At 44.7% G+C, this 144,179-nt stretch overlaps 3 protein-coding genes across 3 annotated transcripts; 1 reads left to right on the forward strand and 2 right to left on the reverse strand.

Annotated features, from left to right (window-relative positions):
- The first annotated feature begins 22,771 nt into the window (after nucleotides 1-22,771).
- LOC147618752 (30-kDa cleavage and polyadenylation specificity factor 30-like) lies at nucleotides 22,772-109,165 on the forward strand. The gene is made up of 7 exons (XM_086773797.1): nucleotides 22,772-23,427; nucleotides 24,154-24,663; nucleotides 66,418-66,580; nucleotides 66,662-66,772; nucleotides 107,001-107,069; nucleotides 107,294-107,380; nucleotides 107,511-109,165. Exons 1-7 carry the CDS (start codon nucleotides 23,054-23,056, stop codon nucleotides 108,423-108,425), a joined length of 2,229 nt encoding a protein of 742 aa, XP_086629923.1. The 5' UTR covers nucleotides 22,772-23,053; the 3' UTR covers nucleotides 108,426-109,165.
- Nucleotides 91,964-94,879, reverse strand: LOC147618753 (uncharacterized; the record flags this gene model as incomplete). The annotated part of the gene is made up of 1 exon (XM_086774338.1): nucleotides 91,964-94,879. A coding segment is annotated over one exon (1,098 nt), but the record flags the coding sequence as incomplete, so codon positions are not given.
- Nucleotides 94,760-95,527, reverse strand: LOC147618754 (uncharacterized). Its single transcript, XM_086774478.1, has one exon. It carries the CDS (start codon nucleotides 95,510-95,512, stop codon nucleotides 94,892-94,894), a length of 621 nt encoding a protein of 206 aa, XP_086630604.1. The 5' UTR covers nucleotides 95,513-95,527; the 3' UTR covers nucleotides 94,760-94,891.
- Nucleotides 109,166-144,179: the final 35,014 nt, after the last annotated feature.

Here is a 144,179-nt window from a genome sequence, read left to right on the forward strand (position 1 = left end):
GTGGAAAAGGCTAGTCGATGATTCATCACATTGATGCCTACGACTAAAACAAATTCCAAGACCTTAAAAACAACCTTTATCCATAACTTTTTAAGACAAGGTTATAGGTGGAGTGCAGCAAGAGAACTCTATTCGATTGAGCGAAAACAAAACGAAACTATTAGAGATTTTATCCTTCGAATAAAAATATTGGACTCATGATGTGAGCCATGGGAAAAACTATACGATGCTCAATTGAAGAGATGTTTCATGATGGGCATAAAGAAAAAAAGCTTACATAACTTAATCATTGTATCCAATATGGAAACATTCAATCAATGTTATAAAAAAGAAGCAATTTGTTTAGATGAAAACATGCTAGAGGATGATCATGTTATCAGATGTTTCTCATCTAAACCAAGTGAAGAAATGGCTAAAGAAAAATTGATCTCAGAATTGTCATTCCCTGAATCCTACAGTGCCTTGTATCCAGAGGAGATTTAAACCAATCTTGTGTCAATGGTGAAAGATTGTGTTCTCGTTGTGGATAAAGTTGTGCTTGGACTGTGATGATTTTATGATAAAGTTCAAATCCAACCATAACTCTTGGGATATTCTGAGTAGATATGTTGGGAGTTCTACTCCAAGGTTGTTTTCTCCTGTAGGAGCAATTTCACAATGCCCGCAAGACTGTACAAGGTGACTGTTTGCATGGATTCGTCAATTGAATACCATGAGTCACATGCCCAAGTTCCCCAAGGATGACATCATATTTAAGGGAATTTAGGGTTGCATGGAATTTAAATTCCACAATTTGACAGATTGTTTTAGTAGCAAAATTGAAGCAACCTGGAACTTCAATATTTTCTCCATTGTAGGCACCTATCGTAATAACAAGAGAATTTCCTTTAGGGATGATTGCAGGTTGGCCCAATGATACCCAAGTATTTATTATCACCAGGTTATGGCTTGCCCGAGGGCTAATCAATGCATGTTTTGCACTTAACCTTATTTCCCATAGAGAAATCTAACCATACCATGATAGAATCCTCAAGCAGAACCATGGAAGTTTTAGTTTTTGTTTCAGCTTCTATTTCCATTTCAGTTTCATATTCCCATTCACTTTCCTCTTCCATTTCAGTTTCATATTCCCATTTACTTTCCTCTTCTTGGCTCTCAGTTTTTTCAAGAGTTTCCAATGTGTACAACGGTACCTTGGGTCCCACTGACCACTGTAAAACTGAGGTTTGTTTGGAAACTTGTGAATCCTTATAGTCCTGTGCAATGTAACTCTTGAGCTCTTGGTACAACTCACAGTTAGCCTTTAAAGGTGCAAGGGCTGAAGCTATGCTAGCCTCACCATGAGAGAAGAGCACTGCCGCAAAAATGAGGATTTAATAGACTGCTTAAATTTTTTAAGGGATTCATCAAATTCCTCACGTGTTTTTTTACTGCATCATTCGTGTAATCTTCCTTTGATGACTCTTCTTGGCTAGATGAGTTCTCTATAGGGAGTACGTCTTCCTCTTGAAAGGGTAAGAGATACTCCTCCAATGTTTATATTTTGGTTGCTTTTTTAGGTTTGACATTATGAGGTTCAATAATAACTAGTGATCGTATGACACTCAACAATGCTAAGCATGCACTCTTGAGCTTGCCTTTTGTGTTCCTCATATGTATATGATCATGATTGTTAATTTGGGGTGATTAGGTGGGTTCTAGTTTCTTGATTCGATTGGGAGGCGCACTGAGTGACAAGTCAGAACTTGTTTCGTCCTTACTAAGTGATGTACTAGAACTTGTTTCATCTTTTAACTTTCCTTGGATCATCATGTTTTCATTATGTTTTCCCATGCAATGAGAATGAAGTTTTTTCAAGCTTTTGTTTCATGTGTCGCACGTGTGGGTTTTGTGGTTTTAGGGGTAATCTTTGAGGTGGATGCTTCCGCATTATGTGTAGCTTTTGGCGCTTTTGGGGATAGGTTCTCCACAGGCTGCTTTTCCTTGTCCTTTATTTCACCTTTAGTTTCAACTGTTTGTTGGCCCTTTTTGTTCTTGGGTTTAGGAGGTTTTGCATCCTCTTTTGTTTTGTGTTTTAAAATATGCCACGTTGTGCACTCCACGACGACAATAGAAACACTGAAGTGTTCACCTAACTACTTTTTCTGAGCGGTTTTTGCCCTTTGGAGGACTGTTTCTGTTTGGGACATGGGAGATTGAGGTTTTGAGATAATTGTAGGTGAATTAGGACATTGAGATGTGTCATGACAAAATTTTTTGCAATGTATGCAGTACAGAAAGATAGACCTAGATTGGGGATTGGGATGGACGTAGTGATGGCAATGAACACAAGGCATTTCACCCATCACTTTGAGGGAGCTCATCCTCTCTTGGAGAATTCGGTTCAAAGCTTTTCAGTGTGGCCCTTAAACCACTCACCCATATTTATATGTATTAGAAAAAGCTTGCTTTTCAAAAAGATAACTTCGAGAAATAGTGCACAAGTGCTTTTGAGTTTTTGAGCGTAAAAGATGTACAAAAATATAGCAAGCTACAAATATAAAGTCTTGGGCCTACCAAAAGTGTATTCGCATGTCTTCCAAAATATCTCATAGTGGTCTAACACATGTTCCACCTGCGAGGATTAACACATAATCTTCCACTTATCACTCACATAAAAAATAATATTAGTCAGTGCACACAGCTAATTAGACACATTAATCTTGACTATATCATACCAATACACAAAGTTGATTAAACACATTAATTCTAGTAAATGATATAAATAAAAGGTGCATCCAAAATAAATTATCCCAAAATAAAATAATGGGAATCTCCATAGAGGTTATGACTAACATTCCCTCTTGCTTGGGTTGCAATCGATCTCAATCGCATGGATGGTATGAGTGGATGAGACTTTGGTAAGAATGGAAAAACTTTTCTGGCATCCATTTGACGTTCTCAAAAGTCACAAGATACTCAACATAAGTGTTGATAGTGCATGTAGTGATGGTCTCATGGTCAATTTTATCTTTGTAATTATCTTGAAAGGTCCAAAAAAATTAGGAGCTAATTTTATTGTAGGTTACTTCCTTGTTGCAAGATGATCCACCCTAAGAACTCCTTAATCATCTTTATTAAATCAAAATCCACTTGATCTTGTAACATTTGTGTCTAAATGGCTTACTATTAACAATTTCCTTCTTCCTCAAGTAATTTATGCGTTCTTTTCAAACCATTTGAAACCTTGTGGTGTATGGTGCAGACAAGTCTACACTTGTAGACTGAGTTTGATTCCCAACAAAGTTGTCAACTATATGTGCACCATTAACTATTATTTTTTGCACACTTGCACCATGATTCCATGAAATATAAGTTATTATTCTCTTTTCTTTATAAAACTAGAATAATCTCTTTAATCTAGGCTAATCTAGGATAATCCAAGGCTAATCTAGATGTTCCTTTCTTTCATTGGTATCAGAGCCATGCTTTTGATCCATTTTCTTGAATTTGCTTGAAGTCCTCTTGATTTTTCTTGAATTTTTTGCATTTTCTTGATTTTCTTGTTCAAGAAGATGGCTATGGTGACCTTGAATGGTTAAATTTCCTTCTCTTTGTTTACTTCCTAAGCTTTTGGGGTTATGGGTTTTATGTGGACCAAATTTTGGGTGACTGCACCTAATTTCAAGTCCTAGGACCAAAATTGGGGGAAAATTCACTAATCTTGATTAGCATGACTAATCAAAACATTTTTTCTTTTGCCCTCTTCTTTGTGCTTGATGTGAGAGATTTGGAGCTTCATAGTAGCTTGCTTGTACTTGGGAGTTTGATTAGGCAAAGCATAGGCTTCTTTGTGCTTGATGTGAGAGATTTGAAGCTTCATAGTAGCTTGCTTGTACTTGGGAGTTTGATTAGGCAAAGCATAGGCTTCTTTTCAAACATGTGAGTAGCCATTTTCGTAGACGTTTCTTCCCGTAAGACTCCATTTTGGCTGTGCTGATTTCGCCCTTCCCTTGGTGCTTTGGAGCTTCATCAAGAATACAATGGCCATTCTATACTTATCATGGCTACTAGGGTTGGTTAGGGCATAGTTGGAGCTTTATTTTGGGCACTATGGGAAGCCTTATGCTAACGATTTTGGTCGTAAAATAAGGGGCAGGATTCTGTTGCGCACATTTTTGGAGAAGATCGAGCTCAATAATCACCATTGGATGACCACAAAGATTGGAAAAGCAAGTATTATGAGTAAGCAAGTTACTAATATTCTTAATGTTTCAATTTCTCCTTCTCTTGCATATTAGGGATTCCATGAAAAATCAGGGTTCTTCATCAAATCTTGGAAGAATTTCTTCAATAGTCTTCCTTCTCATGCCTAGTTACATCCATATATGTGATCAATTGTTGATTGAGCATAGGATTTCATGGATATTTTCAATTCCTTGCATTTCTTGAGTTCTTGGGAAAAATTAGAGTTTCATGAAATGGGAACTAGACATGTCAAGCTTCTCATGCATCATAATGCTTGAATCTTGCAACAAGAAATAGATCCATTTTGATTCTATGGTTCAAGATTTGGGGGTTTTCATCAAGAATCCCTAATTTCATGCCATTTATCCTTCCTTGCAAGCTAATTGCATCGTCTTGTGGCTAATGAGAGCTCTAATGATGCCATTATGCATTGACAAGTTCTCATATGAGACATTGAGCAAATCTTAGAGTAAAATTTGGGGATTATTGCTTCTTGGTGCCATTTGGATGCAATACATGCTATTCATAGCTATCTCTATGCCATTTGAATGGCATATGATGGAATTACATACTCCAATCATATACTTGAATGCCCTAACCACATGCTTTGATGTGCTTACTTGATTGATGGGAGCTATTCTACATGATGGAACATGAATCAATGCTTTGGAATAGCATATGGTATGCTCTTGTGAATGCTCAATATGCATGTACATGGAGGCATTCTTGGTGCATGTTCCTCTTATGCTTGTGTTCTTAAGTGTGAAAGCAGAGTGGAATGAGTGTCCTTGTAAGGAGAAAAGGAAACTTATTCCTTGTTGTAAGGGTAAGTTGTACAAGTAATAACATTCTCATAATGCAAGACACAATCCCTCTTTGTGCTAATTGAGTCTAATCTTATCTCCTTGCTCTCTTGTGTGTCTATGGTGTGAGAGAGAGAGTTGAGAGGAGAGAGAGTTGCATTCTTGGTGCATGTTCCTCTTATGCTTATGTTCTTAAGTGTGAGAGCAGAGAGGAATGAGTGTCCTTGTAAGGAGAAAAGCAATATCATGGTGATAGCTTGAGGAGTTGGTGAGAGACTGGTGCTGGTTACCACTAGCAAAGCTTGGAGTCTACCGATATATGAGCTTGGATATCGGCAATTTCCCCACGGCAAGTTAAGCATTGTCCATTACACTACAAGAGGGATGGTGTAGCCTGTAATACCTAAGAATACCACTTATTAAGTTAGAAATCACGTTGCTTTACCCTTAAAAGGATGATGTGTACGGACACGCACATACACTAGTAAAGGCTTAAATATGTCATAGGATATTTATGACTTAACCCTAATACCAAAAATTGAAGAAGGAGGTTGAGGTAAAATTATGAGAAAAAATGATGATTAATTTTAAGAAAGAACTTAAGACGATTTTACAACGACCCTAGAAGATCTTCTAAGTACAACCAAAGGTCTAGACTAAAGAGCATAGAAAAAAAACTTTTATTCGTAAAATTTCAGATTACCCTTAGAGATTGTAAGCATCAAGGTGATGAATTTCAATGAAGAGATGATGATATGCTTCAAGAGACCAATCCTTATTTACTTTGCTCCAATACCATATCTCATCATTTGACCGATGAATTTATACAAAACAAATCAAAAGATAAATTTTAAGTTTAACCTATAGAAATTCAATGAAACTTTTGAAAATGAAATTAGAGAAGGAGCTCACACCTTGTGGCCCTTAGTCTTCTTTTTCTTGCAGTCAAAGAGTTCACCACTGCATCCAGTCAAAGAGTTCACCACTTGCCACTCCCTTTTTCTTTCTATGTGTAGCCACGTAAAAGGTAATGCTAACCGGAGTGGTTAACAAACTCGAGCAATATAACCAGCTCGAGGGGGGGGGGGGGGCACTCATAAATATGTAAGCATATCACGTGGGTTCAGCAAAAGGGATTTTTAAAATCCTTATTTTACAAATTTTTTACATACATAAGAGTACCATTTAAAGGGGGTATTCACAGATTGAATAGAAAAAGGGTGTGTTTTATTCATGAAAAATTCACAGATAAGGGGTTTTTCAAATAGTCCTTGAACGCACGTGATATAGAGGGTTTACATATAGTGAACCCCCCAAGATAAGTAGCCACCAAGTGGTTCTGCCTGTCATACAGGGCTTGTTTACCAAGTACAAAATGGCTTGGTGGTCTACAAAGAAAATGAGGCACTCATTGAGGCACCCCTGTTGAGGTTTTTATTTTTATTCCAATGGAGAGAAGACTAAGGAGATTTTTCATGCAAAGGTTTTTCATTGAGGGTTTGCTGAGGAGATTAGGGTCTCAAATAGAATCATCATGATGGAATTGAGGATAACCTTTTGTGATTGCATCTATTGAGGGAATCTAGGTGATGGGTTGTACAAGCTAAGGGAATCCAAGTGATCCAAGTGATGGGTTATACCATGGGACAAGCTTTCGCCCACCACGGCTCCCCCATCCAGAGATGTACATGGATGTTGATGGCAAGGTAAGGGTGCTTGTAAATTGTGAGAAGTAATTTGGCTATGGTTTTCCACCCATCTTGGTAACTTGATCAATGAGATCCACCTCAATATATGCCTTGTGCGAGGATTATGCCCTTAGGTTAAGGTGAATGCACATGTGTTTTTTATGTAAAGTTCTCTGCTAACTCAAGTAGGAGAACAATGAGTTTATCAAGGGACAAAAGTGAAAAATAAAGTGATGAGAAGCAACCTTTAGAAGGTAGATTTTATTGTTAAAACATGATAGTGGGGTATGATGTAACAGCATAAACCCAAGTAGTGATGATAAAGCAAGGATAAGTAATCATTGGATTTGATGAGGGGAAAAAAAAAAGGGAACATCTCAAGATCGAAAATTGATGTTGGTGGTGAATGGTGAGGTACTTCTACAAAACAAGGTGAATGGTGAGGTACTTCTACAAAACAAGGTGAGAATGATATCGTTATTTCAACATGATGGTTAAGCATCGTTGTTTTGCTGGTGTTAGCTTTGAAAGTGTGAATACAAATTAGTCACTCTATGTAAGGAAGACAAAATTGGGATTACCATTGACATTCATCTATGTAGATGAATTGATTGCTAGGTGATACCAATGATGAAGCCTACTGATGTGAAGAGAATCTTGAAGAGCAAGTCTAATATGAAATGTCTTGGAGAGTTGAGATACTTTCTTGTCATAGAGGACTTGAAATCAAGCACGATATATGACATGTAAAAATAGAAGCATGATATATGATGTGTAAAAATAGTATGGTTTGGACATATAATCTAAGTATAGTATGATGGGACATATTATCCAAGTATAGTATGATGGTATAGTGTGATGGGATACAAGATGATCAATACACCCTTGGAGAAAAATGTGAAGCTCAGAGTGGATGGATGGAGGTGAGTAGAGGATCTTACCATGTATCAAATGATGATGGGAATTTTAATCTATATCACCATTTTGGGACTAATCTCAACTATAGAGCTGGTCTTGTGAGCTAATTCATGTAGACTCCTAATAGGAAGCCTCACTTGTTTGCAAGATGAGGATACTGAGATATGTGAAAGGGATAATACATTATGGATTACTTTTTTAGGTAAAGAGAGATATAAATGTGTAGATGCTAACTGGCTAGTAGTATATGATGTATAGATGTGTATGATTACATAGATGGGTGACTAGGCTAACTAGGTTGATAGATATGTATTCTTACATAAAGATCTACCACTAGCTTTATGTTTACATTTTGGAGTGCACCAATTTTCAGGTGTAGTTTGAAAAAACAATCTATCATTGCTTTGTCGACTACAAAGGTAGAGTGTACAATGGCACCTTCTATGGCAACGTTGTGAGGTAGCTTGTCTAAAAAGATATAGCTTGTCTAAAAAGATATGGATATTGACTAGCCTCTTGAAGATTAGATTATTGTATATCACAACAACATGAGCAACATATAGCTTGCTAGAAATCCAACATTTCATGCTAGGACTAAGCCCATTAAGATGCACTATCATTACATTTGAAATAACATTTTAGCAGGTAAGATTAATTTGGTACACACTAGCATAAGTGTGTAAATTCTAATGGGCCTTGAGCATGGAGAAGTTTTAAATGTTTAGGAAGAACTGGAGTGTATGAGATGGTTTTAAGCTTGAGGGGGATTGTTCAAAGCACAGGCTCAAATGGTAGCACCCCATGGATGGATGGGGAGATGCACTTTTCAATTCGTGGATTTGAATGTTCTTAGTTTTTTATCTTTGTGAACTAGGACCAAACTCCCATGGTTAGTGAGAAACCATAGCACTCAGTCAGCTATACATTTGATAAGTAGAAAATAGATAAGGTGTGCAAACAAAATGTTTTTGTGTGATGGAGAGCTGTCAAGTAGTGTTAATTAATTCTTAACTAAAAATCAAATAATTAAGCTCCTCTATTATTACTCTCATTTACCCAAAGGCATTAATTATTAATTTAAAAATAAATAATTAACCTCCTCTACTATTGCTCTCATTTGCCCAAAGCATCAATGATACATAGTATGGTTTGATAAAGCTCATGACTAAAGCTTCTTTAATATTACTCTCATTTACCCAAAGCATAACAAGGACTTAACCTCCTCTACTATTACTTTCATTTGCCCAAATCATAAATGATACATAGTATGGCTTGATAGAGCTCATGAGTGAAGCTCCTCTACTATTACTCTCATTTACCTAAAGCAAAAAATAGCTTGTTGTGAACTTTGCTATTGCAATAATTTATGCCTCTTTCTTCATCAATTTCTAGTGGTCTTATGGATAGGCTATGCATAGTGGCCATATGCATATGGGCATCATAAGATGCCTATACAAGCTATAGGCCATTGTGGATAAGGCTTACTATGTAGAGGCCCCTATGCATATCTTATAGACAGTAGCTTTATGCACAATATAAGATATGTATAGGGGCCTCTACATAGTAGGCCTTATGCAGAGTGGCCTATAGCTTGCATAGGTAGCTAATAGCACCTTTACATAGCCAATGCATAGTGGGCTAAGCATAGCCTATGCATATGACAGCTTTCTACATATGCATAGCCTATGGATATGCTATGCAAACTTATAGACAATGTGTAGCCAATGCATATGCATTGGTGCATATACTTATGTAGCCTATGCATATGCGCTATGCATATACATATGCTATGCATAACTATGTATACACTATTCATAGGGGCCTATGAATTAGCAATAGGCTACACAGAGTAGCCTTATGCATATGCTATACATAGCATATACATTTCTATACATACAGTCTATGTAGCATGCCATATACATACAATAGTCTATGTATCATGTACTATCCATAGAAGCCTTTTGGCATAGTAGGCTTGATGCGTAGAGTATACAAAGGCTATGCATAAGGCCATAGGGCTACTATGCATAGCCAATACAAAGGGGTGCATACCCCAAGCATAGTAGTCTATGCATATCCTCTATGCATAAGGTCCTATGCATAGGAAGACTTATACATATGCCCCTATTCATAAGGCCGCTATGCATAGCTTATGCATACAACCTATGAATAAGGTCACTATGCATAGGCTAGGCATGGTGGCCTATGTAGGAGCATGTGCATAGTCATGCAAAGTTGCTGCTATGCATATCGGCAGTCACTATACATAGGCTAAGTATAAGTCCCATGCATAGGCTAAAGTCAATGTGTATAGGCTATGTATAAGGTCAATGTGTAGGCTATATGTAAGACATATGCTACATATGGCTCCGTTTTTAGAGTCTTTCTAATTGTGTCCTTTTTTTTTCCTTATGTAGATTGGAGATTCTTTTATACCATACTCCCCAAATGTATCCACCCTGATCTCTTTCTTTGTTGACCATCGTAGATGAAGGAGCATATACAAGCTCTTTGCATGATGGAATATCTTTGTCCTATGACCCAACAACATTATAGTAAAATGAGGTGGTTTCTACTACTTCTTGTTAGTGCTTTTTGCAAAGGGGAGGCAAGATCTACATGTTCTACCACCTCACAATATCCTCCCCACAAACACCCAGTTTGTAGATCTACCACCTCACAATATCCTCCCCACAAACACCCAGTTTAGAGTCATCTCTTGAATATACTTGGCATAGGTGTGGGGGTGGCCATAGTATTTAGGGTTGCTAATGGACCATATGGAGGCCAACTCTTTATAGTAACAACATTATATCATAAGATCTTCATGCTACATGCTAGAGTCATCTCTTGAATATACTTTGGCATGGGGTGGCCATAGTATTTGGGGTTGCTAAATGAGTACGAGGAGGCCAATTCTTTATAGTAACAACATTGTAGCATGATACCTTCATCTTTCCCCCCTACTAAATCTAATGCATCTTCTCCATTTCATGGACCTACTCCATCTTGTGCACTGATGCAATTTGGACCAAGTTCCTTAACTATGTAGAGTTTTGGCCCCCTACTACATCTTATGCATCTTCTCCATTTCATGGACCTACTCCATCTTGTGCACGGTTAGTATGATGCATTAGAGATAAGAAAATAAGGTTTTTGGGTACTTTTCCTCATATGATAGCTGGCATGAAAAAGTACCCAAAAACCCTAAACCCTCAACCCATATTAGGGTATACGTATCATCTTTGTACAACACACATTCATTATCTATCCATCATCTCATTGTGTGATCCCTTTGAGCTTTTCCATTGTGTGTGTGTCTGTGTGCGCATTCCTGTGACCCTGTTTCCAACATTTGGTATTAGAGCATACGCTCCTCACCCCTATTTGTTGTTGCCTACCCTTCACCTCAGGTCACTTGACTTCTTGAATCGGATCAAGGAGCCCTTCTGGGATAAGAAAGAGGACCCAGAAGTGTTCAATACTTTGTACTATTGTTTTTCGGTCAGATTTTTATTCCATTTTGGGGCTCGTTTGCGCAGTTTTCATTTTTTCTACAGACATCTTTAGAGACCAGATTTGCATTGTTCTTCATCAGATTTGCATTGTTCAAAGACCAGATTTGCATTGTCAGATCCACTATAGAGACTAGTGTGTAGATACATGTGAAAGTATCATCAGATACTCACCACACCGGATCTTGTTAAAATCTCTAGCGGCATTGATCTCTACATTTGATGAGTAAAATCTATACTCACTTTACTCTGCATTTCTTTCATACACCTTGCAAATCTCCACTGTCAATGGCCTTATTAGCAACCACCTTGGTTGCTAATAAGGATCACTTAGCACTTGTAGGTTGTGTGATTACTTACTTGGGTATTATCAAAAATAGCAAACAGTGATGTATTTCAAATTTTATCCACCGTATATGATGCGGCATGTATTGATAGAGCCAAAGGGCTATAGAATGTTGTGGTTGGCACTGAGAAATGTCATGGTTCCTTTGATGAACATGATGTAGAAGGCATATATGCAAACACGGACTTAGTTTCACATTGTGCGTTACCACAGAATAGCATGCCTCCTACGCAGGAACAAAAACAAAGTGGGATAGAAGAGATGCGCAAGCACATGTGTTGCTTGCGTTGTCAGTTAAGAGGAGTATCATTCCTCGCATTCGGTCATGCAAGACTAGTAAACATGCTTGGGATGCACTTGTGTCATTATACCAAGTACGTAATGAAGCATGTGTTTCTTATCTACGAGAAATTAAAGTCCAGCAATTAAAGTCAGAGCATATGAATGAGGGAGACTCCATGGATAGTTTCCTTACAAAAATCAAGGATTTTAAGGAGCAGTTGGTCAATGTTGATAAAAAAATATCGACAGTTCATTGGTGCCTACTGTCTTGAATGTGTTGTAGGAATCATATCAAAATTTTCCTTCTACCACCATCAGACTCATGGTATAAGGAAATCCAAATGCCTTAAAGTTTGAGGAGTTGGTTTCTCTTCTCTTGTTGTTGTAAGAAGAGAAATCTAGGCAAAACATAGTTATCGTGTGTATAGGAGATTAGGCTTTTGCTCCAAGTCAACAAAGGTCAATCCTTTCCTCAGGGTAGTTACAAGCCAAAATCACTATCATCAGACAAGCCCATTCAAAGCATGGAGTGACAACATGGGTGTGGGTCACCATCCTAGGGTAATAGCCAAGAAGGCCATGAAATCTTGAGCATGAGCACCAAGAAGACATGAATGTTTATAGAGTGAATATCATCAAAAGGGTATAATGTCCATGAGCCCTATCCCTAATATAGCCCAAGGCCCCCAAAAGTACACATGATGTAAATGTCCCTAAGCCCAAGTGTCTAGGCCCCATTCCCCATGTGCATGTGCACCCAAACCTACTTCATTACAAACCATCCCCTCCTACAATGATTTCGTCCTTGAAATCAAAGGGTGGTCGTGCCCAAGAAAAAACATATACAAGTGGCTATGTACAAAAGCCAAAAATCACATCCATAACTGAATGTTAATGTAGCGGAAGACCCATACATGAATCATATGACCCCCTGGGTCAAATGGAAAGGATAAAGGGCTCTCGTCAATGCAACCTCCTGGATCAAAAGGAAATTCGAGGCATGCAAAATCCAAGGCAATGGTCCCATGATAATCTGGTGCAAGTGGAGAGGATAAGGAACCATTGTTAGTCAAGTATCCTCCAGGATCAAAGGGATATGTATGGTATACACCACGAACTGTCGAAGCTAAAATGGTATTAGCTCTTGGATCAAAAGGAAAGCTTGACTCCAAAGAGATAGTAGCCCGAGGGTTGAAAGGAAAACTCATAAGCCCATCCTCACAACAACAGTGTGAATCTGGCATGAAAGGTATTCGCCGAAGAAGCTCGAAACTCTTGGCCAAAATGTCAAATGGTCCTGGCACAAAATAATCATCGTGTAGGCCAATACTGGAATATGTCGTAAATGCATTTGAATGTTGAGCCACATATCCAAAAACTATGCTCCTCAAATGGCAAAGAATGCATCCAAAGGAAAATGTCCTGGCTCCCAAGGACATAGGCTCGTGTTGACATCTGTAGGAGCCAAAAGAACATATCTCAAGGTCGGCCTCGTGTAGAGTCAAATGTGAACTCATGCCACCATCACATCTCAAAAAGTCAAAGGCATGATCCACCATATCAATATATGTATGAGTATGATCTGACCCATGCACAATATCTCCATGTGTAAGAGACTCTATATGTGTGTGTCCCTTTAAGATAAAAGCTGGATCATCATAAAGATCATCACCACTAAGTACTGACAAAGTGTTTACATAAGACAGATAAGTGGTATCAACCAACTCACTATCAATGGAATCTCCAAGGCAAACTCTATCAATGGTTTCCCTACATGACCTAAATCCTATAAATCAATCTCCAATAACAATAGATCTGAGAAAATACCTAGATCAAATGTAAAGCTCTCGAGGTCAATGTCATAGGATATGCTAAAAATATGATCAATATGTATACTCCTACGATGTCTCACCTCCATGAACTCATCACTACTCTTATGCACTATCCCTGATTGCTCAATCACAACAACTCGATCCACACAAATGCTTCCAAGAATGCTATAAAAACTAGAAGTAGTGGTCGTAACCAAAATCTCTCATGTAACAACTCTAGAGGAGTAGCCCAACACATCTAATACTAGAACCTCGGGTATATGCTCCTCATGGTCTATGATGTGCTCAATGACATGTGAAGTGTCAATCCCATGTGTAACTAGGGATGTATGACTAGTCGAATGACATGATTAGTCAAATGCCCATCAAGATCATGTAATGCATCACTATGGTTATCTAATGTATCCCTATGATCACTACGAATAAAGATAGGTAGCTCTACGATGCTCGTAATGCTCACTACTACCATCTCTACCCTTGAGATCATGCCCACATGATCTAACTCACACACATTACCCCCTCACTATCACTATCACATACATCATCATCATGTGCATATGTTAGTGGTATCATGTGCACGTGTATAACTATCATCATGTGTGTGTGTGTGTGTGTGTGTGTGTGTGTGTGAGCGATACATCATCATCCCCATCATAATACAATGAATGAGTTAGTCTACATAAATGAGAATCAATGAGATGATGGCTAGTCGATGTTGTGGGTGAGTCTCGTAGGAAGGTCTTAAGGCCCATGCGAACACCACTGTGATAGTAACGTGGCAGCATGCTTGATCCATGTCCTCCAAGGATCCAAACCTGTCATGCCATAACTCAAAACATGTATCCCATGAATGATCACTATGATCATCATCATCCATATAATCATTTGAAGTCATAGCATGAACATCATCATCACTATCCACATCATCACCCACTGAATGCATGTCATAATGATACCTATCCTCAAGTATATAGTCATCTCTACTCATAAACGTAGGGCACTCAATCAAGTCTCCATATACATCATCCCATGCAAGCAATGATGAACCATCCCTGTAAAGATAACCACATAGATCCTCAATCAAGTCTCCATATACATCATCCCATGCAAGCAATGATGAACCATCCCTGTAAAGATAACCACATAGATCCTCAATCAAGTCTCCATATACATCATCCCATGCAAGCAATGATGAACCATCCCTGTAGAGATAACCACATAGATCCTCAACAAAATCACCATATGTAGAACGTCTAAACCATCTGGCACGGACATCCCCCTCATATCAAATAAGTTTCTAAACTGGCTAGGCAACAACATCTTAAACTCAAATATCCATAAGTGACATGAATATGACGTGTCATCATAGCATGATGTCGGTGAAGAAGGATCTAGAGGTCAAAGCCACGATGTGCCAAATGTATGTATGAACTCGGCAAATGATATGCATCTCCTCACATGAAATGGCAAATCAAGATGATAAGCATAGAGCCAAAGTAACAGGGTATGAGTGGATGCCGCACGATCAACATCTGGGATGGAGTCATACTGATGTCGACGACGATGATGGTGGGTAGCACGGCGATCGTAGGTGAGGTAGAGGTAGTAATGGATCCCCATATCGTCTCGCCAATGCCCGAAAGTGTGAAAACACCCCCAATTTTGCTCAAGAATCCCACACCGCTTGTGGAAAAGGCATCAATATGCTCAAATGGCCAAAAATGTGTGTGTGAACACCCAAAAACAAATCAAATGGCCAAAAGTGTACGCGTGAATGCCCTATGACTAGGGGTTAGGTGTGAAAAACAAACCCAAAAGTTTGTGTGTGAACAAAAACCACAATACTCTAATGCATGTGAACAATCTCAAACAATGCGTGCGAGTGGCCAACTAACACACTCAAGAACACCCAAAATTACACATACACCAAAAATCTCTCACTTGTAAACAATCTTAAAATGCTCAAGGGTGAGGAAGAGTATGGAATATGGGCAAGGATAAGTCGTCAAAAACACTAGAATGTGAGCTGAATGTGAAAGGTCAAAATGGGAAAAGGGTTCCAATTCCTAGCCCAACTTTCAAAAGAACTCTTAAGGCTCCCTTCAACGAACGATCTTTCTATTGCTTCTCTTCAACTCTGTTGGCAACCACCCAAATGTTGAAAGCTCTCTTGAGCTTAGTGATGCTAGCAGCCACTGAAAGCTCAATGATTCTACACGCAGCCCTCCTCTCTACTAGCTGCAAAAAACGTTTAGCTCTGCATGTTGAACTTTGCAAGAAAAGCGTTGAGATTATGAAAGTAATTATTATTATTATCATTTTATTTTCTAAATAAAATGATGCGTTGTGCTAGATCTATGCTCTGTCGATGATTATCTTATCTAGCATGTCACCCTTCCCTAACCTTCACAGCAATAGTCTGGAGTGGTTTGAGTGATTTGGTGCAGTTCAGACCCTGAGTAAAGGTTGTGAGCTTGACGCTTGGTTTCATCAGTCATAAGCTCAGTACATCTGAGCTGCAACACTGCTTGCGTTGATACGCACGAACTGCATGTAATTTCTGGTTGTGCCAAGCTGTGTAACGCTGAGATGCTACCATGGTTTTGTCGTGTGGAGCCTCTGATCTTCATGTGTCATTGTTGCAATCAGACGGCAACTCTGCCTTGTGTGAACACTGATGGCCAGTAATGTCATTGATCAAGCGATGGCCGATGATGCTACTTGCTGTGAAGCTACGTTGATATGTGCTGCGTGCTACGAGCTACGTTGATGTGCTTGAAGCTGCTTGTGGACCTGTGTTGCTCCTATATTGAGCATTGGCTTGTGTTGCTCCTGAGAGACGAGCTCTGATCACAGTGGCGTAGAGTAGGGCCTACTGTAATGGCAGCTGAATCGACGAGTCTGCATTGCTATGATCTGCCTCAAGGCAAGGCTGAGCTGATCAGCCATGAAGTTTGCGCTTTCTTTTATCTCTCTCTCTCTTAAATGACATGCTGTAGTCTGTGCATGATGAAGCTGCTTCCTCTGGCTTTACGCTAGTGTGAAGCCTGCACTATGTACTCGACGTTGTGGGTATTTGAAAGATTATGCATGTACTTGTGTAAAATAATTCCGAGTATTACCTTTGACAATTATAAGAATGATGTAGTAGAGTTTGGTATCATTACAAAGCGTTTTCTGAAGATAATGGCTAAATAAACTGAACAAAAAGTACACGGACTTGCAGGAGCATCATACACTTTGGCTGGGATGCCTCAACGCAATGCTGAGCTGAACCTTGCAATGGACGTTTGCAACTGCAGCTTGAAATGTAATTAAATACGTTAGCTCGTTAAACTGCCTGCTGCACTGCTTTCACTGCAAAAATGCCAAACCCACAGATTTACACCACACAAATCACAATGGAATGCTTCCTATTGAAGAGCTTGCTATGATGCTTGCTGAAGCACTTGCTAAAGTGCTTATGATGCAGACCATTGTTTTGGAATCATTTCCTCCGTTTGGCCTTGGTTATTAGGTGCACTCTCGATAAGAATACCTCCAACTTATGTTCAATGGCTGTGTTGCACTTGAGGAGCTTTCTCTGTTTGGCACCTCTCCACTCAAGCCCCTCAACAATTCACCCCACTATTGTCAAATACTGTAGGAAAATTGCTGTAATGATGTTAGAAATCAACTATGTGCTCCTCTCAGAATGTCGTGCTTAATTGCTTGTCAGTGAATGATGGCAACAACTGTTGCTCTTTAAGACAACAAGCGAGCAAAGTAAGAGCAGACCTCCCACTGCTTGTTTTTAGTTGTAAAGAGTTGCAAAAGGTTTAAACTTTGCACTTTGCACACTTCTTTATTAAGTTGCATAGGAGTTCTTCACTATGCTTTATTTCTTGACAGCCTTTACTTTCACATAATTGGTTCTTTATAGAATCTACAAGAGATCTTTACACTCAAGGAACCTTGTATGCAAGTTAGGAGAACCTTAAGGTGTATAGGGCACACTGGCTCATACCAGTGGATTGGGTTCAATTCCCAACAGGGCCATACTTGTTGTAAACACAGTGTCAATCAACAAATTTTTTGAATTTTTGTACTCGAAATTGTAAAGCTTGTACACTTTTGCATCAACTAGTTATCAACATGCTCTCTACATAATACTGATGCTCAGATATGTAATCGAACAACATGCTACACATCTTCTTGATGATAATATGCTAAAATGTTGTAAACCAAGGTATGTGCTTGTAAACAGTGTTTTCTCAACACTTTTCTTGCTTCCTTTACTTCTAATACATCAAGATTTATCCTAATTTGTGTAGATTTGTACTACGTCAACAGATTTGTAATCTTTGTCTATCTTCTTTGCAAGAAAATATCAAGATTACAAAGATTTGATTAAGAATCACTTACTATTCTGTCTTTGCATCAAGATTTGATTTCAGCACAATAAACTTTGCATAATTTGTAAATTGCGCTATTTTGCATTGTAGATCTGCACCAATCCTTGAAAATCTGTATCAACTGTATATAATCTTGAAATTTGCACCAAGATTGTGCACACTTTCTTGAAGATGTATCAAATTTATGCACAGCAATCTGAAAAACTCCGCACACAGAAATCTGTAATACTCTACATAGTAATATGAAAATCTGCAATATTAATTTTCATAGTTTTCTGAAAAACTCTACACAGTAACCTAGATTTTCTGCACAGCAATCCTGTTTCTTGCAATGTTTCTTCCAAGAACTCAAGATCTGGGAATCTAGGGTTTGTTCTTGAAGAAATAAGAGCTTAAAGGATTAAAATTTAAAATTGTAGGCTCTCTAAGCAAGATAATGTAATAAAACCCTCAATATTGGTTGCTAAAATCTCTGTAAACCCTAATTTTGAAAATAAAAAAATCAAGATCAAAAAGTTCAAGAAATCAAATAGTAAAGTGGATTAGGGTTTTGAAAATAATGTTTAATACAAATTTAAAAATGATTAACATAAATTTCATTACTAATCTTGTCAAACAAGAAATTAGCAAATTTAAAAATTGTGTAAAAATTAATTTTAAAAATGATTAACACTAATTAAGATTAAGAAAATGAATTTCAAAAAATTGGATTAACAGTAATCCGAAAATGATTATTATTAATCATTCCTAAGCAAGGATCTAAGCCAAGAGCTCTGATACCAATGCAAGAGACTAGGGTTGGCCACTTAAAACATGGAGTGACAACATGGGTGTGGGTCACCATCCTAGGATAATAGCCAAGAAGGCCATGAAAGCTTGGGCATGAGCACCAAGAAGACATGAATGTCTATAGAGTGAATATCATCAAAAGGATACAATGTCCATAAGCCCTATGCCTAATATAGCCCAAGGCCCCCAAAAGTACACATGTAAATAAATGTCCCTAAGCCCAAGTGCCTAGGTCCCATTCCCCATGTATATGTGCACCCAAACCTACTTCATCACATGAAACCTCGTCACTACATTAATGAGTGCAGGAAGCGGTTGGAGAAGACAAAAAAGAAAGACTCAGGTATGGTTATAGCTGATGCGTTAGAATGTAATGTAGAAAACAAAGAATCTACTTATAAACTATGCACATGATGATTGAGCTTTTATTGTGCAATGCAGTTTTAACCCTTCGCATAAGGATGTATGCATGGCTCTATACATGTTTGGTATTTTGGTAGCGATGCTAGTAAGCACATTACTTCTCATCACAGTTTATTCTCGTCACTTAAATCTGCTCCATAGGGAAACACTGTTACATGTGCAAACAACTCCTCATATCATGTAAAAGGAGTTGGTAAAATTGTTCACTACTACAAATAGTGGAACAATCATGCTCTTAGATGTATTATATGTACCAGGGATCAAGAAGAACTTATTATCTGTCTCTGCCATTACTAAGGCTAGATTAGTGGTTTAGTTTGTGGATGAGCGATGTAGTATTCATAATCATAGTGAATGGTAATATAATTGGTTCTTCTTGTACTTTATCTTAGAATCTTTTACAAGCTAGATGTAAATAAAAGATAAAAGTATGATGTGTGTATAGTTTCTGTCACAAAGGTAATAGGTGATGCTAAGTTGTGGCATGCATGCTTTGGTCACTTGAACTTTGGTAGTTTACTGCATTTACATAAGCATGACATGGTGTCTGACCTACCACACCTTGAATTCCCTATCAAACATGTTCGTTTTGTGAGGGTTGTATCTTGGAAAAATGCAACGAGCATGATTTCCCAAAGATGGTTCAATTAGAGTTATCCAAAAATTATAGCTTATACACAATGATGTATGTGGTCATATGAGGACACCATCTATTGGGGGCTACCTCTATTTTATCACATTCATTGATGATTATTCCATACATACCTGGGTTTGTCCATTGAAACATAAATCAAAGGTTTTTATGTGCTTTAAGCACTTCATTGCTATGGTCGAAAATGTTTCTACATGTAAGATTGGTACCCTGCATATACTGATCGAGAAGGGGAATATATATCTATGGAGTTTCATACATACATGGTCATGGGATGAAACACCAATGTACTATGGCCTATACACCTCAGCAAAATGGTGTAGCTGAACACAAAACAAGTCTCTCATGAAGATGGCACGTTGCATAGTCAAAAGTTAGGAGTCACCTCATGGTTTCTGGCTAGATGCAGTTATGTGTGTAACATGTGTTTTGAACAGGTATCCTACAAAGGCTTTGCATACAATTATGCCTTTTAAAGCTTGGAATGGTAGAAAGCCCTCTTTGGCTCACTTACACATTTTTTGTTGTCTTGCTTATGTAGTTGTGTCTGAGAAAATTTGTAGCAAGCTTGACGGTAAGGCTATTAAATGTATTTTTGTGGGGTATAGCTCGGAAAGTAAAGGTTACAGTCTCTATCATCCTGCTACCAAGTGGATTCTTGTGAGTAGAGATGTTGTGTATGTGGAAGATACAATTCAGCCCTTACTTTCGTGTAAAAAACAATTAAAATGTATGTTCGACACTCTCCTTCCATTGTTCAATAAATGTAAGACATTGATGTAGAGCATTTGGGTAATCAAAGGGATGTTGAAAATTATCCCATATAGGTTAAAAATTAGCATGTTTTTTAGCCCATAGATCAATCTATTGATGAGGCAAATGTGGATGATGTAGTTGATGAGGAAAGAAGGGAAATTGAGGAGTCAAAAAGTATGCCAAAATGGTGGTATAAACACTATGTGACAACAAATTGGCCACTCCTTTGCCTAGCTGAACACGTGCAGATTCTCATCATGCATCTCATGTTGATATAGGTCATGCTCTTATTGCCTTGGATGAAGAAAATGAATCAAAACAATGGATGAGTGCTATGTAATATGAATATGATGCTTTACTAAAAAATGGTACCTGGGAGTTGTTTGATTTGCTCATGGTGGCAAGAAGGCCATTGGCACAAAATTGGTTTATAAGCTTAAATGTAAAGCTGATGGTAGCGTCAAGTGATATAAAGCAAGGCTTATTGCAAAGGGTTATGCATAGGAAAAAGGCATTGACTATGGTGAAACGTTTACACCCACATGTATGAGTAGGAAAGGGTTATGCATAGGAAAAAGGCATTGACTATGGTGTATTTACACCCAAATGTCGTATGACTACCATGCAAAGTATGATTGCATTTGTAGCACAAGATTGGAATGTACATCAATTAGTCATCAAAAGTGATTTTTTAAATGGAGATTCACATGAGGATGTCTATGTATCTTAACCTCGTGGTTTTGTTTAGAAAGGTCAAGAATCAAAAGTAGATTGGAAAAAGCTTTGTATGGTCAAGCAGGCTCCCAGAGCATGGTGTGAGAAGATACACACATACTTGATTGCACAAGGTTTTTGTAGCAGTCCTACTGAGACAATACCCTCTACATTAAGAGAACTGAAGATGAATTTTTGGTCATCGTGCTATACATTGATGACATGCTGCTCAAGGCCCCGATGATGATCATACTTTAGCTTTTATAGAGCTGATTTACAGAGGTCTTTTGAAATGTCAAATCTTGGCCTGTTGCACTATTTTTGGGCATTGAGTTTTGGCAACATAATGATGGCGTTGTTATGCTATAGACACAATACATAGAGGCATTGTTGAAGAGGTTCAATCTTGGAGATTGCAAGCATGTTGCTACACCAATGGAACCTGGTTTGTGACTTAGTCTTGAAGATGTAGGTGACCCTTTTGATGCTAGCATGTATCAAGAAGCTGTTGGATACCTTATCTTCTTATGTAACTCTAGACTTGACATTCAATATGTATTGAGCAGATTTATGCATAGCCCAGGCATAAAGCATTGGCAATTTATCAACGGGTAGTCCATTACCTAAAGGGCACCAAGTACTTTGGATTGTTTTATCCCAAGGGAGATAAATCATAGCTGCACTCATTTACAGACTCAAACTGGGCTGGATGTTATGACACACAAGTGGTTTTGCTTTTGCCTTGGTGATTCATGTATATCATGGTTCAATAAAAAGCAACCCACTGTGGCCACTTCTAGCTCTATGAAGCTGAGTACAGGGCAATGTTTACAGCTATAATTGAGTGTGTTTAACTCAGACGCCTTATTGTTGATTTGGGTATTGGCGAGTCGTTAGCCACTACCACCTTTACTGTCAGTCATAGCCCTATGGCAATTGCAAGGAATCCAGTTTTTCATGCTTGCACAAAGCACATTAAGGTGCATTATCATTATATCAAGGAGAGATGCTCCATAGGGAAAATTGGCTTGGCTTATGTGTCAATACAAGACAACATAGTAGATTTATTCATGAAGGCTCTCTCACGAGAGAAGTTTGAAGCTTTTCGAAAAACTTTGAACTTACTTACCTTTGGGGATTAGTCTGGGCTTCCTCTCACAATCCAAAGAACGTGGCACATCTCTATACTTTTAGTGCCAGCTCACCCCTTGTTCACATCATCACTCCCATGCACAGTACATCCCTCCATATCCCTCCATAGTGCATCCCTCCATAGTGCTCAACTAATAATAAACATAAGGAATAATTACAAGAAAAATATGATATGGAAGAATTCATTACAACATCCCTTTTGATCGCTTTTGGACCTTACGCCCATGGTTAACAGGGTTGACATGAATTGAATAATATCTGATGATGTGATAAAAATATATGACATGGTAAAAATTGACAATGGAGTTCAAAACGTATTGAAGGCAAATCGACCCTGTTCCCAGGAAGAAGAGCTGTTCTTTGCTGACGAGCTGGTCTACCTGGCATCTGCTGTTAGGTCTGGTTCTGCTCTTGTTGGACTTTTGGCACAAGGTGAGTTGCGTGCCGGCGTACTGAAATTGTGGTACGACAAGGGGAAACAAACCAGGAGCTTTTCTCAGCAGATGGGAGCTGTGCTCGTAGCTCGGGGCTAACCTTTTTTTCTAACCCTAACCTTAGCCTCATGGAGGATGCAGATGGCGGTTTCAGCTTCGATTTCGAAGGGGGGCTTGACACCGCAGTTACAGGAAATGTGGCCCCTCCCATCACTGCTCCAGGAGGGCAGGTTATTTCTACGGTGGCTGCAGCGGGCGTGGGGGCATCCAATGGGGTTGGCCATGCATCAGGGACTGTGCAAGCAGGTAGAAGGAACTATAGGCAAACTGTCTGCCGGCATTGGCTGAGGGGACTCTGCATGAAAGGAGATGCTTGTGGCTTTTTGCACCAGTTGGACCGAAGCCGCATGCCAGTTTGCCGGTTTTTCTCTAAGTATGGGGAGTGCCATGAACCTGACTGTGTCTACAAGCATACCTTCGAGGATATCAAGGAGTGCAACATGTAAGTTGTGTCATACCTTACTTTGAAAAAATAGATTATTTGACATGTAGGAGAAGGTGGACTGTCCATCCTGGATGCTGTGCTCTGGGGTATGCTTGATGTGTTTACAAAACATGCTATGTAATATGTATGTATGTCTCATGTGCAAAGAAATCAATGCACATCTCTGTCTTTGGTGGAAGTACCACTTGTGTCAGGGTTCGAACTCAAGACCTTTGTGAAGGGTGGGCTGCAAGCTAACCATCCGCACATAAAACCCTTGCATCTGTATGAGTAGTCACATAACAGTCCACCCAGCACAATTGGTGCATGTCACTGGTGGTTTATCTGCAAGGATGTGATTACTAAGATGGCCATGCGTTTATCCCTTAGCTCTCTACCTACTTTTAATTGCCTGATTATGTGAGTAGGGATGCTCTAGCATATTAGCACAACAATAAAGATTGGAATACTATAGGTTTATGCCTAAACCCTGCACATACTATTGGCCGTCAATGATGCGAGTCCTGTACAGTACAAGGATGTTAGTATTGGGATGGATCATGATTTGTGTCAGCATTATACGCTTGTACCTACAAGCGTCGCTGATGAGTAGGGATGCTGTTGTCTATGTTGTGAATTACTAAAGACATTGGATTATGGGTTTAGAAGGTTTTGGTAGTATGAAAGTTGCAAATAAATTATTGGTTGTGCTGCTGACAGCTGGTGCTGGCCTTTTTTTGGCAGGTATAAGATGGGGTTTTGCCCAAATGGACCTGAGTGCAGGTATAAACATGTGAAGCTTCCTGGTCCCTTTCCACCGCTTGAGGAGACCTTACAAAAGATTCAATTGCGTGCCACAGCCACCAACAGCCGGCAGTATGGAAGACATACCACCCAAAGGCAAGGCTTCAATGGTTTTCAAGAAGCAGCTCAACTCCTACCATCAGCTCCCCCTCCACCCCGACCAGCTGCAGGTGGAGAAGATGTTCAGAATGTGCAGCCATTGCAGCAGATGCCACTGCAAGAAGTACAACAGCAGCATCAGCAGGAGGCGCAACTTCCGCCACCACCTCCACCTCCACCTCTCCCTCTACCGCCGCTGCCAATGCAGCAACACCTTCCGGGATCAGAGCAACAGCAAACAGAGTTGGGGCAAAATCAAGCACAACCTTTATGGCAACAGATGGTGGCTAATGGCCCTGCAAGCCAGGCCCATGTGTCTGCATCTTCTCCGCTTCCTCAGGGATACTCAAGGTGATTTTATTGGACATCTGTTATTACATAGGAAAGTCTGATGTGTTTGCACAGCCGGGTTTGCAGTGTGCCAGTAACTCCTTCTCAAAGCTTGAAGAAAGTATCAAAGAAAGAGTTGAATTGTTGTATAGTAGAGAAGACTGGCTCTCAATTCCTATATGTAAAGACTATTATTGGAACTTTAGAGTTGAGGTGCATGTATATGAGGAAGTATAAAACACTCTCAGTGAAGGGGTGTATAATGTTCCTGAGCTACCTACTCTTAATCCTTCAAATTTGGTTCCAAATTGCTATCATATTATCTGACCTTATCATGCTAGAATTCCATTGCTGAGTTGCATGCTGACTGTGAGAGTATTAGGAATGATTTTAAGATGTGCTTTGTTGTACGTGAAGGCATTGTGGAGCTCAAGTAGGCATGATGGCACTGAAAGACATGGCTATTTAACTGTTCTAACTGTAATATTTGGGGAGATTTGCTGCTCATCGAAAAGTTGCAATTATGCCATGGAAATTCCTCTAAAGTACCTTCTTGTGTGTATTTAATGCATAATGAGCCATCACTTTTTTTTTTGGTCTCATGGGTGATATGAACTAGTTTATCTTATTTTTATGGCATTCAACAAGAACAACAATAACACAAGCTATTGGCATTTTCATTAATTGAGGCTTTACTGCTCAGGCTGTTAGTGATAGTGCTTGCATGATAACAACAGAAGGTGAAGTTGGGGTTTTTGCCCTTCAGCAATTATCTGCACCTCTTAAAACTGGAAGAGGATTAGTGCTCATGTGGACAGAAAGCAGTGGAGACAAAACATTTTCAATAACCACCTGGCTTGTCAACAGATCAAAGATGGTGTCTGAACAATTCATGACTTCTTATATGTTGCGGTTATGTGGTTGGTGCCTGCTGTGTGTGTTTTGAAGATTAGATGCCCTCAAATTGCAGAGGACAGACCGACTAGGGTGAAACAAGCTGATGCTATGGTTAGGGAGATCCTAAATTGCATCACTTTCCAGGGGCCCAAGAAAGGCACAAGCTGCAAGCAAGCAAGTCGTGGCAGTCGCTTGAGGGTTTGAACAGGCATGTGGTCATGAAGCTGGCTGGTTGACCAGCCCTACGTCCTTTGGGCTTTAATTGGGGGCCATTTTCTCCCTTCAGGCTTCTATTTAATCTCCTCTTTCCTCTGTGTAGTGAAAGCGATCATGGTTGGATTAACAAATATTTGGGTGCCATTCTGCAGTACTGACAGTTTTGTCATCTAATGCAAATGTGCAGGCATTGAAGGCCCAAGGGACTTTGAAAAATACTCTGCCAGTCCTTAAACAGAGTAAGAAACAATGATGATGCAGCTATACTAGTGGACACAACAAGCTCTTGATTTTGCAGTCGTTGGAAGGACCATTTCCACAAGACTTTCGATGTTTCAGGTGGACAAGGGGATCAGAATTTTGATGTTGTAAAATTTAAGGATGTTCTCCAGCAGAGAGAATTAGACATGCTTAATGCACTAAGCTGTTGAAGGTCAATGGCAATCTAGAGGCTGACCTGGTGACTTCCTAGGATTCACAGAAATAAGAATAATTATCAATTTAGAAATTTGTCAGATGATGGTGTTTATTCAGAGTTTAATCCACAATTATTGAAATCGACTTTTGGCTAGGCAACTAGTTGCTTACACTAATTTTCTTTAAGCTCTGAGAAGATCTTATCAATGAGAATGAGGTTGATCTGTAAAATCAGGGGTTCCAAGAGGTGATTGTAAAGGTTGAGGTATCAAGAATCCAGGAAACAAGTGACCTTAGGAAATCTAGACGATCACTCAGACTGTGAGTTCATAGGATGAGTTGAACGCTGGTCTCAACTGCTGATGCAACGCGCTGCAACTCTTTGTGTGTGTGTGTGTGTGTGTGTGTGTGTGTGTGTGTGGCTTATGTGAGTGTGATTTGTGTGGTCTGAGTGCCGCCTGCTGCCTGCTGCTGCCTGCCTCCTACCGCCCGTTGCTGCCTCTGCAGCGCCGGCCGCCTGCCGCCTGCACCTGCTGTTCGCTTATCCAGCCTCTTGTTTCTCTTTACTGTTCGAGTCATAGTTACCGCGGAACGGGAACGTTCCGGGAACGTCGGATTCCAGAACAGGAGCGGGAACGGGAACGGGAGCGGATCGGGAACGTCGGGGAACGCCACGTCATATGACATGTCAGCCAAGCCTCAAGGTGGAACAAAGGTGCCAAGAGGAGGTAGGGAGAGTGTGGGGCAGCCAAGCCTCAAGGTGGAACAAAGAGTGTGGGGCAGCCAAGAGGAAGGGTGGAGTGGTAGGGGAGAGCAAGTTGCAACTCAAGAAAGGGGAGAGCACTCAGGCTTCAGCAAATGGCAAAAAAACAGCCGCAGCAGCAACAAAACACGTCGCCGCCGCCGCAGCCATCGCCGCGCAGAGACAGTCAGACCGGAACGCTCGGAATGCGTGTTCCGCCCTACGTTCCGGCGTTCCGGGAAACATTCCGCCACGTTGCGAGTTTCCTGGGCGTTCCGCGCTCCGATTGCGCGTTTCAGGCACGCGGCATCTTCCAGACCGGCGTTCCGGTGTTCCAGGAAGGCGGAACGCCGTTCCGCGGTAACTATGGTTCGAGCACCTTCTTCGACCCTTTTGTGCTGTGCCCTCCTTTCTTCGGCGTGCAACTGTGTGTGCGCGCGTGCGCGCTCGCTTCTTCGACTCTATTTAATTGTTTGCCTTCTCCTTTACTTCTTTTTTCCTCTTTGCTTTTCCCCTCTCCTCTTCTTCTTTGCTTCTGCCCTCATCTTCTCTTTCAGTTCTGCGTGTCTGTGTCTTGTTCTCTTTTGTGTTTCTTGTATCTTTTGCCTGTGTTTTTCCGCTCTCTTCCTTCATGGCCCAATTTGTAGCTACTTACCATAGAAGGGAATTGTTTGTTGATCCCAAACGCAGACAATTGCATTTTGATTCGTAGCCTTTCCGTTGTGACAATACCGAATTGCAGTAGTTTTGCGACACTCGAGGAAGGTTTTGCATATATCCGACAAGCATGGGATGCGCCAATGCCGGATTTTTGTTTGAAAATCCGTGGTTATGTTCTCTTTGACCCTGTAACGAGGCTATCTAAGAAAGCGGTAATTCCTTTTTTCCCTGGTAAAATGCCTACTGTGGTAGATGTTGGTCAATGGATAAAAGCCATGCTTGGTGAATGTTTTGTGGAAGGGAGCAAAAGGTTTTTATGAGGTGATTCTCATTGAATCCAAGTATAAACAAATGCTGAACACAAGTGCCGTGTATGGGTGGAAGTGGTGGATCTCCCGATTTATATGTGCCCTGCATTGCCTTTTTTGTTTGAATCGCTAGAAAGGTTGTATGCCTTCCCAGATCTTCTGGCAGTGTGAATGGATTCTGTATCCTTTGGGATACAAACAAACCCCTGATAGGGTAGCAATGGATGTTGAAATGCAAGGCATATTGACATAGGAAGTTTTCTTCAAGCTTAAATGGAAAATTTTGAAGGCTCTTGCTTTGCTTGTAAAAAGTTTGGACATATGCAATAAGAATGTCCGCCGCTTTTATTGCGGCCATGTGCTACAACCATGCCTTCTCCTCAAGCTTATCCTATGCCATTGTACAAACTCAAAAGGGGAAGAATGTAAATCATTTATAGCATGCAAGTTTGGATAAAGGAAAAGAAAAAGTTGCCTTGACAGGTTCTCATGCAAGGAATGTGAGACAAAGGCAAACCTGATTCTCATGCATGATAAGACTCCCAAAAAAACAATAACTCCTAGATAGAGGCCTTTGGTGTCTCGTAACTAGAGAGAGGGAGATTCTACATCTGCTTCGACTACCCTGGTGCCTGACACTTTAGGCAATATTACAGGAGTAGGAAGGATGTGGGCAGTCGTAGTCAGAGGTGATTCTTTCTTCACACATGATGCAGAAAATTCGATGCACAAAAATGTGGTTGATGTTCAAACTGCAGAACGTTCTTTGCATGGTGACTTGACTAGTGAGGTTGCCATGCAAGTTGAGGTGTAGCCTCTACATTACTTGCATTGTAAATATGTCTACTAATCAGGTGCTTTACTTACAATATTTTGCAAGAACATAATCAGCATTTGCTGGAAGACAAGGAGTCTTCTCTGGATATCAAATCTTCTATGCAAGAACTCATGCTTTTTTTGGCGCCCTCATAATGGTTAAGCATGATTTAAGCGTGTATTAGCCTACAATGATCCGAGTGGTCGTTGGCTTGTGGTACAATGTATAATTGTTGGAGAGTTGAATGAATTTGCGAGTGTTTATGCATCGCAAACTTTGGCATATAGAGCTGAGATGTGGCGCTTCTTACGCGTATACCCATGGATTTTTGAAAGAAAGAGCAGACACAGGTTGTAGGCCCAAAGCACAAACTGTAGAAGGCTGGAAATAGTTGATTATTGCTAAAAATGAGCACGAGGGAAGCCCATAGGTGAGACTGTCTCTAGAGCCAATGACCTTGAGTAGATATGCAAGAATGAGATGAAAACTGAGGGGAAGGGTGTGCACCCTTATATATCCCTCCTATGAACTGGTCAGCCAAGTGTAGCAAGTCGATAACTGTCTTGTAGAATAAAAATGCTATAAAATGCCTAAAAAATGGTAGAAAAATCCCAAATAATATGTGCTAAAATATGCAAATTTAGGGTCTGATAAAATGACCAGGTACAAGCATGAAAAGGTGTATGTAGACCCTCTGGAGATGATATATATTCCAACACCTCCTCTTCAGCGTTGAGGGGTGGTCCAATACCAACATGCTGAAGTAACATCTCGCTCTCGGAAGTGGTTTGGTAAAGAGATCAGCCACATTGTCCTTGGTAGAACAATAGGCCAGCCGAAGAAGCCCCAACTCGATCCAGTCACGTACAAAAAATGACAATACACTTCAATATGCTTGAATTGCCCCCGTATCACAGGATTTTGAGCTAGAGCCATAGCACTCTGAGAATCCTAGAAGATGGTAACTAGGGAAGTGTCGGCACAACACAGATGCTCCAGAATCTGATGAATCCGAAGTGCCTCTGTGGAGGAGAGAAGGTAGGATTTATACTCAGCCTCAGTGGAAGAAGTAGAAACAATCCTCTGCTTTTGAGACTTCCAAGAAACCAATCTTGGACAAAGCATGAAGCAATATCCAGATGTAGACCTTCGAGCATCAATGCAGCCTGCCTAATCGGAATCTGTGAAACCAACCAAATTAGCACCATTGGAATAGGTGATGCCATAATTTGAAGTGCCTCGAAGATAACGAAGAACTCTCAAGGCTGCCTGCCAATTAGACCTGCGAGTGGCTGATGAGAACTGGCTGAGAACACTCATAGCATAGGAGATATCTGGACGGGTGTTGGCAAGGTAAAGCAAGGATCCAACAATCTGTCGGTACTCTGTGGAATCCACCAAGGGTGTATCATCCTCTTTGGATAACTTGTCATGGGACAAGAGGAGGTGTGCAATCGGACAATCCATAAAGTGAGAGCAGCTTCTTCACATACTTTTGTTGATCTCAAATGTCGTTGAAAGCTTGGACTGAACCTGAGTGGCCAACTCAGTATCTGAGCGAGAAAGGATGAGGTCATCAACATACAAAACAATGACACAAATATCCCCATTAGAAAGAAGCACATAGAGATTGTTGTCGGCATATGCCCTCTCAAAGCCAAGAGATAACAAGAAGGCATCAATCTTCTGATACCAGGCACGGGGTGCTTGTTTGAGACCATAAAGAGCCTTCTTCAGAAGATACACATGGGTGTCCTGTCCCTGAATCACAAAACTAGGAGGTTGCTCAATATAAACTTCCTCTAAATTTCCATTTAGAAAAGCGGATTTGACATCCATCTGGAACACGGGCCATGTGAAGTGTGTAGCCAGAGCCAACACAATCCTGATGGTGGTATACCTAGGTGTAGGAGCAAATGTCTCATCAAAGTCTTCACCTGCCTTTTGAGCATATCCTCGTGCAACAAGGCGGGCTTTGCACTCAAAGCATGAAGAAGAAGAAGAAGATCCAGCTGCAGTAGAGGACTCATTCGATGCTGTTGGGAGAGGTGATGAAGTAAGCACTGGTGGGGGTAATCCCCAAGTCAAAGCAAGACTCGAAGAGGGATTGGGAGCTGGAGAAGCTGGTGCAACAAGAATGGGGGCCTGTAGAGTAGCAGTCGGCACTGGAGTTGTAGTAGGAGGAGAAGCTAGAGGTGGAAGTGGTAGAAGATCACTAACATCGGTCGGGAACGGATCATCCAGAAAGTCGGAAGATGCATCAGGTGGAGAGGAGTTGATGCCAAACAAGCTCTCATCAAACCGAGTATCCCAAGAAATGATGATGTCATCAACCTCTGGATCCCAGAAGCGGTTCCTTTGGATCTGAGACTACATGTAGCCTGTGAAGATCATCCTCTTTGACTTCGGTGCGAGTGAGGTCCTCTTCTAATCTGGGACATGCACATAAGTAACACAACCGAAAACACGTAGATGAGAAACATAAGGCTTGTGTCCTGTAAGCCTCCTCCGGAGTCATCCCCTAAATCGCTTTTGTGAGAGCGATTAATGAGATAAACTGAGGTAGCCATAGCTTCACCCCAAAAATTAGGAGGGAGACCTGCATGATGCAACAAAGAACGAGCCATCTCTTTTACGGTCCGGGCCACAACTCCATTGTGTTGAGGAGTGTAAGGAATTGTGGTCTGTCGGTGAATGCCCTTTGACGCAAGGAAGTTACCAAACGGTATAAACTCGCCACCATTATAGTCTCCAGAAAAGAAATTGTACCCCAAGACTGATTTGCGATCCAAGTCCTGAAACTGGCAAAAGCATCTGACTTGCGAGCCAGAAAACATATCTAGACTTTGCGAGTGAAATCATCCACAAGAAGAAGAAAATATTGAGCCCCTCCAAGAGACTCAACCTCCATGGGTCCAGCAAGATCTCAGTCTACAGGTTGCTCGATGAGTGGCCTCCTCTAGAATTGCATCTCGATGATGCTTGCCCATCATGCAGGATGAGCATATGTGTGAAAGAGACCTGAGATGAGGTAGTCTACTGACAACCTGCTGAGAATGGATGACCGAAGCAAGAATGCCACAACAAAGTATCTTCCTCAGAAACCAAAGCCATCAAGGGGGAGAAAAGTTGATGAATATGTGAGTTAGTGTGAGAGATGTGGGAGACTGGGGATGCTAATACTGGCCGACTGGAGCATGTATGTTGGCTGACTGGTAAAATACCAAAAAGGCTGGGAAAAATTCCAAAAAAATAGGAGAAAAAGGGGTGGCCAGCCCACAATCAAGGGCCATACAAAAGGGACCAAATGGGCACCAAAAGTGAGTAGAAACTGGGGATGAATGTGCTAACAGGTAGAAGCACCACTATCGTTCCCATTCACTCGCAGACCCATGATGCAAAAGCCATTGCTAGTTTGATAGGGAATGCCTTTTCGCGATTCAAGACTTTTATTACACTGCTCTGATTGCCCCTTTCTGTCAGGTGTGTCATTGACCTCTTCTGGAGAAGTCATGGTTGTGATCACAAGGAGTGAATCCTGTGAAGAAGTGGATGAAACTGTGACTGCCATGTATGCAACCTTGGCAGATCCCTCCATTGAAACTTTGCCCTTGCCCTTGTCTTTGGTGTTGTCTTGTCAGATGCTTTGGAAGCATCCTGGGCTTTATACTTGGCTTTGGCTGCTCGAGAGTCATCATGACGAGCAAAGCAGTGAGCCTCAGAATGACCTGTCTTGCCACAGTAATCACATTCATTGCTTTTGTTCTTGGACTCCTTTGAATTATGTTTACCCTTGCCTTCGCCTTTTTTTTTTGTTGTTGTTGTTGTTGTTGGAGGTCCCTTTTCCGCCTTTGCCTTTGCCCTTGTCAGAGGCAACAAAGGGGTGGAAGCAAGACTTGGATGAGCAAAACTCAAAGAAGAAAGATTGGGAAGAAGAACCACCTGGAGAGTGGGAGCAAGGGATCCAGGCAATGAAGGAGCTGGAGTATCAATGGGAGGAGGAGGAGCAGTAGAGAAATCTCCTGAAGCCATGTCCTCTGACTAGAAACCTTATTTGAAGAAAGAGAGCTGTAAAAAAACAGCAAATAGCCGCCTCTCAAGCTGTGCATAACAAGAGGAGAGAAAGAAGAAAGGGACGGATGGTGGTAAAAGAGAAATAGAGAAAGAAAATCTCTCAGGAACCCTGTCCTCAGCACCTAGAAGAGAGCTTCAGCCTCCAACAGCAAAAACGCAGCAGTCCAACAGCACAGATGCAATGTAGGAAACGCAGCAAATTGATGAAGCCTCTGCTCCAATCAGAAAAAACACAGCAATTCCTTACCTGTAGATCAGCATTTGGCTCCGATATCATGAAAAACACAGCAATTCCTTACCTGTAGATCAGCATTTGGCTCCGATATCATGAAAGAAAGATCAAACATAGGTTGTAGGCCCAAAGCACAAACTGTAGAAGGCTGGAAACAGTTGATTATTGCTGAAAATGAGCATGAAGGAAGCCCGTAGGTGCTTACAAGCATAAGAGACTGTCTCTACAGCCAATGACCTCCAGCAAATATGCAAGAATGAGATGAAAACTGAGGGGAAGGGTGTGCGCCCTTATATATCCCTCCTATGAGCTGGTTGCCAGCTGTGGTAGGCCGACAGTTGTTGTGTAGCATAAAAATGCTATAAAATGCCTAAAAAATGGTAGAAAAATCCCAAATAATATCTGCTAAAATATGCAAATTGAGGGTCTTATAAAATGACTAGTACAAGCATGAAAAGGTGTATGTAGACCCTTTGGAGCTGATCTATATTCCAACAATTTCAAATGCTTTCATTACAAGGGATTTCAATAACTCGCCTGACTTTCATGATAACACCTCTCACCGCTCTCATATGATGTCCTTTGAAAGGCAAGATTGGACGTAGACTTCGGCATATAGAGCTGAGATGTGGCGCTCCTTACACGCATACCCATGGATTTCAAATGCTTTCATTACAGGGGATTTCAATAACTTGCCTTACTTTCATGATAACACCTCTCACCGCTCTCATATGATGTCCTCTGAAAGGCAAGATTGGACGCAGACAACGACTTCCTTGGATGCATGTGATTTGTGGACACAGCTCATGCCACATTCAAAGGGTTATACTTTTCATCATAATGCTATTTTGCATTACTGGGCACGTTTGGATAGATGGTACCCTCTAAATGCTGCTCAATATGATGCATACACATGTAAGATATGGATTGATCATACATTGCGTCTCTTTGATCATTTGCCGGTATGGCTTGGTTTGTACTTTGGCATGGCTGACAATGATTGTCCCTTACCTCATAAAAGCCTACTTATGATTAATAACAGTTATTTGTCTCATGCTCTTTTCACTGATTTGGTACGAACAATTGCACATCCTCTTCTTGCGCACATGCAAGAGGATATAGATTTCGCTTGGTTCAGCTTTATACATCAAATGCAAGCTGTGATATAGGACTATGACAGGTGGTCCATGGGAGAGAATAGAAGAGAAATTGAACAAGCAAAAATTGTAATACAAGAATACATTGAAATCAGCCATTCTAGAGAGTTGAATAATGATGAACGTATGCTTAATAAATGGCAAACTAGGGCGAAGCAAAAGCCATTACTTGATAAAGGTTGCTTGTCAAAATCTTTTTTAAAGGCCTGCATGCTTCTAGACAAAACAATGCATTGCAAGAGTCAAAAGAACATATGGTACTTGGACTTGCACAAAAACACAGCTTGCAGATGCTTGCCATGATTACTTTCGTCGCATTTTTGTTGCACCTCTTTCACTTTCGAGGGAGGCTCTTGATGCGCAAGAACTCTTCTTCCAATAGGTTATGCCTATCAGGACACGCCAAGAAGCTAACAATATGGATGAGCCTTCCACGGATGTAGAATTGGATGATGCTTTAAAAGGCCTAGGCAAATGGAAGTCTTGAGGTTGGGATGGATTGACTGTGGAGTTTTTTTAGGTGTTTTTTGGATAGTTTGAGATCGCCAATTTTGCTTATGGTGAAACACTGTTGGAATGTTGGACAATTGCCATGCTCATGGAAAGAAGGCTTGCTGAAATTACTGCCCAAAAAACAGCTATGTGAAGCCATATCGGATCTCTTTGATGCCAGTCATATATAAATTGGTCACCAAGATGCTTGTTAACAAGATAAAAGGTGTCCTACATGCACGTATGCATCCTGCACAATATGGATTTGTCCCTCGAAGACAAATCATTGGGACAATATAGCAAATGTATATATTGGCATTGAATATGCCAAGTATAGGAGCAAGATGTTCTCATCATGCAGGTGGACATAGCTAAGGCCTTTGATATGGTACATTAGGAATTTATAGCTCAAGTTATGGACAGAATGGGCTTTGGACCTAGAATGAAAAATGTCATCTTTTGGCTTTATCAAGAGGGATCGACTAAATGCATTTTGGGTGGAGAACTTTCAGCCTCACAAATTGACACGAGATGGGCAACTACATGGTCTCTCCATGGTGGATGGTACACAATTTGTGGCACAGGCAGGTATATGCTGATGACTCTTTTTTTTTCCCAAGAATACAGAGGCTGATGTGAGGACTCTCATGAAAGCACTCTCTCTATAGTTTGGCTGTAGGATTACATGTAAATTTTCAAAAATCAAAGTTGCTCCCTTTGAAAGATTATGATTGGCATTAGCTTTTGTGGTCGGGTCAGATCCTCCCATCCAAAGAGATAGTCAGGCATCTTGGTTATCCCATTGGTTGAGAGTTCTTCTTGAAAGATGAAACTCAATGGAGAATGGCCAAATTGCACTCTAAAATAGAATATTAGAAATTATCTACATGGCTTCTACATGTGCGACTTCGTATAGTACAGATCGCATATGTCTAGTTCTATCTTTGGCTCCTACCTTGGTCGAGCAAACAAATCGACAATTTCATGTTCAAAGCAATGGAATGCCTATGGAAAACCAAAGCAGATAGAAAAGGGTTACGTTTGTTAAGGCAAGAACTTATATGTTCACATAACATGCATGGTGGGCTCAATGTCCTTAATATTCATTATCATATGTTGGCAAGAAAGGCTACTCTTCTACTTGCATTTATAGAGAATTCAAGCCATGGGCACGGATGCTGGGAGCTCTGTGCACTAACATGCAAACATGCAAACAGATGCATATGGACATTGGATTATCAATTATGATGATATAATCTTTGGGCATTTCCATGGTCGTATTCCAAGCTCTCCATATTCCACTGCTCTTATTCGAGATTGGCAAGCTATACTATGTCATTTACAATGGTCAGGTAGGCCTCCAAATCAGGGAAACTCACTGTTGTTGTAGAGTTTTCATCAGAGCAAGGTATTTGATCCATCAAGAAAGGCGTACAATCTCTCTACATTGGGAATTCGTTACCTACGCGATGTTGTGGATGAAAATGGTTATGTTCTCACTTTTCCAAGTGCAGTTAGACAATGCAACTTGGGGATGCATCATAGGCCAAATTGGAGAAATGATGCAGCCCTTTTCAGCCAGTCCCAATGCTTGAGGAAACACAGAGACTTCAAGATTGGCGTTTTGATAGGCAGCTTCCAGGATATACTCATATACCTTTTGCCAATTTGTCTATGGTTACTCTTACCACCTCCATGGATTGAGGATCATGCAAATCGCCTTTGGCATATGTCAAAATCTCTTGCTTGGTAGAAAGATGGAGATGTTTGGTTGGGGTATACACAATGGGATCTCTTTTGGCTTGAAGGTGTATCACCATTGCTTCTTGTAGGCAGTGTTCCCATCCTACAGAGACAATGCCTCACCTTCTTTGGTATTGTTTGCACTCTCGGGATTTTCTTGATGATTTGTTTGGTCATCTTCAAGCTCACTTTCCGGGGAGGCATTTCAGGCGAATGTTCTAGCTTTTTGGTTGCCTTTGTCTTTCCCTACCAGACTATACGGACTTCTTGACTGGACTAGATTTTGGGCATTGTGGACTGTCTACCATGCTTGGAATGAGCTGCTCTTCTCTGGAGATTCTGTCCGGTTGTTTGTTTATTTCCGGAGAGCCTTTTTCCAATCCCTCCAAGATTCTCATGAAATCAGGGCCTCTCCTTTGAGCAATTAGAAGTGTTTTCCCACTGTTTCTGAACTGAGTAGTAGCTGCCCCGATTTGGGACGGCTGTGAATGTATATTTTGTTCTTTCTTAATGAGATAGTGGTTTTCCCTAAAAAAAAAATTGTGTCGGCTCACAAACCAAAGTGAGGGCTAGAGCCTAGGTGTATGCTGCCCTGACTGGTTGAGATGAGATCGGATATACTCTCATGCAGTTAAAGTATACAGGGTTAGTGTAGGATGAATACTGCTAGCGAATTCAAATGCTTTGTATAAGGGGCCACATCACCTTGTACAGTGATGCAGCTCACAGGTGGCGACGGCTTCTCATTGAGGTTGGTGCCTTTGTGAAAAGGTTCAATGCAGGGGCTGGTTGATCTCGATGATGAGATCATTGGAATTCCCAAAAAGGTGGTACCACAGCCGGCTGCCCAGTAGAAGATGGGATTTGAGGGTTGGCGGAGGGCCTTGGGTGGGGTTTTTGGGTGGAGAGGATGGAGGGGGTGGTGGGGGTTAGGTGGCTTCTTGGTCCCATGGTGCTGCCAAGGAAGAGGGTGGTGGTGGGGGTTGGGTGGAAGGAGGTGGTGGGTGTTGGGTGGCTGCTTGGTCACTTGGTGCCACGAAGGAAGAGGGTGGATCAGTTGTGTCGACTCATGTGTTCTATTGAGGAACTTCATCTTTGTCATGTTTCGTGCGGAGGAGTCTCCTTTGTCACCCTTTGTGTCTTCGTATACCTTTCATCCCCCGGTTTCATCCTCAAGCTTGTGCTTAAGATAAAGAGTAATGGCCTCTTTGGTTTTGTCTTTAAAAAAAAAATAAATATTTCATGGCATTTTCCAGCTGTCCTAAATTTATTATTTGAAATGCATCTAATGGGTGTGCAAGAGCCCTTCTCAGTCCTGTACCTATGATTTTAATCTTTTCCATTCAGCTGGTGGTATCAAAGAAATTAGGAATTGTGTCATTAGTTCTCGTGAGCTCTAGCACGTGTGCCATATCTCTAGCCCCTCCACTTTTGCTGTCTGCCTTTATCTCTAAAACCATTTGGAAGAGCAGAGGATTTATTTCTACTTCTGGATTGGAAAGGGTGGATATTTGATAGAGATGAAGGCAGGTGATAAGCGTGATAAGATTTGGAGGCCTCCATCTGGCTGCAAGGTAGTCACCGGCCTCTTTGCATTGGATGTGGTGGGTAGTAGGAAGGTGCTCTTAGGAAACTTTTGGAAGGGCTTTTGATTTATTGAGTAAAACAGCTTTCTTCACTTAAGTGATGCATAGGAAAGAGAGATGTGTGTGGGTGGAAAAGTCACCTCTTTTTTTTGGGCAGCAGATGGTGCATGTATACCCATGGTCGCCTACAAAGGATTATCAAAGCTTCATCAAACATTGTGGGTGGAAGTTGTTGAGCTTCCTGTTTATATGCACCTTGCTTTACCTTTTCTGGCAGAATTGTTGGGCAAAGTGGTTTGACCTCCCAGGTCTTCTGGAAGTGTCAATAGATTTTGCATCCTTTGGGATACAAATAAACCAACTCCTTCTCAAGTGGCTTTGGATGTTGAGCCACCTGGACTTCAGACATAGGAAGCTTTTTTCAAGCTCAAATGGGGCAATTTTGCTGTCCTGTTTTTCTTGTAGAAAGTTTGGGCACATGGCTGCGGAATGTCCTTTGGTTCTTTTGCAGCCGCCGGTAGTGGCAATGCCACCTTCAGAGGTTGTTCCTGTTGTACCCGTGCAACAACAAAAGGGGAAAAATGTAGTGCAGGCCCCGAATGTTACACTAGGTAAGGGAAAAGAAAAAATTGGCATGGCAAGCCCTCTTGTTACAAAAGGGAAAGAAGAGGAGCCCAATGCATGATAGACACCCAAGAAAATTGTCCCCCCTAGACGAAGACTTGTAGTGTCTTGTAATGGGATTGAAGGAACCTCCATAGCTGGGTAGACTTTTGGCGTGCCTGATATCTCGGGTGATGTTACATGTGTGGGCAGAATGTGGGCTGCAGTTGTGAGGGGTGACCCCTTGTTTCCACACACTGTGTCAAACCTTGAAGTGTCTATTGGCTCTGGTGATCTTTTACATGCAAACAATTTTCATGGTGATATTTCACTTTATGCATTGCATAGTGATACAGGGAGCCATGCGAGTTGAAGGGTAACCTGTTTTGTTTACACTTGTTGTACATATGTAGATACCAGCCAAATTCTCTACGTATAATGTGCAAGGCCTCTGTGATGCAAATAAATGGAGCCTTTTTTGGTCATATGTAAATACTATGTAGCCACATGTAGTATGTGTGCAAGAGCATAATCAACATGCTTTTGCTGGGGTAGACATGGGGTTTTCTCTGGTTATCACATCTTTTATGCAGGGAAGCAAGCCTTTTCTAGTACTCTTATCATGGTTAGACATGAACTTCAACCTTATTTGGCATACAATGATGCCAATGGCAGATGGAGTGTTGTGCAATGTATGATTGCTGATGAGCTGTATGAATTTGCGAGTGTTTATGCCTTGCAAACTTCATCGACTAGGCCTACATTTTGGCAATCTCTTCAAACATATCCATGGTTGTCTAATGCTTTTATTATAGGGGATTTCAACAATTCACCTACCTATGCTAATAATTCGTCTCATTGCTCTGATATGATGCGATTTGAGAAACAAATGTGGGATCAAACCCTCACTCTTTTGGATGCATGCGATCTCTAGACACATCACTTGGCTCAACAATTGGGCTTTACTTTTCATCATAATGCGCTTACAGTCTATTGGGCTCGTTTGGACATATATGCTGCCCAATATGATGCATATACATGCAAAATGTGGATTGATCATACATTGAGGCTTTCTGATCATGCGCATGTATGGCTTGGTTTATACTTTGGTATGCCCATTCATGACCATGCTTTGCATGACAAAAGATTGTTGATGCTAAATAACAATTATCTATCGCATGCTCACTTTATAGAGATGGTATATGCTGTTGTCCATCCTCTTACACTCCACATGAGAGAGGATTTGGATTTTGCTTGGTATAGTTTTTTGATGTGCATGCAAGCTGTCATTCAGGATTATGGTAGATGGCATATGGGGGAAACTAGGTTGCAGGTGGCTCATGCGAAATCAGCCCTGCAAGAATACACTGAAACTAGCCAATTGCGACCTTTGATAGCAGATGAATATTGGAATATGATACAAGCCAAACATTGTCTTGACCAAAATGATGCTCGCAAGTTGAAGAAGTGGCAAACTCGAGCTCGGCAAAAGCCCCTTCTTGATAAGGGCTGTTCGTCCAAATCTTCAAAAATCTGCATATAGCCAGACAAAAACACTCTATTGCAAGAAAGCAGGAAAAGCAAGTATCTTATATATAGAGCTGGTCGACTTCATCTTAAGGAGGGGGGGCTGAATCGTGGAAACGGATGTGAGAAAGGGCTGTTCTTTTTGGAGATAAGTGCTGAAGAGCTCTGGCCGACTCCTGTTTTCTCTCTCCTCTGGCTGCGCACAGCACAGCAGCAGCTTGGAGAGGTGCACAAGCTTACTGGCCATACAATAGTCGTTTTTCTTTTGGCTCTCCTGCGCTGGCTGTACAGGAGGTGTTCTTCCATATCTTGAGCTAGTCGGTTTCCTTTGGGTTCTCTCCTCTTTTCCGACTGGCTGCACACAGCACAGCAGCAGCAGAAACCTCTCTCTCCACAGGTTGCCCTCCTCACTAAAAGGGCAGCGACTGTTGTTCCCTCTCTCCCCCTCTTCCAGCCGCCTTTAAGGTGGAGTTTGCAGCTCTAAAGTACCTACCTCCAAGTTAGTCGCCTGCTGGCCGTATAGCAGCCCTACAGACAGCTTTATAGCAGCCGTACAGCAGTCATACTCGGACATGTGTGACAGTAGCAGTTGGTGTTTCCTCTCTCTCTTTGTTTTGGTTGTGCAGCGGGCTGATTTTGGGACTGTTTTGGGATAGCTACTGGAACTGTTTTGTCCTTAGAGAGCGCTTGGCTTGAATCTTGTTTATGCTTACAGAAGGTTGCTCAGTATACTGTGAAAATGTGGTGCTATGTGCACCCTCACCTTGAGTTCTTGTAAAGCTTCTACTGAATAAAGAAGTTATTGAAGGAGGGGGGGTGTGGGGGGGGGGCGCGGCGGCCGTTCCGGCTCAGTGTGCTGTCTTTATTTTGTTGGGACTTTCTGCTGTGTTCATACTTTGTTTGGATATTTGAAGTGTTTATCTATTGTTCAGGGTTCCCCATCGGTTACAGTTTCTTGTGGGCAAGTGATCTTGGCTCTCGTATGCTTGAAACCCTGCTAATGGTCAGTGGGTGTGCCGCTTTCTCCCCCACTAGCATACTGGTTGGCTTTAGCTGCATGCCCCCTTGTAGGCCTTTATAATGGCAGTGACATTTCTGTGGATTGATTTTTGTCAAACTTTTTACGTCTTGAAGTCCTTGATCATTAATGGACTCTGGCTCATCTCTCATGAGGAGGCAAAAACCAAATTTGGGCTATGATACTTTTTTTTTTCCCAAAGAAAGATCCTTCTATTCGTTATAAAGGAAAACCAGTCATACGGCTGAATACAACACTGCTAAAAAGCAGTCCAAACATACATATGAGCAAAGGAAGAGGGGCTCTCTCCTTGGCTGGCCGCTCTATTGGAGGGAGGCTACAATTGGAGGCCGAGGGAAAATCCACACTGGAGTTGTAGTGCCAAGAAACTTCACCGTTCGCCTTGGAGAGGAAGGGTCCGGGAAGAAAGCCTCACGCCATTGCTGCATGTGCTCTGAATCACGGGTCAAGTACTGAAAATGGGCCCGGAGGGTTTGTATGAGGCCCACCCAAATGGAACGGATGACCTCAGTTGGGGTAGGGGGTTGTGTTATGGCTTGAGGCTAACCAAGGTTAAGTCCTTCAGGTTAGGTTAGTGACTTTATGAGTCAATTTGAGGGAGAGCTCCTCAGACCCGGACTCGAGGCCTTGAGACTAACATCCGATGGGTGTGTACTAGTGGTATGGGATGCTAGGGACTTTGCACGTGGAGTCATTTATCTGATACTTGTGCTCTAGGGTGAGGAGCCTGAGTGACTCTATGGTGGTTGGGCGGTGAGCTAGATGCTTGAGTTTTGTTTTTTTTTTTGTTTTTTGTTTTTTGTTTATACTTAATCGCAGGGTTTGTAAGCCTTGGGGCTTGACATTGGTATCAGAGCGAGACCTATTGGAATTAAGTGGGAAACACTTTGGAAGGGGAGGAGAAAATCCATCTCGTGGATCTTCCGTGTTCTAATTTGTGGGCTGCTTTTTGTCTTCCAAGGCCGGGTGGTATGGGACACTCACGACGGATGATGTAGTAGGGTCAGAGGTGAATGGGGAAGATGCCATTGTTGGGTTTTATGCTGTGTATGCACCCAGGGGAGTGCTAGAGATCATTAGTAGGTTATTGGGGCACTTTTTACTTCAGTTAGTGGAGGTTTCTTCCCCCAATTTAGCTTAGTTTCACCTATAAAGGTTTATAAGTGGTTTGGTCCACCTGGCACTATTTATGGCCGGACCATGTGAACACACTACTAGGTCACATCTTTTATGTGGCTATTGTACTTCACTTTATCACAATCAATATATGAGCAGTCGTGTTCCTCTCTCTGACTCTCACGCCTCCTGTTGAAGTGCCTTCCAAACCCTAACCCTAATAGCTAAAACCCTACATTTTGGTATCAGAGCAGGTTCGCCTAGCTGTCCGTACAGGCCATAGCCATCAGTTCGCCTGCTTTCAGTTCAGCTGCAGCCACTGAGTCACTCGCCATCAGCGCACGTACAAACAGTCGCCTTCAGCTGCACAGACAGCTGTTCCGTACACTGCTCCGTACAGGTTCGCCTGCCCTGCCCGTACAGTTCCACGCCATCAGCTGCCATCGCCTATTTTGCCCGTACAGCTGCAAGTGCCCGTACAAGTTCGCCTGCCACTGCCTGTACTGGTTCGCCATTAGCTGCCCTGTACGTACAGGCCCTTCGCCTGTTCTGTTCCGTACCCTGCAGCTGTCAGTACAGCTCGCAATCATCTGCTCTGTACAGTCACCGTACAGTACCTGCAGCTCCGTACAGTCGCCGTTTTGCTCCAGACAGTCTGGTCCGTACTGTCGACCAGTGCCTGCTGCTGTTCCGTACAGCCTACAGACGAGTGCACCTGCAAAATCTTTTGGGTAAAAATTTACAGCTTTACATGTTTTGAAATTTGGGCATTTTCTTTGTGAGAGTTTTTCTGGCAGATACAGGGAGGTTTTCTTGCAAAGAAACCTCTACAGGCTTTTGCAAGGTTTTGGGTGCAAAAATTTTGGGCATTTTTTGGGCATTTTTGGCACTGTGTGAGCCACCTTTGTTGCTCTACTCAGTCAGTGGTGCATTGCTTTGCACATTCAGAGGATTGAGAGTGCAGGCATATTTGGGTCAGTTGTATTCAGTGGAGTACAGCTGCTTTGGGTTGTTGTTTTTGGGTTTTTTGATACACAGGTACAACATTGTGCACTGGCATAATGGCAAATCAACAGCAGAGTGATGTGTTCACGTACTTGTCTAAGGAAGACAAGTTGGATGGCATGAACTACTACTTGTGGAGTTTTATGCTGAGAAATGTGCTCGTTTGGCAAAAGGTCTTTGGGATTTTGTTAGTGGTGATGAACCACGTCCAGGTCCATTGGCTCCAGAGACTCCTCCCCAAGGGGGTGCTCGTGGAAGAGGACAACAGGCACAGGCACCAGGTCAGCCACTGCCTGTTCAAAGAACAAATGCTCAGAAGACATGGGATGCCAAAGATGCACAAGTCTTATCACTTATTGCATTGTCAGTACAGAGGTCTATTATACCTCATATTCGTTCAGCTGGCTCTTCACGGAATGCATGGGTGACTTTGGAGCAAATGTATGTTGCTCGTAATGAGGCACTGATCTCATTTTTGAAAAGAGAGCTGGAAAATCAGAAGATGCATGAAGGAGATGATATGTCTAGCCACTTGAACAAGCTGTAGGATTTGAGAGAGCAACTCATCAATGTGGATGAGATTATTCCTGAGACACAGCTTGTATCCACCATCTTAAACTCTTTGCCAAGATCCTACTTGGCTTTTCATACCTCTTTGAACCTCAGCATGAGGAATGCTATTGAGCCCCTAAAGTATCAGGAACTTGTTGCTCTCTTGTTACAGGAAGAGCAAATCAGGAAGAACATGACCATGAACACAAGTGCTGAACAAGCATTTGTGACAGGTCAAAAAGGGAAAGGCAAATCTCAGCCAAAGAGTTCAAATCAAAATTCAGGTGATGGTGGTTCATCTCAGGATACCAAGAAAGGTGATGGACAGCCCAAGAAGAAGGGCAAATGCCATTACTGTAAGAAGCCAGGTCACTACATCACAGAGTGTAGGAAGAGGATTACCAAAGAGAAGGCGAAGGAATCTGGGATGTCTGTAAACGATGCCTCTAAAGCTCCTCCGGAGATTGCTTCCTTTGTTGAAGACAGGGATTACTGTTTCTACACATGCAGTTATGATGCCTCTTGGTCTTCACAGGCACTCAGTGTGACTGAGCATGCATGTACTCGGTATTTTGATAGTGGTGCTTCAAAGCATATCACATCTCGCAGGGATTTGTTTTGTAATGTATGCCCTGCCCCTGTTGGCAAAACTGTTAAGTGTGCCAATAATGCTTCATATCCAGTTCGTGGCATTGGGGAGATTCAGCTCACAGCCATTGATGGCTCTATTCTTCGCCTTACAGATGCCTTATATGTACCAGGGATAAAGAAGAATCTGTTGTCCATTTCTTCTTTAGCACAGTGTGGTATGCAAGTCAACTTTGATGATGACAAATGCATGGTCAGAGACAAAGCTAATGCCTTGACCTTGATGCTTACTGGTACATTATGTCATGGACTCTATCAGTTGGATGCATTTCAGCCAGTGGATCAGTCTGCTTATAATGCATTCACTCTTACTCCAGCTATGGTTGATGCGGAGTTATGGCATGCTCGCATGGGGCATGTAAATTTTGGTAGTCTTGTGCTTATGCAGCGACATAACATGGAGAAGCCTCCAGATCACATATGTGAAGGATGTATTTTGGGAAAAATGCATTGGTTTTCCTTTCCACGTGATCAGGCTCTACGAGCAACTGCAAAGTTGCAGCTTATACACAGTGATCTTTGTGGTCCCATGTAGACGAAATCATTAGGAGGTTGCTTCTATTTTGCTACATTTATTGATGACTTCTCTCGTATATGCTGGGTCTATCTGTTGACACAGAAATCACAGGTATATGATGCATTTTTGGCCTTTGTAGCACTTGCTGAAATAGAGTCAGGATGCAAGGTTAAGACCCTCCGTTCTGACCGAGGGGGGGAATATGTGTCACACATGTTGAATTCCTTTCTTGAGAGTAGAGGTATCAAGCATCAATATACTACTCCTTATACTCCACAGCAAAATGGGGTTGCAGAAAGGAAGAATCGGTCACTCATGGAGATGGCCAGATGTATGTTAAAGGCAAAGAAGCTACCACATGTCTTTTGGGTGGAAGCTGTTATGTGTGCTTGTCATATTTTGAATCGATGTCCCACAAAGGCATTGGTTTCCATTACTCCTTTTAAGGCTTGGCATGGCCGCAAGCCTTCGGTATCACATTTTCGTACTTTTGGGTGTCTTGCATATGCACACATACCCAAAGAGTTGAGGAGTAAGTTGGATGATAAAGCCACAAAATGTATTTTTGTTGGGTATAGCCGTGAGAGCAAGGGCTACCGGTTATATGACCCACAGTCCAAGAAGATATTCACTAGTCGGGATGTCGTTTTTGATGAAAAATCAGAATTATCCATGGCTAGTTATGATGCAAATCAGGCTGAAAATGATGTGTTTGAAGGTCTACTACCTATGGAGTTTCATTCCACAGTTGGTGATCCAACCCATGAGGGTGCAGGATAGCCAGCTAATCATGAAGGTGGTGCAGAAATTCAGCAGGAGATTGACCCAGAACTTGAGCCAAATATGGGGCAACAGGCTCCACAAGTCAGACATATACCTAGATGGTATTTGAGGACATTACAGGACAGCCATCTAGAGACTCCTCTTGCTGGCCGTACTCGTAGGGAGACACGGACCAATGAGCATGCACACATCATGGATTTAAATATGATTATGGCAGCCAGTTTACAGGATGATGATGAGCCTGATTCATTTGTGGATGCACGAGACAGTGTACATTGGAACAAAGCCATGCAGGATGAACTTGATTCTATTAAAAAGAATCAAACATGGGATTTGGTTGATCTGCCCAAAGGCAAGAAAGCCATTGGTACTAAGTGGGTCTATAAGTTGAAAAGACATGCAGATGGATCCATTGACAGGTACAAAGCCCGTCTAGTTGCAAAGGGCTATGCACAGAAGAAGGGCATTGATTATGAGGAGACATTTGCTCCTACATCCCGTATGTTGACACTTATGAGTGTCATTGCATTGGTTGCACATCGTGGTTGGGTTGTTCATCATCAGTTGGACATCAAGACTGCTTTCCTACATGGGGACCTCGAGGAGGAAGTTTATGTACATCAGCCCATAGGTTTTGCAGATGGTCATGAAGGGAAAGTATGCAGGCTGAAAAAGGCCTTGTATGGTTTGAAACAAGCTCCACGAGCTTGGTATGCAAAGATAGATGCTTTCCTGCTCACTCAAGGCTTTGTGAACAGTCCATCAGAAGCCACTTTGTATGTAAAGAAAGAAGAGAAAGATTTGCTGGTTATCAGTCTTTATGTAGATGATCTTTTGCTCATGGGATCAAATGATGACAAAATTGCAGCTTTTAAAGAGATACTGCGACAGACATTTGACATGTCTGATTTGGGGCTCGTACACTACTATTTGGGCATACAGTTTGTGCAGGATAATAGAGGCATTGGGTTGTTGCAATCTCGGTATGTTGCTAAACTTCTGGAGAAGTTTAAATTTCAGGATTGCAAGCCTATCAGCACTTTTATGGAGCCTGGGATGAAACTGTCACTACAGGATGACAATATTTTATTTGATGCCACTACATATGCTCAGGCTGTTGGGTGCCTTATTTACTTGTGTACTACACGGCCAGATATTCAGTATGCCGTATCTCAGTTGAGCAGATTCATGCACAGCCCGCAATTGTCACATTGGCAAGCTGTGAAGCGTGTATTTCGGTATTTGCAGGGTACCTTGTCTCTTGGATTGCTTTATCTTGAGGGGGGTGACATGCAGCTATATGCTTACAGCGATTCAGATTGGGCTGGTGATTTTGATACCAGACATTCCACTAGTGGAAATTGTTTCTTTCTTGGCTCTTTATGTATTTCTTGGCTAAGTAAGAAACAGACCACAGTGGCCACTTCGTCTTGTGAGGCAGAGTACAGAGCAACCTACACTACTACCGTTGAGTGCGTATGGCTGCATCGTCTTATGACTGATATGGATATTTCAGTGGAGGAGCCTACACCTATCTATACTGATAGTCAGAGTGCCATTGCCGTGGCCAGGAATCCTGTGTTTCATGCTCGCACGAAACACATTGAGATTCACTATCACTTTGTTCGGGAGAGACTCCAGGCAGGTGATATCAGTCTGATTTACTGCCCTATAGATCAGAATGTGGCAGACATCTTCACCAAGGCATTACCACGTCGGAAATTCGAAGCATTCCGCACTGCTTTGAATTTTTTTCCTTTTGGTGGATGATGTACAGTGATCACATATCACTCCAGGGGGGTTTGTTGGGTTTTATGCTGTGTATGCACCCAGGGGAGTGCTAGTGATCATCAGTAGGTTACTGGGGCACTTTTTACTTCAGTTAGTGGAGGTTTTTTCCCCCCAGTTTAGCTTAGTTTCACTTATAAAGGTTTATAAGTGGTTTGGTCCACCTGGCACTATTTATGGCTGGACCATGTGAACACACTATTAGGTCACATCTTTTATGTGGCTATTGTACTTCACTTTATCACAATCAATATATGAGCAGTCGTGTTTCTCTCTCTGACTCTCACGCCTCCTGTTGAAGTGCCTTCCAAACCCTAACCCTAACAGCTCAAACCCTACAGCCATGGCTAGATGTGCGCATACGGTTCTTGAAATCATTGCATATATATGGGAAAAGTAGGAGTTTTTGTCTTGTTTGTCTGTGAAGGTAACACCTTGGATCATGGACGTTTTCATGCATAGGAAGCTTTTGGGCTGATTCATTGTGTTGTACAGAGGGCTGGTCGGGTTCTGCAGAAGGCTGAATTCTCTACACTTTTGGTTGTGTGTGGGAGTTTGTGCCTTTTGGGACTCTATTGTGTGCTTTTCTCTGTACCGCTGCGAACAGCAGTATCTCCATCTGTAAACCAGACAACGCCTATGGGAAGGTAACCCTAACTACTGGGGCATTTGTTGAGGGAAAGATGCCTGTAAAGTAAAGAGTGAAAAAGTGTGAACTGTAGCGTATTGTGGCGAGCTTCTAGGCTGCCGTACAGTGCTGTCTACCTGAGGCACATGAGTATGGAGGCATGTGACACATGTGTGTACAGTCTAGGCCCTCAAGTGAGCTTACAGGGCGGATGGCAGGGCTGAGACGGGCTGGAGCATAGGTTCATGGTTTCATTTGGCTCCTGGTTTACATGCGCTTTTGTGTAGATTAGAAAGGCCTGAACAAACTCAGTGTTCACCTTGTAGATTACAAAGGCTTGAACAAACTCAGTGTCCACCCTGTAGATTACAAAGGCTTGAATAAACTCATTGTCAAGAACATGTATTCTTTGCCGAGGATGGATGACGTGGTAGATCGTCTTCAGGGTGCCAAGTATTTCACCAAGATTGATCTGCTGTCAAGCTATCATCATATAAGGATTAACCCTAAGGACACGCTTAAGATTGTGTTTTGGATGCGCTATGGCCACTATGTTATGTACCTAGCACTAAACCTTGGGGTTAGGGATTAATCCAACAGGGTTAGGGGAGCCATAGGATTAGGAAAGTAGGCAGATTCAAGTGGCTAAGGTTCGGATGTAATAAATCCAAGGTTATTGGCTATTATAGCAGCAATTAGCACCATATAAGTGAGTCGGGTTATTACTGATTCATTGTGGTCTAGACGTGGACTAAGAGGTTTACTCCCACCATGGACATGGCGGATCACGGGTAGCCTTACCGAGGGTCCTTGTGGGTAGACATTGGTGGTATGGGACGCCAGGGATGACTAGCATGGACTCATGAGAATGAAACCTTAGCCCCTGACTCGGGGGAGGTTTGGAGACGCGAACCTACAGTTGGGTAGTGAGCTTGTCTGCACGCCTTCTATTTGGTTTGTACTAATCTTGTTTTGGCTTGTGTATTAGGGTTGATCTATGGGAGGATCCCACACACATTGAGTTTTTGGTCCTACCTTTTGGGTTGACCAATGCTCCTACTACTCTTAAGCAGATGATGAATGATCTATTTCGTCCGTATGGGAAAGTGGTTTGTCGTGTTCGTGGGTGACCTACTGATTTATAGTAAGCCATTGGAAGAGCACATACATCATCTTAGAGTCGTCTTGGAGATACTTAGATGAGAGAAGTTGTACGCGAAGTAATCAAAATTTGATTTCTTCAAGCAGTAACTCTTGTATGTGGATCACATCATCTTGTTGATGGTGTTCGGCAGAAGGTATTGGAATGGCCAATTTTACGGACGGTTAAAAGTGAAATCATTTCTTGGCTAGGGATTTGGATTCATCCTCAGGTTTATGGATTATGTTTATGACTCCCTTTTACTGGGATGGATTATTCCTTTTGGCTCCCTTTATTTGGGATGCATTGGACTTATGAAACTCATGATTCACATACCCTGTGTAGTGTTCTCTTGTCCTACGTGCTCTCTTGAAGATTGTTTCTACCATGTGAGGGTGGAATAATAGAGAGCAGATGGAAGGGAACATGGGCACTTCAAAGGGTAGTGACAAGCACAACATACCCTGTGAAGTGTTCTCTTGTCCTACGTGCTCTCTTGAAGATTGTTTCTACCATGTGTGGGTGGAACAATAGAGAGCAAATGGAAGGGAACATGGGCACTTGAGAGGGTAGTGTGAGTTGGTGGCCGAAATGCCTACAAACTATTGGTGGCCGAAATGCCTATAAACTATGTGTAGCAGAAATGTTTATGGAACACCAGGTTATCTATGCCTGCGAGTGATTGTTTTATCTTGTTACTTGAGCCCACCTCTCATCCAAGGTGTGGTCAGAGTACCAACACGGAGTGCAAGTGATAAAGTGGACATGACGGGACTTATGTCTATGCCAACGGTCATGTAGACCGATGTCTTGTTGGTAGGAGACTTATTTTGTATCGCCCATTTACTTGGGACATGGATTATGATATCTGGACTTATGGAACTGCTTTGTCTCGCCCATTTACTTGGGACATAGATTATGATATCTGGACTTATGGGACTGATTTGTCTCGCCCATTTACTTGGGACAGGATTATGATATCTGGACTTATGGATTGTTTTTTGTCTCGCCCATTTATCTTGGGACATGATTTTGATATTGGTATTATGGAGACTTATTTAGTCTCGCCCATTTCTTTGGGACATGGATTCTCAGTTATATTGGATTTTTGAGATTGTCTCGTCTCGCCGACTCGATGGAACATGGTTATATCTTGAATATATGGCTTAAAGCTTAAAGCTGCGGACAACTTTTAAGAAGCTGGACATTTCCCAGTCTGAAAGGGGTCTGGTGGACTCCAAGATGTTTAAATATTTGGAAAGTACAAGCTTTGGGAATGGGGGATTATCCTAGAATACAAAGGACCACACTCCTAAAATTTAGGAGAGTGGCTATTTTTGGTCCGACTCTGATGGAAATTCTGTTCGCGTCATTACATCTCGAATTGAGCAGAGGTACCAAGAGTTGGCAAAGTGCCTATGACAAAATGTCTACCGGTTGGGATACTTTTAGAGATAAAGTTTATGGAAGGACCCATCTCTTAGATTGGGACATGTGGCAAGGAGGTGGACCAAAGTGAGACAAGTGGCCTGAGATTTGTTAGAAAGTGGATCAAAGTGAGACAAGTGGCCTCACACTTCTCACTTCAGCTATTGTGTGGCTCTCCACTTGTCATCGTAGCCTTCTCTTGCCATTTTAGCTCATGGGAGGCCCAAATCTATAAATTGGAGCCCTCTCTCTTCATTAATGGAGGCTTTCTTGCTGCACACTAGCCTCTACCACCGGGCTGCCCTAATGATGGCTACTCTCTTTCTCTCTCACTTGAAGGCTGCCCATGAAGAATACCGGCTGTTGGGGACTGTTTTGGAGGCTTCCATCGCGAAGAAATACTGAAGGCAAGGGTATTTAATCATTTATTATGATTTCTAGCCAATGTACTTGTTGTACCAGCATTTGTACTTGCGGTACCAGCCCTTGTATTGGCTGTACCAGCTTATGTACTTGTTGTACCATCCAGTGTACCGACTGTATCAACTTCTGTACTTGCTGTACCAGCCACCGTACCGACTGTACCAGCCACTGTACCTACTGTACTAGCCATTGCACCGGCTGTACCAGCCATTGTACTTGCTGTACCGGCTGAATGGAGAGTTGTACTTGGTGTACCAGCTCTATTGCATGAAGACCCGTGGTTTTTTGGGGAAGAATCAGTACCCACACGGAGGTATATGGATTATATTGTTGGCTCGGCATTTCTACAGCCTATGTTCCGGCTTGGTAGCCTTGTGTTGGGCTGTGTTATGGCATTTGTATAGGGATAATCCGGCATCTCCCGTGGGGAGAGTAAGGTCCTCAAAGCTTGTACATGATATTATTCTCCTTGGGTAATAAAATACTCCAAGGGAGGGGGTCGGCTCATTCCGACCTCTATGCGGTGTCACATGTGCAAGCTCCATTTTCAGCATTTGTGGATGTTTTGTCTAGCTTTTCAGTTTTATGCAAAGTGATGATGGATATGTGTTAAGGTTGTGGCCATGTTTAAATGTTTTAATATGCATTGATGGTATCAACAAGTGTGTCAAAGGCCCTAGTCTCCCGGGCACCCGCCGCGAGTTTCAGAAAAGGATGCCAATAGGTGTTGCCATGTTCCAGGATGGGAGACCCATAGCCTTTGAAAGCAAGAAGCTTTCAGAGACAACCCAGGGAAAGGAGCTTTCGGCTATTATCCATGCAATGAAAATTGGAGACACTTAGTATGGATCTCAATTTGTTGTCTGGACGGATCACTACTCGTTGAAGTATATTTGTGATCAACCCGACCTGAAGTGTCAGAAGACCAGATGGGTTGACCTCATGCAAGAGCTCGACTTTGAGATCCACTACCATAAGGGGGCAACCAATCGGGTTGCTGATGCCCTTAGTAGGATCCTCGAGGTCAATGCTATCTCTTTTGTTGAGATAATGACTGACTCCTATCTCTCTCTCAAAGGGCGTGTTGGAATGCTAGCTCATGGAAATTATCCGACATTCAAGCTAGTGTACCTTGGACCTCACTATAAAGAGTACTTCATCCTAAAGGTCTCCCCCATCCCTCCAACACCCTTAATGGGTGAGTGGATACGGGGATGGAGGTGGGGGGGGGGGGGGGGGGGGGGGTCCTTCCGCCTTGTTGTTGCTAGCGACCTAAGCTTTCGCTTCCATCATGGTATCAGAGCCTGCTGTGGTTGTTGGTTGTCTGCGCTCAGTTGTTGTTTGTAGTCTCCTCATCGCTGGCTGCTTCGTTGCCTCCCCCACCCAACCTTTCGTAGGTTGACCTTGGGGTTCTGGCATGTGTAAATGAGCCTCCACAAGCCCTTGTTCTTGTGCTAAGTGGCCAAAACACCTAAGTTGTGGCATGTGCATTGTAACTAGCCATGGGGGTCATCGTAAACAAAATCGTAAACCAAAAAAGGTGGTCATCATAACCGGCATCGTAAACCCCTAATCTGGCATCATAACGTTGTCTAACCATGAAGTGACCCAAGTTCGTTGTCATGTGGCGCATGGGAATTATTCCACATACAAGCTAGTGTACCTTGGACCTCACTATAAAGAGCACTCTATCCCCATCCCTGCAACACTCTTTATGAGTGAGTGGTTACGGGGATGGAGGTGTAGGGGGGTCTTTTGCCTTGCTGTTGGCGGGTTGGCGTTTGCCTGAGCTTTCGCTTCCATCAGGGCGCTACCAGAGTGATTCCCATTTTGGTCGAATCTGGCGATTGGTCCAAGTATGCAGCCCACGAGATCAAGTGTTCCAAACACTCCGACGAGTGTGGATATTGGAAAAGTATTCCATTAGAGGTGGATTATTGTTCAAGGATGGCAAGGTCATGATGCACCTAGTGTGGGACACCGGGGCATACATAGAACCTTGGCCTTGGTTGGCCGGCATTTCTATTGGCCATGCATGAAATCCTTTGTTGAGGATTATGTGCGAATGTGAGTGCCAGCTGAAAGGCTTAGAGTTGGAGAGTTATTGTATCCTTTGCAAATTCCCGAGAGCAAGTGGCAAAGTGTCCATGGATTTTGTAGGTGGATTACCCCGGACTAGTAAGGGCCATGATTCAATCTGGGTCGTTGACTGATTGATGAAGATGGCTAGATTTGCCCCGCCCCCACACCCCCCCCCCCCCCCCCCCCGCAGCACATCAAGAGTGAGGAGCAGACGGCGATGAGCAGGGGTTGCAGGCGTGATGGGCAGGCTTTGATACCATATCAGTGAATGGAGCATAGGTGCAGCAAGGCACAATGACGGCCACCCAGGTCAGGGCCCCCCTCCCTTGGATCCCATGTGCACCACACGAAAGTGTGGAGGGATAGGGGGGCCAATGGGTACTTAGCCTTTTATCCAAGTGTCATGTGCATAGAGTGTATCTACCGTGTGGAGGGTCCTTCGAGAAGATCCATTAATCCCCGGTGTCCAGGAGCCTTTGCGGGTAGGAAGGTGCTAGGGAATGTGGCCGATCAAGAAATCCTTCCAAAGCTCCTCCCTGAGGTGCAGTCCTCGTACAATCAGCTTGCCCAAAAGGGCCCTGCTCTGGGTTGCGGGATCTATCAAGTCTAGAACTCCCTGATCCCAAGGCTGAATCAGTACGGGCGAGGCCACCTTCTGCCGAGCTAGGCAACCATCTCCTCTAGACCAAAGAAAGTTCCAGATCAGACGTTGCACTTGCCTAATGCAAGTACAATGGTAGGCCCAAATCAAGTGATGTACCACATGGTAGCTAGAAGAACTGACAAGAGACGCACAATGAGCTGGAACGGCCAGTCTCTCTCTCAAATAGTGTATATTAATCTTGGGAGAATCAAGTACATAGTATCATGGGCATTTCTAACTTGATTTCCATACTACTACATGTGAATATAGTATTGCAAACAATATGGTTGTCGGTGTAGATCTTCAACTCACACTACCCTCTGAAGTGCCCATGTTCCCTACCATTTTCTCTCTATTGTTCCACCCACACATGTTAGTAACAATATGCAAGAGAGCACGTAGGACGAGAGAACACTACATAGTGTATGTGAACATGGAGTCTTGCTCCTTCCTCCTGCTACTTGATTCCATAATTGAGCATTAAAGCTTACCACACATGTAGAGTTGATGACAACGGAAGTCTTTGCGACGGAGGTGTCTAGAGTGTTGAAATCTTCAATTTGTCGCGATCTTTCACGACAAAAGTCTTCAAGTGGATGCAGGGAACCTCGGGAAAGCTTCCCCTATGGTTCAACTTGAGAAAGGAAGGCTGAAATTAGGGTAGGTTTTGACCAATGCTTAGCACGTGTTACATGCCACATAACCATGCTAGCATATAGTTTCACATGCACTGTTCTCGGGCGGGCATCCCCTTTCTTGGAGCTACACATTGGTCAGGCAAGCATGAAAACAACATGCAAATTCAATAAGCATATAAAGATGCTATGCAATGCAACATTAGTATGGCGAATCCCCGTTCATGAGACTATACCAAGGTGCAAATTCAATAAGCATATAAAGATGCTATGCAATGCAACATTAGTATGGCGAATCCCCGTTCATGAGACTATACCAAGGTAGATGTGTTCGAGACAAGTACACGAGATACGAGACCCAATGGAACAATCCTCTAGGCATGTCCGGGCATGTACACATAGGACAAGTCCCTACGGAAAGCTAAATCCATAGTATCACATGAGTGGCATCAATCCCCGGCATTTGCAAGTGCCATGGATTCTAGTCCAATGCATATACATAATGAGAAAGCACGGGTGGACCAGTTAGGTGGCCAAATGGTGACAACCGACCTTCCATCCAAGATACCGCCCTGCCGTGCTGTGGGGGATCCATCTAAGCTCGTCAACTAGGTGCCAAGTTAGGTTGCTAACCCAGAAGCCACACGATGTGTGCTAGTTGGTCCTCACCCTTGAAGCCAGGTAGAACTCCTCAACCCCTGTCGCAAAGCGGTAGAGGTTCCCTTCCGACCCGTGAGGTAGGCAGCAGTGTCATCCGCAAACTCTGCATCCAGGAACTCCTCCATAGTGCGAATGAGCAAGTGCAACCCCAATCAGGCGTTTGCTGCCTCCCATTGTGGCAAAGGCAAATCTGGGGCTCCACCTCGTGCTAAGCCTAAGGGCAAACCCTTTGGAATGATGTAGAGGTGTATCGGGCTTTGTCTGGGACACCAGTCGTAGGTTTAGAGCTCTAGTACCATACATACTTTGGTATGTGGGCAGGTAGGCAAAGGGGCAGCCTTGCGGGCCACCCCACAAGGCCTTAAGGGCCTTGTGGGCCACCCTAGGGGCCAAGGATTTCCCATGTCCAAGCAAACCAGCCCATGAAAGTGCTGGGCAGCAAGTCGGCCAGCCCATGGTGGCTCCAGCCCAAGGGGAGGCTTAGGGCCTAGTTGGCCAGCATCCGGGCATTCAGACCCCAGGCGGCCAGCAGCTAGTAGGCGGGCGGCAACCTGACTGCCACATGTGAAAAGGCGCCTGCCTTTATGGTGCATTAAACAGGTCGTGGACCCTTTTCCAGCAGGCCAACACTTTCTGTAGCAAATTGACCAGCAGCTTTTAGTCCTATATAAACATAGGCTAGCAATTGGTCAAACCATCTCATTGTTCACAAGTGCTGAAGAACTCCAAGGGCCAAGACAGCCAAGGGGAGCCGGAAGTAAGGTGAACTTGAAGGTCAGAATTAGGTCATCTTCAGGTTGCAGATTTTTAGCCAAGGAAGATCTCCACGAAGTCAATCTTTTTCATCATTCAATAAAGCAAATACATCAGTCCTTGGTGGGGGCCCTTCAAAGGATATTTGGGACCCAATCGGGTGTGCTTGTCTTTTTTTTTTTTCTTCTTCTTCTTCTTCTTCCTCTCTCTCTCTCTCTCTCCAGTACTCATCTTTGGATAGTGATGTGTATGATGCTTACCTTTGTTGCTAGAGTTTTCCTCCCAGATGTTATCCATTAGGAGCTCCTAGTACCGTACTTTTCCTCACAGTTATTTCAGTTTCAGTTAGTTGTTTTTAGCTTTTCTTACACAGACATTGTATCAGATCCACCAATTGTTGTAACCTTTTTGGTCTCATAGGTCATTTTGGCCTTTTGAAGAGGTTAATATATCATTTCATTTCATTTCATTTCTCTCTCTCTCTCTCTCTCTCTCTCTCTCTCATCTCTGCTACATTGTGCAGTCGTCAAGAACCAAGGTGCTGAATATCCTTATCAAAGGATAATCCTGTTTGTAAGCTTCGGCAAGCTACCTTGGTATCAGAGCTTTACTTTTTGGTGAAGAGATTCAGCCTAGAAAAAAAGAAGATTTTTTTTTTCGCTTGTGTGGTTGGTTTTCAGACGCCGGTTGCACTCCTATTCCTATGTGACTCTTGTCCCTCGAAGGACGGTTGGTTTATAGTGTCCGGAAGCGACCGGAAATGTCTCCCACAGACATAGTGGATGGTTTTATTGTGGATAGGAAAGAAACTTGACCACTCCCACTATGGCGAATTCCGACGATGAGAGAGAAGACCAAACTCCTGAAGAAACTGTTCTTCGATAGCTGTATCAAGAAGCCAAGTTACGAGTGGTGACACAAACGCCATGTTCTCGGAATTCATGCGCATTGTAGCGCAACAAGGGGAACATATGCGGGCGTGCATGGCTTCTATTCATGCCTTGGAGAAATGGATACCTCTCGACATCCCCCCGCCCCCCCCCCCCTCCCTCCCCCCCCCTCCCTCCATCCCCCGCTAGTCATCACTGAGATCCCTTCCTTGACCCCTTCCCAGATATGTGCTTCGGCTATCTCCATTGCGGAGTTAACACAACATTCCCGTGCGTTACATGATTTATAGGTATGAGAGTTAGAGCTTTGAACATAGGCGGCAGCTTGCGTTGCCGGGAAGGAGGAACACAACGATCCGTGGAGCACGAGCAATTCCTTGCAGCTCTCAACGCAAGTACGATACCAGCCACCTCTTTGACTCACCTCCACGAAAGGGTGAATTTTAGTATGTATAATGGTAAACTCGACTCCACAACTTTGTACTTCTGGATTTGTCAGTTTGAAGCCTATTTTGTTGTTGGTAGGAAGTCAGATATAGAAAAGGTTGTGTTAGCTAGTTGCTACATAGAAGGGAAAGCCATCTCTTGGTGAACACATTGGGCCCAGGTAAATTCCAACTTTAGAGTTGCTGCTATGAATGGGACCAATTTGTCATGGACCACAAGAAGCAATTCCTACCGCTTCACTATCTTGAGCGGCTCGAGGATGAGTTTCAGGGATTGCGTCAGAACGTGTAGCCAATCCCTGAGTTTGCCAATAGTCACTCACTTGGCTTAACAATTGCAAAAATCAGATGAGGACAAGAGAGGTCAATTCCTGTACAGTTTAGACACGCAAATCCAATGGGATGTGCGTATGTTTGAGCCACAGACTTTTGATCGGGCACTTTTGCTTGCACAAAGTGCCGAAATGAAATACATCAATGGAAAACCAAAGGCCTCCCTGCTCGGAGTAGCCAAGGCAATCCTATGGCAATGGCAAGGGCCAAAACCAGACCCAATTAGGATCTACCCTGGGAGCCTTTGGCTCTAAGAACTTGGAACAATGGACCTCGCCTTACTCTAGACTAGAAGGCTCAGGACAGCAAGATAGGTGGTAAGCTCAGTCCCGAGGAGCACGAATAATATAAGGAGGAGGGAGGGGTGATGTTTCTTTTGTCATTATACTATGTCCTAAGAAGACCCTTGCACAGACCACCACCTTGGGCTTGACAGCTTTTGTGGTGAGCCAGTCTTCCACACCGACCAACATATTCACATGACTCCTCGTGGATTATAGTCTTTCAAGGACCTTAAGGTTGCATTATTTGAGGCTCCTTGTTTAGCACTAGCCTCATGGGATGACCCATTCTAGGTGATCACTTGTGCAAGTAACATCGCTATTGGAGTGGTCTTACAACAAAATGGGCATCCAGTTGCTTACATGTCTCGTAAGTTGATTTCTACAAAAAAGAACTACTCGGTCTATGACGGAGAATTCCTCACGGCGATAGAGCTCCTAAAGCATTGGAAGTATTTCCTTTATGGGCGCAACTTGGAGGTTCACTTAGATCACCATGCCTTGCATTGGCTTCAGACATGATGCCAAGCGCGGATTGCAGTGACCGTCAACACCGTTGGAGCTGGATTCTCTAGCAGTTTGGTGGAATAAGCAAGTACCTTCCAGGCAAGGCCAACCTAGTGGCCGACGCCTTGAGCAGGAAAGGAACTGTGTCCCACATCCACTCTACATGGATGGATCTCGCTAGTACATGACTAGACGAGATGAAGCACAAGTACACGAATTCTATGGAATTCGGTACTCAGTGGGAATAGGCATTGGATGCCATAGGACCATGCCACTTGGCTTTTTTACAAAGGTTGCCTTTGTGAATTAAAACAATTTCAGGCAACTCTTCCCCATGATGCCCACAATGCCATTACTGGCTGTCATAGGGTCATGAACTTGACTTTGGAGAAGTTAGAGCGGCAGTTTTATTGGCCCACAATGAGGCTAGACATGTTCGCACATGTGCAAGTGTTTGATTTGTCAAAAGGTGAAAGCTCCCCGCGGGAAGAAGATAGGGTTGTTACAACCATTATCTATTACCGAATGACCTTTCCAAGATATATCTATGGATTTTGTGATGAATCTTTCTCCCAATTTGGGTAAGCGTAAAACACAGTGTTTGACGATTGTTGATCATTTTAGTAAGTTTGTTATGCTTATTCCTTGCAGAACTAACGTTATCGTCTGTTGGATATTTCGGAGCTTCACGTGTGTATCCATTTATGTGTGTACCCCCGCCTTTATGTTTGTGTATGTGTGTAACCACCTTACGTGTGTGTGTAACCTTCTTCATATGTATATGTGTGTGAACATCAAGATAAGTGTGCCATCATGTGGCATGATTGTTATATGTGATTTGATTTGGTCAAAAGATAAGACCCAAGGCCTACAAAAGGCATGCACTTGGTGTAAGCTACACAATATTAATCAAAGCTTTATTGAGTCGTATAATCACCTCTCTCTAGTACTTTGTTCGCTTCTCTCTCTCTCTTTTCTACACACCACCATGGATATCGTTAAGCCTCCATAGGTGTGATGCTAATGCTAACATCAACACTGCCAAGGATGTTGCTAGGTTGTTCATTAGGCATTGGTACCCCATAGGTGGTATACCTAGGAGGCTAGGACCATTGTGTTAGATCGTAATACCAAGTTTACAAGTCATTTGTGGAGGACATTATTTGATAACTTTGGGACTAAGTTGATTTTTTCCAATGCATTTCACCCATAGACGGTCAGCTAGACAAAGATTTACAATCATATGGCATTTGACATGCTCAAGTGTTATGTGCACGACTAGCAAGGTAAGTAGGAACAATTTTTGCCTTTAGTTCAAGTTGTTTGTTAAGTCCCTTTATTTATAATTCAAATCCGACTTTAATCCAACTGCTTCTGGGGTTCTTTAGATTGGTCAGTCCCCCCACAGAAAAGATCCCTTCTACAAGAACATACAGAACTCATTATCAGAGAATAATTCATTCATATTCTTAACACAGTAATGGTCCATCAGATTGAAAATTCCATCTGATCATTTCTCCACGGGAATTTCAATTATGCAGGTTTTCAATTTGTCGTCCCTTAATTAGATCCACTAATCTCATAGTGATTTGCTGAAGTCATAATCGTCATTCGAGTTACTTATATCATCACTGGGATTTGTCCCATTCATCCTCATTGTGGCTTTGTTCAACTTATCTCCTTTCAACCAGAATTCAGGAATCGTTAGCTTGCAATCAGAATCCAAATCAACTCATCAATTCTCAACCAGAATTCTAAAATCATATCAACCAACATTCGAATTCATCATCTGGATAGCATTTGGGATGACAGGCTGTGTGACAGCCATTCTAGAGACTGGCATAGTTATAGCGCCAGCTCATTTAGTTGGGTTCAGCAAGGTAAGTGGGAACAGTTTTTGCCTTTAGTTCAACTTGTGTTGAATGGTTCTTTTTGTTCAGCTATTCTCAGGACATGCTCAAGTGTTATGTGCACGACCAGTAAGGTAAGTGGGAACATTTTTTGCCTTCAGTTCAAGCTGTGTTGAATGACTCCTTTTCTTCAACTTTTCACAGGACTCCATACGAGGCAGCTTTTGGAAGAGACCGTTTCAGTCTTTTTTGACCAAGACATCGTCCTCCGTGTCTAAAGCTAACAGATTGATGGAGTCTTACCAAGAGATTTTAGAGTCTCTGAAAGACAAGTTAGCTAAAGCGTAGGAGGCCTATACTTGACAGGTCAACAAGGATAGAAGAGATGTGATCTTCTCGGAAGGAGATTGGGTATATCTCAGGATAATGATGCAAAGGTTGAAATAGGTGGGTAAGCAATGTCCAAAGTTATCGTTTCAAAGCTTCAACCCTTTCCCATTCTAAGAATGTCAACGAGGTTTCTATTAAGCTAAAGCTACCTACCAATTGGACTATGCATGATGTGTTCCATTTGAGTTGGTTGAAGCCTTATATAGGACCTCCTCTCTTCGTTGTCCATGATGAGCAGGAACCAAACATAGTGGACGAAGCTGAAGTTATGGTTCTGGAGCAGATCCTCTTACATCGTTTTGAGCATGGCTCCAACTGAAGAGAAAGACAGTTCCTTACAAAGTTTCAAGACCGAGGGACACATGAAGCGGTATGGCTCGATAAGTGTTTTCCAAAGATTATCCGGCATTATTGACGGACTACTAGGAGGCTTTGCAACTTCCGTCAAGTTAAGCAGAAGGGGATGTCACGTGCATCCCACACTTGGATGCCATGCGGAAATTTTTGTACAACAGGTGTAGGACCTGGAGTGGTAAATGGTCCCTTGTGAGTCCTAGTTTGGGATGAGTTAGCCAAGGTTCCACTTTAAGCGTCGAGAGTCAAATGTACAATTCCCGACCATGGTCTTGGTCAGGCATGCATGTCCCGCACATGGAGCAGTACCAGTTTGTACTATGAGTCACCCTCTAGAATGATGATGAGGTGTATCGGGCTTTGTGTGAGACACGAGTCGTAGGTTTAGAGGTCTAGTAGCATACATACTTTGGTATGTGGGCAGGTAGTAGCCCTGTGGGCCAACCCAAAAGGCTTTAAGGGCCTTGCCTACAAGGTGGGCAGCCCTTGTAGGCCACCCTCGGGGCCAAGGAGGCCCCATGGCTGAGCAGAAAGGGCTGGGTAGCAGCAAGTTGGCCAGGCCTAGGGGCTTGGGCAGCAAGTTGGCCAGCCCAAAGGAGGCTTAGGGCCCAGTCGGCCAGCATCTGGGCATTCAGACCCCAGGCGGCCAGCAGCGAGTATTCAGGTAGCAATCTGACTGCCACGTGTGTAGAGGCGCCTGTTTGAGACTGGTATGTCGCTTTCTCGCGGAGAGTGGCCTGCACCCCCACATCAGTCGAGGTGGCTTTGGCTCTCTTGCTGAAGGGAAATGAGAAGACAGTGGCCCCTACATCCTTTGGATGGGGAGGAGTGGTAGAGTGTCACACAAACTCGCAAAGGTGCCCTAGTCTCCTCACACCCTATTGTTGAATCCACCGTGAAGAAAGCGTAGTCGACTAAGTATCCCAGCAGGAACAGGGGGCCTTGGAGGTGAGGCCGCGTACTCTCTGTCATCACTGGTGAAGAGTAAATATAGGTCTCCACCGGGTCTTTGGGGGGTGGGGTGGGATGGCGGCAGTCTCCAGTTCTGGGGGAGGAGGCTCATGAGAGGGTGGCAGGGGCTAGGCATGTGTCGGCGAGGGTTGTGGCTCTTGCAGGGTTCGCATAGGGTCTCGGGGGTGAGGACGGGCCCCTCTTGGGTCCCGTTGTGGTCAAAGGTGAGGCTAGTGGCGGCCCGCCGCCTCTGAGAGTAAGGGCTCATAATGGTTCTGGGGAATCGGTATCTCGAGAACAGTTCCCCTTTCTGAGGAGGAATCATGACGAGGCGCTTACGGATGAGGCTCTTGGAGTGGGACCCCGTCCTCTATAGAGGCCTTGGGCTCTTGTCTGCCCTCCCGTCGCGCTCATGCTTACTCCAACGCCTCCCGGAGCAGACAGTGGACATCACATGGATAAGGGTGCAGATGGAGGTTGCCGGTACCACTCTAAGCGCCATAGAGGCGTAGAGAGTACTGCTACCATGCCCGTGTATCCTTTTGAACCCAGGCAAGGGAAAGGGTGACAGGGGATGTCCTCACTTCAGTAGATCCTCACCATCGCAAGGATGGCAAGTAACAAATATTGATGATTCATTCATTACTCTTAGAAGCTGAGGGGATTGAAGCCTTTTCTAAGGTAGCAAAAAAGGGCCTTGCAAAATCTAATTAATCAACACACTTAAATTAAAGTTTGGATGGCAGCGACAATAAAACAGAACAATCGTCCTAACATTGGGTACCAATGGCTAGGATAACATGGTTTTTTTTTAAAGGGGAGTTTTTAAAATAAAAAAGCGTGGCATAGGCTGAAAATAGTGCAGGGAGAGGGCAGCCAACGTAATTTGGGTCAGATCCGATCCCACTGCCTGTTCATGCATGAACCAAGTTTATACCATGATCAGGCACATGTACCTCTCTTAGGCGTGCACATGCATCTGACCTGCAAACCCTAATCTACACTCACAATCACTTAATCAGCCTCCCTTTTGCAAGGGCTCACAAAAGTGTGCCAAAAGTGCTGTATTCTACCTTGTTCATGTCGTCCGGTTGTCTTGACACATGCATTTGAGGATGGTTGCATTGTAGATGCTTTGCTTGGATCAAACGCCTCGATCATATCCATCTTCAAGTCTTCTATCTGGTAATGATCTTGCTAATGGCAATGGAAACATCTTTTGTTGCAACTTCACAATCTTCACAAAATTTTTGGTCATTGATTCGTCTTACACCGGATAGCTACTAGGCCTTTTTGCTTGGAAGTTGAGGCAAGTCTTCGACTGTCACTAGCTTGACCCCTTGATTTGGAATACAAGCTTGGAAGGTTGGCGCTTGGGTGAAGACAACGGTGCATTATATATTTCGCATTAAGCATCTAATAGGGTGAAGACATGCACATGTGAATTTGTTTTTTTGGTGTGGACATTGTGAGATGTAATGGATGTCCACAGGGCATGTAAGCTTGGGCTGGTAGGCTCGAACCTATTTGAGGCCTAATAGGTGGTTTCCATGGGTTTTGTAGGTGGTAAGTGTAAAACCTAACCTTGTATTTAACATTAAGGTTCTATTGGCTAATGTCTGCTTGTAGCTGGTAATTGTAAAACCTAACCCTGTATTGTAGTATACATAATAAATCAGGTGGACAATGTCTAATGTCTGCTTGTAGGTATACATAATAAATCAGGTGGAGAAGATATAAACCGGGGCAAACCACTTATTATGTGGGTACCCCTGCAGGGCACCTCCTCATATAAGGGAGTTAATAAGGCTAAATGGTGGCACGCCCAGCTTCTTGCATCTGGAGTGTAGGCTGTTTTGGATACTCATCACTTGGTTTTTGAGAGTAAAATCAGCTTTCATAAGATGCCCATTTGTGCCAACAAGTGATGATATTGAACTAGACTAGCCATTGTTATTGGAGTTGGGGTTGGAGCCCCTACTCCAACAATTGGTATCAGAGCACCAGGCTCTACTCATCCGGGGATTCACATCTGCAGCATGATTTTGGAGGAGTAGCTCGTTTTTCTTGTCTCAGGCACATACAACTAATGGGGCTCATTTTTCTTCATAAGCTTTGAGCTTAGATGTCTAAGGATTCCCCAAAGGAGCCCCCTAGGCTCCTTACCTAGGATCCACACCCTTTGGGTGAGGTGGTTGCAGCTAGGCCATAGCCGCCATAGGTGCGGCCAACCATAGGCCAGCGCTACCCTCTACACAGCTCTCTCCACCAAGTAAACTATGCAAAACAGCTCGCCCAACAGAGAAGCCCCTTCTCAATTTTTTGATTTGGTGAGCTCCGTCACCGTTGCTCAAACAGAGGCGGCTCAGCCCAATCTTGCCACCATCCGCTTGTTGCTGCTCGGCGCCACCTCTACATAGCCAAAAATTTTAACCTATTTTTAAAATAAAAAACATCATTGGATTCCTCATAATTCTCAAGTCTTCCAAGTCGAAGAACGCTGGAATCGGAGTCCGTTTGCCCCTTCAAAAGACCTCTGCAAATTTTCAGCTTGTACCAAAACAAAGCTGAACTGAGGATAGGTGTGTGTGCGGGAGTCTTCTAGCTACTCATCAGTGGTATCGGCATCGAAATACGTCAACCGAGCTTGGAGGAGTTTCAAAAAGTAATCTCTATCCCTACTGCTTTCAATACATTTATAATTTGGCTTATGCTTCTGTGCTTGAGCAACACCATACCAAACTAGATGACAAGGTAGTGAAATGTATTTTTGTGGGCTATAGTGCACAGAGTAAAGGGTACCGTCTCTACCATCCTGCTTCTCAGCGGATTATGGTTAGTCGAGACGTGGTCTTTGCAGAAAATTTATCTTAGTTCTTGCTTGAATGCAGAAAGCAGCCATATGTTGGCTCACCGGATCTCTTTGATACTCTTCTCCCCTTGTACGGGACATACCAGGTGTTGGGCATTTGGACGCTCAACCTATGGTTGGAAATCAGCCCATATTTACTGGAAATCAGCTCCCAGTTGCTGAAAAGCAGCAACCAGCTATGCCAGGTGTTGCAGATCACAAAGACATTGATGATGTAGTGGAAGAAGAGGGGACAACGATTCAGCAAGCTAAATTGGTGCCTCGTTGGCTGTTGCAAACCTTGCGGGACAGCAATGTGGTTCCTTTGGCAGGGCGAACACGTGCCAGTTCTCGCCATACATTTGGACATTTTGTGGATCACAAGGAACCTGTTTCCTTTGAGGAAGCACAGGAGAATCATCATTGGATGCATGCCATGTAGCAGGAACCTGTTTCCTTTGAGGAAGCACAGGAGAATCATCATTGGATGCATGCCATGTAGCAGGAATATGATTCCATCTTGAAGAATGGCACTTGGGATTTAGGTTACTTGCCTTTTGGCAAGAAAGCTATTGGTACGAAGTGGTACAAGATCGAAAGAAAGTCTGATGGTAGCATACATCACTACAAAGTCTGACTTGTGGCAAAGGGCTATGCAGAGCAGAAAAACATAGATTATGATGAGACCTTTGCATCCACATCTCGTATGACCACCATCAGGTGCATCATTGGCAGTACATCATGGTTGGATAGTGCATCAGTTGGACATCAAAACTACCTTCTTGAACAGTGACTTGCATGAGGAGGTTTATGTATCTCAGCCTCATGGTTTTGTTTAGAATGGTCAAGACTCAAATCTGAAAGAGAAATTCCCTTAGGAAGGAGAAAGAGCAAAAAATCTAGTTTAACCTTGAGAAAACAACAATAAAGAGGCCATATAAATGGAGGAACCATTTTTGGAGAGGAGTGATGTGGTGTAGAAACAATCTACAAGGTGTAGTAGTGGAAATATAAGCAATCAACAAGGTAGATACTGATTTGCAACAAGAGAGCTTCTCCATAATGAAGGTAGAGGGCTGCAATTTTAGAATTGGGGATCCAAAGTGCTAGAATGGAAAGGGTGGGTTGAGACAAATGGTGGGCTGAATTGACGAGTGTAAAGCCACTTGTCTCACTTTTAAGTTTCTAAATCCACTTTAATGCCATATGTCTCAATCTTGTTAGTGGATCCCACATACTCCAAAAAGATTCCAGCCATGCTTATGAACACAATGACGAGAACATAATTTTCATTTGCTTTTTTTGGTGTAAAAATTGTTGGTATTTTAAATTTTGGAGATTTGTTGGAGTGAAAAATCAACATAATAGGCCCATGCCATGTACTTCATTTTTAAGGAAATTTGAACTTGCCTTGATACTGCTATAACAACCCCGCACGACTCTAAGTCTATGCTTTATGCTGTTGAGGCTCTTGCATACAGATTAATAGCTAGAACTACTCAATCTTGTTAGACTGATGTAGTGTTCCTAAGTAGTTGGTGACTAAACACAGTCTTGATTAAAAATGATTTGATCAGAGTGGACATTGAGTTTTTAGAGTTTGTTTTCAGGTTTTTTATTGTAAAAAGCAGCAATCGTGAAAATTTGGAACTTTCTGTTGCACGTGGGTTGTGGGCAACACATCGTAATAATGAAGCCAAGCTCAATGATGCATTCGATTCATGTGATAATGTCATTTTGATCTTTTCAGTTAATGAGACAGGCCACTTTCAGGTAACTCTAAATTCTTTGCACGTGTGGAGTTTTTCAATCTGATGTTTTGTGTTATTACTAATGCAAGCTTGTTGGTGGTAGGGTTGTGCAAGGATGATGTCAAAGATTGGTGTTATTGTTGGTGGCGGAGGCTGGAAATACGCTCATGGGACTGCTCACTATGGCCGAAATTTTCGACTAAAGTGGCTTAAGGTCTTGTATCACTTCTTGGCTTTGCATGATAACATTTACAATGCATTTAATAATTGTGGATTTTTTGCGCGCACCCCCGCCCCCCCCCCCCCCCCCCCACAGCACAATGCAGACAGACATCAAGGGAGTGGGTTGCCATGTCCTCAGTGGTCGTCTTGTTTTGATACTTTCGAATTCAAATATGTGGTCTTCTTGCTTCTTGAAAGTGCATCTTCAAGGCTCAAGCAAGACCAGTTTGCATAACGTCAATGTACTTGAAGTCTCAAAATGAGGTTGGCTTGCTTTTTGTACTTTTGAAAGACGGGGTTGTTTAGCATACTATGAGTCTCTAAACAAGACGTGAGTCTCAGAAACAAGGCCAGGAATGGTGCCATGGTACAGGCTTTAAAGGGCAAACTAACATGGCACACCTAGTAAACGCATGGGGGATAGGCCCACAACATGAAAGTAGAAGACAACTAGGAGCGGCCTGTGTTTGAGGAAAATCTTTGGCTTTTGACCAAGTTGGGCTACTGAGGGTTTTTTTTTTTCCAAGACAAGATCCTTCTATTATCTAAAAAGAAAATCCGCCAAGAGGTGTAATACAACCCTGTCCAGGATAGTAAGAAAACTAAAAAATGAAGGCGGGGGGGCTCCCTCCATAGCTGGCCTCTCTCGGAGGGAGGCTACATCATGGGGGGGGGGGGTGGGGAGCCAAACAGATGGCGTGCATTGAGTCCCTTGCTAGGTGCTCGAGGCGTACCCGCAGGATGTGGATGGGATCAACCCATATAGCTCGAATGGTCTTGGTTGTGGAGTGGAGAATAAGGAAGGGGAACCAGACATCAGCTCTAGCTTGAGGAGATCTTGGAGAGGCATAGAGCCACCTTCCCATGCCTAGCGAATCTGCAAAGCCTTCTATAGGCTACCTCCATGCTTGAATCCTTGATGACCCCCTCCTCCTACCGGGGGGTTAGCTCCATAGGCTGTATGATGATGATGGTCCCATTTTGTATCATTTTGACATTCCTAGTTCACATTTCTCGTCTTTGTTCTCTTTGTACCGTGATGAGATTACATGGACACTATTGTATCACTTTTGGTCTCATAGACCCAGTGGGTCTTTTGAAGACGTTTAATATAACTCTCTCTCTCTCTCTCTCTCTCTCTCTCTCTGCACTCTTATTTTCTCTACATTGTGCTATTCATCTTGTCAAGAACCAAGGGCTGAAAGTGTTTATCAAAGTATAATCCTTGTCTGTAAGCTTCTGCATGTTACAATGGTATGAGAGCTTTGCCTTTTGGTAAATAAATTCAGCCAAGAAAAAAAAAGTTTTTTGTTTCTCACTTGTGTGGTTGGTCTCTAGACGGTGGTAGCACTCCCTATTCTAGTGTGACTCATTTCCCTTGAAGGATGGTTGGTTTATAGCCTCCGGAAGCGTTTATCAAAGTATAATCCTCGTGTGAGCTTCTGCACATCACAGTGGTATGAGAGCTTTGCCTTTTGGTAAAGAAATTTAACCAAGAAAAAAAAGTTTTTTTTTTCGCTTGTGTGGTTGGTCTCTAGACACTGGTAGCACTCCCTATTCCAGTGTGACTCCTGTCCCTTGAAGGACCGTTGGTTTATAGCCTCCGAAAGTGATAAAAAACGTCTCCCACACATAGTGGATGGTTTATTAGTGGGTAGGGAAAAACTTCTCCACTCCCACTATGGCGAACTCCGACGATGAGAGAGGACACTCGATTCCCAAAGAGATTGTTACTTCTACAATGTTTGCAATGCTTCCAGTGGGGACTAGATGCAAGCAATGTTCCAGCAGTTTATGTTGGGGAAACAACTGCTTGAGCAAAAGGCTTTGATTTAGGCTAATTCCTAAATTGGGGTTGCTGCCTACGAATGGGACCAGTTTGTCACTGACCTCAAGAAGTGGTTTCTAGTGCCTCATTATCTTGAGTGGCTCGAGGATGGGTTCAAGGGATTGTGCTTTAGAACGCGCAACCGGTCCTCCAATTTGCCAACAAAGTCACTCACTTGACTTTACAATTTCAAAAATCAGAGGACAAGAACGGGAAATTTCTTTATTGTTTAGACATGCAAATCCAATGGGATGTGCATATGTTTGAACCACGGAACTTCTAACGAGCACTAGCGCTGTATTTATTCTTCCATCTATTTGGCTCAAGTATTGTTGGCTGAAAGTTCACAAGTTTTACTTCAATTTTTAGCCATGGTTAAAAGTGGATTAATGTGATTTAGCAGTGATAAGCTTGTTACGCAACCTCAGCGAGTTTCACTCTCTCTCTCTCTCTCTCTCTATGCATCATGGAAATCTTCCATCCCCCATGGCTTTAGATCATTGCCTTTGTATTGTAGCCGAGGACTTCACGTTCGTTGCAGCTCCTTAAAGTTGTGTAATCTAGCTCTTACTCTACAACTTTATCATCTCTCTCTCTCGAAATGGGCAGTGTACAGAGATGGGAGGGTGATCATCACCGAGCGACGTGCCCAATGACGGTGTGAGACCTATGAGAACACGCTAGAGATTGCAGTTTGGAACTGCAATGGCGCCTTGAGGATAGATGCAGGTTTGTTCGAGGAGACATTTAGAGGGAGAGACTTGGTATTATACACAGAGACACATCAGTGCTAGGGGAGTTGGCTTCCAGAGGTGAGAGGATACAGATGGGAGTCTGTTCACGGCCCACACCCACGCATAGTAGGGGGTACCCGGGGGTCGGGAAGGGTGGCTTTTCTATAGAGGGAGGAGCTTCAACATGTGATACAGGTGATCGGATGGGATGAGGCTGCACGGTTTTTGTGGGTGAGGATCCAGACAGAGAGGGCCCGGGACATCTACCTTGCAGTGTGCTACTTTGCACCCTCCACTTCTAAATATGCCACCCATGGAGAGTCCCTGTACCTGCCCCTTTATGATGACATTATGAAGTTTTCCAGTCTAGGGGACATCCTCCTGGCTGGAGACTTCAATGCCCGCACCGCAAGTGCACAGGTACCCTTCTTTGAGAGAGATGATCCCATGGACCAGGAGATTGACACGGTGGGTACGGATCTGGAGCGGACATGACAGGATACAGCAGCCTGCATAGACTATGGAGAGTATTTTTTAGCCCTCGACGGGGCTCATAGGCTAGCCATTTATAATGGCCTAGATCCAACTCCTTCACCTCATACCCCTTCGGACATGGAGCCAGGACAATGGACTATCTAATGGGATCTCTCTCTCTAATCCCACTCATTCCAGAGTTTACCATCTCGCCTCGCCCCATCGGCGTTGCAGCCGATCATGCATACCTGGCCTTCTCCCTCACATGCCGATACACCATCCAACCACCTGCTTTGTCCCATCACTGTCCGAGATACCACTTCACTAGAGAGACCTCTTCCATCTATTCTGATCACGTCTACTACATCCTCTCCGACCTCGATCCCCACATCCCACTTGATGAGCTTACCACACACCTCTCAGCCACCCTCCATGTTGAAATTTGAGCATTGTGATGAGCTATGGTGGATCAAACACTAGAATCAACATCATTAACAAAGTGATTAGTAAATAATTAAGACGTAATTAGTGGGTAATTAGCAAATAGATTAATGTAGGCATGGATACTCAAAAACCAACAAATTCTCATTAGGACAATGCCTCAATTTATAGAGTTTACATCAAGCATCTAATCCCACTGATTTCTCCATGATTCACTCCACCTCTTTTCCCTGATTCTCTCCACCTCTTCACTTTTCCCAGAATATCTCCCAGAATATCTCCACACTTCCCAGAATATCTCCACACTTCCTAAATCTTCTTCTGCTACCCTTTATTCTCTCCCAGTAGATTCTTCTCACCTTTTCACAGGTTCTTTCACATTTACTCATTCTCTTTTACAGCCTCTAACCAAGGGCTTGTTCCCACACACACCCTATTCACTTGTATTTTCAACACCTCCCTTCAAGTGAATACTCTCTAGCACACCTGGACCCTATACCAACTTTCCCTCTTACTTGATAGCCCGCGACCAGTGCCTCAAGTCCCTAAACTCCATAGTCCTTGACACTCTCTCTCTCTATGTGTCCAAGGCTACTATAAGTGCCCGTGACCTTGACTCAAGTGCTCACACATACATCTATCTACCACGTGGCCTACATCAGGTGGTTTTTTTTTGGGGCAGGTTACATTGGGTTGTGGGGTCTCTCTCTCTCTCTCTCTCTCAGAAAAGATGATCCGACTCCACTTCCTTTGGAGCCTCCATGAAGTTTGCCGATGTCGTTCCTTCTCCACTGGGTTTGCTGTAGCAGTCTCTCGCCATGTGTCCTGGCTTTCCACATTTGTGGCAAGTGAAGGTCCTTCCTCCTACTCTGCCTCTTCCTCGTCCTCGTCCTTGAGAGAATCCTCCTTGGGTGAAGAATGCTTTTTCTTCTCCTGCTGTTGAGTCGAGCCATTTCTTCTCTTTGTCTCTGCTCTCTTCCTCTAGTAGAGCTGCTTCTATCTCGTGTAGCTTCAATTCAGGTACATTCTTTAGTGTTGCTACAATGTTTTCATAATCACCTTTGTCCACACTCTTCAGAAGCACTGCTAGTGCCTCATCATCTTCTACCTTTTTGCCAATAGCTGCCAGCTGTTGCTTAAGGTTCACTTTCCTTCATGTCCAATTTGTAGAATTGTATTAACAGATTTATCTTTGAATTTTTTGCTTGTGTACCAAATAATTTATTGAGTTCATCCCATGCATCTTGTGCCCATTGTATCCCTGTGATGTGATGAATGATTTCATCATTTAAACTGAGTGCAATAAGTTCCAATGCTTTTTCATTGCTGCTCTTCCACTCATTTTTCCCTCTCTCTGGGCATTCATCTCTCCCTTCAACTAATCCCCACAGATTTTTCCTCATGAGCAAATACATGGTTTTTGTCTGCCATGTGTAAAATTGCTCCCCATTAAATTTGGCTATTTCCTGTGTTGTACTCATGGTGATGTGAAGGGTGTCTTACCTCTTGATCCAATTTCAAGATTCAAGGGCAGTGTCTACCCTTTTACAACTCAATCTGATGTTTAAGAGATGATTACAACAAATTTATCAGCATAAAATCACCAGAAATTACATTAAATCAAGGGTAACCAATTTGTACGGAATGGTTGGAGTATCAAACCAACTCCGAATTGCAATCTGAAGTTATAGGGATCTGTATCAGATACCTAATGGTTAATTTGAATCCTCAATTGCACCAAAATACAGTGATTAGCATTGATTAATCACTGATTAGCAAATTAATGCTCTGTTTTGTGTGCAGAAAGCAGAGTATGCGGGGAGTCCAGATCTGGTGCCTTAGACTTCAAATGAGCTCAAATGCTTTCAAAGGCATCAATAGCAATGAGTCTAGTAGAGGATTAAGCCAAGAAACACAAGATTTGACCAAATATTGAAAGCTTAATCTCTATTTTACCAAAGTCACCTGCAGATTTGATGAAGAGCTTGGATCTCACTGTAGACTTGATGAAACTGAATTCTGTCTTCACCAGCTTGTAGAGCATGCTTGAAAACACCTTGGGCTAAGAGGAATTAGAGACCTTTGATTTGTGGAAGCTGCAATGTCAAAAACTCCTCAGAAAAAAGACGCCGGCGAATTTCGCGATTTCTCCTTCGTTGCTTGGCGGTTTGCTGCGTCGATTTGATGAGCTTGAAGGCAAGTGGGTTGGCTACCATATGCTAGAAGGGTTTAAGGTAATTGTGAGTGTGCAAGGTGAATGAGATCCTCCACTGGCTGGGGGTACAAAAGTGAAGTGAAAAATAACTAAAATTTTGATTATTTCCTAATTATCTACTAATCTTGATTAATTAAATAATGGGCTCATAAACCTGATGGATTCTAGGCATGGCTCTGATACCATGTTGAAATTTGAGCATTGTGATGAGCTATGGTGGATCAAACACTAGAATCAACATCATTAATAAAGTGATTAGTAAATAATTAAGACGTAATTAGTGGGTAATTAGCAAATAGATTAATGTAGGCATGGATACTCAAAAACTAGCAAATTCTCATTAGGGCAATGCCTCAATTTATAGAGTTTACATCAAGCATCTAATCCCACTGATTTCTCCATGATTCACTCCACCTCTTTTCCCTGATTCTCTCCACCTCTTCACTTTTCCCAGAATATCTCCCAGAATATCTCCACACTTCCCAGAATATCTCCACACTTCCTAAATCTTCTTCTGCTACCCTTTATTCTCTCCCAGTAGATTCTTCTCACCTTTTCACAGGTTCTTTCACATTTACTCATTCTCTTTTACAGCCTCTAACCAAGGGCTTGTTCCTGCACACACCCTATTCACTTTTTTTTTTCTGAGAAAAGATCCTTTCATTAGTTAAATAAAAACGCCCGTAGGGCTACAAAAGATCTCTCCTGCTCATGAGAGAAACAGAGCAGTGAAAACAACAAGGCAGCCCGGGAGACTCTCCCTAGGTGCTGCAAAATACAAGCATCAGTACAGAGGACTGAAGGCTAAATCATACAGTAGGGGGGGGGGAAGCCAAACAGGTGGCCTGTAATGCCAACGGGGGGATCCCGTATGTAAGGTGTAGAAGGGGCCTCTGCGCCAGGTGGTGTGAAAAGCCTGGCGCCGCAAGATTGCCTCATCCGAGTCGCCCCGGATGCGGTCATACTGTCCTCGCAGGGTGTGAATCAACTCCTGCCAAATCCCCCGTACAGTCTCTGCAGGTGGCTCCAGTCTCCCCTCAAAGGCCGTGAAACACCGGGCCCTCCAGGTGAACCAGATGGTGAGGCTGCTGAGGAGCTCCCATCGTAAATCCCTCTCCTGTGTCCAGCTGGCGGACGAGAAATCTGGTGCCGGAACCAGGCGAGGCTGGCCCCTAATGAATCTGATGGCGTGACTGTCCTGCTCCATCTCATAGCCCATAGCAGGCCCTGACGAAGTCGACCAAGCAGCGGCACCCCACGTAAACATATCCTCAGGAGTGAGGGGGGTCAGAATACACAGCATCCGCAACCAAATCTGCTGCGCCTGAGGGCAATCCCAAAGGCAATGTCTCTGTGTCTCCATAGGGTGGCCGCATCGGACGCAGGCCGCCGGAAGACCGCTGTAAACAAGCCAGGTGCCAACTGCTGAGCCCCTATGGGCGACCAGCCACTGGAAAGTCGAGATCCTGCGAGCCTGTCGACTAGCCCAGAGCCGAGCCCAAAAATCCTCCAGGAACTCCTGTGAGAGTCCTTGTAGCCGCCAATGCCCCGTTGCAGCTGGAGAGACCAGCCTCCTCGCCGTCAAAATATGCCGCCCCAGCCGAACAATATACTGGAAAAAGGTGATCTCTCTGGCCTCAAGGGATGCATAAGGATCATGCCACTCGTACTCCCCAGGGTCCCACTGTAGGCGGGCCAAGGGGCACGCTGCATATGCCCATATGCGCCAATCCGGGAGCACATCAGCAGGGTCGGGGTCAATATGCCACTTCCGAGAAGCGGCGGCCACTACTCGTATCCTCTGAAAGGTGCACTCGGCAACCAAAGGCGACTCCAGCTCCACTCTCTGAAGTCTGCCCTCATCCTGAATCTCATAGTAGAGGCATCTGCCATCCTCAGTGCAAGCTCTGACAGCAATCAGGATCTCCAACTGTGTAAAGGCTCCCATCCACCGTGGGGTCACTGGCTCGAAAGGCGTGAACCACTCCTCCGTGAGTGCCTCCTGAATATCATCCCTCATAATCAAGCCCCCTCTGAAGTGACTCAGCCTCTCCACCTGGATCTCCTCCGGGAGACTGCAGAAGGCCTGCCTATCTCCAAAACTACGTGCTGGGCCTGCCGCTAAAGGTCCCCAGGCTAGACGAGGCCGAGAACCCAGCATATGACCCTGCTTTGTGCGAACCGCTGGGCTCCAGATGAGCGGCTGTCTGGCCCGCTCCTCAACACAAGGAGGTCGCTGAGAGAGCCCCGGTCTCAACAGCTCCCAAGCTCTCAGGATGCTCAAAGCAAATCTGTCCTCCCATCCTCTACTGAGGCCTGTCCTCCTCATCTCTATGAAGATCCAGCGAATCTCTGGTGCCCAAGTACCCCCTGCTGGGGGAGCCCGAGCCTGTAGCCGCTGCAAGAGAAGCTCTTTCCAAGGCTCAGCGCCTGGAAGCAGCCCCCGAACAATAAGCTTCCCCAATAAGGCTCTACTCTGATCGACTGGATCGATAATGCCCAAACCTCCCTGAGCCAGCGGAAGTGTAATAACTGCCCATGCAACCTTTGCCCGTGCTGGCTGACCGTCCCGCCCAGACCAAAGAAAGTTCCTGATCAGCCTCTGTACCTAGCTGATGCAAGAGCTCGAGAAGATCCAGCAAGACGTAATGTACCACATGGTCGCTAACAGCACCTGATTTGCCACCACCACCCTCCCAGCCAAGGATAGTCGAGCTGTACTCCAATACAAAAGCTTCTTCCGAATGCTCAGAAGAAGCGGGGCAATCTGCTGCTTAGGTGACAAATCTAGTCCAATCTGGCATCCCAAATACCGCACTGCTGTGCCAGGAGGAATCCATCTAAAACTGGGGTCCGGGCTCCATGCCGGAGTGGGAGCACTACTGATCCAAAAGGCCACTGTCTTGCGCCAATTGATCAATGCTCCCAAAGCTGCACTAAAAACCTGGAGCGACTGCTCTGCCCGAAGAAGATTGGCCTCTTGGCCATGCAAAAATAAGCCCGTGTCGTCTGCAAACTCAGCATCGAGCAGGTACTCCCCCCGGACTGGGAGCTGGAGTCCTCTCAAACCAACCTCCTCTGCCGTCAAATACATGCTCATAGCCTCCGCAAAGAAGAGAAAAAGAAAAGGGGCGAGGGGACACCCCTGACGGACTGATCTGGTCAGCTCAAAACTCGGCCCCCGTCCTCCTGCAATCAAAACCTGGCTACGAGCTGTGGAATACAGAGCCGCCACCCCTCTGATCCATCCTGGCTCAAAGCCCAGGTGAAGCATAGTGCCCTCTAAGAAACCCCAATCAACTCTATCGTATGCCTTCTCAAAATCGAGAAGCATCACGACCAAGTCCTCGCCAAGAAATCTAGCTCGGGCCGTCGCCTCCCTGAAAGTAAAGATGTTGTCAAGGATACTGCGCTCCTTGACGAATCTTGTCTGGGTAGCATGAATCAACTCCCCCAGGAAGGGCTGGATCCTCAAACTCAAGGCCTTTGCTAAGACCTTGTAGACAGTATTGAGGATCGTAATAGGCCTCCAATGCCGAATATCATCTGATACTCCCTCCCCCTTGGGGATAAGAAAGATCAAGCCCTCTGAAAAGCTCTGTGGCATCACCCCAGTGTCCAGAACATACTGAACTATGTCGCGGCAGGACCCTCAAGGCCTCGGCAAGCTCAATCTCTGAAAGAGGCGCACCAAGAACTGTACGCATACGATCTGTGACCCTCCTCTGCACATGGGCCCACACAGTCTGTCTGCACGCATCTCGATCCTCAGTGGCTGGCTCCGCTGAAAGCAGGTCTCTATAGAATGCAGTGGCAATGGCTCTAATCTCCTCGGGCTCAGTAGCTACCGATCCATCCGGTCTACCAAGCTGACGGACTCCTGCTCGAGCATGGCGGGGTCCAGTGATCTCAAAAAACTCCCCAGTCACTCTATCACCAAGCTGCGTCCACTGAGAGGCCTGGCGACGATAGTAAAACTCATGTCTCTGCTCCTCTGCCTCTCTAACCTCCTGGCGTTCCTGGCTCAGCTGTGACGCCACCCACTCACATGCAGGCTGGTGCTCCTGAAGGCGCTGTAGCGAAGCAAGGCTGCGTCTCAGCCGATGCTCCCGCTCGCGAATCTCTCCCAGCCGTGTCAAAGCTACAGCGTGCAGAAAAGAGCTAAGCTCGATGAGTCCCTGGGCACACTGGCCTGCTGCATCCTGGTCAGAGCACTGACTATCATGCCAGATCCTCTCAATGTCCTCAGCGAGACTGGGATCTGCAAGTACCCTCTCTGGGATCCTCAACTGCAAGCTGGGCTCCCGTGTCCTCTCCTCCAATGTCAAAATAACTGGCGCATGATCTGAAAATGAGGTGCCAGCGAGAATGCCGACGGAGCCCCCTCGCTCCCCTAACCAGTCGCCCACATAAAAGCGATCAATCCGTGATAGATTAGTCCCTCCCTGCCGGCGATCTGACCGAGAGAAGCTAAGACTGTCCTGAGAGCGGGAGAAGGCCCCATGCTGCCATGCATCAGTGATCCTCAGTGACATGCAAAACCGGTCCCAAGCTGCAAGCTCCGTGCCGTGCACTGTAACATGACTGCCTCCCACCCTATCGGCCGGGTCCTCAAGCATGTTGAAGTCTCCCCCGACACACCAATGTGCGGCCTCTGGCAGTGCATCCGTAACCTGGGTCCAGAACTCTGCTCTGGCACTAGCATGATTGGGCGCATAGACGTTGAGCACGCCCAAGAGCTCATCATGCATCCTCAGAATGACATACTGTGCTCTACCAGGCACAATGATCGATCCACAATGGCCTGCCGCCATACATCTGCAATGACCATGCATACTCCTCCCTGTCCACCCAAAGGACCAAACCCTGCAGACCAAAAGGTGTCCCATCTACCAGGCATCACCGAACCATATCTCCGGATCCTGCTCTCACCCAAGTGGTGCTCCTGCATCATCAAAATATCAATGCTGCCACCAACCAGGCATCTCTGAAGCTCCTGCCTCAAGCAACCACGATAGCGTATAAAATGTGCTCCGCCAAGGCCCTGTACATTCCATGAGATGATCCTCATGGATGACCTGCTGAGGTGGAGGCTGTCTCAGCCGTACGGCGGGCCTTCGCAAGCGGCTTGGATGGAGAGTAGTCCCCATCCGAGCGGCTGCGAATCTACCCACCCGGTGTACTGCAAGAATCACGGATCAGGCGCCAGTGGCTGTGGCCCATGGCGACTGCCTCCCGCTCTGACAGAGCAACCTCGTGTATACATACATATCCAGGGTCGCGTGCAAGGTCTGCCACTATGCGAACGACCAAATGACGAATCCCTGAGGCATCCACACTCCCGGGATCCAAGAAAAAATGAGCCAACTCCCATAGTTGGCCTATCACATCTGTCACCTCCAGATCGCTCACATGATGAGAAAACTCAACTGCCTGAGTCTTCAAAGTGCTAAGAGCGAGCTCTAGAGTCCACTCCCGGTCACAAGGGCCACATAGAGGGAACGAGAAGGCCACTCTGAATCAAGTGCCTCCTCCCCGCGGGCCGGAGGTATCACTACATGAACTCCGATGGGTGCTGGCTCATGGGGGCCCTCTGCTCCAAAAAGCTGTGTGAAGGCGTAATCGAAAGCCTCCGAGCGCTGTCTAATGCCGAGGCGACTCAGCCGACTGCGGATAGATGATATCCGTGAAGCCCGAATCGGCATGGTAGGTCTCCTCTGGGGTGCGCGAGCGAGGTCGGTGCTCAGCGCCCTCCGGACTGCAGGTGAGCGCCAGGGGACTGCCAGGGCCTCCCGGGAAGGTGAGGCGGGCGGGGGGGGAGGAGGGGGGGGCGAGGGGGGTGGAGAGGCAGCCGCTGCCGAAACCGGAGCAGGGATGGGAGGAGGCGAAGGTGGAAGCGAGTCGGTGGGAGGGGACGGGGGTGTGGGGGGTGAAGGAGGGGGTGCTGGCATCTCCTGGTCCTCAGTCGTCGCCGCAGGGGTCTCCTCCTGGAGAGGAGCAAAACTGTTCCTCACGGGAACCCAGTGAGGCTGAGACTGTGGCTGTTGCTGCAACGGTCTCTGGGCGTGCTGCTGTGGCTGTCTCCCTCGGCGGCGCCCCTGTCCAGGCTGCCACTCCGAGGTCTCTGTGGCCTGAGCAGGTGTCCCGGAGGCAGCCTGCCGAGGCGCATCTGTGGGTGGTCCATCAGGGGCCTGCTGCTGTGGTGAGGGTCGGGGTCTCCTGTGAGGGCAGGCCTTGGCCAGATGACCGGGGAAAAGGCGATCTCCTTGCTCAGCCGCTGCTGGGTCAAAGCCATGCTGCCAAGGTCTGAAAAAAGCCCGAGCACCCCTGATGTCAAGGGGACTCATGGCAAGGACCTTGGCCACACTCTGGGCGGTCTCGAACTCGATTTGGTAATGTCCACGGCCCAGAAGCTGTACGTCCAGGATCTTGCCCACATCTGCAAGAAGGCGGGCCTGGAGAAGATCCCGGATCTCCCCTCTGCTGGGGCGAGTGCCGACTATACGGCAGATGGTGGAATGTGCCTGAAGGCGTTCCACCTCTGCGGCGAGGCTCGCTTCCTCTTCCGACGAAAGAGAGAGCCTGATGGGGGTGTCCTCTGGGGCGGGCGAGGGGGCTGCGGATGAGTCCCTCTGAGGCGGGGCGGGAGGAACCTCCATCAGAGTCTGAAGCTGTGTCGAAGGCGGAGCGGAGACGGAGAACCTGCACGAACCGAGCTGCACACGAGGGTGGGGGAAGGCGAAAAGTAAAAAGGGAAAAAAAATAATATTAAAAAAAATCCCTGGGGGCGGAGAAAAACAGAGAGAAGATGGGGGGGGGGCTGAGGCGGCGAAGACGGATCCCGGGGGGGGGGGGGGGGGGGGGGGGCGGAAGCAGCACGAAAAGGGGCGAGAGAGGGGGAACGAGAGCTGGCGGAGGGGGGGGGGGCGAGGCGCTGAAGAGGAGGGGGGGTGGGCGCAATGGCGGGGAGCTACGGGAGGGGGGGGGGCGACGGCGAAAAGCAGTGGAGGGGGGGGCGCTTCAGCGCAGGCAAGCCAAGCGAAGGGGAGGGCGACGCAAACCTGAGGGCAGGCGGAGGGAGGAAAACGCGATGGCGGGCAGGGAGATGGGAGTGCAGCCAGAAGCGCGAGCAGGGGGGGAGCGCGGAGCTTCAGCGAGCCGTTTTTAAGTTCTAGAACTGTAAATTAGCAGACACCCTATTCACTTGTATTTTCAACACTCCATACATCTGCTGCTGCCTTCCCGCACTCCAGAGTCACCCCTACATCACCAGGAGGGACTGTCCCACAGAATAGCTGGTACGACGAGGAATGTCGTGATACCCGAGCCCGTCTACATCGGGAGATGGGGCTAGGATCCACCACTCACCAGCAGGCGTGAGTGATCATTCGACGTCTCACACGGAGAAAGAAGGGAGCCTACCTAGCCAGGCTTGAGCAAGAGCTATACCAGCTATTTCTTGGAAGGGACTGTAAGGAGGCTTGGAGGAGCTTCCAAGATCATCGCCTTTTGACTCTGATTACTTCACCCGGTACCTGGCACACCTATGCCACCTCTCTCTACCATGCCCCCGAGCAGCCACCTCTCCCCCATCCACCCGAACCTCGTCCCCCACACTCTTCCTTCTTTCACCTCAGCATGGTGAGAGATGCTATTGATAGGATGCAGATTGGGAGAGCACATGATCATGATGGACTTCTCTCCCATGCTAGGGACACGCTAGCCACTTTACTGGTTCACATGTTTATAAGGGCTTTATGTGAGGGCTTCCTCGCCAGTTGGTCATCGAATACTATTGTACCTATCTTAACTTCACCAATTCCTCAAATTCTTCTTCATTTTCTGCTTGCTTTGTGTTGATCGCTGCATGAATGTCCGACTTAAGCCAAAAGCTGCTCTGCCGCTCTCTGTCTCAAGCTCAATAGCTTCACTGCAGAAGCTTCCACATCCATGTCTTCTTGATGAAGCTCTCTCATTTGATTGCATAGTTGAGTTGCGGATCTTCCCAGAAAGGCAATCATGACTTCTTCATAGGTCTGGAAGTGACTGTCTTGATAGCTTGAGACCCACTCCGTTGCTTTGTCCTTGAAGGTATTCATGAAGGCATCTTTGCGAATTTCACTTAGCTCTGGTTCTTCCGGATCCCAAGGTCTGGCCACTTTCCAGTATTGCTCAAACCTCCTCACATGCAGATTTGCATCTTCCTCTTTATCGCCTGAAAACACCGGGAAATTTTTGGCTAGTGACGCCATGGCTCCCTTGAACCTTTTCCTGGGGTTTACTTGTGGTTGTTCTTGTTAGTTTGGTTGCTCCTCCCTTCCTGGGTTTTCCAAACCTGGTTGTGGTTGTTCTTGTTGGTTTGGTTGCTCCTTCCTTTCTAGGTTTTCCAAACCAGGAGTGTGTGTTGCCTCTCTTTCTTGGCACTCATTTTCTTGGTCTGAATTGTATCTAAGTTCTGCAGCTTCCTCTTGCTTGCGCGGGTTAGCGGATATTTATACAGTGTCTTCTTGACGATGTGAAGTACTCCCGACTGTGTGCTTCCCAAAGGGTCTTTTGGGAGGCATTACTTTTCACCTCTTCTGGCTTCTTGTACATGCGAATAGCATGCTTGAATGTGGCTGGGTTGTGCGATGAGCAACTCTTCATGTTGAGTTTCCAGAAGGTTCCCTCCATACTGTGATTTCACTGTGTCTGCTTCAAAGCCCTCTTACCCTTGCCCAATGGTGCAGATTGCTACACCGAGAGGTTTGTTGTGAGTTCCCCAGCAGGATCGCTAGGTGTTTCTCTCTAATCTCCCTATTAGCGGAATGGCAAGACAACAATCTGGGGTCGTAGACTAGTCAGGCAATGCCGTGGGAGACATGAGGACTCCTGCCGGAAGTTCTGGGTTCAAACACCAATTCTAAAGTGGTTGCTGGGAATGCTCCGGACTTCTCTCTCGTGGGCAGGCTTGTGTGTAGCGAATGTGCGTCACTCCCTCACTCAGCTCTCACTTAACATGCACACATGAGCAGAACTACAAGATAATCATTCACTACAGAGTAAAAGTTCACACAAGAAGGATGGGTAATAACAAGTGTACCCCTTGATCCATTCCAGAAGTATTACAAGTGAGACAGAAGATATTTGTAAGACTTTGACACATTACAAGCTCCATGACATGACAGTCAATTAACATCGCAAGCTTACAAGGCTACATTGTTGCACAGACCATAAGTCGACACACGCACACGCGCACACACCCTCGTCATCCATCTCTCTTTTCTGTAGTAGTTGATCACTCTATTAAGTCGTGCCTTCTTGATCTTTGCAATGCCTCCAAGGTGGTTATAATCCGCTGCCACTACACGTGTGACACCGAGGTGGTGCTCACGTCGTGCGTTGTGGGTCGACTGCTCCGCCAACTGCCACCGACCCTTCTGCTGGTATTGCATTGCCGGGCACAACACCAGTAAAGTTATCTCCAACCTTGCCAAGCCCACAAAGCAAAACGACCAGCCTCAAGGGGGCTGCACCAGCAGTCGACAAGCCCTCAAAGATTCTAGCAGGAGTCGACCAGCTCTCAGGAGTCTCACAGGAAGTTGGCCAAGAGAGATTTACATGCCATAAGACAATTGGCGAGTAGAGAGAATTTCCCACACAAATCAACTAGCTTTCTGCTCCAAAAAGATGAGTCGGCCAGCAGCTTTTCAAGGCGTGTTAGTAGTTGGCCAGCATAAGGGAAGCCTTTGGTTGAGTCAACTAGCTCCCACCAGCCACGTGGATGATACAGGTCTTGACGACCAGCAGTAGACATCTCAAGATCAAGTCCGTTAGCTTCACCATCCGCTAGGAAAGCATGCGATCAGCCCAAAAATAGACTTCTCTCTAGTAATAGAGCTTGTCCGTTAGAAATATCCAGGCGTGTGCTTTTTAGGTCCAGAGGGAGGTGCCTACAAGAAATTCATCTCATAAACTGTCCGTTGTCCGTCCTTTGGCTGCCACGTGTAATAAAATAGTCCTCTTTGATAGTCTAGAAGAAGAGCTGAGCCATCTATGAGACTAGCTCATGGATGAGCTCCGCCTAATCCAAAAGATTCCGAAAGGATTTTGGATCCCTGAACGCTTTACTTGATACAATTGAGTAGATGGGTGTTTCTTCCAGTCTAGTTGCACTTATGTGTGTGCATGACCTTAATTTTATATTTGGATGACTTGTCTTGTTTGCCTGGACAATGCCTGAGATTACTGCCTATGTTGTCCATGGGTCCGGGGGTGCCTGGGCACCATGTGGACGTGTGTGTACACACTTGTTTTGGACTTACAGGTGGTCTACATTTGGTAAGTGTCCCTAAAAACTCAATTTACAGCTTTATGATTTTACATACTAATATTTATTGATGCAAGTCCACACTCTCTTATAAGTGACCAATCAAACTTATAAGTTGTACATCACCAGGATAGCTAGTCTCGGGAAATCACCTCATGTCAAGCTTCATAAGCTATTCATGTACTGTCATGTCAGGCTCCATATGCCACACAAACACGCCATATTAGGTTCCATAAGCCATACATGTATGTCATGTCGGGCTCCATATGCCACACATGAGAAGAACAGAAGCAATGAGAAATTTTGTGACGTCCCCCCCCCCCCGGCTTCTAAGCAGTTGACTGCAATTGAAAAGCTTTCAGGTAGGCCGTCAAAAGTTCCGGATAATCCTAGAAATAATCCTCGTCCATCCATTTTGCGTCCATAGCCGAATAGTTTTTAAATTTCACAAGATACCTGCGTACTAGCTTGCCTCCCGCATGCTTACACTCATCCATAGAGTCTTTCTCATTCAAATGCAACATGTCCATCTGCTTTTGCAACATGGCCATTTGTTTCTTCAAATAGGCCATAGGTGCCTCATTGTGCACTTGATAAAGTGCATGCCAAGCCAACTTACCCGTCTAACACGCACGATTGTGCAGTATAATGGTCCTCTTCATTGAAAGAGCAATGCGTGCATGAGCTTGGGCATCTCTGGCATCCCCTTTTTTTGGTCTTGAGTATTGGGATTCGGAGTCTCATGTGTGTGTCTAGTGTGTTCCTTGGCTTGTATGTCTATATATGTGTGTGCGCGAGCAGCCCCTAAAAGGGTGTTGTGTAAACCCACTCTTATGAGTGGATAGGATAAGTGTGCTACGTGTCAATAGATAGCACATGTGTGACGTGTTCTACGTATGTGTCAAAAAGATAAGGCACCTCCTAGCCTATAAAAGCATTGAATCTTTACAACGAAGGCTTCTTGGACCCAAAGCATGCAACTCCTAGAATCTAGGAGAGTTGCTATTTTTGACAGATTTTGATGGAAATTTCGTTCACATCAAAACCTCTGGACTTTCGCAAGGATTAGGACTTACTAAAACATCTTTGTCAAATTCTTTGCGACTTGGGATATTTTTACCATAGAAGGTTATGGAAGAATCACCTCTTAGGGGAGACAAGCTGAAACACATGTAGTGCGTTGAGCTGCGAGCTTCTCCCTCGAACTGTGTTGCCGATGAGCCTGAGCGCACCCCCCCCCCCCGGGCGGGTTTCCTCTCTTTTGGCAAGCCTCGGCCCCTTCTGATCTTCACCCCTCAGGAGGACTCCATGGCAGCCGCCCTATCATCCCTGACCGAGGCCGCCGTTCCTTGCCTATCTTTCTCTAAAGAGGACCTCCAGCTCCTTGCACGACAGTTGCGTCTTTAGAGGCCTCCACTTTGGAATGCAAGATTGTCAGTAGCCGCCTTGCGCGTGGACAACGCAGAGATCTTCTTCAAGCTAGCCTCCTTGGAGGGCTTGCAAAGATCACACATTCATCCTTTGGGGCGTGGCTACTACCAAGTTGAGTTGGACTTGCTAGCGGCGTCAGATCGAGTCATGCAATTGAGCCCCGTCGCATTGCGTATGGCCTAGGCCTTCTACTTCCCAAGCCTCAGGCAAGAATACCTTTCTCTTCTCCCTGTGAATTGGTGGAGCCATTGGGAGAGTGATGGAATCCCCCCCACTGCCGCTTCGTTTCTCGCATGGGCAGCCGGGATTCCATCCCTTTGTATCTGTATTGCCTCGCCGGAGATAGTGCCTCATGTCATATCCCTTCCTTGTGTCACAAAATTCCTCATTGCTTTTGTTGTAGACTGTACATGTGGGGCATATGGAGCTTGACATGACACTACAAGTATGGCTCGTGGAGCCTGACATGGTGTGTTTTCGTGGGACTAGCTATCCTGGTGTTTCACATGTACTTATGTTTTGGGAAGATTCTGGAAGGTTTCTAGATTCCTGAACACTTTACCTTATAGATACAACCGAGCAGATGTGTGGTTCTTCCAATTTAGTGCACTCATGTGTTTGTATGACCTTAATTTTATATTTGGATGACTTGTTTTGTTTGCCTGGATAATGCCTTAGATTACTGCCTGTGTTGTCCATGGGGCCGGGGACGCCTGGGCACCCTGTGGACGAGCATGTGCACACTTGTTTTGGACTGATAGGTGGTCTACATGTGTTTTACAAGTGGTAAGTGCTCCTGAAAACTCAATTTACAGCTTTATGTTTTCACATGTTAACATTTATTGATGCAGGTCCACACTCACTTATAAGTGACCGGGCAAACTTTATAAGCTGTACACACTGGGTAGGACTATTTTAATACATGTGGCAGCCAAAGGATGGGCACTGGACAAATTATGTGCTGTTTGCTTGTAGGCGCCTCCCTCTGGACCTAAAAAGCACACGATTGGATACTTCTGGTGGACAAGCTCTATTACTGGAGGAAAAGTGGAGTTAATGCTTGTCACATGCTTTCCAGTTTGCTGGAGCCTGGTCGACTGGTTTTGGAGAGGAGAAACTGCCAGGTGTCCAGATAAAAACCCTCCTGTGTGTTGGCGACTGGATCTGAGCCTTCCCTTGTGTTGGCTGACTACTATCAGACATAAAAAGCTGCTGGTGGACTTCTCTTGATGGAGCCAGAGGGCTGGCCGACTTATGGACTGTTCCCTATGTGCTGGCCGACTCCTTTTGGCATGAAAAGATTGCTGGCTGACTCTAGCTGGAAGCTTTGAGGGCTGGTCGACTCCTGGTACAGCACCTTGAGGCTGGTTGTTTTGCTCTGTGGGCTTGGCAAGGTTGGAGATAACTATACAGGGCTGTCCCGGGTTGATGTGGGAATGCTGTGGGCTGTCCTACATGTGCTTTAGGCCGGGAAAGCTATCCCGTTCTGACACTGAATTCAGCATACGTTTTGTTATTGTTTTCATCTTGTACTAGAACAATTAGGTGGTAGCTAGTGGAGAATCCCTGGGGACCCGCAAACTTCAAAGTTGTATTTGAAGCAGACTCCTTTCTGGTAATCTAACCATAAAGGGGGGGGATCAGCCCATCTTCTCGCCGCCAGTGTGGTGTACTGAGCAAAGTTGTATTCTCTCTCTCTTCTCTGGCATGTATATGTGTTGGATTAGTATTCATGATAGATAAGATTTCCATATTAGAGTTCCCCTTCTATTACATTGGTATCAGAGCTTGGCTTTCTACAAAGCTTATGCATACATGATGTTGGATATGGCTGTAAGGAGTCATCCGTGAAAGAAGGTTGGGATTCTGAGGTAGCCCTCGTCTTACTATTGCACTCCGAAAGGAGTTACCTTCCGTCTAAGCGACTGTGAGCGTGTGGAAGACTTTGTGGCCCTGTTGTCTGTGTAGGGGCACTATTGCACCCTTGCAGTCTATTCAGTATTATTCTTGGAAAGCTGGTAGGGAGCGGTTCCGGGGCAGGAAACTTTTTCTATTTGAAGACTCTGGTAAATACATTATGGCCAGCCATTCAGATCAATATGTAGAGGATTCTATCACTCGTGTTCGCCGCATGCTCCTGGGAAGAGGATAGAGACAGAGATTTTGTTGTGGCTTTGGTAGGTAACGATTCACCGTTAGTTGCTAGGAGTGAAGATCAGCAAGATCTTGATGATTTGATGGAGGAGCTTGAAGAGCTCCATGCTTTACAAAGGGACCAAGATGTACAGAGGGTTATTGAGTCCAAGTCTCAGGTTAAGGCATTCTGATGCAATTGTACAACAGATGGGGATTGAGAAACCTTGAGAGTTGGTTGTTGCCTATTTGAAAAGCCATGGCGATGTTCTGATGATGAGGGTAAGTGGGTTTTCACACGGCAACCTTGCAGGAAATCTTGTAAAGGGACTTCTGATGATGTTGTGAGAGGGCATGCAGCTTGAACAAGTGATGTGAGAGGGCATGCAGCCTGAGCAAGTGATGTGAGTGGGCATGCAGCCCGAATAGATGTTATGAGAAGGCATGCAGCCTGAGGGGATCATGTATGTTGGCATGCAGCCGGAACCGATGGAGAAGGGTTTTCAGCCCACATGAATGATGAGGAAGATTAGAATGCATTGTCTGTGTGACATCTCCACCCTCTAGATATGTTCCAGTTCCAAGAGTTCCATCCCGAGTGGAGGGTTTTGCATGGAAGGACAGCCCTAGATTTGGGCATCGTCGTCATCGTAGATATGTCGAAGGAGATGACGAACAGGTGCGACGAGATGCTTGGCATAGCAAGAAGGACAAAGAATTCAAGTCGGGGTATAAGGACACAAAGTTTGAGAGCTATAATGGAAAACTGGACACCACTAACGCACTTGCATTCATAAGGCAATTTGAAATAGCCTTCTACACTGAGGATTTTACAGAGAAATCCATGCTCAGGCATGTGGGAATGCATCTGAAAGAGACTGCAAGTGATTGGTGGATGGCAAAGCTCTAAGACAGAACAACTGCTTGTACTTGGAGTACTTTTAAGGAACAATTTTATGATGAGTTTCTTTCTCCCTACTTTGAAAAAGATGTACTGAAGGAATGGGATTGGTTTGACACAGGATGAAGACGAATCCGTTTCTTTGTATGTTTCAAATTTTTGGTGGATTCTTCTCAAGGTCACACCCTTCATGACAATCAATGAGGATGAGAAGAAAAGGAAATTCGAGTCAAGGTTGTTCATCCAAAAGAGCCTAGCAATTTATCCTCCCAGCACTTTACAGGAGTTGATATATTCAACTACTATTTCTGAGGAACTGCATGGCAAGGGAACATCAAAAAGGCAAGAATTTAGCTCTTACAAAGGAAAATTCAGAGCTGGAAATGAGTAGAAAAAGGGTGGACAACCACCTAAATTTATGCTTAATGAGTCCAATGATGCAAAAGGGATCTTTGAAAAGAAGCCAGGGGGTAAGAAGGATGATACCAAGCTGTCCAGATAGCAGATTTTTGAATGCATGAAAGAGGGTAAATGTTTCTTATGTGGCATTAAGGATCACATGAAATCACAGTTTCCTGGGAATGTCAAAAAGACTAATGTGCAGGATGTAAAACCGAGGGTGAATGTCATACCCGATATACAGTGAAATACTGCACATGACCCTAAGAGTAGAATTTTATGCAAGGCTTGGGGAAAATTGAAGGACCAAACAGCCTTGTTTCTTTTTGATAATGCCTCTACTGATAACTTCATATCTATTCAGGTGGCTACTGTCCTTGGGTTAAAGCATGAGGAGTTGGGCATGGATTTTCATGCAGATGCCACCTTTGAGGGCAAAGAAGTTAAAGGCACTCCCATCATAGGAAAGCTTCGTATAAAGATTCACGGCTATTTGGATCATGAAGACTTCTTGGTAGCACCGCTTACGGGATGTGATGTGATACTTGGGATGCCTTGGCATTTTGTTTGGATACCAAGATTTTGCATAAGGAGAAGAAATTAAATTTTACTCATAGGGGTAGGGAAATTTGCATAGGTGCGGGTATTACTGGGAGTACCATACGAGTTGTAAGCCATATTTCCATTTGCAAAGCAATGAAGAAATCATCTTGTTCTTACTTGGTTTTTGTACGTGATGATGTTGAACATGATTTTGTGACTCCCATAGATTAGGACAAGATTAATTTCTTAAGTGATTATGTTGATTGCTTTACTGACACCCTACCTAGAAAGTTACCTCCGGAGAGGCCAGAGGATCATTGTATTGACATAATCCTTGGTAGCTCCCCTCCTAACCAACCTCCCTACAGGGTAAGTGTTGCCCAACAAGAGGAAATTATGATTCAGGTGAATGATCTTCTTAACAAAGGGTTGATTCAACCGAGTTCTTCGCCTTACTGTTATCTAGTATTTCTTGTCCAGGAAAAGGATGGTTAATAGAGAATGTGCGTAGACTACAGAGCCCTAAATAAGATAACCATCAAGAACAAGTTTCCGGTTCCTAGTATCAATGATATTCTTGACAAGCTCGAGGGAGCTGCGTGTTTTAGTCGCAATGATCGTAAGAGTGGCTACCATTAGATTAGAGTAGGACCTCAAGATATACATAAAACTGCTTCAAGACATCTTTCGAGCTCTATGAATACGTGGTGGTGTCATTTGGCCTTATAAATGCTCCTGCCACTTTCTACAGAATGATGGATATAATTTTTAGACCTCACCACAAGTTTACGAGAACTTGCTTTAATGATATTATTATCTTTTCAAAGAGTGAGGCAGAGCATAAGGAACACCTCGCCATTGTGTTTGAAGAGCTTAGAAAACACAAGCTTTTCATCAATGGAAAGAAGAGTGAATTCTTTTTGTCAAAGGTTCTTTATTAGGGGCATATTGTTTCGAAAGAAGGTGTACACATGGATCCTATAAAGATTCAAGCTATTAAGGACTGGCGAGAGTTTCAAAATGTTCATCAAGCCAAGAGTTTCATTGGCCTATGTTTTTACTATCGTCGATTTACTCGACACTTTACTTTCTTGGCTTCTCCGTTGCATGATTTAACGAAGAAGAAAGCTGTGTTCTCTTGGTCTGATTCAGAAAGATCAGCTTCCCAAAAGTTGAAGGATGCCATTATCTCAGGTTGTGTTCTTATTATTCCAAATTTGCGTAGGTCCTTTCTGGTGGAGTGTGATGCATGTGGAGATTGTTTGGGGGCTGTTTTGAATCAAGAGGGTCATGTAGTGGCTTTTGAAAGCCGTCGTCTACAACATGCAGAATTGTATTTTCAGGTTTATGAGAGAGTTATAAGCCGTCATTCATGGCCTATGAACATGGAAACATTACCTTTTGGGGGCGGAATTTATGGTTAAAACACATCATCAGAGTTTGCGACACTTCCTCACATAGCCTAAGCTCTTTAACAAGCATTTAAGGTGGGTGAATTTCTTGTCCATGTTTCATTTTCAGATTTTGCATACTCTAGGAAAGAAGAATTTGGTGGTGGATGCTTTGTCACGGGGACCTCAAGTGCATGCAGTGACTACCGGGATGCGAGATATGTATTCTTTGGACACATATTTTCAGCTTACTTGGGCTGATTTGAATGGGGGTATTGGCGCCTCCCTCTGGACCTAAAAAGCACAAGATTGGATATTTCTGGCGGACAAGCTCTATTACTGGAGGAAAAGTGGAGTTAGGGCTGGTCGCATGCTTTCCAGGTTGCTGGTGGGAGCTGGTCGACTGGTTTCGAAGAGCAGAAACTGCTGGGTGTCCAGATAAAAACCCTCTTGTGTGCTGGTCAACTGGATTTGAGCCTTCCCTTGTGCTGGCCGACTGCTATCAGACATTAAAAAGCTGCTGGTGGACTTCTCGAATCTCCTGATGGAGCCAAAGGGCTGGCCGACTTTTGGATTGTTCCCTATGTGCTGGCCAACTCCTTCTGGCATGAAAAGATTGTTGGCCGACTCCACCTGGAAGCCTTGAGGGCTGGTCTACTGCTGGTACAGCCCCTTGAGGCTGGTCATTTTGCTTTGTGGGCTTGGCAAGGTTGGAGATAGCTATACAGGGCTGTCCCGGGCTGATGTGGGAATGCTGTGGGCTGTCCATGGCTGTCCTTTATGTGCTTTAGCTGGGAAAGCTCTCCGGTTGTGTTAAGGGACACCAAATTCAGCATATGTTTTGTTATTTTTTTCATCTTGTACTGGAAGAATCGACTTCTAGCTAGTGGAGAATCCTTAGGCACCCGGAAAGTTGTATTTGAAGCGGACTCCTTTTTAGTAATCTAACCATTGGGGGGGGGAAATCAGCTCATCTTCTGGCCGCTAGTGTGGTGTACTGAGCAGAGCTGTATTCTCTCTCTTATCTGGCATGTATATGTGTTTGATCAGTATTCATGATAGATAAGATTTCCGTATTACAATTGCCCTACCATCACACGTTGCCTTCGGGGAGACCCCATCCTACAGAGAGTGGAGTACTCCAGCCTTCTCGGACAATGCTTTATTTGTAGACTGGTGGGACACCTCGTTAGAGCTTGCCCTTGGCACCAGTCTAGGAGTTTGCCTCCGGTAAGCAGCCCCCCCCCCCCCCCCCCCCCCCCCCCCCCCCCCCCCCCCCCGGGGGGGGTTCCGAGCTCATATTTTCACAAGGGGGTAGAAATGAAATGAAATGAAATGTTATATTAACGTCTTCAAAAGGCCAAAGTGACCTATGAGACCAAAGCTACAACCATGTGACATCTGATACACTGTCTGGAAAAGAAAAGAGATAGTTCCACAATATATCAGTAGGGGGGAAGCTAATGCTACTAGTCAAAATGGGGTACATGAGTACATGGATATCTGAATACATGAATATGGGGGAGTACAAAAGTGACAATGAGTACAACAGTATATGGTTGGAGTCGTAATCATCCTAGGAGCTCTAGCATGGGTCTCTGCCGGATGGCCTGGATATCTGCCATTGTGAGATGCCGGGTCGGACGAGCCTGATGCCTCGCAATGATGCTCTGAATCCTCTGGTGTAGGCACCGTCTCCGATGTGAGGATCCGCGAACCCTTGGGCGTCTAGATCTGCCCAACTGGATAGCTCTCTCAACTAGAGTCCCACGGGATGCCCACCACTGCTGGGCTGTCGGCTGTGTCCTCCCGGGTAGAAGTCAGTAATGCGTGTCTGTGTGGACTCCCTGCCAGTCGGGCGTCTGCTCCTGATAATGGACTCTCTGAGCCTGGGGATCTCCAGGAGATAAAAACCCAAGCATCGCTGATCACAATAGTCCATGACTCTAGCCAGTGGTCCAAATCCCTCTCTGAAAAGGCAATGGTAGCGCCCTCGAATCTCATAATATGCTGTGCAGCGACAGATGTAGTGCTCCTCCGTCTCTGGCTTTATCCAACAAATCTGACAAATCGTGTCCCCTAGAGGTATGCCTCTAAATCTGCCTGTCTCTATCTCTAACTGATGTGAAGAGGTGCGGATCTGCCCAATGGCGGACCTCAATCCATGAGACAGATGGGTATCCATGTAGCTCGGTCTAAGTATAAAGCCATCCTCAGTGGTGCGGAGAAGATGGTCTCTATAGAAAGCCATCTTCGTCCCCAACTCCTGTGAGGGCTCTAGCCATGTCCTCCTAGTGTCCAACTGAATGAGGTCCTGTCTGATGACTCTACTAATCTCACAATGTGTCAAGGTGACGGAGGGTGCCTCCAGAGAGTACTGGAAGGGTGGAAGTCTGTCTAAACTGAACCCGTGGAGGTCAAACCAGGATGCTATCTGCGCATACCAACATGAAGTGTCTCCCTCCATGGCTAGCTGATGAGAGGACTCTAAAGCAAGTCATGCATACCGGTGTCGGGGAAGCTCCCATGTGCTATGAATGAAGGACACTGATCTGGCAAGAGCCTCGACTACGATCAGTGGTGCACCCATCTCGGCTCTAATAATCTCATGGGGTGCCAAGGCCTTAGCCCGAATCATCTTGGAGATCATGGACACAAGTGGTCTCTCCATCGATCTCCATCCATCGTATGTGCGTCCTGATCGACTGTGACGATCTAGGATAGGCCCCCAGATCTGTACTCCATATAGCATAGCCGATGTGACCAGTGTGTCAAAAAGCCACAGCGTAGTGCGTGGCTCCTGAAACTGTACCTGTGAGCACATCCTCTCTAGACCTCCTAGTGCTGCATATCCTCTAGTCAATCTGGCCTCTGTTGCCCCCCTCATGGAAAATGTGGGCCCAGTGAACACCACTCCAAGATATGTGTATGAGTCAACATACTCCACTGTATCCTGCCCATATGTGAAAATAGGCGCTGATCTCCAAACCCACTGAGCTGTAGTGTTAAACACCATAACCTTGGTCTTACCAAGGTTAACTGAGAGCCCACTATCCTGTGCATAAGCATGTAAAGTATCCAAGTGCCTCTGCATGCCCTCTGGTGAGTATGCTATAAGCACAATATCATCAACATATAAGAGCAGGGGTATCCAAGTGCCAGCCAACTGGGCTCCTCTGTCCCCTCGTGTCCCAATATAATCAGAGATCTCATCAATGTATAGTCCAAATAGAGTCGGAGAGAGCAGGCAGCCCTGTTTCACCCCTATAGTGGAGTGTACTGGCTGGGAGAGACCCTCTGAAGTCCGCACCTGCCCAACTACTGTCTCATAAAGTGCCATAATACCCCAAATGAGCTCACATGGAACCCCCAAGTCTTGCAACCTGCGCATCAGTCTAGCTCTGGGCACTGTGTCAAAGGCCTTGCGGAAATCCACAAAGCCACATTAGATCCTCCTCCCATGTGCTCTGCCCTCCTCAATGATAGCCCTAAGGGTAAAGATATGATCCAAAGTAGAGAATCTCCTCCTGAAACCGGCCTGTCCCTGAGCTCGGACCCCTTGTCTCTCTGCCCATCTGCTCAACTCCTGCTCAAGAATAGAGGCATATAGCTTGGCCAGCGAGTGACTAATCATAATGGTGCGGTAGTTAGTCGGCAGGCTCAGATCTCCAGACTTGAGTACCAGCACAATCATGGAAGTACTCCAAGTCCGTGGAAACCCCTCACACATGGCTCTATTAAACATGAGAGCTAGCAAGTCTACAATCATATCTCTAGCATGTATGAAATGCTCGGCTACAATGCCCTCATGATCCTGTGCCCTCCCTGTATGCAATCTGTTGATGGCCCTCCTCACCATCTCTGCTGTGAAGAAGGTAGAAGTGGGTGGACAAGGCTCTGGAGGGTTCGGTAGTGGTGGCTGCCATGGTACTATGTAGAGGGAGGCTGCATACTCGCCCCATGTATCTGGAGAGGTAATGGCCGGAGGCGGGGGGTGCTCTCTAAGCAATCTCCAGGCCTCCCTAGAATCCCGACTCAAAAACAACTAATAGATGTCTCTCTCCAGCCGAGCTAAGAATGCTCTCTTCTTCCGCCGAATGAGGGATCGGAAGATGATGCGTGACTGTCTATATGTAGTAACACCTGTGGCCACCTCTCTCTGTAGTCGGGCTCTCAGCTCCCTACAGTCATCATCATACCAACTATTTTGGGGCATGCTCCCAGGACGTGGTCGTACTGTGGGCTGCGTGTGTGGGAAGGCCGTCGCTGCAGCTGTATGTAAAGCCTCTGTCAGGATCTGTGTGAGCTCTGCTAATGGCCTCTGTCAGGATCTGTGTGAGCTCTGCTAATGGCCTTTGTGGATCCTCTGCACTCAACAAGCTGTAGATCTCTGCGGTGTATACTCCATCAGTCTCTCTACAGAAGGTATATCTCGGGTGATAGGAGGACTGCCCAACCTGGCGGGTACTGTAGTGGAAATCCACCGTAAAGGAGAGAAGTGCATGATCCACCGTAACTCCGATGGGATTGGGGCCAATCGCAAAATCCAAGATACTCGGGATGAAGGTTGGCGAGGCTAGAACATAATCCATTGTGCTGGCCCCATGTCTGTGTGGAAAGCAAGTAAAGCCACTGACAAGTGGATACCTCGTTAGGCCATTTAAAATGGCCAGCCCATGTGCAGTCCCCATCTCCAAGAGGTATCTCCCATACTCAGTACACTCCACCTCATCGTGTGATCTCCGAGTCAAACACATCTCCTCCACATCTATCTCTCTCAACATCTCCTCCCAAGTGTGAAAGAAAGAGGTCTGGTACTGAGCCGTTCGAGCATTAAAGTCCCCAAGTATGATAACATCTCCCTCCCTGGAGAACTCCCATATGTCCTCATCTAGAATCATATATGGAGATTGCCCCTTGGGCGCTGCATAATCAGATGTGCTAGGTGGAAAGTAACATATAGCAATGTATAGGGGTCTACCCTCATCTGCCCTCACTCTGACCCACATGTACCTCGCGCTCTCATCACGGCGCATAACATGGATGAGTGGCTGAAGCTCCTCTCTAAAAAGAACTGCAACTCCTCCAGATCTGCGACCACCATGCTTCGAACGGGCCTCCTGTCCACAAGTCGTCTCCCATCTGCATCCCGCCACTCTTGGTAATGTGCTGCCTGGGGCCTGATGTGTCTCCAAGTAGAAGATGATATCCCTATCTCTGAAGCTGTCCTCAAAGGCCCCCACATCCAGTCTCAATGCTCCGTTGCAGTTCCATACTGCAAGTCTCAGACTGGTCCCATAGGTCTCGCACCGTTAGGTGGTGCGTCTCTCTAGTATCACCACTCTGCCTCCTCTGTAAAATGCTAGCTTCCCTTTTTCTCTGGCTGCCCTAATCTCCGGCATGCACTCCCTCATATGTGCTAGTTGTGCCAAGGTGAGGTCATCTCCTAAAAAGATGCCCGTTTTCTTAAGGGCGGAGCGCTTGGCCAAGAAATCCTTCTTGGCCTCCAAGGTGGGAAAGCGTAAAATGAGAGCTCTCCCCTTCGAGCTCTCTCCTCCATTCTTGTCTTTCTTGCCCACTCTCCAAGCCCCCGTGTGTGTAGGCCTTGAAATGCCCATGCGTGTGTATAAGTCTGTGGCTTCCTCCTCTACATTGTCACCGTCCTTAAGCCCCGTGATCCGCACATGAACTTCCCTTGTCTTTCTTCTTTGTTCCTCCTCAATGGTTAGGTTGATAATCTTCGAGGTAGATGTGCTTTCGGCCTCCTTGTTCTTACCTTTCTTGACCACTTCTATCCATTTCTCCGTTTCATCTACTTGTTTTTGTGTCTTTGTGACCACCTCCACCCACGAGGAGGTCTCCCGGGCCTTCTTTTCTTCTCCCTCTTGAAGTGTTCTCACTTGGGCCTTAATGGTGTTCAGCTCCTCCATCATGACAGGTTGAATTTCACCTTCCTCAAGCTTATGTTGAGCACATGCTTCTTCTATCTCTATCTTGAGATTTGCGATCTCTGCATCTTGGGCTGCTATCCGCGCTTCAAGTTTCTTGACTTTGTCAAGAAGGCTCCGGTTGACCATATTAACTGCATTGTCCGTCTCTTTCTTGTGTTGTTGGATGGCTGCCTTGATCAGGTCTTCAATGTCAATCCTCTCCATCTTGTCTTGGGCTGAAAAAGGCTGGTTTCGGGTTAAAAATTAATTAACCCTTGGCCATAGGAAGATCTCTGTGTGTGTCTGCAGCGCTTCCCACAGAGAGAGGCCAGAGGGAGAGAGAGTTGGGTGACTGTGCGGCTGCAGGCGGGGGAGAGGCAGCAGGGGGAGCCAGAGGGAGAGAAAGTTGGGTGACTGTGCGGCTGCAGGCGGGGGAGAAGGTAGCAGGCGGGAGGCGACAGGTTCGAAGAGAGAGAAAGTTGGGAGGGAGGCGACCGCGGTTCGAAGAGAGAGAAAGTTGGGAGGGAGGCGACCGCGGTTCGAAGAGAGAGAAAGTTGGGAGGGAGGCGACAGGTTCGAAGAGAGAGAGAGAGGGAGGCGACAGGTTCGAAGAGAGGGAGGCGACAGAGGTCAGCAGGCGATAGGTTCGAAGAGAGAGGAAGTTGGGAGGGAGGCGACAGGTTCGAAGAAGAGAGAGAGGGAGGCGACAGGTTTGAGAGAGGGAGGGAGGCGACAGAGGTCAGCAAGCGACAGGTTCGAAGAGAGAGAGGGGACAGGTTCGAAGAGAGAGAAAGTTGGGAGGGAGGTGACAGGTTCGAAGAGAGAGAGAGAGGCAAGCTCTCAAGCAGCCGAGCACCAGGACTCGATCATGGATGACTTTGCTGCTGAGAGTGGCAGACCGTTGGGTCACGCCAGGGCCCTCAGCCGACTTCTAGAGCTGAGTGTCGCCGCCGCGGGCACTAGGTTGGCAGAGTACAAGAGGATTCAGTTGTGTCAGAGAACCGTTTCGAGCATTTATCGCTGTACCCACCCTTCGGTGATGGGCCCCTTCCAGTCACTGCGAGGGTCCCACCTTCGGCTCCTTCGGTTTGGTGGCCATTACCTCGCCGAGACTCCTCTGCTGGTTCTCAAATTCTAGGGAGGCCAGCTTGCCCCACTGAACTCCTGACAAGCTCCTCCTAGGACCCTCCCTTTTCGATGGATCACTCCCAGCCGCTCCTATCTCTCTCTCCTCCGCCTCCCTACGGTTTCCCCCTTGGCCTCCCCCTCTCCTCCTCATCCTCCATCCTCACCTCCGACTCTTCCCACAGCAGTCCCCCCTACCCCGTCCTCTTGCTCCGAGCCCACACTCCCCCTCCCTCCGCCTCTCTAGAGCACTCCTGCCACCCTCCGGCAATGCCCAACTTGGAGCGGAGACAGCTGGCGAGATCCGTCCACCGTTTGATTCATCGATTCTCGGAGCCAGTAGAGATGACCATCGCCGCTTCCCCGGTTAGGGCTGTCTTGCCAAAGGCCCCAGGTGCGCCCCCCCCCCCCCCCAAAGATCTTGGGGTTGCGTGTGGATTACAGTATCTTCCGATGTCTTGCGATGGAAGGAACTGATATTTTTCAGGAGATAGTGGCTCCCATTCGGTTTTGTGTGGTGTTTCATTATTCCAGACCATCTACGCTAGAAAGTGGCACGATGATCTTCTCCTTTCCCTTGAGTGGAGCTCCGAGGAAGGAGTGGGATACGGAGTCGGTGGCTGCTGCCATTCAGGGGCAGACAGTAGAGCTCTCACACCATCTTCATGGTCTGCGCATCACTGACGTGCTCACCCATCTCTGGTCCTTGGCTCGGATGGAGCTGGGAGACACAGGCTATAGAGATCAGGACAGGGAGGTGGTGTCCTCCAGCCTCGAGATGCTACTCTTTGTGTTCATATCTTAGCTGTAGTACCCCTCCCTCCCCCTGACAGATACCTTCATTGTGATCGATGGAGTTCAGAGTATCTCTACGCTTGCGCTCGGATAGAGTGGCGACACATGATCTGCACCCACTTGGCGTATCTTCTAGGACTAATTGCGATTACTCCCCATCGAAACCCACGCCCAAGACTCTTTGAATGGATGGCAATTCCGATAGTTCCGCCCCCCATAGAGTTTGATATGCGGATAGCCTCATGGAACATTCAGGGTTTAGGGGGGCCTCAATGCTTTCAGAGGGAAGATGTCCTCAGAGGAGAGCTTCACAGAGGTACAGTTGGGGGACCCATTGACATTCTTTTCCGCCAAGAGCACCATCTTTTTGAGGGGCGTACTCGTCGCTGCGGGAAGATTTTACCAGGTAGAAGCCATAGTTTTTGGTCTCCCTCTTTCATTCCCTTGGGGACACAAGGAGGAGTTTGTATTTATGTCAGCGAGCAGCTCTTGCCGGAAGTGATACGCTCAGGTGTCATAGTCTCTGGGCAAGCGTAGTGAGTTACCATTAGGATTGGAGAGGACTGTTACTCAGTCCCTCACAGTCAGGTTCTCATTCAGGGAGCCTGAGGTGACAAATTCCCCCTTTGTCGCTCGGTCCGGCAGGGCTGACCATAGGAACCTTACCTTTTTCTATTCATCGCCGAGGCCATAAGTAGTTTTCTCTCAGCTCAGGAGACGGGGCTCTAGGGATTGCATCTCCCCCGCCGTACTCGGGAGCTGTTGCTAGAGTGAGAGTTTTTAGAACAGCATACCTATCCGAAGATGGGGGGAATCTCGAGAGATTCGCAGAGACGATCGATATCTTTTGTTGCGTATCAGGAGCGCAGATTAAGTGACACAAGTTGTGTGCTTTTTGGGTAGGCTTTGCACCCGCCCTGACTTGGCGCCCAATTGAGGCTTTCTAGTGGATCCGGTGGGGCACTCCAGTCCGCTATCTGGGATGCCAGGCGGGCATCAATCTCTCCTCCTCGGAGCACCAGCTCGCCCCTCTTCTTTTGAGCATTTGGAAGAAGCTTTTGTACTGGAATTTTGCGAGGCTCTCCTTAGTTGGTCGAGTGGTGGTGGTGAACCAGGTCCTTGCCACCATGTGGTACATTACTTCTTGTTGGGCCTTCTCCCAAGCATGCATTGGTCCTGAGGTACAGTGGTTGATCTGGAACTTCTTGTGGGCTGGCAGTGATGGGGGGCATGCCCGGGCCAAGGTGGCTTGGAGAGTGATCATTCAACCGCGATGAAGAGGGGGCCTAGGCATCATTGACCCTGCCATTCAGAGCCATGCCCTGCTAGGCACATTGATTGTTAGAGGACTCCTTCTAGGTGGTGAGCCTTGGAAGGACTTCCTCTTGGCTCGGATTGTAGCCCGTACTGCAAGCTTGGGGGGCCTCTGGCTACAGAACACCGGATGGATCTTCACTGAGATGCGGGCCCGTGGATTTATCCTAGCTTTTGAAGATAGCAGCCAACCTACATCGAGCTTGGGATCACCTCAGGCCGGCCCTTAAGCAGTTAGCTCCGGTAGCCTCAGAGGAGCTTCTTCGGGGCCCTTGATGTAGAACCCCTTGATCCATTTACGTAGTGGCCATATGTTGGGGGCCCGATCTCATGTATCATGGGGAGCGTTGAGCATAGGACCTGCTAGGTCCCTTGGGGATTGGCTTGCACAGAAACAACTTCCCTCGGAGGCTCAAGAGAGACCTGGTTGGGATCGGGGGTAGAGATAGACTAAGCGAAAAAAGCCTCTCGACGTTTCCGCATACGCTTGGAGCCGCCTTGTACCTTCTCCCATTGGCCATGGAGGGTGTGAATAGTGTTTGTCCATATGCTATTGGTGGACTCAGCAGGCGGTATGTTGGAAAACATGGATCTAGGCTAGGCTATGGAGGATCGAAACTAATTATCCCGATAGTCAAGTGATTAAGAGAGCTAAAAGGCTTGATAAATGATGTAATTAACAAAGGATTAAAGCAAAAGACATAATAAGAAGATAAAACAAATAACATAATCACCTTGCATTAGAGTTGATCCAAATACATCATTATATTGCTCTCATGGAGCTTCATCCCACAAGATATGTGCACCCTTGTGCCATCCATATGTCCACAAATGCTCACACTACATGTCTCCATGCACTTTTCATGTGCTACCTTTTTGATCATTGACTTCACGTTTTACAAGTGACCGTGTAAATCAACCTTTGAGCTAGGACCCTTAGTTTTTCTATTTTTCCTTTCTAATGTGCATGCTCTCCCCCTTGCTCCACACTTGTTGCACCCTCACAGATTGCTATTTCAGCACTCCCCCTCAATGTGATGAGGATCTATCACCTAACATGCAACAGTGGACCTACACTTCTAGTCATATGTTGGAGTGGTCCGTCTCAGCTTGTCCTGTGGGCTACAGTGTTGGCTTTGACTTGAAACTTTACACACGGGAGGATGGGGTTACAACCAAGGGTGAGAAGCTATGCCTCTCATGCTCTTTACTGCCTTTAGCAGTTTTCAATTGCTGGGTTTATTGGCTTGTTCTTCGCTTCAGACCTAGAGGCTTTGAGCTTGGTCTTCTTGTTTGCAAATGACTCAATGGCTATGTTCCCAGATTTTCCTGAGAGCTCTTTCTTTGCCTCGCATAAGCACACACATGCTCACTTGGCCGTGTTACATCAAAGGTTACATCTTTTTCCAACTCTTGGTCGAGACTTTGCTTGCTCATACTGGCTGCATTTACAAACGTTACATGATTTTTCCAAAGAAAAAAATGTCAATGAAAAATTAGTCGTTGAGGACCATGATAATGATGATGCACTTGTCTTGATCCATTATGATAACCATGCAAAACCCATAGTGATAGGTCCTACTATTAATGTCCGCATAGGAACACCTACTTGTTAAAGGCTCTTTAAACCAAAAAAAATAGGGCTTAGGCTTGACGACCTTCTTGACTTTTTAATTTTTTAAAGAAAACATTTTCTTCTTCTTCCGTGCTCGCTGCTGCAAACCTGAGCGCGTTGGTTCCGTTCGAAGGTTGCACTTCTTCTCACACTGAGATACCACGTGCTTGTGGAGATTGCTGTCTTCTTTGGTTTCTATGTCTTTGTGCGATGAGATGCTCACAAGTGGACGTGCTGGTTGTTTTGCTATAGAGGGAGGTTGTCAATTTGCTATGTGTGGGGGGACGACTCTTCTGCGCATGCTTTCTCTAATCCAGACCGCCTGGTTTGCTTGTTACTGTAGTAGCTTGGTCTCCACCACTGCACTGTTTTACAGTCGCTTCTCTCTCCCGTTTCAAATGCAGGTCCTCTATTTATGGTGTTGTCTCACGGGGCTAGAGTGTTGCGAGCTCCCCTGTTCCCTACACGCTGTGTCTAATTAGACTCTCTCTTTCTCTTGGCTTAAGGGGCCTGGTCATGTACAGACTTGGAGGCCTTTGTGCTGCTCAAAAAAATATCCAGTATCTTGTATCTTGCTCTACTTACTTTTGCTGCAGATGTGGCTATAGCTTGCGACTATGGTTATGATGCTATTGTTAGCTTGCTCTTTTGGACTCAAACAACCACCAGGCTTCTACTGCTGCTGCGCTGCTCTCTTAGTGGTGTCACAAACTTACTGCTGGCTGGCTCCTCTCACGTATTGTCTATAGAGAATGCCGATTGTTTACTTTGTTTGTATTGTGTCTGGTCCCACTACTGAAGCTGTCTTCTGCGTCCTCTTGATATTGTCCACTGGTTGCTGTAGTCAGTGTCACAGGAAACAAGAAATGACTGTTTCCACCTCTGAAAACTCGTTTCCTCGTTTCCTTTCCTCGAATGTTTCCGTTCCCATTTCTCGTTTCTGGTGACTATGGCTGTAGAGTACGTCCTCGGCTTTTGTATAACAGCCGCCTTTCTTGCACTCAAGCTTGGCTCTACTGCTAGAATCAATTTGTTTTTGTTTTTGTCTTTTTTTTTGGGAATGCGAGAGAGCCTATGTGAGATTGCTTTGGCCACTGGATTTGGCTATGTGCTAGGATTATTATGGCAAGCTTTAGAGGGGCTACCAACCCTGCAAGCTTCAGTTTGTAGGCAGGATGAGAATGCTTTTGCTGCACTTCTGATTAGATGCTACTGTTGTTGCTTTGATGTGCCTACAGGCCTACCGATTGAATGCTACCAAGATTTTATGTTCCCCTCCTCTCTTCTTATGTAGCTTTGAGCTGCTATTTGAAGCTCTAAATGACCATTACAAAGCTTGTTGCAGAGAGAATAGAGAAGACAAACCACTTGATCAGCTAAAGATTTTGAAGCTTAAAGATCTTGTCTCTCTAATTTATTAGGGAAAGCACTCTTAACAAACAAAAAAAAACACTCCTAACCCATCCTATACTAAACTAGATCCACCACATCCTAGCCACCATGGCTCTGATACCATTTTGGAAAACATGGATCTAGGCTAGGCTATGGAGGATCAAAACTAATCAACCCCAAATACATCATTATATAGCTCTCATGGAGCTTCATCCCACAAAATATGTGCATCCCATCCATGTGTGCATAAATGCTCACACTACATGTGCCTCCATGCACTTTCCATGTGCTACCTTTTTGACCATTGACTTCACCTTTTACAATACGAATCGACCTTTGAGCTAGGACCCTTAGTCTTTCTATTTCCTTTCTAATGTGCATGCTCTCCTCCTTGCTCTACACTTGTTGCACCCTCACACATTATTGCTATTTCAACACAGTATGATAGTGCCCTTAATGGCCTTGTTGCAGAGCGAGCACACCAGATGTGCCATGCGGGAATGCTCCTAATGCTCTCCCACCTCTGACAGGTGCATGTGGTACTTCTCCCCTCTGGGGTTGTTGAAAATGGGGTTGCCGTAATCCTATGGTGAGAGAGGAGAAGGGCGAGGCCCTGTCCTGTCTCCTCATATGCAAGGGCTGGTGCTGATTTAGAGGCCTAGGCAATCTCCCCCCCAGGTAATGGTGCGGGCTGATGCCTCGTCCATGGTGAAGATGCGGAGGATCCTCTGCCATACCTGTTGCGCCTTGGGACAATCCCAGAGGCCATGACGTTGAGACTGGTGAGGGTGTCCACACCTAGAACAAAGTGCCAACCGACCTTCAACTGCTAGTCATGTGCTCACTGCCAAGCTCCTGGGAGCTATCTACCAAAGGAAAAGGGTAATCTTTCGTGGTTGAAAGCTGTTTGACAACGGTTTCCAAAAAGGAAACATCCTGGGTCTACCAATGTATTGATGTCGTTGGCGTACTATCAACCTTTGGCATCTAAATCCTACAACCTAGACGGACAATATACTAAAAAAAGGGGATGTTGGGGGCATCCTCTTGGGCGAAGGGATCGTGCCAACACAACTCGCGTGGATCCCACTGCAATCCATGAGTGATCTCCCCTCCTATAATCATAATCTCCATAATCTCTCTCGCCACTTTGGCCGGGGGAGGGTTGACGTACCCCACTTGTGGTCATGAAACCTGATCACTCTCACTCTGTGTAAAATGCAGCTACTAAGGTCCTCCATTGAAGGGGGGAGGAGGAGGGGGGGGGATCTGCTCAATCTGCCGTGTGGTCCAGTAGAAAAGGTCATAAAGGTGCTTCCATCTGTATCAAGGACTGTAATCGGGATATCATGCTTGATAAAATCCCCTAACCACCCGCCGGGGGTGGGTGGGGGGGTGGGGGGGATCGGTGCAAGCCACTCTGGAGGAATGGACTAGTCGATGTCGAAGATAATCTTGTCTCTACCTTGGATCTGAATGAGGTTCTGATCCTCAGCCTCGGGTGGGAGCTGTCGGAAGGTGAGCCACTCTCCAAGAGACTGTGCTGATCCCTTGCTGAAAGCCCCCCATGAGATGTGTGGACGGGAGCCTAGCATATGGACACTAGGAAGGGTGATCAAGGGGTTCCAAACCAGAGGCTTATGGAGTCTCTCCTCATCTAGGCTGGAGGAGACTAGCAAAGAGCAGTACGGATGTGGTCCCAGGCTTGGAGAAGGTTTGCCACAAAGCGGTCCTGAAAGGGTGGGCTCAGGCTGCCGGTCCTCATCTCTGTGAAGATCCATCTCGAGCTCGGGGGCCAGGGACCACCAATTGCTGGAGTATGGGCAGAGGTACAGACCATGAGAAAGTCCTTCCAGGGTTCACCGCCTGGGAGGAGGCCTCTGGTGATCAACTTATCCAGAAGGGCTCGGCTCTACATAGAAGGATCAATAATGCCCAGGCCGCCTCTGAGGCGAGGCTGAATGATGACTCTCCAAGCCACCTTGGCCCGTGCTAGCCCATTGTTGCCCGCCAAGAGGAAGTTGCGGATCAACTGTTGCACCTGTCCAATACATGTGCTGGAAAATGCCCAGCAGGAGGTGATGTACCACATGGTTGCGAGGACTTGATTCGATTTCATTTTTCGTCTTTTAGCCGTGATTTTGTCACCTGTCGGTTACAAGGGTTTGGATTTATACCTTAGAGTCTGAATATTCAATTACACTAGCCTGAGGTTTTAACATTTTAGGGTTTTTGGAGCGTAGTAAATGTTGTGATAGATCCATTGATGATGAGGCACCAATGCTTTCTATCATGAATCTTCTACTCACAAGCTAGCAAAGGTTGCAAGAAGTTGCATACCAATGTTAGAAATAAATTTTTTTTCTAACCAATGAAAAAAAGGATGACCTTAAAGCCCAACTGGTTTTTATTGAAAAAATGCATAGATTAATCATTTTATAACTAAAATTTCAAAATTGGCAAGGGCTGAGATTGAGTAGCCTGCACTTGGAGACACAAGTGGGCAGTAGACTAAGGCCACGCCCAACATACCGTGGGCATCATCAGTGCTCTTGTGACATTCATGAGTCAAGTCTATTCATGATCTGCAATCATTGTACATATCCATTGCTGTACTTGCATATAAAGTAGATTAGGGCATTATGTGTCTTGTCTATTGCATGTTTTCATTCACGCTTCCGCATAGGGAGACTTGGATTAATATGCAGCTTAACCTATGTTTATATGTTTAGTCTAAAAGCACCCATGTGACATTGGTATCGGAGCATGCAAAAAAAGGTCCTGCCTAGCTAGGGTTTTGAAATTAAGGTTTGTGTTTTTGCTGTTGTAGCCAGTTTTTTCATGTCATGTTGGAGCCCCAGGTCAGGCCTAGGTTTTACAAAGTCATGTATCAAGTGACGTCAACATCCGCATGTAACACATCCAGAGCTGCTGCCCACCAATGAGCCACTCACCTGCTGCATTTTTTTACAAGAAAACTTCCTGCATTAGTCATTAAAGATAGAACATCCGTGAACCAGACAGGTGTTGCACTATGAGGAGGATGGCATTGGCCTTGCACTCCAGCTTTCACACTTCTGGATTACAACCATCTCAGCCTTAGCAGTGCGAGCTTCCTAGTGGACTTGCGGACTCGCGTACATCCGTGATAGGAGCTCATCATGAACATCTCCACCTGGCATATTTGGCGTGCCAGATGCTGCAACACTATTGACAATCCGATATATATAGACGGACATCATACACTCTCTTTGAGGGAGAGGGAGTGTCTCCGACAGGATGCAGCCTCTGGTGCAATATATCTCTACATGCGGAGTCGTGGCCCATTTCTCAGTGTGGGCTTGGACTACCTGTCACGGCACTACAGGCCTCTAGTTTGGCTTTTTTCCCCCCTCCCCTAATTCAGACTTTCTCTCAGAGTGGCCAGCTAGAGAGGGAATCCCCCCTCTTATTTTCAGCTATACCTTGCTAGAGGGATGTACATATCGTTCCACCCCCCCACGTGTCAAAACGGAGCGTGCTAGCCTAGTAAGTGAATAGACAGAGGACCCGCCACCAAAAGTTTTATGCCTGTGACAGTCTCAAAGGTAGTGTCTCTAAGTCTCTTGAGGGGCCCCACACTGATTGCACTGTGTGGTCTGCCCTTGAGCCAGCCAACCAAGTACTCACTGTCAGGCAAGTGAGGAGCCTATGCATGCTGGTCCCCCCTCTTATTTTCAGCTATACCTTGCTAGAGGGTCGCTTGCTCTTGTAAGAGGCGGAGGTGGGTGGCCCTACATTCATCACACCAACTATTTTGAGGCATGGACCCACGAGGGGTTTGGCAGTGGAGTATTGTGTGCAAAGAAAGGAGTTTTTGGCAAAGGAGTGTGAAATGGTGGTTAGCTGGGATGTGAGTGTATGGAGCTAGACTGAAAGATCAAGGAGAGAGAGAGAGAGAGAGAGAGAGAGAGAGAGAGAGAAACTTATATTAAACGTCTTCAAAAGACCCAGTGGGTCTATGAGACCAAAAGTGATACAATAGTGTCTATGTAATCTCATCATGGTACAAAAGAAAACAAAGACTAGAGCTATGAGTTGAGAATGTCAAATCTGAGCCGTATGATACAAAGTGGGACTATCATCATCATACAACCTATGGAGCCAACCCCCCGGTAGGGGGAGGGGGCCATGAAGGATATCGAACATGGGGTTAGCCTATAGAAGGCTCTGCAATCCGCCGGGCGTGGGAAGGTGGCTCTGTGCCTCTCCAAGATCTCAAGCTGCGGGTGATGTTTGTGTTGCTGGCAAGGTCCAAGGAGCATAGTTACCAAGAATTTTGAAACGGGTTTCAAAAAGGTTTCAGAAGTTTCATATTTTATTGAAACGTCCAAAAAAAGTTTCATACAAAAAATGCAAAAATATATATATATATTTTCAATATAGAATATACATGAAAATATGTATTTAGGCTATGACCAAGGTTCAAGCGTCCTTGTTGACATGGTCAACTAGTCACTACCAACCAAAAAAGGAATGTCAATTTCATACAAAAAATGCAAAAAATATAAGTTAAGAATATACATGAAAATATGTATTTAGGCCATTGCCAAGGCTGAAGCGTCCTTCTCAAGATGGTTGACCAGTCATCATTAGGTAGGAAAGGACGTGCGTGTGCAACTCGAGTAGCAAGCAACAAGAAAAAATGCGCTTCGGAAATGCACATGTATGAAACTGGCATGTAAGGTTTTTGGGCCTTAAAAACTTTAGGTGAATAGAAAACGAGTTTCATATTCTGAAACGTTTCGTAAAATTTTCGGTCGGTTTCATATAATTTGAAACGGGTTTTGTTGCTACTATGCCAAGGAGTCTGGGGCGTTGGGCTCGCTGTAGTGCCCTGGCCCGGTCTAGAGTCACGCCAGAGTGGGGTCTGATGGGGGGTTGGGCACGAGAGAGAGAGAAAAGAAAGAAAGATATATTAAGCGTCTACTAAATACCCAATGGGCCTATGTGAGAGAGAGAGAGAGATGTCTACTAAAGACCCGAAGGGTCTATGAGACTAGAAAGATGTTACATATGATCCATATGTAGTCTAGATGTCAGAACACCAGAAAAAGACAGGGCCTACGTACTATGTAGGTCCCTGTGTGTACAATGTAATAATAGACATGGAGAGCTCAGATGTCCATGGCGAGAGAGAGAGAGAGAGAGAGAGAGAGAGAGAGAGAGAGAGAGAGAGCTTCCTCAGATTATTTTGTGACAAACATACAGTTATCTGAGCTTTCTTTCAACAAAACTCGGCACTTGCGGAATCCTTACAAAGAGAACCTTCCAGTTAAGGTATGCTACAGAGTATATATGTCATGTATGGGTTGTCAATGATGTGGTGGTCAAAAGGAAGCCAGTTCCCATTCTGTACATGATTTATCTGGCTAACCACTGCATGTAGCAATCACAGTTATTCCTCTTTTCTCCATCAGGTAGATGCTAATTATGCTGGGCATTTTTTTGATGGTTGGGTGATGCATAAAAATTCTCTCTTTTTCTCTGTGACCATTGTTCAGATTAGTAGAGACTGCCAGGAGTTGGAGCCAAGTGTAGGTGAGCAGCTTGCATCACTGCTCTATATGGAACCAGATAGTGAATTCATGGTAAGCATTATGCTGTGTCATGAAAGTGGGGATGCAAAATCAGTCAATTTCACTTACCACATGTAGAATATGCTTCTTAATGGGTATGGTGATCATTACAAACTTAATGTCTGTGATCAACTGCTCGCAGAAAGTTGCAAACGAGACGGAGTTGAAACGGGAAGATGAGAAGGCTCGAGGTGGTCAGGAGCTGGAAGACACTAATGCTGTTCCATTTGAGGTTATTGAAGAGGACCAGGAGGATGAAGAGAGTGATGAAGATGATAGCTCCAACCAAACAGTTAGTCAAAGTAAGCGGTTCAGCACAGGGAGAGGATCAGGGGACTCCCTTGAGCTTTCTCGCAAAAAGAACAGGGGTAGGGGAAGAAGCATTACAGGTGATCCTTTTGCAGTGGGTTATGACAGATTTGCAGCAGGCCCTGCAAATGGTTTTAAAATACCTGGTAGTGCACCAGGAAGAGGCTTTCCTCCATATCCTTCGCTACCAAGATATGGTGGCCCAGTGGGATTTGGCCATATGGATGGAGCTGTTCTTGCATCTGGAATGGTTTTGTCAGGGAGGCCACCTCCAAATGGGATATTTGTACATAGTGGTCCAGCAATGATGGGACCTCCTGGCACAGCTTTGATGGCTGGAGTTCGGCCAGCAAATATTATGGCAGCTTCAAGGCCTCCTTTCATGGGTGGCCCGGGGCAGCATGGGAGGCTAGGTGGCATGTCTTTTCGGCCACCTCAGACTGGTGGTTGGGGAAGGCGCGATCAGCAGCCAAGGCGACAGAAAAATGAAAGTATTTTGATAGGCGACAGACTGCCCAGTGGTGGGGATCCAAGAAATATGGACAAACCACATGAACGTTTTCCTGCTGGTGCAGAAGCCTTTGGGCTGGGCGAAGTGGAACCACGCTACCCTCTGCAGTCGCAGCAGCGGCAAGATGCAGACTTTGCTGGTGAATCACATGGAAAAGATGATGATGACAGCTTGAGTGAAGATGAAGCTCCTCGAAGGTCCAGGCATGGTGAAGGCAAAAAGCGGAGACGTGACTAGCTTGCCAGTAGATGCTTGGGTAGGATTAGAATATTCAAACATGAGGTAAATATACACATATGCTAACTTCTAGGATGCCAGGAAGGATAGAACCTTGAAAAAAATGACTATACACTCTCTGTCAAAACATCTCAAATGACCCACTTTTCTATAGAGTTGGTGTGTGTACTACTCTTGAGTCTTTCTGCTACTGTCACTACTCACGACAGTGATGAGCCATGTTTTCATGTGTTCTGTGGTGGGCTTTCTGGATTGTACCATATGATTCATGCACATGGCTGTGAAAGGCTAATTTTTGAAATGACGGGCGAAATTCTTGATTTGTACAGTTTTTCTCAGAGTAGAATTCCTTCTGTGCTAGTCAAAAGATACGGGCTGCTGCATGGGATGTCCCCCCAAGATGCGAACTCATGGATGCTCATGAAGGGTATCAGGGTGGCTGCCATTTTTTCTCTCTCGAAAGAGTCTTATAAATCTGAATATTGTTTTTTTGAATCTGAGTTTGGCCTTGTGACCAAAAACAGGAATACAAATGAGTTGTGCATGGTGTGCACATCACTGTAAGAGAAACCTATGAAATTGTGTATTACCTCAATTTCAGGCATGGACTAGAATTGTGACATGCCATGATGAGGATAGCCTAATTTTGGGGATGTGTTTGGAGCAGCCATTACCAGTAGAAAACTCAACATTTTTTGTTCATTTATATATATCTCTGCTCAAAAGGGTTTTGACTCTGCCTCAAGGTGTCAGTGGTGTCATATGCTCGACTTTTGGGAAGTTTTTTTAAACCCGGTTTTCACGGTTACTGATGGATAAATGTAGTGAAAGTCCACATATGCATGGAAGTACTGAAATAGATATATGCGAACACAATGGGCTAAAATTCCACCTGATGAATGTGGAGGCTCTATGAAAGAATGCAAGCGCTCCTTATGTATCCATAAAGTGATTGCTTTACAGGAGGTAGCATGCTCACATGTAGTACAATATACCCGTTACAATAGCACAAGCTGCTCAGAGAGTGTCTTACAAAGCTTCTGTAGTTGACAAATGAAGTGACAACATTGCCAGTATGAAGAACTGATGGTTTGGCCAGAATGCTCCAAAGAGGCATGCGCCAACTTTGGATAGTGTCCCTCTGGTAGTGGGAATGTGAGTACATCCTTTCACATCCTACATCTATGTGGTTGGTGACATACTGTTAGATCACACGTGGAGCATGGCCACTTTTCTCAACTCATCATTGATCGGCCCTTTTTAATCATAAATTCAAGTTTGGGATTTTGCTTTTCAACATGAAAGGGATCTCAAATCTGCTCTTCCCTTTGAGGTCATTCTTACTTGAGTTAGGGAGTGAAAGTGGTTGAGTTCTTGAGTTCGTGAGCTGTGTGAGATCATGTGCTTTGATTGCACTTGCAAAGTAGGTAAGGAAGAGAGGCTTATTAGTTTAGGGATAAGGTTGAGAGTAAGTTGAGTTTGGGTGTACTGCATGACTTTGAGCCTCTTTTGGGTATAATCTTATTAGGAGAAAGGGAAGGAGGAGGAAAGTAGTGAGACAAATGTAGAGAGATGGTCTCAACGGTTAGTTGCTATTAAAATCTATCGCCGATCCTTTGGGTGGCATATGGGTTAGTGAGAAGGAAATGCACCTAAGCGGAGTCTAAGGGTCTTTGTTCAAGTCAGTGTCCTATTTTGGGGAAGAAGACATTGGTAGACTTTTACAGAGGAGGGATTTAACAATCAATCACCCAACCTAATCTTGCAGACACACCCTAAACAATGGCTAAGTATGTTCAAATATGTAAATGCACCAAATCAAGGGCCTAGGCCTTATCCTCTCTTGCCTAGGGAATGGACACCTGCCTTGCTTACCGAATTGACATGCCTCACATACATGACACAGTTCAAAACCAACATGTGACCATGATCTTCCTTTGCATCTCTTTAAGCCCTGCCACATACATGTAAATGCTTATGCCAAATTTCCAAACCTGAAATTCTACCATCTCCTTGAGCAATTATAACTGCATTTATCTCTGGAACTGTTGCATCCAATTTGAAGAGTTGCCTTTCTTATCTTCCTTTAACAATGTGTTAACAGTTGTCTCCAAAATCCTCAAAGGAACAGGCAAGTGGATTAAATCTAAATTTAGAAGTTTTGATTAACCATTTGACCAACCCAGGCCAAATTCTTTGTAATAGCGGACACACAAAAACATCCTTCGTTATTTTCATCACACCAATGAAAGGATATTTGAATACATTAAGCATAGCGTGTGAGCAATGTCATCCTCACCACCACTGCATCTAAGGGCCTTTACACAGTTGTCTTCGGGCCGTCTTGCTGTCCACGAACTTGAGCGGGGAAGATCTCCCCCAAACCATGAGATATTTCTTAAATTTTCGCTTCCACCTAAAGTCTGTAAAGGCCCCAAATTTTGATTGACTTGTTATCTGAATTTATTTCCATCTCTAGGGTACTGGCAACAACCCTCAGGTTTTGATGGATAACAAAACGAAACTGCAGGCAAGACGAAGGTAACATCTAGTTGCCCTCATATCTACCGAAGTTACTGTCCTGAAACCTGTGGTGGTTGCATCGTTCAAAGAGAGTGGGGATTTCCAATGGATACTTAGTTCAATGATTTATTTATGCATGAACCTGCAGCTACTCTTGGGCGCTAATGACGCGAGTGGGGATGCCATCGTATGTAGTCTATGGCATGCATGATGGAGTTTGGATGATTTGAAGCTTTGTTAGTAGACTTTCATGGAGGTTAAGATGGTTTTTGTTAAGTGTGGGAAATAACCTAAGTTTCCATTTGGGGTCATTTGTGTGTACTACCTACACAAACTTGCTCTCTTGGGGGCTAATGAAGTGACCATGTAGTCTATGCTATGCATGATGGAGTCGATGATTTGTGAGAGTAGACTCTCATGGAGTCAAGATTGCAATAGTAATGGTTGTCATTACTACATTACCTTTGTTGATGATCACTCAAGAAAAACTTGGATCTAGTGAGTGGGGATGTCATACCATGTAGTCTATGCTGTGCATGATGGAGTTGATGATTTGAAGCTTTGTGAATAGACTCTAATGGAGTCAAGATCACAATAGTAATGGTTGTCATTGCTACATCACCTTTGTTGATGATCACTCAAGTAAAACTTGGATCTAATTTATGAAGCAGAAGTCTCAAGCTTTGGTATAAAAACAAACAAGAAAATGAAACTAATTTATGAATAATTTATAACATTTTCGTATTGAAATGAGACGCCATTTTCTTTTTTACAAAAATTAGATCCAAGTTTGAAAAAACAATTAATCTAATTCCATAAATAAGAGATACGCCATTTTCTTTTTTACAAAAATTAGATCCAAGTTTGAAAAAACAATTAATCTAATTCAATAAATAAGAGATGCCATCTCAATACGAAAATGTTATAAATTATTTTTATGAAAAAACAATTGGCATCTCATTTCAATATGAGAGATCTTGGAGAGATCAAAATGCTTTCTCGGTATAGAAGCACATGATGGTAGTTGGTTATTTCAAAGAAAGCATTAACTTGGATTTGTTGTCCAAAATTGGCCTCACATGATGTAAACCATTAACAACTCCTTTAGATGCTAATGTGAAGTTGAGAGCAAATGATAATGCTTTGGCAACCATGTGGTTAGAAAAATATGTGATGCATTTCTCTTACTTCTCACAAACCACTTGCACTTTATAGTGATAATAAGAGCTCTATCATGTTGGTTCATAATTCAATCTTTCATGCTAAAACAAAGCTTGTGGAGGTGCATTATCACTTTATCACAAAGAAGTTATTAGATGCCATCATCAACTTAAAGTTTGTGAATATAGAAGATAAATATCTTTACAAAGGTGTTACTAAAAGAGAAATTTGAAGATTTACGATCTTGCCTTGGTGTATATGAGATAAACTTAAGCTTGAGGGGGAGTGATAAAAAGCAAGGTTCATAAAAAAAAACATGCTTTTGCTTTTTTATTTTTTTAATTTTTAATTTTGCTTTTGAAGAAGCAATATTGGGTAGAAGACTGCAAAGTGCATCAACTTATACATGCTTTTCTATTTCTGTTTTAGCACAAGTATTTTTGTTTTGTGTTTTGCTTTTGTAGAAGAGTGCATCAGCTTGTACATAATGCACCACATTAGCAATTAATACAAAGAAGCCTCACCTCTATTCTTTGTGTGTTGCCATTTCCTTGTTCTAATCATGTTTGTTTGGTGTGTTTAGTTGAATTGCAACTCTCTACTTGTTTTCATAACACGGTGCTTTAGGTTTTATCATATGGAGAATAAGAAATTTCCTTCCAAACTCTTTAACCTAATCCCCTAAAAATAAGAAAACACATAAGCAAGTTTGAAGAACAACTTATTTCATGGCTTGGAACGTATGTAAGCTTCAAATTCTAAAATGTCTAGTGCCTTGTAAATCAATTGGTAGGTTGTGTTATTGAATGTTTAAGCTAAGGTCTCTATTGAGTCCCTCCTTGGTTGTGTTAATAATAAAAAGCTCCTCTTCTCTACCCCTCTCTCTCTCTCTCCTAGTGTGCTCCCTCTTTCTCTCTCTCTCCTGCAATGTCATAAATCATTACACTCCCTTGCGGACCTGCACTCTGATGCCACCACATAGCAGTATTAACTACAGTAGCGTGCGCCCTTCGAGATGGGGGCTAGAGCATGGCATTTATCCAGAATGAAAACCTTCAGATGGCCACTACCTACAAGCTCAATATCACTCTAGACCAATTCTTGAACACCTGATGCCTAACTATAGCAACACATTTCTCCAAAAAAATAGTGCGCATAGAGAACCTGGTGGAATTCTTAAGTTTGATGGTGAATCCCTAGTTATAGACTACAAGAGTGTGAAAAAAGTATAGGACTGCGAGTGTTTGAATTGAGATTAAAAGAGGACAAGTGGTGTCCCAAGGGATCCCAGATGGAGGATTTGGTGTTAACATATTATCAGATATCATAACACAGAGGAATCACAACTATGCAACCGAATCCATTCTATTGGCATATATTACATGGTTGTAGTGCCGCATGTGACAAGGGCATAACTAGGGGCACTTTTTCCCTTTGGGTTTTCCCCTAGCACACTTGGTGTGAAAGTACACCTTTTTATTATTGTTGTACTTTGATATTAAATGTGGGTGCACTTCTCATCTCCACACACATTCCAATGCAATCCACACCTTTGCATCTCCATCCATCACCATCTCTGTGATCTCTATGTACTGTTGTGTATTTTTGTGTGTAGTTGTAGCTCTCGTAGCCCAACACATTCCAAACACAGGATGGTGGAGCAGAGGAGAGTTTGGCCAGTTGGCATAGCACGAGGAGAAGAGATTGTAAAATCATTGTAGAACCTTGTTAAATTATTAGTATATTAAAAAGTGAAACAAAGGACATAACAATCATGTCCTTTGTTCTACAATGATTTTACATATATGGTATATATGTAAGATCATTGTAGAACCTTGTTAAATTATTAGCATATTAAAAAGTGAAACAAAGGACATTACAATCATGTAACCTACCATTCAAAAAAAACGATTAGATATCAATGGAATTAGATTGTAATTTTTTGCCATTGAGCATCATATAAAGTTTTTTTGAGGCTTGGAACAATTCACCATTTCAATCCTCCATGGGTAACATCCGTGATGCAACAAAATCCTTCTTTAAACTTATATCACAAGGGAAAATAGCAAGCCTTTTTAGAAAGGATGCCAAAAGTTGGAAATAAATATCAAGCCTTTTAAGTTTTTATCCCTTGCTATAATTGTTACAAATTGAAAGGCTTATAACAAGGTTAATAGTGTTACTTATTGTCAAGGACCATATACAAAGGCTACTTTTCCTTCTTTATATTCTTCCTATCACACTCATTACATGCAATTGATATGATTTTAGCTCAAATGGTATCACTTGAGGTGTGTTTAAACTATTTTAAAAACATACATGTTTATATCAAAATAAACAAGGCAAGCCATTGTTTAATGAAGAAAAAACATTATTTTTTCTTAAAGCTTGATACAAATCCTAAAAACTTTAAACAACAATAAGTTTCCTAAAGCCCTTAAGCTCCTACCTTTCTCTATCTCTCTCTCTATCCCTCTCTCACCTCTTGACACTCCTCTCTCATCACTTGCTTATATCCTCTCCTCTCTAGAGATCTACAAGCAAGGTAAGGGTTTCTTCTATTTATTTATTTAGTTCCATTTTTCCATTCATCTAATTCTTTCCCCTAGTAGGTTGAGGTTTGTGGAAGAATCTTTCCCTCTCTCTCTTTTCCTTCTCCACAATACTACAAACAAGAGGTAAGGCTCTTATTTTTTAATTTATGTTTTGTATGCTCTTCCTTTTTTTTTTTGGTGATATTTTATTGGCTTTTTTATAGGTTAGGGTTTACAAGTAGGGCCTTTCCACAATTCTTGGCACTTCTCTCTTTCTTACCATAAATCTACAAGGAGTGAGTCTCTATTTTCTTTTTTTATTTTTTATTTTTTTTCCTTAACTAATTATTTGCTTTGGGTTATGAATTTTTGCAGGCTCAAACCTCTCCTTACTGATCTCTAGATATCATAAGAAGGTTGGTGATCTTGTACAGCTTGGGTATTTTTCTCTTTGTTGCATAATGCCCTTGAACACCTTGGGTTTTTTTCTTGTACGTATTTTTGCCTATACATAGAGGCATATTATGCATAGATCTTAAGTCTATGCATATAGCTTAAGGCTATGCATAATCTTTTTCTCTATGCATAATGCTAGGTTATTTGCGTAGTCTTAAGCTCCATGCATAAGCATAAAGCTTAGCCTTATTCATAGAGCTTATGGCTATACATAAAGCCTAGCATTAGGGATAGAGCTGAAGGAATAGGCTCTATGCTCTATGCATAAGGTAGCCTTACAACATAGAGCATAAGCTCTATGTTCTATGCATAAGGCTTGCATAGCCTTTAGCTCTATGCATAGTCTCTAAACTATATGCCAGAGGAGAAATCTGAGCCTTCATGTCGAGACTCTCTCCTCAACATTAAGATGTAGCAAGGATGGAGCTCTCTTGCTCACAGTCTTCTCTCTCCCTTTCTCATCATCTGCTCTCTCAAAGTCTACTCTGTCGTCGCAAAGAATATAGAGATGTGGGAATTTTATGGCAAAGGATTCATGGTGGCTACTATAGTAGTGGCAATGGTGGTAGTTGAGGTGGTGGTGGTGGTGCTCACACTCCACCACATCCTAATCCAGCACCCTTAGTTCGGGCATCAACTCCTTAGTATGTGGAGTTTGGCCACCATGAGCTTCTTACCAAGTGACGTGACCAACTATTGGGCATGTATGCATAACCTCCTTAGTGTGTGGCATTTGGTCACGACCTTCTTACCAAGTAGCATGACCAATCGGGTGGCGTTTAGCCATGAACTTCTAACCAAGTGTCATGACCCAATTGTTGGGGGTTGAATAACTCCTTTTTGTAACAACCTTTTATAATGGGTAGTACCCATATGAGCTGATATGGATAGACAAAGGTTGAGCTAACCTTGGGGGTGGGGTTGCACTACTAAGAAACCCTATGTATCATGTGCGTTTAAGGGGTATTTATTAAAAAACTCCTTACCTGTATGAATAAAATGACCCCTTTCTCTTTATGGACTTACGGGTTTTTTTTTTTAATTTGATTAAAAAAACCCCTTTTGTAAATGTATTTCTATAAATTTGCCTTAAAATTTTGAATTAAAAAAACCCTTCATTTGAAAGTATGCTCTATACTTACATATTTTTAGGTGAACCCCTCGGCGCGAGGAGCCAGCATAGAAAGAGAGATAGAGGATTATATTGAGTAGTGTTGTATGTTTGCTATGTCAATAATTAGTCTAGTCTTGTGAGAGAGAATTCTTACTACATATGTAGGCAATAGCTTTGCAACAACCTTTTATAATGGGTATTACCCCCAGATGAGTTGATATGGCTAGATAAAGGTTGAGCTAGGGTAGAAGGAGAGAGAGAGAGAGAGGATTGTATTGTGAGTAGTGTTATATGTTTGCTATGTTAATGATTAGTCTAATCTTGTGAGAGAAAAGTCTTGTTACATGGCGATAGTAGAGCTGGTCACCAATGATGAATTCAAGAATCTGATGTTGCCTTCTTGTGAGGATTCAAAGTTATACTAGTATTATGGAGCTCACTATTGTCTTTTACTTGATGGTTTAGTTTATTATGTTCATTATGGTCTATTTGTGTTATATTCAGAGTGCATCTATTCATATCGTGATCCACCAACGTAATGGTCACTTACCATTAAGCCTTTATTTTGCACTATTTAAGCATGTAAATGTGCTAGTACTATAGTTCACATAAATGTGTCTTTCTTGCATAGTTAATGGTCGTAGGCACTCCTTACTGCAATCAATGGTGGACACATTCCAGATTTTGCCCTAGTTGGTCTCTAGACTAATCTCCAGAGCATCCCCTACTCGTGCAAACCAATACATGGCATGTTTTTTCCACTTTTAGCATTGTGCATATTTGTACAACTTAGCTCATAGGGACTAAGTGGTCTAGAATCACCGAAGTGTCAGGACTTAATCAAATATAGCAACACTTTTGATGATCCTATTGGGGATAAGCATATGGAATTTAGGGGTGTTGGTGGGTATTTAAGAGTTTTAGGAGATTGGAAGAAAATTGGATAGAAAGTCCTTTGGGAAGAATCTTGTAAATATTCTTTATCTTCTTGAAATTTTTACAAGAGTATGCTTGCTTTGTCATGAGAGATGAGTAGATGAAAGTTGAGTGGAGTGTCTAACTATATATTGGAAGGCATGTGATTTATTGTGTCATGATATGAGTTGTGGCTAGTGAATATGTGCACATGGAGGTTGCATGGAAAATGATGGGCCCTCATCTAGATTTAACGCATTACCAAAGAAATAAGATAAGACCAGGTGAAAACGGTGGTAAGATGCATCACACAAGTCAATTAAGTCCTAGAAGCAAAGCAACAACAACAAGAAGCAATGAGGGAAGCCGAGATCCAAGATTAAGAAGATAAAGTTCATGAAAATCAAGAAGATTATTCAAGAAGGACAAGGCAATGGGGGAGAACAACTAGAGCTATGAGACATAAGGCAAGACAAGAGAAGCCAGATATTTGATGAGCTCAAGAATGCTTTCCTGAAGAGATTTTGAAAGGAAGTGATGGAGAAATATGCAACGGACAAGACCCCCATGGAAGTGATGGAGAAAGATGTAGAGGACAAGATCACCATGGAAGTGATTTCAAAATGATAAGACCACCATGGAAATGATGGAGAAAGATTCAAAGACTAAACTAGTGGAAGAGACCTTACTAAAGACAATGCAATGAAGATTAGAGATTGGATCAAGCCAATAAACTAGTAGTAGTAGCTACTCTAAGCCAATGGTTTATTAGAGAATTGTAGAGGACACTCCAAATAGTAGTGGCCTCGTCTGACCTCGAAATCCTTACATTTGAGAAAGTGGTGGTAGGACCACCAACCAGAGCAGAAAGAACCCTGAGGAAGAGCAAGAAGGAGTCCGAAAAAGGAAAGGAGAAGGAGGAAGAGTCTTTAGTGTTGGAGTATTTTGACTTTGACTCTAGTTCAAATTTGAATGTTGACAAAGAGTGGAAATCATCAAAGAAGAAGGGTAGGAAGCAAGCAATAGGTGTTCAAAGAAGAAATGAAGGCCACCTTACCCAAGATTTAGATGTCAACAAAGAGTGGGAGCCCCAAAAGAAAAAGGGAAGGAAGCAAGCACAATGGATGTTCAAGAAGAACAGAAGGCCACCCTAGCTAAGATTTTTGGAGGACACATAGGAAAGATTGGATTTGGATAGAGATCGAACGTCTGGTGCATGAAATATAAGAACCAAGGTCATATTAAGGAGGAGTGCTAGCTCCTATTCAGCCATATGCCATCTTTAACAAAACCAATCATACCATACCACTGATAAATGCTACTACATCACTAGGAATAAGAATCCTAGCATAGTAGCATCCGTAAAAAATAGCCACTTGAAGTCAATCAAGTAGCCACATCGCACCACAAAACAATCATCCATATGGAAGAGCAGAAGTTGGAAGGTTTGGTCAAGAGGAGTAGGATTAACTACTATTTTTATAGCACACCTAGTCTCACAAAGATAGACATACTGCTTGATCTAGAAGACACCATAAAGAGTTGCAAGACGACACAAGAGAGAAAAGATATACAAACATGATCCAACTGTGAAAATGCTAAAAGTGGATGCCATACCCTATAGATTGTAGAGAAAGCCCCTAGGAGTGGTGGAAATAGGAGGAATTTGTTATAAGCAAGAAACCACAAAGCAATATGGATGTGCAAAAGAAAAGGGTGTAAGTGTCCCATAGAGATTCCAAAGTAACCTAGAAAACACGAAAGCCTTCTTGTTGTGCAGAAAAATTTGAATGTGAACCAAGACCAAGAGATGAATTAAATTCTAATAGAAAACTGTCAAGGAAAAGTTAATTCAAGATGATTGCAGAGTTTGGCCAGTTAGCATTGTCCAAGGAGAAGAGATTGAGATAGTAGGATGTGTGTTCGTGTTGTAAGACCATATTAGAAAGTTTGGGAAAATCCCATTTCTTTGGGACTTTGCTTTTTAATATACTTTTTGGTGTATCTTCAACACACCAAATCCAAAATTGTCAGAGAATGTGGATTTAAAACCTACTCTTCAGAGCTTTCTAACGATATATTAAATGAGCTGGTTTTGACAAAAGCGTAAAAGGGTTCATCATGTCCTCATTTTTTAATCTTGTAAAATAGAAATTGGGATTTTTTGAAACTCCCTAATATGGTTTTTTGCAGTTTTCATTGTCTTGAAGATAACATAGATATCAAGAGCTTACCCCATGTTGTTGGAAAGGCCGTGGCTTAGGTGTGGGAACATCAAGCATATAGCTAGAAACATACCGGATTATCATTAGGAAAAAGCGAGTGTCACTGTGGAAACTACAAAAAATTGGATTACATAGCAAAACCTACATATGTAGAAGGATTAAACTACTTGGAAAGAGTAGAAGATGATGAAGGAAGAGTAGGTCCTATGGGGAAGAACCCAGACTTGCTCTCATTATTTAAAGTAGTGAACCATCCTTAAGTATGCATCCTGAGGTGTGAGGTGTGAGTGGTGTGTGTGGTGTGAGTGAGATGCCTATAAGGGTACTGTGGTGCTAGGTGGGTGGTGGTCGGAGAGCACGATAGACAGTGTAGAGCCTAGGTCTTGCATGTCTAGCCAGTGAGGTCAACTCATCCTTGGCGGGTATACTTCCCTGAGAGGATCCACGCTCCCTTCTCCCCCCAACCATAGTGTTTGTTGGCGGTTGTCTTTGAGTTTCCTAGCAAGGACCAGTGGAGTCATCCACAGTTTAGACAAAATTTGGCGATCACGGTGGGACTCTCCTAGAGGTTAAGGATAGTCTCATTTTTTTTTCTTTTTTGGTGATTTTTTATTGTGGTGGTGAGAGGAGTGTTGTGCATGCCCTCGATGAAGACTAGAGCTTCTGGAGGTGATTCACCCCTTCATTCTCCTCTTCGAACTAGTCGTAGGGTTCTTCCTCATTCCCTTACTCTTCCCTCAGCATCTTCCTCTTCTAACCATATGGCAGCTCTAGGGCCAGAGCCATTGGCTACTGTCTTTAACCGCGTGCAAGTTAAGCTACCAACCTTCAAAGAAGGTACCATCACTGAAGATGCAGAAGACCATGTGTGGCGGTTCCTCACTATGTGTGACTCAAGAGGTCTCAACCGAGATGATGCACGCTTGGTCTTATTCCCGAACACGCTGGAAGAAAGTGCCGACCGGTGGTACAGTCAATTTCCCATCAATCACTTCCCAGATTGGGCCACCCTCAGGCTACAATTCTTGGCTACCTTTCGGCGGGAACTACTTTGACCTGATCACTCAAGAGCTCAACCAACTCTCCATGAAGGCGGGGGAGTCAGTGACAAGAGCTAAAGTTTTGGTTGCTCGGCTACCCCAAGATCCTGGAAACTCCATGCTACAACAGTGGGTGCTTCGAGCACTCCCTAGTCAAACGGTGATGAAGATGAGAGAGACGTTTCCACCCCAAGGCACCCTACAAGACTTCCAAGACAGAGCTACACAACTGGAGAATGCTCGCCTCATGGCGGAGCGTAGTACCTCTTGGCCCCCAATTATCCTCGGCATGTCTTCGGCTCCTCCAATCGTTCCTCTAGCCCTGACGGTAGCTTCTACATCCGCTTCCATGGACGAGCTAGCCAAGCTCAAGAAGGAGCTTGAAGATTTCAAAAGGTCACAACAAGAGGACGCGGCTGTGGTAGCGCTCCAGAAGGAGATTGAGCAACTCAAGGTCAAAGATCCCAAGATGAGTCCATGGTGCCCGGTATGTAGCTCACAAGGCCATCTTCCAAATGATTGTCCCTCCAAGAAATATTGCCCATGAGGACAAGGAGTGTTACTAGCTCAAGGGACTTCACCTTATGCAACAATTTAAGCAAGGTGCCTCCCCGTTTAATCCCTTTGCCGAAGACTACATGGTGACCCCCACCAGTAGTGCTTCAACTTCTTCCCAGGCTCCTAACCACCAACCAAACCCAACGCCCTTCTTGAACTCTCAATCAGCCCGCCAATCCCAAGCTTATATTAACCCTGACCCCACTAGTCCCCCCTACTTAGCTACCCCACATACCCTTTCTCCCCCCATGGCTACTTTTGTACAAACCCCTCCACTGCCCCATACCACTTCATCTCAATTGGGAGCTCAAGTAGCCACGGTAGCATACACCAATACCCCTCATCTCGGAGCAACCCTAACATACAACCCCCTGCCTATGCAAATTCCATATCAAGCAAGCACTCTCCCAACCTATAAGTAGTACCTCCCACCAGTGGCTGTCCCACAAACACCTCAAGTCTATCAAAACCCACCTCCGGTGGTCTATGCACGGTAGCCCCTCCAGTACCTCCGGCCGCTAACAACACGTATCGGGCTCGGCCTAACCAAAGGTTCCCTAATCGTCATCCTCCCACCAACAACCCCACCCGACCTCTTATATGCTACCGTTGTGGGGGGAGCGGCCACATGCAAGCTCAATGCACTGTACCAGAGGGCTTGCCCCCATGCCTCCATTGCCCGGAGAGCCGAGACCACTACACCCGGGATTGTCCTAGAACCCCATTGGTTAACATGGTGGAAGCTCTAGTGCCATCTCCCAAGGTTTACACTCCAATAGTAGCAGTGGTGCCACCACCCACTGCTGGCACCCCAACAGTGGCGGCCGTCACCCGGTGTCCTAAGGATCCTCAAAGACACCAACTCCTCTCCGTGATGGTGCAATCTACCCATCCATTGTGGACCAAGCTTATAAGGAGGCCGTGGAGGAATTCATTCAAACACCACCCATGGAGAAGGAAGCGGCGCCTACCTTGGTCATTCCCCCACAACCACCACACCTTCAAAGGCGGATGAGGAGTCCACCCAACCCAAGGTTAGTAATTTAAGTTGGGAGGAAAAATTGGCAGGAGTAAAGGTGGAAATTACCCTTCCTCAGTTATGTGGTTTGAGCCAAGAAATAGGAGAGCAACTGCTAGGCTTTTCCAACATTGGATGGATCCGAAGGTAACTAGGGGTGAAGCCACATCTAGTAGTAGTGGGCGACGGACCAGGAGGCAGCAACAAGCAAGGGTATGCCTCACTATCCCAAGAGTGGCCGATCTCACTGAAGCCCAAGGGTGACAGTCTCCGTGGGAGGAACTCGAATTACAGGAGCCATTGTGGATGGTGGTTCTGGTGTTAACAGCATGCCCGAAGCTACTAGGAAAGTCTTGGGTCTCCGAATTACTGAGCCAGCTCCCTTTGTCATCCGAGTGGCAGACCAGAGAGAAGTGATGCCCATGGGACTAGTCAGGCAAGTTCCGATCAGTTTTGAAGGATTAGTATGTGAAATGACTTTTGTGGTGTTAGACCTCCCACCAGCTCGAGGGGCCTACAGCTTACTCATTGGAAGGCCTTGGTTGAGGCTAGCTCAAGTGATCCATGATTAGGGTCGGGACAACTTGCATATCCCTAACCCGGAGGGAACAATGACCTTGCCCTTGGAAAAAGGCCCCGATGAGAGTGGTCGGGGTATTGCCCTACATGACATGATTCCCATTCGGGAGGAAGGACCCAATGACGAGGAAGAACAGGAGGAATGGCAAGGCTTACCAGTGGATGAGGCCTGGGATCCATTCGGTTTAGAGGGAGAGGTGGCAGAACCTCTATGGAATTGGTTAAATTCCTATGAGGGGTTCCAATGCAACATAGTGGACAGTTGAGTTGGACCCCGCCCCTATTCAAGAGCTATCCCAAGAAGAAGAGCTCTCAAAAGAAGCAGGAGTACGGGATTGGACAGAATCTTTGCTCACTCTGGCCTCCTCCTCTGCAGCAACAATTCTGCAGCAACAATGTCTCAACAAGTGTCTCAATAGGAAGAGATAGAGGTCATAGGTCTAGGGGAACCGGAGTTTTCTCTCGACAACCTCGCACAAGAAGGTCTCTCAAGAGGACTCATCAGAGGCACCTATAAGCCCTCCTAGACGCACCCGCAAGTAGAGGCGGGTAGAGCACCTCAAGGCTCGGGGAAGAAGCTTTGCGAGTAGAAGAGATACCCGTTGGCTGGATGGAGGAACGCCGCATTGGTGATTTCCCTCTAGACAACACCCCAGCCTATCACCCCTTAGCTCCCATCAAGCAACACTCAGCACACCGCTCCTCTTCCACCAACCACTTACCACACGAGGAGGTGAGAGAGCTGAACCTGGGCACAACAGAGGAGCCATGCCCCATCTTGGTGGGCAGCTTGGGTTTGGGAGGACCCCTCCACTCTGTAGAGAAACACTAAATGTTTCAAAGAGCACCAAGATGCATTTGCATGGACTTACAAGGATCTCCTAGGGATAGACCCAACCATTTGCACTCACAAAATTCCACTCAAAGAAGGCAGTCGGCCAGTCAGGAACGACATTTACCACATGAACCCAAAATATTCTGAGGTAGTGAAGAAAGAGCTGGACAAGATGAAGAGGCAGGTATCATCGTTCCCATTGAGCACTCTGAGTGGTTGTCACCTATAGTGGTGATTCCAAAAAAGAAGACCAACAAGATCAGAATATGTGTCGACTTCAGACCCCTAAATCAGTGCACAATTTCCTTTGCCTTTCATAGAGCGGGTTTTAGAAGATGTGGCGGGCCATGTGCTTTATTCTTTCATGGACGGTTCAGCGGATACAACCAGGTAGTAATTGACGAGAAAGATTAGCTCAAGACAGCATTTGTCACACAATGGGGAACATATGCCTACAAGATGATGCCCTTTGGTCTTTGTAATGCCCAGCCTCATTCCACAGAGGATGCCACCAAGATTTTCTAGGATTATTTGAATGATTTTTTACGCATCGTTTTGGATGACTTCTCTAACTTCAGTGGGAAAAAAGGCATGCTTAGGGTGGTGGTTCTAGAGGAACACCTACCTTATCTCACTTTGGTGTTCTTGAAGTGCAAGGTATCCGGTCTCCACCTTAACCACTTTAATAAGTGCCACTTCCTTGTGGGTCATGGTGCTCTTCTGGGTCACATCATCTCGGACGATGGTCTTTCCCCTTTCCAGACAAGATCATCGTTATTCTCAGGTTAGGCCCCCGTCCAATCCTAAAGGTGTGCAGGAGTTGCTCGGGCATACAGGCTACCAGCGTCGGTTTGTCCGCATGTATACAGATATTTGTTTTCCACTCAACCGTTTGCTCCACTTGGATGTTCCCTTCCATTGGGGCTTAGATCAAGAGACAACCTTCACTTTTCAAGTACATGCTGGTGCATGCTCCCGTCCTCATCACTCCAAATTGAGAGTTGATCTTCCATGTGCACACGGATGCCAGTGCAATAGCAGTAGGAGCAGTACTAGTGCAACCAGATGTGGATTTGAAGATGGATAGGTCTATTCACTTTACAAATAGGCAACTCAATCGGGCGGCCGAGAGAAACTACTCCACCATACAACAGGAGGGTTTGGCCATAGTCTACTCATTTCAGAAATTCAGGCATTACTTATTAGGGCATCACTTTGTGGTGATCAGTGACCATCAAGCACTGAAGTATTTGTTAAATAAAGCCCAGGTCGTCAATAGGATCTGGAGATGGCTCCTTCTCTTTCAAGAATTTGACTTTAAGAGAAGGACCATGTCATGGGTGATCATCTGTCCATAATCTCGAGTGGGGAGCCAGCCTCAAATGAGGGGATTTGTGGTGATCTCCCGGACAACATGTTGTTTGTTGTGGATGCCACCCCTACTTGGTATGAGGACATAGTGATGCTGTTGAGCACAACAAGGTTTCCCCAAAATGCTGATGCCAAGGCAAAGGAGGCTTCTACTTAAGAGTAGGCCTTATCTGCTCATTGCCCCCGGACAGTTTTACAAGAGGGGCAAGGATGAAGTGTTGAGGAGATGTGTCAACCCTCATGAGGTTCCCCTCATCATCATGGAAGATGCGCATTCTGGACTAGGTGGTGGTCACTTGTCTGGCCTTGTCACTGCCTGAAAGATCATGCAATCTGGTCTATAGTGGCCCTCTCTGTTCTCTGACCGCAGAAAGTGGGTGCAACAATGCGACATATGTCAAAGGTCTGGACCCAAACCAGATAGTAGGCACTACTTGCCTCTCCATGCTACACCACCTTGGGAGCCTTTCGAGAAGCGGGGCATTGATTTTGTGGGCCCCATCACCCCAAAGTCTTACCCCGCGGGCTGTGAGTACATTTTGGTGGCCACTGACTATGCGACCAAATGGGCCGAGGCCAGAGCCACTCGAGACAACACACCTCTTACAATGGCCAAGTTCCTGTATGAGAGCATCTTCACTAGGTTTGGGTGTCCCATAGAAATTATCAGTGATAGGGGGAAACATTTTGTGAATGAAGTCATAGATACCTTGTTGGCACGTTACCAAATCTTCCATCGGAGGTCCTGTGCTGCATACTACCCCAGAGCTAACGAGAAAGTAGAGAGCACCAACAAGGTCTTGTGCAAATTCTTGTTACGGGTAGCCAAGGAGACTCTCACCAATGGGACCAAGCCCTTTTGGGGGTATTGTGGGCCTATCGCACATTCTACAAGGCAACCACCTTACACACTCCTTTCCAACTTGCTTTTGGGCTTGAGGCAGTGTTACCCTTTGAATTTAATGCAAGCTCATCTAGAGTGGGGTAGCATAGGGTGTCCACCTATCACCCCGCATACTCCGCTTCGGTAGGAGCAGCTCAAAATCTTGGAAGAGACCCGTCAACTTGCTCGGATGGCCACAAAGGTACAGCAACTTCGATGTAAAGCGTGGCATGATTAACACTTGAGACTTCCTCAATTCTCCAAAGGTGACTTGGCTTTGGTTTACAACTCTAAATATCTAAAAAAGGCTAGGAAGTTGGTGTATGCTTGGCAGGGAAAAAAAGAAAAAAAAAAGAAAAAGAAAAAAACACTACCCGTCGTCACCCCACCAACCCCCTCTCTCCCCACACCGACACCCTCTCCCACTCTATCTCTCCCCACCAACCACCTTTCCCCGTCATCGACCAAGCCCTCACCAGTCTCACCCCCCCTCTCTCCCTCACCTCACCGACCACCTAGCCCTTCTCTCACTCTCTCTCTCTCGGCTCCATCTCACCCGACACCTCCCCCTGCCCAGCCCGACCCCCCCTTTTCCTCACCCCACCGACCTTCACCACCTTCCCTGCCCCTTTTTTTTGGTCGCTCACCCGTGCTCCCCCTCTCATCGACCCTTTCAAAAAAAATAAAAATAAATCTTCCCATGGCACCCGCCAACCATTCCCCTCTCTCTTTCTCTCCCTCTCGCTCACCCCACCGACCAACCTCGTCTCCCTCTCCCTTCGCACCCACCAACCATCCCCTCTCTAGGTCTCCCCTCTCGCTCACCCCATTGGCCACCATCCCTCTCTCTCCCCCTCACCGACCCCACCACCTTCTCTTCCTCACCATCACCCCACCGTCCAGCGCCCCCCTTGTTCGCTCACACGGCCCCACCCTCTCGCCCGACCCCCCTCATCTTCCCCTTCCTCTGTTGCGTACTCACAAAGACCCTCCTCTCTCTCTCCCCCTCATCGAACCCCCCTCTCGCCCTCCCTCACCCCACCGACTACCCCCTCCCTTCACTCCTCACACCGACCACCGACCATCCCCTCCCTTCACTCCTCACCGACCACACACTCCTCACCCAACCAACCACCATCCCTCTCCTCTCCCCCTTCCCTCGGGCGACCCCAACACCTTCTCTTCCTCACCGTCACCCCACCATCTAGCACCCCCCCTTGTTCGCTCACCCGGCCCCACCCTCTCGCCCGACCCCCCTCGCCTTCCCCTTCCTCTGTTGCGTACTCACCAACCGACCCTCCTCTCTCTCTCCCCCTCACTGACCCCTCCCCCCTCTCTCCCTCTCTCCCGACCACCCCCTCCCTTCACTCTTCTTCATAGACCACACTCACCCTCTCACCCCATGGAGAGAAATAGCACATATTCACAACACAGCTTGAAGGTCAATTAGAGAGATGCCACTACCACAACATGACCATTTACACTAGTCTCAAACCGATTGTTTCAGGTCACTTCAAGGTTTCCAAAAACAATCGATATGGATTGGGCTTAAGGAACCATAAACTATTTGTAGAATTTCATGATGGAAGGGCCAAGGGAAATTTTAAGACTATAAACAAGTCTCAAGGAGAAATAAATTGCATATGTCCAGTGCAATGAGGCACTCCGAGGATGCTCGGAGTTAGAAGGAGTCCTTGTCTAAAGATGTTAAAAGACTAAAGGGAGAAGCAACCCAACACAAGGAATCACAATCACAGATGATAGGCCTACAAGAGGAAAACAAAGAAATGAAAAAGGATAAACTATTTGTATAATTTCATGATGGAAGGGTCAAGGGAGATTTTGAGATTGCAAACAAGTCTCAAGGAGAAACAAAAGGTATGTCCAGGATGTCTGGAGTCAGAAAGGTATGTCTGGAGTCAGAAGGAGTCCTTTCTTGAAGATGTCAAAAGACTAAAAGGAGAAGCAACCCAACACAAGGAATCACAATTATGAATGATAAGCCTATAAGAGGCAAACAAAGAAACGACAAATAAAGTCAAGAAATTGAAAGGTATTGTGTCGAAACAAGAGTAGGAAAGAAGGACTGAAGATGAACTGGACATAGTCGTCCTCCGACTTGAAAGCACAGAGGTCAAGATCAACAATCAGAAACTTAATGATCATTAAGATATATAAATATTGAGCAGTGGGAAAGAGAAAATATAGACAAGATGGAATTAGTAAAAATCAAAGCATGACTAACAAGATGGAATTAGTAAAAGCCAAAGAATGTCTAATAGTACTGGATGTAGACGAGTGCCCAAAAGTCTTCAAGTTTGATGCAGAGAAGATGGAGGAATGGGAGGAGAATTCTATCCAACAACGAGCTTGAGGAGGTGTGGGAAGAGTATTTATAGAAATTAAAAGTTATCATGGAGGCTCCTATACCCACCGATAACCAAATAATTCCCCATGTGGAAAGGAGGACCATTGAAATCCAGATGGTGGGAAAGAGCAACAAGGGGAAGATTACCAAAATAGGACTAGAATCCGGAAAGCTCACATGAGAGTAGGATAGGAGCAAGGTTGTTGGTGGATTGGAAGGTGGCAAGGAAATTGGTAACAAAGAAGTGGAGGAACTTCAAGCACATCAAGTGTATTTATATATAGAAATCTTGTTCCTCTAATTCAAACATACAAAGGTAATCTCTATTCATCTTCTAACTCAGAGCCATTTGTATCACTTGTGGCACCAATACCAACAGGAGATGATCTAGAAAGAAGAAGAATTTCCTTCCTCATCACTATCCGCAATTACATTTCCTTCTTTAATGTGTAATCTAAGGCTTTCCAAACTAAGAGCTTGCTCTTGAGTGTGCGGATGTCTTGTTGCTTAACCTTCAAAATGATCCTTTCCATTCATTTCTAGGAACTTTTCTTTGAGAATATTTATTGTTAACTACTTGAGGTATCCAACCTTTGTTGTTATGCTACGTGTGTTCCTACTCTTCTTTCTCTTCTTTCAAAATGATCCTTTCCATTCATTTCTAGGAACTTTTCTTTGAGAATATTTATTGTTAACTACTTGAGGTATCCAACCTTTGTTGTTATGCTACGTGTGTTCCTACTCTTCTTTCTCTTAATTATACTTTTTGGGTTCACTAATCATCTCTAAGCTATATTTTCCTTTGAAGGCATACTCATGATTAGTTTCAATGATTGGATTTTTTCTCTCTTCAACTTCATCCTTTTCAATCCCAATCATTTTTACAATCCAAAATGAATGCCCAAGCTTGTCATCCTTTGCCAATGTAGCCATAAGAGTGCCTTCCTTTATTTTCTAGGGGTTGCCACATCTCTTCTTGCTTTTGTTGATATTCTTGCACAATCAATTTCTTCTAAAATATTTATCTCCAAATGGCACCTCACATCAAAAGTGATTGACCATTGAAAAGGGCTAGCCAAAGTTCATTCATTGTTTTTTGCTTTTGTAAGAATGACCTCGTGATCATGGAAGAAGCCATCCCACCATGGAACATCTAAATTCTCAGCATACTTCTTTGCTTTCTCTAGAAATCTTTCTCTATTCGGTACATTTATCAAATCAAAATTTTGACCAAATTTTTCTGCCTCCTTTACCCATAAAAGTGCCTCTAGCTTTGTTGCTTGCATGATTGTTTAAGGTACAAATTTGAGGAAATGTTGATCCTTGAAGGTAGCCATTCATTATGAGATGAAAGTTGCTTACCATAAAGGAAAACTTTTCCATTCTCATCTTTCTTGGTCAAAAAATCATGTTGGAAACTTAAGTCATTGAGCTACTTGACGCATTTCACTATATTTGTTTTTGTTCCATTTTTCCATTCTCATCTTTCTTTATCAAAACACATGTTGGAAACTTAAGGCATTAAGTTGCTTGAGGCATTTCATTAATTATTTTTTGTTCCATTAGAAAACAACTTGAAGTCATATGTTTCTTGTAAATGCATTACCACATAACTTGATGTGTATGCATTCTCAAAAAGAGACATCATTGTTAGCAAGGTGAAGGCATCATGACAAGAAATTTTTATAGAAAATGTACTAAACACTTGACATATGTGACCATGAGTGTGACCAACCAATAGAAAGTTAACTTTCATTCTATTGAACATAACCAAAGAAACCAATATGTATCCAAAAACAATTTATTTTTTTGTTTTCTTGAGTAATGTTATCAAGCTAAAGGTAAAGGCCCTTTGGTAATGTACTTTTCGATGAGGATATCACCTTGTGGATTATTATGGATGTTAGGATAAGAGTCATGCAATGAGTCCAACACCAATGTCTTCATGTCTATGACTGGAATAACAGCCTCAAACTAAGGAAAAAAGATTTCATGCATTCCACTATGACTAATATATATCATGATGCATGTGAATCCAATGCTCACATTATTGTGGCATCACATTCAAGGGTAGATGGTAGAGTCTAGAATATGCACATTGTTTTTAAAATCAAAATTCACATATTGTGATATTTTTTTTGTTTACAAAGGAAAATTTATGCCTACTATGAATTTGTTTTAATCTCCACAGTGCATGACAAGTGAATTTTCTAGGAGAAGAGTAGAGAAGGAGTTGTTTCAAGCCTTGAAGGAGTCTTGGAGTGCCAAGCATGAAGGTGTTTCTCTTCATAGATCTCTGCTAACATCATAGCCTCATAGAACTTCCCTCACATTATAGATCTTCAAATCCTCCTGAAGAGAAAGAGGCCTTTGTGCATTCACATCCGCAGGAATGCTAGACTTCAATCCTTTGATGTACTTGACCATTTTGTCCTAATCACTAACCCCTTCCACAACATGCAACAAAAGCTTGAAAAATTAGTGTGAATACTCGTTCCATAATCAGAAGACCAGGATGTGGAGGCAGATGAACAGGAGAAAGCAGGTGTTCTTAGTCTAGTGTCCCTTTCTAAGTGACCTACTCGCCAGAGTCTCTTTGTTAAGAGGGATTTTGATTTCTCAATGTAGGCTAAGGAAGAGATGCCGAAGAGGAAGAAGCAGAAGAAGAAGGAGCAACGTCTTAGCACTGACATGAAGGAAAAGGAGGAAGTTTTTGAGAGCAATGATCTAGCTCTAGTTGATGAGAAACTCTTTGATTTTGTCTGTAACATGGGAGCTGCTGAAGACTTTCACATTATTGCAGAGATGTTTAATAAGCCTTTGCAAGTGGAGTCAATTTTGGATCAGCATGCAGAGTACCTGGCAAAATAGACCAGTGTGGTCTAGTATTGCCAGTGCTGCTAGAATTCGTTGTTGATAACAAACGCTATGTACTGTTGGAGGGCTGACATTCAGAATATTTTCAACTTGAGAGGATTTTTCTTTATCTGCTATTACCAATTTTCAGGAAGAGGGTAGTGGTTTTGTCTCGAAAGATGATCCAAATGACTTAGCATTGGAGGAAAATTATAATAGTAAAGAGTGTCTTAGTATTTGTTTGGGAAAAACACATAAATTCAAAGAGGATGAATTTGTGCGCCAGAAGATAAAACCTTCATGGAGCTGCAGGCCAAATATGGCTTTGATAAGTTGAATGACTCCACAAAGGAGTTTATGAACATAGTAGGAGAAGATACTAAAAGTTCTATTAACCTTTGACAAGACCAACTGTTCGTGTCAGCCTCAGGTTCTCTCTCTCTCTCTCTCTATCTTTGTGTATGTGTGTGTTGTGTGTCTGTGTGTGTGTGAATGTGATATGTAGACTTATGTTTCCTTAATTATTTTGTTTTGCAGAGTTCATTTCAAGTCAAAGACAAATTATTATAGCAACATAAAAGGGAGTATTGTGGCTGAGATGCAGCTCTCTCTCACTACCTAAGCAAATTATCTAAGGCAAAGATTATAGTCTACCACAATACTGTGAGCGAGGAAGGGAAAGTTGCAAATTTTGTATTCAAGACATTGTCCCTATTCCTAGGTACAATGATTATTCCTAAAAGTTATGAGAAGATTATTTTGATAGAGAAGTCTACTGCCTTAGAAATTTTTGGATGCTACCCTAGTTATGTCGGTAACCGAAGGGGTTACTTTCATACATATGTTGCAGTAGCATTGTCTCTAGGCATAGAGAACCCAGAGGAACTAGAAGAGTATGGCAAAAGCGTTTGCTAAAGTATAAACGAAAGCCAGATTCACTGGAATTGCCAAAGTCATTAGAATGGAAAGATACATTGTGAAAGACTTATGTGTTACATCTATCTGTCCAACGATGATTAATAAAAATCTTTTGTTCTCTCCATTTGTTTTGTGCTTCTATGGCATCTGAGTTTTTAAATGCTTTGAAATACTTCAATCTCTTCGTTTTCGTATGTCTGAGCATGTCTACATCAGCTTGCATGACCTCAAGGTTTCTTTTTTATGTAGTTGTTGTTGTAGTGTCCTTCTATAGAACCATTGGAACACTTCTTGTAGGTTGTTTGCCTTACTTTTTCCACCACCATGTTGTGTGTGCCTGAAATATGCATTTCGAGCCATATAGTGTGATTTCTCGAGTCCTTGTGTGTTCCAAATGCTAGGATCTCCATACTTGTTGATAAAGTAAGGCATGTGGTTGTAGAGAATATGCTGCATAAGAAAACATACAATTTTAGTATCGAGGGCTAGGAAACAAGAGTAAGCTAGAAACATACCATGTAGTGTGTAATGTTGGTGTCAGTCCAAGCAGCTCTGAATGCTTTTTTGAACGTTTGTAAGTTGTCTTGAAAGCTCTTTTTTTGAACGTTTGTAAGTTGTCTTGAAAGCTCTTTTTGTCTTGCTGGGAGTAGTTGACTTTCTCACACATTTGGAACAGAGTATCAATTGAATGCCTAACATCTTCTTTGACATTCCTTGAAGCACCTTCATGGTCTTTCACTACATTATGAAGCTTTTTCCACTGTTGGTATTCGATTCGACTTGTGTAGGTTGTTGTATATTGCTTTCCTAACTTTGTAGGTTTGTGTTGATGATTATTCATTGGCTTGGAAAGAAATCTTGTTGCCTTAACACCTCCAATGGAGGGCTTCATTGGAACTTCCTTTTCATTTGATGACTTTTTAATGTCCTTCAGAATCTGGACATTACCTCCATGAAGTCCAATTTCTGATAGCACCTTCTCCAATGCACTGATGGCATCTTTCCTCTCTGCTACATTCTTGATCTTCCAAGCAAAGCCAATGTGGAGATATACTAGTTTCTCTATGATACGACACAAAGCATGAAGCGTGCATATATGCACATTGGAAAGAGGAATCTCAAACACTGGTTTAAAGTTCTCATCTAAAATTTGTCTATTCGGTGGTTGTCTCCACCACTTAGAGTCCATCACCCTTGCAGAGTCCATGCAGTAAAGGCATGGAGACTTTGCATTGGCCCCTTTGCTGCAATTAAATAAGCACTTGAGAGTCTTCAAATCACCCACAAGATGCCATTGGACTTGAAATTCCCCCCTTTTCTCTACATGGAGCATCCTGTTTGCATTCATCAGTTCTTTGATGAGATTAGGGATATGTATCTGATGAAATACCCAAAACAAGGATTCATGGTCCTCTTTCTTGACCTCAAATGAACCTAGCCCACCAGATGTTCATCTTGGATTGCACACTAAAATACTTTGGATCATCCCTACTGCAATTACAAAGAGCAGGGATTCATAAGTGTTATTGTGACCCTTTCCATCTTTTTCTCCTTGATAATCTCTCACTCATCAAGCTTGATGACAAACTGAAGTACACCTCCTGCCTCCTCAAATGTAATATCATAGAACTCCACCATTCTCTTTTGCAAGAGCTCCAAGTTCATGAATATATTGTTGTGTTCATTGTAGAATATGCTGCCACCTTCTCCCTTAAACTCTCCTACAATGTGGTATGAGTGACCAACATAGTGAAGCTGTTCTGTGTTTAATTCCTCCCTATATCTCCAAAATTTTGTAGGTGTTGGAAGTAGCTTTACTTTAATGCCTTTGGCCTCAAGGAGGGATGACACTGACTTTTAGATGGCACTATAACCCTTATGACTGACTCCACTTGAATCCATGGCAGATTGAATATCCGAGCTGAAACTGTATTGTTGGTTACAAATTCATCCACTATATCTCGTTGAACCACCTTGAACTTCTTTTCTTTTATCATTTCTCTTGCCATTCTTGATGTCACGAATGGTTTTAGTTGCTTTGCTAGATTAAGATTGGGATTAATATTCTCTTTGTTTTAGGATGTATGACAACCCTACAAATACAGCACTACTAATGTAGAGAACATGTAAATCCCAAAGAAGCCCAACAAATAAAATAATATTAACTGCTGACACAAAAGACATGTGAATGGGAATGCATTTAGTGCAACCTTACCTTATGGCTTGGATTCTCTTCTTTAGGCCTCCAGAACCGAGCCTCAAGTTCTCGATGTTTTTGAGCTTTCTTTTCGGTATGCGCCATCCAATGATTGTGTCTTTTTATATTTACAGAGGTCACTTCTTAGTTTATTGATTTGACATTCTTGTTCTTCCAATCTAACTTTCTGTGTCTTGCATTCACCAGACAAGCCAAGAAGCTCATTTGCTAAGTGTTGTGAATAATGCCTTTCTCTTTCTTGCATGTAAGAAATTGACTTGCAATATCCTAGTAAGCTTGTGGCGCCATCACCTGCAAAATGTAAGAGAGTTGTGGGTTTTGAAAAGGGAGGATGTGAAGCAGTATAGGGGCCAATAGGATAGATGGATCCATCACACTAAAGGTCTATGTGCTGCTTCCCCGACAACCTCATATGATCTTTAACATCTGATGAGAGAAATAGTTGTCCACTTTTGCGTTTTTGAATGGGCACATATGCACTATCGAGATCAATGTGTAGATGGTACTTTCTCTTAAAGCTTTCATGATTGGACTCTTCAATAGAATGAGTGTGTACATGGTTGTTCTCCATTGGAGTGTTCTAGGAATGAGTAAGTATATGATATGATGCAGAGTGAAAGAATATGACCGGCTATGGTGAGAGAAGGCTTGTATTTGTCTTTTGAAATTGGAGATGAAGGTTCTAATTCCCTCCAAAAAACTATCTTCCGTGCAATAATATCCTCTTGAACCAACGTTATTCTTGCAGTTTCGAATGTATCATTTCAAAGAATGTATCATTTCAAAGAAGGTTCCAACAAACTTTAAGACGACCGCCTGGGAGAAAATTTACCTCTCTAGCTCAGAGAATACACTTTTATGACTTTTACATTCTCTTTATTTTAATATTTCAAGATTTTTCTAGAGAGAGAAAATAAGAATCCACCATTTTCTTACAAGGCCCTACAAATGACCTCTAAAATGTCCTAATTCTGATGTCACCAAATGGTGTGGCATGTTACCTAGAACTCTCTTATGGTTCTTCTCTATGTCATCATCCGCACTTGATCATGCTACTATCTCATGAAGACCATATGCTCAGACATGCTCAATTGTTATACGACGTCGTATATACTGGCCCTTGCATCAATCACACACACATGAAATTTTCTCTCTCAACCATGCCTTGGATCCAACTTTCGGCCCTTGATGATCATTGTCAAACATCTTTAACCTAACCAAAACTGATTTAGGGTTCATACAAAACACACAACAACATCCATGGCTCCAAACAGAAATTTACCCAGGTTTTCACTATTAGACAGTGACTACAACAGCGTTTTTTTTGCTACACAGCAATGAAAATATGCTGCCGAGCAGCGAAAATACGCTGCTTACGAAACTATGACTCCTGCCTAAATCGATGGGTGTCAATACGTACCTACTTCCCTATTGTTGCACATGCATAGCTTTACCTGTAGTGCGAGTTTTTCTCCCACCTCTACTCATCCCTCAAGGGTCTTTAATCAATCAAGTCTCCCTCTCCAAGGTAATCTCTCTTCTTGCTTTCTTCCTTCTTTCATGCTTTTATGTGTTCTTCCAAGCTTTCATGGAAAGCTTGGAAGTAGGGTTTAGGTGAGCTTCTCTCCCTTCCCCCTCTCTCCTTTTCTCCCTTCCTCTCTCTTTCCTCTCCCTTTCCCTAACCCTAGCCTTAAGCATAGAGCTCTAATAGAGAGCTTTGATGGAGAGCTCTCCATCAAAGCTTTCTATTAAGCATTCTATGCATTATGCATAGGTTTAGGCTTAACATAAACTAGTTTTTCCATTCACTTATGCATTAAGAGTAGGGTTGAGGGCACTCACCTCTTTTTTCTCTTGTTCTTCTTGCTTACTAATGTGTTAATAAGGACTAATTTTTTATATATTTATTATGGTTCTTTTTTGTAGGCATATTCAAGTAAGCAAGGTTTTGGGCATAACCTCTCATACGATAAGCCCTCTTTCTTTGTGCTTTTGTGCTTCTTGTCTTTGTGTTTTTACACCCCTTGGTGTCGGGGATTAGGGTTAGGTCAATAGGCTAGGGCTATGCATAGCCCTCTTTAAGCATAGGGCTTATTCATAGGGCTATGCATAAAGGCTAGGCTATGCATAGCCCTCTTTATGCATAGGGCTATGCATAAGGGCTAGGCTATGCAAAGCCCTCTTTATGCATAGGGCTTATGTATAGCCCTATGCAATAGGCCTCTTATGTATAGCCCGCTTATGCAATAGGTTTTATGCATAGACTTATTATGCATAAGCCCTATTATGCATAATGAACTAATGTTTTGATTTTATATGATAGTATTTTGTAGGTCTATTCAAGCGAACGACCTCCAAGAGCATAGGCCACACATACGGTTCATACGGATTTGGCTAGTAGAGGTAAGCCCTCTTTGTTTATGCTTCTTCTATTTGTGTTTTTGCACTTTTGGGTGCCGGGGATTCACCGACCACCATCCCTCTCCTCTCCCCCTTCCCTCGGGCGACCCCACCACCTTCTCTTCCTCACCGTCACCCCACCATCCACCACCCACCAGTGCCCCCCTTGTTCGCTCACCCGGCCCCACCCTCTCGCCTGACCCCCCTCGCCTTCCCCTTCCTCTGCTGCGTACTCACCAACCAACCCACCTCTCTCTCTCCCCCTCACCGACCCGCCCCCCCTCTTTCCCTCCCTCACCCCACCAACAACCACCTCCCTTCACTCCTCACCCACCACATGCTCCTCACCCTCTCACCCCACCAACCACCCCTTCCCTTCACTCCTCACGACCACACGCTCCTCACCCTCTCCCCCCACCGACCACCATCCCTCTCCTCTCCCCCTTCCCTTGGGCAACCCCACCACCTTCTCTTCCTTACCGTCACCCCACCGTTCTCACCAGCGCCCCCCCTTGTTCGCTCATTCGGCCCAACCCCCCTCGTCTTCCCCTTCCTCTGCTGTGCGTACTCACCAACCGACCCTCCTCTCTCTCTCTCTCCCCCTCACCGACCCCCCCTCTCTCTCTCCCTCACCCCACCAACCACCCCCTCCCTTCACTCCTCACCGACCACATGCGCCTCACCCTCTCACCCCACTGGCCACCTCTCCTCTCCCCCTTCCCTCGGGCGATCCCACCACCTTCTCTTCCTCACCGTCACCCCATCGTCCACCAGCGCCCCCCCTTGTTCGCTCACTCAACCCCACCCTCTCGCCCAACCCCCCTTGTCTTCCCCTTCCTTTGCTGCGTACTCACCAATCGACCCTCTTCTCCTCTCCCCCTTCCTTCTGCGCGGCGCTGACCCCACTCTCCTCTTCCCCCCACTTTCCTCACCGCCCCCTAACTTGTATGCAACGGTCACCCATCACCCCCCACTTGCTTCACCGACACCCCCACCCCCTCTTCCTCACGAACCCTCTCTCACCAGTGACCAGTTTCCCCCCCTCGCTTACCCATTGTGCGCCCAAGCCGTCCCCCTCTCTCACCTCACGACTAGCCACCCCCCTCGCCTGCTCTGCTTTGGGATGCGCAGCAGGCCCCCCTTTTACTTTCCCCCCTCTCTCACCTCACCCCACCAGCCCCCCCCTTTGTTTTCCCTTGTGCGTCCTTCTTTCCCTTCACGGCCACCCCCCTCGCTAGCCTATTGTGTGCCTAGGCCTTCCCCTTCTCTCACCTCATGACCGCTAGCCCCCCTAGCCTTCTCTTGTGCACACCCTCCATCGGCATTCATCAGTAGCAACACAGACAGCTCAGCTCTCGGCTCTCTGAGGCACAGACCATACCTGGCCTAGAGTTCCTTTCCCACTGTTCACCATTATTTCTTTCCACCGGCCAATTTCTCAAGGCCAAATAGGCAAGGGGCACCTAAACTTCAACCAGCCTGTCTATCGAGCCAAGCTGTACCCCTCCCCTTCTTCTTAGCGTTTATCCCAACCTTAAAAGCAAACCAAAAAGAAAAAAAGAAAAAAACCCGCCTTCCTAACTATTTTCTCTCTCACCCTCTTGGTTATTTTTCATTTTTTTCTTTTATTCTTATTATTAATTATTTTTCTCTCATATTCTTACTATTAATTATTTTTCTCTCATATTCATCGACCCTCTCTCTTCTTTTCCAAGCAACCACCACTCTCTCTCTCTCTTTCCTAGCCCACCCTTCTCCCGTGCTCTCATTTGCCTCCTGCACCCCACCCTTGCAGCCAGCAGAGTCAGTGTCTCCGCCCTAGCCTTCGTCATGGAGGAGCACCCAACCAGCTATGGGGCCCGCACCTAGGGTTTGACTTCGTCCTTGGGAGTGTCCCTCTTCTCCGGCCCGCCACCATCTCTCTTCTCTGGCCCACAAACGACAGTCTCTTCTTCTCGGATCCCCCTCATGCCCACATCTCTTGTGTCTGCTCGACATCGCTAGCACGGCTCGCGCAGTAACTTCGACCACCACCACTGCCACCACCGAGCTGTCATCTCCATTGGGGCTGAGGTACCATTTCCTCGCCACCCTCTAGGTCCTCCATTATCTCTTGTTTTATCATCGCTCGCACGAGCTTTCACCACTGCATTGGAGGATTTATGTAGATCCTTCTTGGTGGACTTAGCCACCACCACCAAGCGCATCCCAACACTCATCACTGCCTACATTGGCAAGGTTTTTCAATTTCCCACCATTCCCAAGCCTACAGAGACGGGATTGGGTATTTTGGGATTCCTGAGGAGGATTGGGTCCTTAACCTCCAGGGGTCAGTTCCCTGAGATGATTCCTAGGCGAAAATCCCCTCATGACCCAGCATCCCCCATCATCTCCCTGGATGCTAGCACTTTGGTGTCGGCAAAATCGCTTCACCCCCCACATTTTTTCATCTATTATCTCCTCACCCGCCGCCTTGCCCCCTCATCCCCAACCAGGAGTAATTCACCTCCCCTTGTTTGATGCATTTCTCTCTTTGCACACCACTCGCCCCTTTTACTGGGCGCTGCACTCATCTCCACTGTTCTCCGCTCCGCGCCATAGCCCGCCGTCTCACATCTACACGCACACCAGCTTTATGCTTTGCTGGTTCATTATTCACACACATGGCACATTACTTTTACACTCACTCGATGGCCCATCCTAAGTGCCATCCCTCACCCAACCTTGGTTCCCCCTCATGACCTCGCACCCGAGCCCACCTCCTTAGGGAGCAGCCATCATCGCCATCCATCCTATGGCCACCCTCGTCATTGACATCCATCCCACGGCCACCCTCGTCATTGTCATCGACACCTTGCCCACCATCGACATCCATCCCACGGTCACCCTCATCACCATCGACATCCACGGCCACCCTCATCATCGACATCCATCCCACGGCCACCCTCGTCATCGACATCCACTCTACCCCCACCCTCGTCATTGACATCCACTCCACCCCCACCCTCGTCATCCATGGACACCTTGCCCATCATCGACATCCCCCCACTACCACCTTCCTCATCGATGGCTCTATCATCAACTACTCCTTCGTCACCCTCACACCCCATTCTCCTTCCATGGATCATTGCTTCCCAGGGACCGGCATCACACCACATCTCCCTGGTTTCCCCTCCGTTGTCACCACTATCCTCACCACCCTCTCCTTTCGCACCATCCAAAGCCCTCTGGGAATCTCTTCCGATGGAGGTTCCTCCCGCACTCCACCCCTCAGTTCGCCCCACCTCACCCATTTTTTCAGCGCCGATTTCCCTCGTCACCACCTCATCTTCCACTTCACCTTGATCTCCTTTCAACACCGACATGAGCTACTTACTTCAGCCACTACCACATCCTCCCCTCCGACACAGTCTTTCTTGACAGCACCACCAGTTCCTCCGAGCTTCACCTTGACCATCTTCTCCATCACTCCCCGGGTTGGGCTCTTTTCGAGTCTCCCTTAGACAATCCCAACCACTCCGTCAGACTTGACGAGGCTTCCTGCACGGAGTGCTATCTGGGGGCTGACACATCGATGGAAGCCTCTTGACGGATCAGGACCATGGGACTCATTCATCAAAGAGTCCTAGGTGCCTTCATCGATGCTAACTGGCACTTGTGTTGGTTGATCTATCTAGGAGAGTGGACCGCTCAGGAGGCTACAACCCGGGCAGAGGATGCAGAGGAGGCCCTTCAGCAGCAGTTACACAAGACCATGGCCCAGCAGGACGGAGCTTCACGAGCTTTGTAATAAGGAGCTATTTGAGCTGTACTTATCTCCCATCCTTGATGGGGATGCCATGGCAGCCATTTGAGAGCAGGAGCATACACTTTTGGTGGAGACCCATCATTAGCATGAGTCAGAGATGCAGGCCCTTCGGTTGGAGCATGAGAGAGAGCTCGCCACTTTGGTGGAGGGATGCAGAGCGCGCTCTTACAGAGTTCAATCATCAGCGACATGCGTTTGTGTTAGCTAATCTTCGCCAACAGGCTTCATCTGCAGAGGACAACCTTGTGGAGTTCCATCGTCTCATTGAGCGGCATCGTTCACTTGGCCGTCCACACTCTAGATCCACCATAGGTCCACTAGGGCTTGAGACTGATGCTTCCTCCCATGCCACTCATGATGGTTGATTTGGTCTTTTGTCATTTTATTTATTTTATTTTCTTTGTTTGCCTACGGGCATGTACTGACCATGGCCAACTTTCATTCTGTATCTTGTATGCCTAGACGTCGTGTCGAAAGTTTTGCCCAGACAAAGTGGCCAGTGATTATTATTATTTAGATTGGTTTTTGTGCTTTACCTTGGGCTTACATTCCATCGAGAGCACGTGCATGGCGGCCCCCACGATTTCCACACGACGGTTTGCATGCTTCTGTGGAGCATGTATGGATGGCGATTGGTCACATTGTGCCTCGAGAGGATGGGCAGATGCATGGATACAAACATTCCTCTCCCCTGAGCATCCTTCACATCCAGTGTTGTCTAATGAGCACACAGGTCGTCCTGCATTCATGGTCAGTTATGATGACCTGGCAGATTTGCTACAGGAGGGTGATGTATTTGCTGTTATTGCCAATGAGGGAAATAGCGAGGGAGTAGACTACTATATCTGATGAGTTGCACTAGGCCAAAGTGCATCCTTGACCAAGATACAGTGGATGATCATGAAAACAATGCAAACATATGGGGGTGGGTCCCCCCACATGCTTGTAAAGTTTGGTTCCCATCGGAGCATGTTTAGGTACGATGGTATGGGCTTAAGCACCAAGAGAGTTGAAAAATCCACACTGGCCGCTAATTACCAATCCAAACATGCTCCGATCATGACTAAACTTTGCAAGCATGTGGGGGTGGGTCCCCCCACATGCTTGCAAAGTTTGTTCCCTATCGGAGCATTTTTGGGTACGATGGTATGGGGAAGGCCTGGATTTTCCATGGCCTCTTAAGCACCAAGAGACTTGAAAAATCCACACTGGCCGCTAATTACCAATCCAAACATGCTCCGATTGTGACCAAACTTTGCAAGCATGTGTAGGTGGGTCCCCCCCATATACTTGCAAAGTTTGGTCCCCATTGGAGCATGTTTGGGTACGATGGTATGGGGAAGGCCCGGATTTTCCATGGCCTCTTAAGCACCAAGAGACTTGAAAAATCTGCACTGGGTGCTAATTACCAATCCAAACATGCTGGGATTATGACCAAACTCTGTAAACATGTGGGGTAGGCCCCTCCCACATGCTTGCAAAGTTTGGTTCCCATCGGAGCATGTTTGGGTACGATGGTATGGGGAAGGCCCGGATTTTCCATGGCCTCTTAAGCACCAAGAGACTTGAAAAATCTGCACTGGGTGCTAATTACCAATCCAAACATGCTGGGATTATGACCAAACTCTGCAAACATGTGGGGTAGGCCCCTCCCACATGCTTGCAAAGTTTGGTTCCCATCGGAGCATGTTTGGGTACGATGGTATGGGGAAGGCCCGGATTTTCCATGGCCTCTTAAGCACCAAGAGACTTGAAAAATCCACACTGGCCCATTAATTACCAATTCAAACATGCTTTGATTGTGACCAAACTTTGCAAGCATGTGGGGGTGGGTCCCTCCCATATGTTTGCAAAGTTTGGTCCCCATCGGAGCATGTTTGGGTATGATGGTATGGGGAAGGCCTGGATTTTCCATGGCCTCTTAAGCACCAAGAGACTTGAAAAATCCACACTGGCCGCTAATTACCAATCCAAACATGCTCCGATTGTGACCAAACTTTCCAAACATGTGGGGGTAGGCCCCTCCCACATGCTTGCAAAGTTTGGTTCCCATCGGAGCATGTTTGGGTATGATGGTATGGGGAAGGCCCGGATTTTCCATGGCCTCTTAAGCACCAAGAGACTTGAAAAATCCACACTAGGCGCTAATTACCAATCCAAACATGCCTCGATTGTGACCAAACTTTGCAAACATGTGGGGGTGGGCCCCTCCCACATGGTTGCAAAGTTTGGTTCCCATCAGAGCATGTTTGTGTATGATCGTATGGGGAAGGCCCGGATTTTCCATGGCCTCTTAAGCACCAAGAGACTTGAAAAATCCGCAATGGCCACTAATTACCAATCTAAACATACTCCGATTGTGACCAAACTTTTACAACATGTGGGGGTGGGTCCCACCCACATGCTTGCAAAGTTTGGTCCCCATCGGAGCATGTTGGGGTACGATGGTATGGGGAAGGCCCGGATTTTCCATGTCCTCTTAAGCACCAAGAGACTTGAAAAATCCACACTGGCTGTCACTAGTTACCAATCCAAACATGCTCCGATTGTGACCAAACTTTGCAAACATGTGGGGGTGGGTCCCCCCCACATGCTTGCAAAGTTTGGTCCCCATCGGAGCATGTTTGGGTATGATGGTATGTGGAAGGCCCGGATTTTCCATGGCCTCTTAAGCACGAAGAGACTTGAAAAATCCACACTGGGCGCTAATTACCAATCCAAACATGCTTCGATTGTGACCAAACTTTGCAAACATGTGGGGGTGGGTCCCCCCCACATGCTTGCAAAGTTTGGTTCCCATCGGAGCATGTTTGGGTACGATGGTATGGGGAAGGCTCAGATTTTCCATGGCCTCTTAAGCACCAACAGACTTGAAAAATCCACACTGGCCGCTAACTACCAATCCAAACATGCTCCGATTTTGTGACCAAACTTTGCAAGCATGTGGGGGTGGATCCCCCCCCACATGCTTGCAAGCATGTGGGTCCCCCCCCACATGCTTGCAAAGTTTGGTCCCCATCTAAGCATGTTTGGGTACGATTGTATGGGGAAGGCCCGGATTTTCCATGGCCTCTTAAGTACCAAGAGACTTGAAAAATCCGCACTAGCTAGTCTGAGAGGGAGAGATCGTCGAAAAACCTCTGTAAAAAATAGGCCGTGGATATAAAGGCAAGTAAGGCACTGTCACGTCTGAGGATCTGCAAAACTCTCAAACATGCAGCATCAACTGCTATGCCCTATGCTGTGCAATCTGCTCCATAGTCAGGTGATGCCGCGCCTCAGCTCTAGAACTCTCTACCTTAGTCCAAGCCTACGCAAAAAAGTAAAGCATAAAAATAATTGATTAGTCTCTCTCATTAGGTATTACTTACAGAAATTTATAACTTAGGACCTTAATTATAACTCTTTTATGTGCAAGAGAAACCTACCTTGCTAGATGTCAGACTCTCTCACATGTCGTACCTCTGCAGCAGTAGCTGCCTCTACCCTAGCTGCCTCCACTGTCTGTAATGCAGCTCTAAGGCGGTCAATCTCCGCTCTCGCCTCTACCAACTCCTGAGTGAGTCTCTCAGTGGTAGGTGTGGGACCCTATGTGACACAATCAACCATGCCGCTCATGTAAAAATATAGAAAAGTACATATAAACATGTAAATAAATGACTAAAAAAACTTAAAAGTGGTGCTTCGTTTCGTGTCTGAAATCTCCAACAGTAGCCAGAGGCAAATCGGCGTCCCATCAACAATATTCTCATGGGCTCACTCACTCGGCCAACCACTTTGGCCCCTTCCCACAACTTCCAGGCACGGCACGTAGGCTCGCCAACTTATGCCACATCTCACCTTTTTCACACCAACTTATGCCACATCTCACTTTTTTCACAGTATGGAGCCCGTCAAACATCCACACAGGTCGGTGCCCCTAGCATTGCATAGATCCACCTTCTTGGCCCATGTCTTTCATGTACCTTACCATA

The sequence above is a fragment of the Cibotium barometz genome, chromosome 34 (assembly GCF_041138505.1).
Source record: "Cibotium barometz isolate CiBa-2024 chromosome 34, ASM4113850v1, whole genome shotgun sequence".
Classification (NCBI taxonomy): domain Eukaryota; kingdom Viridiplantae; phylum Streptophyta; class Polypodiopsida; order Cyatheales; family Cibotiaceae; genus Cibotium; species Cibotium barometz.

What these genes read in the sequence shown, in the direction of transcription:
- LOC147618752 (XM_086773797.1), top strand. Translation starts at nt 23,054, where the DNA reads ATGGAGGATGCAGATGGCGGTTTCAGCTTCGATTTCGAAGGGGGGCTT. An exon ending in CTTCCTCAGGGATACTCAAG is followed by an intron (nt 24,664 to 66,417) that starts GTGATTTTATTG and finishes GTTTGTTTTCAG; the next exon opens with GTTTTTTATTGTAAAAAGCA. An exon ending in TTCGACTAAAGTGGCTTAAG is followed by an intron (nt 66,773 to 107,000) that starts GTCTTGTATCAC and finishes ACAAACATACAG; the next exon opens with TTATCTGAGCTTTCTTTCAA.
- LOC147618754 (XM_086774478.1), bottom strand. Translation starts at nt 95,512, where the DNA reads ATGATGGAGGAGCTGAACACCATTAAGGCCCAAGTGAGAACACTTCAA.